We start from the raw sequence: 144,179 nt of genomic DNA, 5'->3' as shown, positions 1-144,179 counted from the left end.
TTAGTCTAGTTAGCATTCAGGTCAATCTATGGTTAGGTTACATCTAACCCCGTCCCCAGGCTTATGAGAGACGGCTGGTGGAAAAGACTATTGTACTATGTTTAAGAAGTAAAACATAAGTTCATAAACTTGTCTGTCTCACATTATTTTACTCTGCAAACCCACCATAAGAAAGCTAAGGCTTTGTAGAGTAATATGCATCATGTAGCATGATCCCGTTCACCATCTACTACAACGCATAGAATTCCCCAATGCCGGTCACCGTAGATGTGTGTGTTCTCCAGAAGTAGTGTTTGGCTAATCTCTCGTGCGGCATACTTACATAGAAGCTCCCTGATTGACAATAGGCCTATCACACACACACGCGCACACAATCACACAATCACAAATGATGCATCTAAAGGAGAATGTGGGCTTGTCTCCCATCGGACATCACATGTCAGTCACACATCCAACCTCAACACCTGGTGATCAGAGCAGGGTGCGTCCAAATGATCCGCTTCCCAGAGTATTCACGCGGGTAATTATTTCCAGTTGCAATTAGAATAACTGCAATATTTTTCTCTCTGAGTAGAGGGGGATCAGCAAATATCGTTACCCTCATTTCTGTTCTTTTTTGACACGCTTATATAAATACTCTCCACCTGGTTGAGGGAGTGCCTTTAGGGGAGCTATCAAAGCATTCATAAAAATCAAGATGTATGTGACATCCAGTGGGTCTCCCCCAGCACGAGGCAGCACTCAGGACTGAGGGCTGGTATAGGGTTTCTTCCCTCTCTCCCCTCCCTGACTAGCCTCCGCTGCCTGATTGACTGTGATGGGCTTTTTTACGCACCGCACGTATTGTTGCGCAGCTCGGCCCACTCCGCACCATCAGTCTTTTCAACACTTTGTTTGACTCGTTTCCCTGGCCCTGCTCCTGGCCCTCTCTTCTGGGGTGCGTTCAACAACACAAATAAGAAAAACTTTACTTAAAGAAGAAGAAATTTGGCCTGTTTTGTATTGCACTTTGTGACATCTGCTTATGTAAAAAGGGCTTTATAAATACATTTGATTGATTGATTGTTTGGCCTCTTTTTTTGCGTGTACTTAGTGCTGCTACACAACTTTCTTCCCACAAAGCCTTCTTTCTCTCACACTTCATTGACAGATTAGGGACTTGGACAGGAGCAGAAAACATAAGGAGAAGATATTAGATGCATGCTTGAGAATGAACATGTGGACAAATGTATTTGAATATGCAGATTTGTCAGCTTGCATGTAAACCACTTAGAAAGCTAGAGCCGATGACATGCATCCTCATATCTGCTGATCAGAAACTCTGGGAAGGTGGCCATTTAAGACTGACTGACTGACTCCTGTGTTAGAGCCGCAATCCTAGAGGGACGCTGGGAAAGCAGAGTGCTTTGTCTGCAAAACACGAGGACAGCTGAACGGCCAGAAATTGAAAGAGGACAGATAATGATCGCTTATTTTCATGTCGGCTAACTTAATATTATGACAAAACGTTTTGCATTGACAGTGAATTACAAGGTGAGGGGAAGTGTTGACAGTAGGAATAGAGAGAGAAAGAAAGAGAGGGAGGGAGAGAGAGAGCTAGAGAGAGAGAGAGATAGAGAGAGAGAGAGAGAGAGAGAGAGAGAGAGAGAGAGAGAGAGAGAGAGAGAGAGAGAGAGAGAGATGAGTCGGGACCTGCCTGGGGGGCTTACTAGAGAAACAGAAGGGCCTGTGGTCATTCTTAACATGGATTAACCCCAGTTAGCTGGCATGTGAGATAAGCATGTAGGGAGAGGAGTGGACAGGGATTCTTCAGACTATCGGACAGGATGGGAATGACGGGAAGTCTGGGAGTGTGCATGAGACAACCAAAGCACTGTAAAGAAAGTGCCGGTTTTGAAACTGTTCATTGCAGTCGGACTGCGCAACCATTGATCTACTAATAACTTTACTAATAACTTTGCATCCCAAATAACTACTCTATTATGTGATCAATATTGGAGATTCTGCACCTTGCCGTGCTCAAACTGATCCCCTCAAACAGGCTTATTCACCTCAGTGAAGGATGCAGTGGCAGCATCAAACCTGTTGAGGGAAGTGTTTGTTCTTTCCAATAGAGAGATTCAGAATCCAACCCTGCAATGGGCATATATGGTATGCTACAGGTGAGAGAGAGAAAGAGAGAGAAAGAGAGAGAGAGAGAGAATGGGGTGGTCGAAGGAAGAAGCAATCTGGCCGTGCCTGCCTGCAGCGATGGCCACATACTTTCCATTCTTTAATGTGGCACTTCACTGAGTCCTACACTACTTAACATCGCCCCCCTTCCATTGGTCCAAGGTTCCTGATAATAGATACTAACTAGGAGGGCTGTGAACTATTTAGAAATGCCAAACTTGAACTTCAGAGTGTAGACATTTGAAGGACACTAATGTAGGAGGCTGAGGCCTAATATAAGCAGCATTACTCAACATGAAAGTTCAGCATGGACCATTAGCAGCTCTTGGAGAGGTGGCACTTCTGAAGCAGCTCCCTAATGGCACTTGTTGTTTAAACAGGAATATTTCTGTTAAACGTTATCTTATCCCGACAGATCTACATCTGTACCTTAAGATATTTGGCTGAACATAAGCGTCTACTGTTAAACTTTTGATCGGCTTTTGGTTGTACATGGACATTCCACAATCTTGAAAATCCATCAACAGATCATAACAATCTACACGGAAACCTTTGGAAATGTTAATTCAATGGTGAGTATATCCGGAGCCAAATATGGAGACTGTATCTAACCGTGCATTCAAACTTACATTAAACTTACATTACATTCAACTTCCCCATTATCCTGACATAACAATCAATATTCCAGCCCAGAACCCTCTAAAGCAGCTGTTAAAATATATTCTCAGTTCCATTGTGAAATAATGAATTGTGCCTTTTTTTTCTCAACTCATATTTGAGCATGTAATTTACAACCGCCTGGAGAATAACGCTGGCGTTCACTCTGTCTCTGACAAAATTATTAATCCTGGAGAAATTCTGGCCCACCACATGATTTAACCAGAAGAAGCTGTTGCTCCACTCGAACGTCTTGTGAGGCCAACGCGGCCAGCTCTGACCACTGTCAACAGAAGTCTAACATTGCCATCCCAACGGCGTCTTACTGTAATTCGAGGCAGAACAAAATGCCCTTTTAATCTTTGAGGACGATCCAATCGGAAGAAGCTGCAGAACATGAAAGGCAAAGGGATATTGTTGAATTAGTCATTTCTGTTTCTGGCTTCCAGTACACCAGCCCTTCTTTATCGAGACATAAAACAAAGAAAAATGTTTTAGTAGTCAGGGAAGGCAAGGATAAATTAGGTTTGAATTTGTTTCAGCCAGTTGAAATCTAATCTTGCCTTGTAGTGTATGGTTTCGATCAGTTTAGTGGTGTAATGTCCAAGTTGGTATTGCTGCATGGGCTGCTTTTCAATTCACCATCCTTTTTCATCACTTTCAGTGACCAACCAACCAGCCTCAGTTTTGACCGACCAACTGTAGAGTCAGACAGATTAGGAGTTACCACAGAGTTGCCACGGCAACCCTCAGGCCAGTGTTGATCATACCTTGCAGGAGGAAACATGAGATAATGAGGCCTTTGGCTACTTTTTTAATTGGCTCTTTTTTCTATTGTAGTAGAAAATCTTTTCCACATCAGAGGGATCGTGGTCCTCAGGAACAAGAGCAGGGGGTTGTGGGGGGAAGCCGTGAGGCCACTTTAGAATTTCCCTGTTGCCCATTATACACCCCCCGCCCCCTCCATCTAGTTCACAGGTCACACCTTAAAGTTGACCTTAAAGGCAACTGCCACCAACACTTTGACATACTACCACCACTAATAATACTACAACTGCCTTATTTACAACTGCCTTAATACTACAACTGCCTTATTTAGGTAGAACTGCCTTATTTATCATAACCACCACAACTACAATAGCTATCATGACAACATGATTATCCACCCACCCATTCATTAATTGTTTATTCAGTCTTAAATATTATTTTTTAAGAAAGTTTATATTGGGATTGTGATATTTTGCTGTTATTTCACGTTTGAACTACAGATTGCTCTTAACAGAATGTTTAGAGTAATGTTAAAATGTCAACATTGATTCTTTCTCTTCCTCTCTTATCTTTCAAAAACCTAAAGGTACTTGGAACAGGAGGAAACTCCTCACATGCATTTGCGATTGAGTGGCACAATTTTCTATGACATTTAAACAAACCATTGAGTAGTTTGGGTTAAATCCTGCAGTACCACTCTGTGACCCTTTCACTGGTCAGTTATATCAGAGATTAAAGGTGAACACAGGGGCAAATCAGTTATCAAGTCAGAAGCACTAATCGTCAACTATCCACTGTTCCGTTTCTCCCCCATTCACACATTCACACACAGGCACCCAAAAACAGGAAGGCACGCACGCACGCACGCACGCACACACGCACACACACACACACACACACACACACACACACACACACACACACACACACACACACACACACAGAAGCCCCCTTCCCTCTTCCTGAACACGGGGTCATGGCCCCACCACCAGGAAAGGAATGAAAAGAAGAAGCATAGAATATAAAAACTATTACTGATCCCTTTAAACTCTAACTGCATGCAACGCAATGGACTGATCTCCACCTCGCTGTCTCTGAGTGCATCTTAGATGAAATGGCGACGATAGAGAGGGCAGCCGAGCTTCTAGCCCCTAGGCAACTTAGCAGTATTTTTTATGTGTTATTTCTTACATTATTAGGACAGAATTTTTGGTGTTATTACATACAGCCGGGAATAACTTTTGGATATCAGAGCAGCGGTAACTCACCAGCATTACCAGCATTGCGACCAGGAATACGACTTTCCCGAATCGGATCCTTTGTTCGTACCCCCCAGGGCAATTGAATTGATTCCAGAGGCTGACCCAAAACATCGACGGCGGAGAAGAGGTACTAGGAGTATATTACTCGCTAATGTTCAGTCTCTGGATAATAAAGTTTACGAGCTGAGGGCTAGGATTTCCTTCCAGAGAAACATCAGGGATTGTAACATTCTCTGTTTCACGGAAACATGGCTCTCTCGGGATATACTGTCTGAGTCCATGCAGCCAGTTGGGTTCTCAGTTCATTTCGGTTATAGTCACAGCAGTGTATATTCCCCCTCAAGCCGATACCGCGACAGCCCACAAAGAACTTCACTGGAGTTTATGCAAACTGGAGACCCTATATCCTGAGACCACATTTATTGTAGCTGGGGATTTTAACAAAGCAAATTTGAGGAAAACACTGTCGAAGTTCTATCAACATATTAACTGCAGTACTCGCACTGCTAAAACACTTGACCACTGCTACTAAAACTTCCGGGATGACTACAAGGCCCTCGCCCGCCCTCCCTTCGGCAAATCTGATCATGACTCCATTTTTTTGCTCCTCCCTTCCTATAGGCAGAAACTCAAACAGGAAGTACCCGTGCTAAAGACTATTCAACGCTGGTCTGACCAATCGGAATCCACACTTCACGATTGTTTTGATGACATGGTCTGGAATATGTTCCGGGTAGCCTTCAAGAAAAACATTGACGAATATGCTGATATGGTGACTGAGTTTATCAGGAAGTGTATAGGAGATGTTGTACCCACTGTGACTATTAAAACCTGCATACAGTTGAAGTCAGAAGTTTACATACACCTTTAGCAAATACATTTAAATTCAGTTTTTCACAATTCCTGACATTTAATCCTAGTAAAAATTCAATGTCTTAGGTCAGTTAGGATCACCACTTTATTTTAAGAATGTGAAATGTCAGAATAATAGTAGAGAGAATGATTTATTTCAGCTTTTATTTCTTTCATCACATTCCCAGTGGGTCAGAAGTTTACATACACTCAATTAGTATTTGGTAGCATTGCCTTTAAATTGATTAACTTGGGTCAAACGTTTGGGGTAACCTTCCACAAGCTTCCCACAATAAGTTGGGTGAATTCCTCCTGACAGAGCTGGTGTAACTGAGTCAGGTTTGTAGGCCTCCTTGCTTGCACATGCTTTTTCCGTGCTGCCCAACAGTTTTCTATAGGATTGAGGTCAGGGCTTTCTGATGGCCACTCCAATACCTTGACTTTGTTGTCTTTAAGCCATTTTGCCACAACTTTGGAAGTATGCTTGGGGTCATTGTCCATTTGGAAGACCCATTTGCGATCAAGCTTTAACTTCCTGACTGATGTCTTGAAATGTTACTTCAATATATCCACGTAATTGTCCTGCCTCATGATGCAATATATTTTGTGAAGTGCACCTGTCCCTCCTTCAGCAAAGCACCCCCACAACATGATGCTGCCACCCCCGTGCTTCACGGTTGGGATGGTGTTCTTCGGCTTGCAAGTCTCCCTCTTTTTCCACCAAACATAACAATGGTCATTATGGATGAACAGTTCTTTTTTTGTTTCATCAGACCAGAAGACATTTCTCCAAAAAGTACGATCTTTGTCCCCATGTGCAGTTGTAAACCGTAGTCTGGTTTTTTTGGAGGCGGTTTTGGAGCAGTGGCTTCTTCCTTGCTGAGCGGCCTTTCAGGTTATGTCAATGTAGGACTCATTTTACTGTGGATATAGATAGTTTTGTACCTGTTTCCTCCAGCATCTTCACAATGTCCTTTGCTGTTGTTCTGGGATTGATTTCCACTTTCACACCAAAGTACGTTAATCTCTAGGAGACAGAACAAGTCTCTTTCCTGAGCGGTATGACGGCTGCGTGTTTATACTTGCGTACTATTGTTTTTACAGATGAACATGGTACCTTCAGGCATTTGGAAATTGCTCCCAAGGATGAACCAGACTTGTGGAGGTCTGCAATTCTTTTTTCTGAGGTCTTGCTGATTTCTTTTGATTTTCCCATGATGTCAAGCAAAGAGGCACTGAGTTTGAAGGTAGAACTTGAAATACATCCACAGGTACACCTCCAATTGACTCAAATGATGTCAATTAGCCTATCGGAGGCTTCTAAAGCCATGACAACATTTTCTGGAATTTTCTAAGCTGTTTAAAGGCACAGTCAACTTAACGTATGTAAACTTCTGACCCACTGAAATTGTGATACAGTGAATTATAAGTGAAATAATCTGTCTGTAAACAATTGTTGGAAAAATGACTTGTGTCATGCACAAAATAGATGTCCTAACCGACTTGCCAAAACTCTGGTTTGTTAACAAGAAATGTGTGGAGTGGTTGAAAAATGAGTTTTAATGACTCCAACCTAAGTGTATGTAAACTTCCGACTTCAACTGTATACGGCAGAATAGAAACAGTGCAGTTATTCCCTCTGTAATGCAAACAAACAGGCAAAACGTATAGACGTAACGTATAATATAGAGACAAAGTGGGGTCACAATTCAATGGCTCAGACACGAGAAGTATGTGGCAAGGTCTACAGACAATCACGGACTACAAAAGGAAAACTAGCCATGTCACGGACACCGACATCTTGTTTCCGAACAAGCGAAACACCTTCTTCACCCGTTTATAGGATAACACAGTGCCACCGACGCGGCCCACTACCAAGGACTGTGGGGCTCTCCTCTGTAGCCAACTTAAGTAAAACATTTAAGCATGTTAACCCTCGCGTCCTCAGAACATGCACAGGCCAGCTGGCTGGTGTGTTTACGGAAATATTCAATCTCTCCCTATCCCAGTCTGCTGTCCCCACATGCTTCAAGATGGCCACCATTGTTCCTCTACCCTAGAAAGCAAAGGTAACTGAACTAAATGACTACCGTAGCACTCACTTCTGTGATCATGAAGTGCTTTGAGAGACTAATCAAGGATCATATCATCTATACCTTACCTGTCACCCTAGACCCACTTAAATTTGCTTACTGCCCCAATCGATCCACAGACAATGCAATCGCAATCGCACTGCACACTGCCCTATCCCATCTGGACAAGAGGAATACCGATGTAAGAATGCTGTTCATTGTCTATCACTCAGCATTCAACACCATAGTACCTCTCAAGCTCATCATTAAGGTCGAGTTCCTGGGTCTGAACCCCTCCCTGTGCAACTGGGTCCTGGACTTCCTGACGGGCCGCCCCCAGGTGGTGAAGGTAGGAAACAACACCTCCACTTCACTGATCCTCAACACTGGGGCCCCACAAGGGTGCATGCTTAGCTCCCTCCTGCGCTCCCTGTTCACCCATGACTGCGTGGCCACACATGCCTCCAACTCAATGATCAAGTTTGCAGATGACACTACAGTAGTAGGCTTGATTACCAACAATGATGAGACAGCCTACAGGGAAGAGGTGAGGGCTTTGGGACTGTGGTGCCAGGAAAATAACCTCTCACTCATCGTCAACAAAACAAAGGAGATGATTGTGGACTTCAAGAAACAGCAGAGGGAGCACCCCCTATCCACATAGACGGGACCGCAGTGGAGAAGGTGGAAAGCTTCAAGTTCACTGACAAACTGAAATGGTCCACCCACGCAGACAATGTGGTGAAGAAGGCACAACAGCACCTCTTCAACCTCAGGAGGCTGAAGAAATGTGGCTTGGCACCTAACACCAGCACAAACTTTTACAGATGCAAAATAGAGAGCATCCTGTCGGGCTGTATCACCGCCTGGAACGGCAACTGCAGGGCTCTCCAGAGGGTAGTGCGGTCTGCACAACGCATCACCGGGGGCAAACTACCTACCCTCCAGGACACCTACAGCATCCAGTGTCACAGGAAGGCCAACAACCCCACTGCCTGTTCACCCCATTATCATCAAGAAGGCGAGGTCAGTACAGGTGCAGCAAAGCTGGGACTGAGAGACTTAAAAACAGCTTCTATCTCAAGTCCATCAGACTGTTAAATAGCCATCACTAGCACATTAGAGGCTGCTGCCTATATACGTAGACTTTAAATCACTGGCCACTTTAATAAATGGAACACTAGTCTCTAACAATTTCACAACAATACACAGAATACACACATCTAAGTAAAGGAATGGAATTAAGAATATATAAATATATGGACGAACAATGTCAGAGCGGCATGACTAAGATACAGTAGAATATAATAGAATATAGAATATACATATGAGATGAGTAATGCAAAATACGTAAACATTATTAGATATTACTTGTTAGATACCACTGCACTGTTGGAGCTAGAAACACAAGCATTTTGCTACACCCGCAATAACATCTGCTAAACACTTGTATGCGACCAATAAAATGTGATTTGATTTGATTTGTAGATCTCACTAATCAGTTTGGTAAAAGTGGGATAATGTATAAAGTAAAAACATTTCCAAGGAGCTTTTGCATTGACTAAGAAAGACTCAGTTTCCATGCATGCTGAAAACCTCTTGTCCAACTAACGTTGCCAGTGTATCAGGTCTAATGTTTTGTTGGTTGCAATTTTTATGAAAATGTGATGACAACATTGATTGATATCATTTTATTAATTAATGGATTGAAGTCACTCGATGATGTCACTCAACAAATCATTTTAATGAATGAATTAAAATGACACCATTACCAACAAGACTCCTGTGGTAAGATCCACATTGGGCTAATATAATTGTATGTGTGGGCATGAGAGAGGCATCTTGTAAGGCCATCTGTGTTTTCTTTAATGTGGAAAGACCAGAGTGTGTCAGACTCAAATCGTCACTTTGAAAACTTCCGACAAACAACTAGAGGAACACGTAATCACTGTCTGCCGTAAGCAAAGAGTGTTAATTCTCATCACTGATTCTGTCTCGTCACACTGTAAAGAGGACCGCAAAACACAGCCATTTCTGGATTCTCTCCAAAAAGGCCAAAAACATTAGAATAGAAGAGAAGTGAAAGCTTTTCCCCTTGATAAGTTCAACTCCGCCATTGAACTCCTTTGAAGTTCTAGGGTGAGAAATGAAGGACCAGGAATGCAGGACATTTCTAGAATGTCCCTTTTTTGTGTTGAAGGACTTGCCTATTTACTGTCTACATAAAATATGGGATTTTAATCTGGGCAATAAAATATGTTTTATGGCAATATATATTATCCTAACCCCCCACTGTGAGAATACTGCATTTACTCTCCAAATGAAGCTTACTGCTCCTTTTACATAAACTCACCGACTCTGAATAATATAACATATTAATCAAAATGAACGCATAATCTGTTAATGTTATGGTTGATTCAGGAGGGTGTAATGGAGAATGTTATTCATATGTAGTACATATGCATTTACTGTTCACATACCATTAACATTTTTAATTTGACCATGTGTGGGAGAAGAATGGGAGTGTGTAAATCGGAGTAAAAAGTCACATTACAGTCACAACTAAATAGTAAAATGTCCCATCCATCTGTCTTCCACACACGGAGAGTGAAGAGGATGAGAAAGAGCAGAGGGACAAAGTACAAACAAAAGAGAGTGGATAAACAACAAAGGAGATGGCTAGGTCAGAGAGGAGAGGAGAGAGAGAGAGAGAGAGTGAGAGAGAGCGAGAGGGTGTTGTGTGGCCAGGTGATGACCAGGTGACAGAGGTCATATGTGACAATCCCGAGTGTCCTGTCTTGAGCAGAAGGCCAGGGGAGGGGTGAGGCGATGTGTGTGAGGGGCAGTGGAGGGTTACCGAGGCTGACCTGAAAAGGAATCTCTCTAAACAAAAGGGCAAGCTGGGGTGCAATCAGATCCGGTGTGCTGCACTGGAGAGAGGGGGAGGCTCTCGCACCTCTGCTAACAGACAGTCCAGATCATGTGTGACAGTCCAGCTCCCATGGGACCCATGGTGGCCTGTGGAGGGGTGAAGAGAGAACGGAGTAGGGGGGTGCTCTACTTCTACTAGACAGAGAGGTCACACATAGGAGACGGACACATAACCAGGCTTACCAGGTCACAGCAGGCTTGCTAGAGACTTTATACTTGACTAACAGTGCTGTTTCTATACTGTCGCATTCGCCATTTGATACTAGTGGACTAGAGTCACTATTTATCGGCACTGTGCACTGCAGTACCGTAGGTTTTTAAACATGGCTTTAAAATCCACTTTGGCACAGTAGTTCACTCCCAAAGTCATGACTGGCTTAGTAGATTGTAGAGTAAGTGCATCCCCAATTGGGAAAACAGTGCTTAGTTATAATGACCTAATCAAGCATTAGGTCACACACTGCTCAGTACTTCTACTCCATTACTCTCCCTCTAAAGCACCCTGGATGGAGGGAGAAGAGAGAGAGGAGGAGAGGAGGAGAGAAGGAGAAGAGGATAGAAGTAGAGGAGGAGAGAAGGCAAGAAGGAGAGGAGGATAGAGGGGAGAATACTGATATCACTTGGGCTAATCGTTTACCTGAACAGTAAACTCACACTCCTTGTTACAACTCCTCAGTCTCTCTCAGCCTGGCTGCCCCCCATAGCTCCCTCCCTACGACCCACCGCTTCCTTCATAGCTCTGTTTGACAGGTATCTGCTCCAGCGATTACTAGTAAACACCAATGAAATGCTTAGTCCAACAACAGGCTTCCTTTTTCACTCCCACCCCATCTCCCTTAATCAAGGCTACCATGCGGACCCCCCCCCCCCCCCCCCCCCCCCCCCCCCCCCCCCCACACACACACACCATTCAGTCTAGATGGGGTGGGGAGATAAGCTCGGGTGGAATTCCTGTCTGGGTGTTCTTATGGAGTGATCTGGGTGGCAAAAGAGAGTCAATGAAAATCACTCAGCACTCGACTCAATAAGGCCAGGCGCATTCGCTCTCCGCCTTTCCTTTCCTCCATTTCATTTCTTTTTCTTTCACTCTCTCCCTTTCTTTTTGCTCTTAGTCTGAATGATACAGACGCAAGGAAAGAAAAAGAAAAAGAAAGAAAATCAATGGGGTTAAAACATGAACTTTTCACAACCCCCAAATAAACCAGGATAATAAACAGCCTTAACAGTCATATTCTGCATAAATCGAGGAATAAGCTCAGCATTAAACATACAAATGGAGTGAAGAATGTGACCTCAGACAAATCCGATTTCTCGTAAAACAAGTTCCATTGCAATAAAAAATGCTGCATTGTTGTATGTTGGAACTGAATAAACAAATGGCGTAAACAAACAAACCTTATCAGATCTGCCCCAATGCGGTTTAACCATGCCTTAACCATGCCTCCTCTGGAACGTCCTCAGGAATGTTCCATGTTCCAGGCCCTTAATGGTTATTATTATACCTTTATTTCAACAAGGAACACAGACTGAGACCAAGGTCTCTTTTACAGCTGGGCCCTGCGTATACATGTTTACACATACAGTTTAGGTACAATTATTAAGAAACTACACAAGACAAACAAAACGATCACAGATAACACAAAAAAATACAGCAACAGATTACATTTACACACAGGTTATTCCCCTAGCAGCACAAGAACTTGCATTACCCGAAACAGTTACAAGCAATTCAAAAATAAAAATCCTCCAATAAATATTTAAAATGGGCAAGGGGGACAAGAGTCTCAAGTTTAAGTTTAGTCTGCAGGCTATTCCGTAGGCAAGGAGCGTAACAGGAAAAGGCAGCCATACCCAACTCTGTGGAAAACGCATGGGCCTCAAGTGTAATCCATGCTTGAGACCTGGTTTTAGGAATTCTAATTCTAATATTGATGAGTGATGATAAATAAGAAAGGTAGCTTATTCAGAAGTGCTTTATAGACAAACACGAGAGCATGTTGTTCTCATCTCACGGACAGCGAAGTCCAACCCACATTTTGATATAAAACACAGTGGTGAGTTCTGTAGCTAGCACCCGTAATAAACCTAAGTGCGCAATGATAAGTAGCATCCAGCGATTTAAGTGTTGATGCCGTAGCATGCATGAAATTATATCCTCATAATCTATAACAGACATAAAAGTAGCTTGCACAAATTGTCTTCTATTTGTAGAGGACAAACATGTCCTGTTTCTATAGAGGAAGCCTCGCTTGATTTTTAGCCGTTTACAAAGTTGTCAATATGCATTTTTAAAAGACAGTTTATCATCCAACCATATCCCTAAGTATTTATATGCAGAGACCTGATTAATTCGAGAACCATCTAAGCTCGTAAGTGCAAGTGTATTTTCAACCAACTTTTTGAACCTATTAAAAATCATAAAATGTGTTTTCTTTGCATTTAAAACAAGTTTCAGCTGTATGAAAGACCCTTGTAATATCTTAAAATCTGTCTCCAATAGTGATAATGGTTGCTCAGCCATTGAAGCGATAGAGTACATGACAGTGTCATCAGCATATAAATTAATTTGGCACTTTCTTATCTCGTCACCGATATTGTTTATGTAGAGAGTGAACAGTAATGGACCAAGTATAGAACGTTGTGGGACCCCTTGAACCAACTCCAATGGCTCCGACTGGATGCCGTCGACTCTAACAGCCTGACTTCTATCCTTTAGATAGTCATGAAACCAACGACAAGCATCCAATCCCAGTCCTATTGACGACAGCTTACCCAAAAGTATTGCATGGTCTACAGTGTCAAAAGCTTTAGATAAATCTATGAACAAGGCGGCACAGTACTTTCTATTATCTAGGGCATTAGTAATATCATTTACAACACGTATAGTGGCCGTAATAGTACTGTGTTTAGGTCTGAAGCCAGATTGATTACTAGAAAGAGTATTGTTAACAGTTAAAAAAGATTGTAGTTGCCTAATCACCAATGACTCTAGAATTTTAGCCAAACAGGAGAGCTTAGAGATGCGCCGATAATTATCCAATTCACTACCATCACCTCCCTTGAGGAGTGGTAAAACAAAAGCTGTTTTCCAAAATTTAGGAATCTTTCCTACGACAAATGTTTGATTAAAGATGCGTCACTACACCAGCAATAATAGGTGCCGCACACTTGAGTAAATATGGATCCAGATTGTCAGCGCCTAATGATTTCTTAGAATCTATAGCAGATAGTGCAGATAAGACAGAGAAGGCTGGGTGTGCCCCAGCCAGTGTTAGGCCACGGCCTGTTCATTGTGCCCCAGCCAGCCAGGAGAAGTTAACTAGGAAGTGAAACTTTGACCAGTTAACAGCAGGTTTTGTTCAGAACCGAGAGGGCCAAGAGAAATGGTTTTGAAAGCTAGTTCTCTTTCTTCGCCGAGGTGACCTCAACCCCCCTCCAAAGATGTATTTGGAGAGATCAGAAGTGTTCAATGAAACAAGAAGGTGATGGTGGGGGTGAAAACATTAAGGGCTCTATTCAATCAAATCCGCTTTATCTGACATTCGCATAGAGGCTGTTTTGGCTGTGTTTTAGGTGGAACTGTGTTAGAGCTGCCAAATCCACAGTGGCTCCTGGCATTATACTGTACCTAAAGCGAACATTGCCATTGGCTATACAGAGTCGCAATAAGAGAAATCCCATGTAGCCTTGTTTACAAGTCCGAACACTGGAATGTAAGATGTCATCTACACCTCGATTAGGATGATAAAAATCCTCATTGTTTCGTTGAATGATTTTTCAATTTGAGCTATATAGTCCACACTTTCTCTTTCTGAACTTCTAAGGCGAGTGGGGAGGGTGTGGTGTTCCTGATAATGATCTCAAGAGCTGCTGCACATCAATTTGAAGGCTCCAATGCAGTTCCACTTCCAACACCGCCAAAACATCCGCTATGCGGCTGTCTGCAATCGCCGGTTAACGCTTGTTCTGAGTCTTTACATTGAATTTAGGATAATTCAATTTTATCCAAAATCATGACAGATTTTTTACAAAAAATGGATGGTTCATAAGATTATTGTAAAATAAATGAAAATACAAATAGACATTATGCTGTGTTCTCACTGTTCTGCTTTAAGGAATTCTTGCATATATAAACTACTTCACTGTTATTAGCTCTTCTCTCTCTGACCAAACAAATCAAGACTTTGACATTGACCGTGTCGAAGTAACAATGTTTATTACAGCAACAGAGGTACAGGACGGCAGGCAGGCTCAGGTCAGGCAGAGGTCAGAAATCCAGATGGGGCAAAGGTACAGGATGGCAGGCAGGCTCAAGGTCAGGGGCAGGCAGAGGGGTCAGGCGGGCGGGTTCAGGGTCAGGACAGGCAAGGGTCAAAAACCAGGAGGGCGAGAAAAAGAGAGGCTGGGTAAAGACAGGAGCTGACAGGACAAATGCTGGTAAGCTTGACAAACAAGACAAACTGGCAACAGACAAACAGAGAACACAGGTATAAATACACAGGGGATGATGGGGAAGATGGGCGACACCTGGATGGGGGTGGGGACAATCACAAAGACAGATGAAACAGATCAGGGTGTGACACAATCATGCTGAACAAAGATGCAAAACCTCAGCCTCTGTCATCCCCTGGTCAATGTTAAGAGGGAGCAGACAGCTTTAATGAACTCCTACATGCTCCAGTATTCCTTACAAGACTCTTGAAATGGGGACCTTTTTATTCCAAAGCGGAGTTATAAGCCATCAGACACACTGTCCACTTGTGACAACCAGCCATATCGTGGGATTGGGTGTCACAGAGTATGGGCAGTGCTTGACTTGTACTAAAATAGGTGCCGGTACTCATGTTGCGTGCTGATACTGTTTACATTTAGGTGCAGGAGCTCCACAACTTTTGATCTAATATTCTATAAGAGGAACAGGAGCTCAAGCAATAGAACATTTGAGGTGCTCCTGCCCAGTCAAGCACTGAGTATGCAATTGTTTTTTTGCTAGTAGCTTATTCATTATGTAACAGGAAGTGAAGCAATATCGTGCACAGAGACTAAGAAATAGCCAAGCCTTTCTATGATCCAACAATATTCCTAATAACATAAAGCATTTTTATGCCATTACAATATCATATGACATTTTGAGTACAATTGTGTGCGTATGTGTGTGTTTGCACACGCATGTGTGTGTGTGTGGTTGTGTGACAGAAATAATATGTATGTGAGGGAGAGGCAACGAAGGGAGCTCTTTATAGCACAAGCACAAAGGAGCTTGGGATTTATTATAATGGAGATAGTAGTGACAACCAACCCCCACATTCCATGTAACAACCATCCACAACCATCGTCATGTGGGTAATTAAGAAACTAGTTACCACATGGCTTAACCTAGGAACACATAAAAATGTGTAAAATATGGCTCTTTCTTTTCTCTTTTCAACAAACATAATTGTTCATGGATATTCTCATAATTCAAATTTTTTTGAAAGAAAATATGTTCAACGGAAATCACTCAGCACTCGACCCAATAAGGCGAGGTGCACTCGCTCTCCACCTTTCCTTTCCTCCATTTTGTTTCTTTTTCTTTCACTCTCTCCCTTTCTTTTTTCTCTTAGCCTGAATGATACAGATGCAAGGAAAGAAAAAGAAAGAAAATCAATGGGGTTAAACATGAACTTTTCACAACCTCCAAATGAACCAGAATAATAAACAGCCTAAACAGTCTTACTCAGCATAAATCAAATCAAATCAAATTGTATTTGTCACATGCGCCGAATACAGCAGATGTAGAGCAGCAGTAAAATAACAATTGCGAGGCTATATACAGGGGTTACCGGTACAGAGTCAATGTGGCTCGAGGAATAAGCTTAGCATTAAAAACATAAAAATGGAGTGAATAATGTGATCTCAGACAAATCCGATTTCTCGGAAAACATGAAAAAAATATATATTCAGTTGAAGTTCCATTGCAACAAAAAATGCTGCATTGTTATATGTTGGAACTGAACAATGTATTTTCATAAAGGCGCACACACACACACACACACACACACACACACACACACACACACACACACACACACACACGCACACACACACACACACAAGCCCAAATTTGTTTTGGCCAAGCATATTAATCATTCTCTGTGTTTTCCAAGGATTGTGGATTTCAGAGCTCAGTGTAAACAAACAAACCTTATCAGATCTGCCTGAACGTGGTTTAACCATGCCTTAACCATGCCTCCTTTGGAATGTCCTCAGGGATGCTCCATGTTCCAGGCCCCTATGGTTAGGAGAAAAATGCCTAAGGGGTATAGAGTGGCCCACGTTAGGCCATGGCCTGGCCATTGTGCCCCAGCCAGCCAGGAGAAGTTAATTAGGAAGTGAAACCTTGACCAGTTGACAGCAGGCTTTGTTCAGGACCGAGTGGGCCAAGAGAAATGGTTTTGAAAGCTAGTTCACTTTCTTCACCGAGGTGACCTCAACCCCCGCTCCAAATACGTTTTTGGAGAATAAGAAGTGTTCAATGAAACAAGAAGGTATTGGTGGGGGTGAAAACATTAAGGGCTCTATTCAATAAAATCCACTTTATCTGATATCTGCATAGAGGCTGTTTTGGCTGTGTTTTAGGTGGAACTGTGTTAGAGCTGTCAAATCCACAAGCGGCTCCTGGCATTATACTGTACTTAAAGCGCATACTGCCATTGGCTACACAGTCACATTAAGAGAAATCCCATGTAGCCTTGTTTACAAGTCCGAACACTGGAATGTAGGATGATAAAGGATGATAAAAGTCCTCATTATCTTTTTTAATGATATTTCAATTTGAGTTTAATTACTTCAATATTGTCTATACTTTCTCTTTCTGAACTTCTAACGCGAGTGGGGAGGGTGTGGTACTCTACTCACCGATATGACGGCTCCAACGCAGTTCCACCTCCAACACCGGCTAAACATCCACTATGCAGCTGTCTGCAATTGTTGGTTAACCGTTGATCTGATCAAATCTAGGCCTAAGTCTTTACATTGAATTTAGGATCATTTAGGATGATTCAATGTCAACCAAAATCGTGACACATTTTTTACAAAAAATCTATAAGATATTTTATAAGATTATTGTAAAACAAATGAAAATACAAGTAAACATGGTGCTGTGTTCTCACTATTCTGCTTAACGATACTCTTGCATATATAAACTACTTCATTGTAATTGACTCTTCCCTTTCTGACTAAACAAATCAAGACTGTCAATCATGCTGAACAAAGATGCAAAACCGCAGCCTCTGTCATCCCCTGGTCAATGTTGAGAGGGAGCAGACAGCTTTAATGAACTCCTACATGCTGCAGCTGTGTCCACCAGCCAGCCAGCCCCATAATCAACTGTACTGTGTACTTTTCCAGAGGTTTGGATTTCAGGCAGCATTATCATCAGGCCTTGTGAATGAGCCAATTAGCATCATTCTTGTGAGGGCATGCAGCCCCAGGGCCCAGCCCTGAGGACCTCTATTCTGCTCAACTCTGCTCCTAATGTGACGGCACAAGTGTGAAAGCAGCACTGGCAGGCGAATGAATGGCAATGTGGCCAACAGCTCCACGCTAGCTGTGAAGTGACTGACCACAAGTCATGTGATTATGGCCTCATTTACAAGTCTGGAGTGTTCCCAAGTGGTCAGACACATTTAAGTCCTCATGGTCCCAAAAATTACCCCTTTTACACCACTGAGCCAAGCTGAGCTGTACTGCACTGGCCTGGCCTGGTTACGCATTCAGCATAGTTGCTTTAACCATGCTGGAAATGACAATGTAACATGAAAATATCAGAACCAGCACAGTACAGTTCGGGTCGTCACGACAGAGCAAAAAGGGTTAAGTTGGATTAGTAAAGAAGGCAAGTGTGACTGTGAAATAGTCAAATGTTTCCCAAAACATGATCATCTTCATTGCTCAGAAGATAGTTCTATATAGTTATTGTAGCAACATTTCCTTCTCTAGTTAGCCTATAGGGGTGACCGGGGTCAAATGTCACAATTTTTACTCTAATGTGTTGGTTGTCACACTGTATGGGCATTGCTTGACTATATTGTTTACATTTAGGTGCAGGAGCTCCACAATACTTTTCAGCTAATATTCTACAAGAGAAACAGAACATTTGAGGTGCTGGAACTTAGCTCCGGTGAGCTCCTGCCCAAGTCAAGCACTGAGTATGGGATTGGTTGTTTGATAGTAGCTTATTCGTTCAGTTACAGGAAGTGAAACAATATTGTACAAAGAGACTAAGAAATAGGAATATTGTTCTTTGAACGAACAATATTCCTAATAAAATTCGGCATTTTTATGCCGTGAGAATATCATGTGACATTTTGAGTACATTTGTGTGTGTACGCCTTTGTTTGCACACGCATGTGTACATGTGTTGTTGTGTGGCAGAAAGAGTATGTGTGTGAGAGAGAGGCAACGAAGTGAGCTGATAGTGACAACCAACCACACATTCCATGTAACAGCCAACAACTAATTAAGATACTAGTTACCACATGGCTTGACCTAGGAACTCAGAAATAGGTGTATAATATAGCTCTTACTTTTTTCTTTTCAACAAACATAATTGTTCATGGATACTCCCATAATTCAAACATTTACAAAGAAAATATGTTGTTTCTTCTTTTACTTTCACCTATGAAAAACATAATTTCCCCTCACCTCAATGTTTTCTCATTCTGACATGAATTGACTCGGCGGATGAGTTCTTTCAAAGAATTCACGTTTGAAATAGGGTTGGGCGGTATCCAGATGTTCATTCCGTCATACTGTTTCTGTACAATACCAGTGTATAGAGTATTACTGGAAGTGCACACAAGGTCCGCTATTTCTTTAAAAATGTCATCAAGAAGCTTGATCTTCCCATCTAGCCACTTAGCTAGCCTGTTGGGGCTAGGGGGCAGCATTGAGAATTTTGGAAAAAATATGTGCCCATTTTTAACTGCCTCCTACACCAACTCAGAAGCTAGAATATGCATATTATTGTTCAGGTTTGGATAGAAAACACCCTAAAGTTTCTAAAACTGTTTGAATGGTGTCTGTGAGTATAACAGAACTCCTATGGCAGGCAAAAATCTGAGAAGGTTTCATGCAGGAAGTGGCCTGTCTGACAAGGAGTCGTTCTTCTTGCCTCTGTTTATTGAAGAGTAAGGATCTTAGCTGTAACGTGACAATTCCTAGGGCTCCAATAGGCTCTCAGAACCCGGGAAAAAGCTGAACGATGACGAGGCAGCCTCAGGCTGAAACAGATTATCGCCTTTTCCAAGTGTCCCATTAGGTGACAATGGAATGAGGCGCGTGCGCGATTCGACCCCGTGGAGTATTTTAATTCGGCTGTTTAGCTTATTGCAGATTCCCGGTCGGAATATTATCGCTTTTCTACGAGATAAATGGCATAAATATTGGTTTTAAACAGCGGTTGACATGCTTCGAAGTACGGTAATGGAATATTTAGACATTTTTTGTCACGTTCTGCGCCATGCTCATGACCGTGATTTACCATTGGGATAGTGTCTAGAACGCAAGAACAAAACGTCGCTGATGGAACATAACGATGGATTATTTGGGACCAAACCTACATTTGTTATTGAAGTAGAAGTCCTGGGAGTGCATTCTGACGAAGAACAGGAAAGGTAAGACCATTTTTCTTATAGGAAATATGATTTTGGTGAAGGCTAATCTTGCCGGGTGTCTAAATAGCTAGCCCGTGATGGCTGGGCTATGTACTTAGAATATTGCAAAATGTGCTTCATCCGAAAAGCTATTTTAAAATCGGACATATCGAGTGCATAGAGGAGTAATGTATCTATAATTCTTAAAATAATTGTTATGCTTTTTGTGAACGTTTATCGTGAGTAATTTAGCAAACTGTTAGTAAATTCCCCGGAAGTTTGCGGGGGGTATGCTTTTTCTGAACGTCACATGCTAATGTAAAAAGCTGTTTTTTGATATAAATATGAACTTGATTGAACAGACATGCATGTATTGTATAACATAATGTCCTAGGTGTGTCATCTGATGAAGATCATAAAAGGTTAGTGCTGCATTTAGCTGTGGTTTGGGTTTTTGTGACATTATATGCTAGCTTGAAAAATGGGTGTCTGATTATTTCTGGCTGGGCACTCTCCTGACATAATCTAAATCAAAATCAAATCAAATCAAATTTATTTATATAGCCCTTCGTACATCAGCTGAAATCTCAAAGTGCTGTAACAGAAACCCAGCCTAAAACCCCAAACAGCAAGCAATGCATGTGAAAGAAGCACGGTGGCTGGGAAAAACTCCCTAGGAAAAACTCCTGAGAAAGGCCAAAAACCTAGGAAGAAACCTAGAGAGGAACCAGGCTATGAGGGGTGGCCAGTCCTCTTCTGGCTGTGCCGGGTGGATATTATAACAGAACATGGTCAAGATGTTAAAATGTTCGTAAATGACCAGCATGGTCAATAATAATAATCATAGTAATTGTCGAGGGTGCAACAAGCACGTCCGGTGAACAGGTCAGGGTTCCGTAGCCGCAGGCAGAACAGTTGAAACTGGAGCAGCAGCATGGCCAGGTGGACTGGGGACAGCAAGGAGTCATCATGCCAGGTAGTCCTGAGGCATGGTCCTAGGGCTCAGGTCCTCCGAGAGAAAGAAAGAGAGAAAGAGAGAATTAGAGAGAGCATATTTACATTCACACAGGACACCGGATAAGACAAGAGAATACTCCAGATGTAACAGACTGACCCTAGCCCCCCGACACATAAACTACTGAAGCATAAATACTGGAGGCTGAGACAGGAGGGATCAGAAGACACTGTGGCCCCATCCGATGATACCCCCGGACAGGGCCAAACAGGCAGGATATAACCCCACCCACTTTGCCAAAGCACAGCCCCCACACCACTAGAGGGATATCTACAACCACCAACTTACCGTCCGAAGACAAGGCCGAGTATAGCCCACAAAGATCTCCGCCACGGCACAACCCAAGGGGGGGGCGCCAACCCAGACAGGAAGACCACGTCAGTGGCTCAACCTACTCAAGTGACGCACCCCTCCCATGGACGGCATGGAAGAACACCAGTAAGTCAGTGACTCAGCCCCTGTAAAAGGGTTAGAGGCAGAGAATCCCAGTGGGAAGAGGGGAACCGACAAGGCAGAGACAGCAAGGGCGGTTCGTTGCTCCAGCCTTTCCGTTCACCTTCACACTCCTGGGCCAGACTATACTTAATCATAGGACCTACTGAAGAGATAAGTCTTCAGTAAAGACTTAAAGGTTGAGACTGAGTCTGCGTCTCTCACATGGGTAGGCAGACCATTCCATAAAAATGGAGCTCTATAGGAGAAAGCCCTACCTCCAGCCGTTTGCTTAGAAATTCTAGGGACAATTAGGAGGCCTGCGTCTTGTGACCGTAGCATACGTGTAGGTATGTACGGCAGGACCAAATCGGAAAGATAGGTAGGAGCAAGCCCATGTAATGCTTTGTAGGTTAGCAGTAAAACCTTGAAATCAGCCCTTGCCTTAACAGGAAGCCAGTGTAGGGAGGCTAGCACTGGAGTAATATGATCAAATTTTTTGGTTCTAGTCAGGATTCTAGCAGCCGTATTTAGCACTAACTGAAGTTTGTTTAGTGCTTTATCCGGGTAGCCGGAAAGTAGAGCATTGCAGTAGTCGAGCCTAGAAGTAACAAAAGCATGGATTAATTTTTCTGCGTCATTTTTGGACAGAAAGTTTCTGATTTTTGCAATGTTACGTAGATGGAAAAAAGCTGTCCTTGAAGCAGTCTTGATATGTTCTTCAAAAGAGAGATCAGGGTCCAGAGTAACGCCGAGGTCCTTCACAGTTTTATTTGAGACGACTGTACAACCATCCAGATTAATTGTCAGATTCAACAGAAGATCTCTTTGTTTCTTGGGACCTAGGACAAGCATCTCTGTTTTGTCTGAGTTTAAAAGTAGAAAATTTGCAGCCATCCACTTCCTTATGTCTGAAACACAGGCTTCTAGCGAGGGCAATTTTGGGGCTTCACCATGTTTCATTGAAATGTACAGCTGTGTGTCGTCCGCATAGCAGTGAAATTTAACATTATGTTTTTGAATGACATCCCCAAGAGGTAAAATATATAGTGAAAACAATAGTGGTCCTAGAACGGAACCTTGAGGAACACCGAAATTTACAATTGATTTGTCAGAGGACGAACCATTCACAGAGACAAACTGATATCTTTCTGACAGATAAGATCTAAACCAGGCCAGAACTTGTCCATGTAGACCAATTTGGGTTTCCAATCTCTCCAAAAGAATGTGGTGATCGATGGTATCAAAAGCGGCACTAAGATCTAGGAGCATGAGGACAGATGCAGAGCCTCGGTCTGACGTCATTAAAAGGTCATTTACCACCTTCACAAGTGCAGTCTCAGTGCTATGATGGGTCTAAAACCAGACTGAAGCGTTTCGTATACATTGTTTGTCTTCAGGAAGGCAGTGAGTTGCTGCGCAACAAACTTTTCTAAATTTTGAGAGGAATGGAAGATTCGATATAGGCCGATAGTTTTTTATAATTTCTGGGTCAAGATTCGGCTTTTTCAAGAGAGGCTTTATTACTGCCACTTTTAGTGAGCTTGGTACACATCCGGTGGATAGAGAGCCGTTTATTATGTTCAACATAGGAGGGCCAAGCACAGGAAGCAGCTCTTTCAGTAGTTTAGTTGGAATAGGGTCCAGTATGCAGCTTGAGGGTTTGGAGGCCATGATTATTTTCATCATTATGTCAAGAGATATAGTACTAAAACACTTTAGTATCTCCCTTGATCCTAGGTCCTGGCAGAGTTGTGCAGACTCAGGACAATGGAGCCCTGGAGGAATACCCAGATTTAAAGAGGAGTCCGTAATTTGCTTTCTAATGATCATGATCTTTTCCTCAAAGAAGTTCATAAAATTATTACTGCTGAAGTGAAAGCAATCCTCCATTTGCGAATGCTGCTTTTTAGTTAGCTTTGCGACAGTGTCAAAAGAAATTTCGGATTGTTCTTATTTTCCTCAATTAAGTTGGAAAAATAGGATGATCGTGCAGCAGTGAGGGCTCTTCGATACTGCACGGTACTGTCTTTCCAAGCTAGTCGGAAGACTTCCAGTTTAGTGTGGCGCCATTTCCGTTCCAATTTTCTGGAAGCTTGCTTCAGAGCTCGTGTATTTTCTGTATACCAGGGAGCTAGTTTCTTATGACAGATGTTTTTAATTTTTAGGGGTGCAACTGCATCTAGGGTATTGCGCAAGGTTAAATTGAGTTCCTCGGTTAGGTGGTTAACTGATTCTTGTCCTCTGACGTCCTTGGGTAGGCAGAGGGAGTCTGGAAGGGCATCAAGGAATCTTTGGGTTGTCTGAGAATTTATAGCACGACTTTTAATCTTCCTTGGTTGGGGTCTGAGCAGATTATTTGTTGCAATTGTAAACGCAATAAAATGGTGGTCCGATAATCCAGGATTATGAGGAAAAACATTAAGATCCACAACATTTATTCCATGGGACAAAACTAGGTCCAGAGTATGACTGTGGCAGTGAGTAGGTCCAGAGACATGTTGGACAAAACCCACTGAGTCGATGATGGCTCCGAAAAGCCTTTTGGAGTGGGTCTGTGGACTTTTCCATGTGAATGTTAAAGTCACCAAAAATTTGAATATTATCTGCTATGACTACAAGATCCGATAGGAATTCAGGGAACTCAGTAAGGAACACTGCATATGGCCCAGGAGGCCTGTAAACAGTAGCTATAAAAAGTGATTGAGTAGGCTGCATAGATTTCATGACTAGAAGCTCAAAAGACGAAAACGTCATTGTTTTTTTTTTTGTAAATTGAAATTTGCTATCGTAAATGTTAGCAACACCTCCGCCTTTGCCGGATGCACGGGGGGTATGGTCACTAGTGTAACCAGGGGGTGAGGACTCATTTAACACAGTAAATTCATCAGGCTTAAGCCATGTTTCAGTCAGGCCAATCACATCAAGATTATGATCAGTGATTAGTTCATTGACTATAACTGCCTTGGAAGTGAGGGATCTAACATTAAGTAACCCAATTTTGAGATGTGAAGTATCACAATCTCTTTCAATAATGGCAGGAATGGAGGAGGTCTTTATACTAGTAAGATTACTGAAGCGAACACCGCCATTTTTTATTTTGCCCAACCTAGATCGAGGCACAGACACGGTCTCAATGGGGAAAGCTGAGCTGACTACGCTAACTGTGCTAGTGGCAGACTCCACTAAGCTGGCAGGCTGGCTAACAGCCTGTTGCCTGGCCTGCACCCTATTTCATTGTGGAGCTAGAGGAGTTAGAGCCCTGTCTATGTTCGTAGATAAGATGAGAGCACCCCTCCAGCTAGGATGGAGTCCGTCACTCCTCAGCAGGCCAGGCTTGGTCCCAGTTTGTGGGTGGAATCCCAGAAAGAGGGCCAGTTATCTACAAATTCTATCTTTTGGGAGGGGCAGAAAACAGTTTTCATCCAGCAATTGAGTTGTGAGACTCTGCTGTAGAGCTCATCACTCCCCCTAACTGGGAGGGGGCCAGAGACAATTAATCGATGCCGACACATCTTTCTAGCTGATTTACATGCTGAAGCTATGTTGCGCTTGGTGACCTCTGACTGTTTCATCCTAACATCGTTGGTGCCGACGTGGATAACAATATCTCTATACTCTCTACACTCGCCAGTTTTAGCTTTAGCCAGCACCGTCTTTAGATTAGCCTTAACGTCGGTAGCCCTGCCCCCTGGTAAACAGTGTATGATCGCTGGATGATTAGTTTTAAGTCTAATACTGCGGGTAATGGAGTCGCCAATGACTAGGGTTTTCAATTTGTCAGAGCTAATGGTGGGAGCCGTCGGCGTCTCAGACCCCACAAACGGGAGGAGCAGACCAGAGAAGTCTCGGCCTCTGACTCCGACTCGCTTAACGGGGAGAACCGGTTTGAAAGTTTCTGTCGGCTGAATAAGCGACACCGGTTGAGCATTCCTACAGCGTTTCCCTCCAGACGCCATGAGAAAGATGTCCGGCTGCGGGGACCGTGCGAGGGGGGTTTATACTAACGTTACTATCTGTACTTGCTGGTGGCACAGACGCTGGTTCATCCTTTCCTACACTGAAATGACTTGCCTAACGATTGCGTCTGAAGCTGGGCTTGCAGCATCATGTTAATGTTACTTAGCTTCGGCTGTGTTGAAGTCCTGACGAACCATGTCCAGATAAAAGCTCCGGGGTAGGAAAGTTGAATGAAAAAAAAGTTGATTGAGGGAAAAAGTAAAAATATACGGTAATTAAAAGTAAAAACCGTCAGGTAGCAAGTAAAAAAACCGGCAACAAAAACGCACAGCAGCGTAAACAAGTCTGCAAGTTGTGAACGGAAACAGGAAACTCAACCTGACAATCTAATGTTTTGCTTTCGTTGTAAGAGCCTTTTGAAATCGGACAGTGTGGTTAGATTAACGAGAGTCTTGTCTTTAAATAGCTGTAAATAGTCATATGTTTGAGAAATTGAAGTAATAGTATTTCAAACGATTCAAAAATCGCGCCACTGGATTCAGGTGGCTGTTACGTAGGTGGGACGAATTCGTCCCACCTGCGCCAGAGAGACTAGCAAGTTAGCAAACCAAATGCACAGCTGGAGTGTTTATATAATTTATTTGACACATAAGTAGTTAACTTATAGTAATAAGCAGTGGGGTACCCCATCGGTAAGTTAATACCCAGTATACGGTAAAATAGTACACAGCACCATTACACTGAGTGCACAAAACATTAAGAACACCTTCCTAAGGTTGAGATGCACCTCCCATTTTGCCCTCGGAACAGGCTCAATTCCTCAGGGCTGTGGACTCTACAAGGTGTCGAAGCATTCCACAGGGAAGCTGGCCCATGTTGGGCTCCAATGCTTCCCACAGTTGTGTAAAGTTGCTGGATGTCTGTAACGCCCTGGCCAAAGAGAGGTTTTTTTTGTTCTTTATTTTGGTTAGGCCAGGGTGTTACATTGGGTGGGGCGTTCTGTTCATTTCTCTATGTTTTGTATTTCTTTGTTTTGGGCCGTGTGTGGCTCCCGATCAAGCACAGCTGAAGCTCGTTGTTGCTGATTGGGAGTCACACATGGAGCATGTTTTTCCTTTGGGTTTTGTGGGCAATTGTTTGTTAGTGTTTTGCACCTGACAGGACTGTTTGGCTGTCAGTTCTCTTGTTTTTTGTATAGTGTTCACGTTGTTTGTATTAAATTCTCATGATGAACACTACCTCCGCTGCACCTTGGTCTTCTTCCGACGACGGCCGTTACAATGTCCTTTTGGTGGTGAACCATTCTTGATCACACAGGAAACTGTTGAGTGTGAAAAACCCAGCAGCGTTGCAGTTCTTCAAACAAAACAGTGCGCCTGGCACGTACTACCATACCCAATCAAAGGCACCTAAATCATTTGTCTTGCCCATTCACCCTCTGAATGGCACACACACAATCCATGTCTCAATTGTCTCAAGGCTTAACATTCTCTTTAACCTGCCTCCTCCCCTTCATCTACACTGATTGAAGTGGATTAACAAGTGACATCAATAAAGGATCATAGCTTTACGTATATGATGGAAAGAGCAGGCGTTCTTAATGTTTTGTATACTCAGTGGTAATTAGCACTGTGACAACCAACTCATGACACACCAACCCTGGTCTCCCCCTATCCTATACAGCTGCATGTTCTTCTGCCTACATTGTCAAGAGTATTGGAAGAAACAAATACAGGAGTGTGAGAGAATCGAAAAAACAAGGGGCTCTTGTCCTGAACAATGTTGCACATAACCTGAATGCATGACCACAACAGCTTCCTCCTTGCTTTGGATTGTGCATTAGACTTGCAGCTATTCTATTTAACACCAAAGCAGGAGAGGAGAGGAGTCACTCTGTCCTTCGTACTTTCCTTATCAGAAGAAGCTGTTTAGCTTTGCTCCATGCTATGCACTGTTCTGAGCTAACAATGCTTCAATGACTTTGGCAGGTTCCCAGACACATTTTTAAGCCTAAAAAGCATTGTCTGTGGAGATTCTCCATTGATAGTGCTTCTAGGCCCAAAACCAGGCTTACAGTTTTCCACAATTGTTTACACATTTGCTGAATCTTTTGGGCCATTTTCACAAAACTCTAAACACAAACTCTTACAAATCTCTAGGAAAAGCAAACACTGCTGTCACGGATTTCGTCGTGTTGAGGAAAGGAGGACCAAAATGCAGCGGTATTGTGGACACTCATGTTATTACTGATAAACATGTAAGGTATCCACTTAAAACAAAACTCACAACGGCAACAGTGTGGCAGGCTCAAACAAACGCAGCGCACACAAACAATCTCCCACAAAAGACGCATACAAACACACCCTAATATATGGGACTCTCAATCAAAGGCAAATGGACAACACCTGCCTTCAATTGAGAGTCCCAACCCCAATTGACCACACATAGACATACAACAGCTAGATCAATCATAGACATACCTAACAAGGAACAGTGCCCAAAAACCCCGGAATACACAAATCAAATCCCCTACAACAAACACACACCCCGAATACCATAAACGAATACCCTCGTGCCACGTCCTGACCAAACTACAATAACAGTTTAACCCTTCTACTGCCAGGACGTGACAACTGCATTCAAACTGTTTTATCTCTTCCAAAATGTTTTTTTTTGCATCAAATATGACACAGACTGGAATATATTCTGTGATTCCTCCGATGGCATTGAGGAGTACACCTCAGTCATTGGCTTCATCAATAAGTGCATCGATGACGTCATCGCCACAGTGACCCTACGTACATACCACAACCAGAATCCATGGATTACAGGCAGCATCCGCACTGGAGCTAAAGGCTAGGAGCTGCCGCTTTCAATGAGCGGGACTCAAACCCAGAAGCTTATAAGAAATCCCGCTATGCCCTCCGACGAATCATCAAACAGCCAAAGCGGCAATACAGACTAAGATCAATCATACTACAACGGCTCTGACGCTCGTCGGTTGTGGCAGGGCTTGCAAACCATTACAGACTACAAAGGAAAGCACAGCTGAGTGCTGCCCAGTGACATTAGCCTACCAGACGAAGCTAAACTACTTCTATGGCTCGATTCGAGCAAATAACACTGGACATGCATGAGAGCACCAGCTCTGTAACCAGTGTAATAAAAACTTTAAAACAGGTCAACATTCACAAGGCCGCAGGGCCAGAAGGATTAAAAGGACGTGTACTACGAGCATGTGCTGACCAACTGGCAAGTGTCTTCACTGACATTTTCAACCTCTCCTGTCCGATCTGTTAATACTAACATGGTTTAAGCTGACCACCATAGTCCCTGTGCCCAAGAACACTAAGGTAACTTGCCTAAACGACTACCGACCCAATAGCACTCATGTCTGAAGCCATGAAGTGCTTGAAAGGCTGGTCGTGGCTCACGTCACACCATCAGCCCAGAAACCCTAACCCACTCCAATTGCATACCACCCTACAGATCCACAGATGATGCAATCTCCATTGCACTCCACACTGCCCTTTCCACTTGGACTAAAGGAACACCTATGTGAGTATGCTATTCATAGACGACAGTTTAGCGTTCAACACCATAATGCCCTCAAAAGCTCATCAATAAGCTAAGGACCCTGGACTAAACACCTCCTCTGCTACTGGATCCTGGACTTCCTGATGAGCCGCCCCAGGTGTGAGGGTAGGTAACACATATCTGCCATAATGGGCGATGGTGCCAGGACATCAACACAGGGGCCCCTCAGGGGTGCATGCTCAGTCCCTCCTGTACTCCCTGTTCACTCATGACTGTACGGCCAGGCACGACTCCAACACTATCATTACATTTGCAGATGACACAACAGTGGTAGGCCTGATCACCAACAACGACAAGACAGCCTATAGGGAGGAGGTCAGAGACCTGGCCGTGTGGTGCCAGGACATCAACCTCTCCCTCAACCTGATCAAGACAAAGGATATTATTGTGGACTACAGGAAAAGGAGGACAGAGTACTCCCCCATTCTCATTGATGGGGGCTGCAGTGGAGCAGGTTGAGAGCTTCAAGTTCCTTGGTGTCCACATCACCAATAAAACTAACATAGTTCAAGCACACCAAGACAGTCATGAAGAGGGCTCAACAAAACCTATTCCCCCTCAGGAGACATTAAAGATTTGGCATGGGTCCTCAGATCCTCTAAAGGGTTTACAGCTGCACCATTGAGCGCATCCTAACTGTTGCATCACTGCCTGGGTGGCAACTGCTCAGCCTCCGCCGCAAGGCACTACAGAGGGTAGTGCGAATGGCCCAGTATATCACTGGTGGCCAAGCTTCCTGTCATCCAGGACCTCTATACAAGGCGGTGTCAGAGGAAGGACCTAAAATTGTCAAAGACTCCAGCCAACCCTAGTCATAGACTGTTCGCTCTGCTACCGCATGGCAAGCGGAACCAGAGCGCCAAGTCTAGGTCCAAGAGGCTTCTAAACAGCTTCTAACCCAAAGCCGTAAGACTCCTGAACATCTTGTCAAATGGCTACCCAGACCATATGCGGTGCCCCCCCCCGCGCAATACACCACTGCTACTCTCTGTTGTCATCTCTGCATAGTCACTTTAATAACTCTACCTACATGTACATACTACCTCAAATAACCGGTGTCCCCGAATTGACTCTGTTTCGCTAACCCCCCCTGTATAGTCTCCGCTATTGTTATTTCACTGCTGCTCTTTAATTACTTGTTACTTTTAGCTCTTATTCTTATCTGTATTTTATTTAAACTGCATTGTTGGTTATCGCTCGTAAGTAAGCATTTCACTGTAAGGTCTACACCTGTTGTATTCAGCGCATGTGGACTAATACATTTGATATGAATAGATCTGTCTACCAACCAACATACACTGAGTGCTCAACACAAAACACTACTATGAATATCCCATCAGTATGGGATGCCTTTTGCATTTTCAGTGTTACACTGTAGCCGGTGTAAAAGATTGTTACAGTAATGTATACCTACTCAAATATACATAAATAACACACACAAATGCCATACAGTAACAAAAACATTGGTCATTTATTTCCAAAATGCAGTATTTTTGAACACCTTGTGTTTTGTATTAACACTTTCCATACCCAACAGGAGAAAACTTCAGTAAGATAAAGGGTTTTTCTGTACAAAAATAAAAAATGAAAGTGGTCATTCTTTCAAAACTCTAAACACAAAAAGACAAAACCATGCAAAAATGGTAAGAAAAAAGACATTAGGCTGCATCCTGCCTCCTATTTTGGTCTGGCCACAGCACCTCATCTACATCACAAGCCAATGCTCTCCCTGGCTAAAACAGTGGGGAAAGAATCTTCTGGAGTGACGGATCCAGCCGCCGAAAGCCCCACATCAACTCACCACATGCATCCTCATTGCCTGGAGTAGAGGCATGCGTGCAAGGGGATGGTGGTCATACACCTTCCATTGCCATTCCGAAAAAAAAAACTCTTCAATTGTGTTTTAGGAATGGGGAATATGGTGGGAGGGTATAGAACAAATAAATTGTGGGTGGTCGATGAACCAGTTGTGGACCAGAGCATCCTGGTGGAAACTCACGTTGTCCCAGATGGACAACATACCTGGGCTGCTCTGGTCCACCCCTCCACTCGGCTGGAATGAGGATGCCATGTAGTGTGTCGAGAAATGTGATGAGAAGGCGGTGTTGTAGGGACCAAGGTTGGCATGGATGGAGGATGCCTTGCTGGCTAACGCCTGCGCACATGTGATATTCCCTCCCACACTGTCCAGGGACATTCACAATGGCACGGTGGCCAATAATGTTCCGTCCCGGTCCCCTTTCTTTGGCTAGGTTGAAGCCAGCCTCATCATGTAAATATAAAAGTGCTGAATTGCAGCGGCATCCAGCTCCAAGACTTTCTGAAACAGACAACAAGACAATAGGTGACATAGACCTAGAGCAGTCATTATTGTTCAGGTTTGGATAGAAAACACCCGAAAGTTTCTAAACTGTTTGAATGGTGTCTTGTGAGTATAACAGAACTCCTATGGCAGGCAAAAATCTGAGAGGTTCATGCAGAAGTGGCCTGTCTGACAGGAGTCGTTCTTCTTGCCTCTGTTTATGAAGAGTAAGGATCTTAGCTGTAACGTGACAATTCCTAGGGCTCCAAAGGCTCTCAGAACCCGGAAAAGCTGACGATGACTGAGGCAGCCTCAGGCTGAAAACAGATTATCGCCTTTCCAAGTGTCCCATTAGGTGACAAGGAATGAGGCCGCGTGCGCGATTCGACCCCGTGGAGTATTTTAATTCGGCTGTTTAGCCTTATTGCCGATTCCCGGTCGGAATATATCGCTTTTCTACGAGATAAATGGCATAAATATTGGTTTTAAACAGCGGTTGACATGCTTCGAAGTACGGTAATGGAATATTTAGAAATTTTTGTCACGTTCTGCGCCATGCTCATGACCGTGATTTACCATTGGGATAGTGTCTAGAACGCAAGAACAAACCGTCGCTGATGGAACATAACGATGGATTATTTGGGACCAAACCTACATTTGTTATTGAAGTAGAAGTCCTGGGAGTGCATTCTGACGAAGAACAGGAAAGGTAAGACCATTTTTCTTATAGGGAATATGATTTGGTGAAGGCTAATCTTGCCGGTGTCTAAATAGCTAGCCCGTGATGGCTGGGCTATGTACTTAGAATATTGCAAAATGTGCTTCATCCGAAAAGCTATTTTAAAATCGGACATATCGAGTGCATAGAGGAGTAATGTATCTATAATTCTTAAAATAATTGTTATGCTTTTTGTGAACGTTTATCGTGAGTAATTTAGCAAACTGTTAGTAAATTCCCCGGAAGTTTGCGGGGGGTATGCTTTTTCTGAACGTCACATGCTAATGTAAAAAGCTGTTTTTTGATATAAATATGAACTTGATTGAACAGACATGCATGTATTGTATAACCTAATGTCCTAGGTGTGTTCATCTGATGAAGATCATAAAAGGTTAGTGCTGCATTTAGCTGTGGTTGGGTTTTTGTGACATTATATGCTAGCTTGAAAATGGGTGTCTGATTATTTCTGGCTGGGCACTCTCCTGACATAATCTAAATCAAAATCAAATCAAATCAAATTTATTTATATAGCCCTTCGTACATCAGCCTGAAATCTCAAAGTGCTGTAACAGAAACCCAGCCGAACAACCCCAAACAGCAAGCAATGCATGTGAAAGAAGCACGGTGGCTGGGAAAAACTCCCTAGGAAAAAACTCCTGAGAAAAGGCCAAAAACCTAGGAAGAAACCTAGAGAGGAACCAGGCTATGAGGGGTGGCCAGTCCTCTTCTGGCTGTGCCGGGTGGATATTATAACAGAACATGGTCAAGATGTTAAAATGTTCGTAAATGACCAGCATGGTCAATAATAATAATCATAGTAATTGTCGAGGGTTTGCAACAAGCACGTCCGTGTGAACAGGTCAGGGTTCCGTAGCCGCAGGCAGAACAGTTGAAACTGGAGCAGCAGCATGGCCAGGGGACTGGGGACAGCAAGGAGTCATCATGCCAGGTAGTCCTGAGGCATGGTCCTAGGGCTCGTCCTCCGAGAGAAAGAAGAGAGATAAGAGGAGAATTAGAGAGAGCCTATTTACATTCACACAGGACACCGGATAAGACAAGAGAATACTCCAGATTAACAGACTGACCCTAGCCCCCGAACACATAAACACTGCAGCATAAATACTGGAGGCTGGAGACAGGAGGGATCAGAAGACACTGTGGCCCCATCCGATGATACCCCCGGACAGGGCCAAACAGGCAGGATATAACCCCACCCACTTTGCCAAAGCACAGCCCCCACACCACTAGAGGGATATCTACAACCACCAACTTACCGTCCGAATACAAGGCCGAGTATAGCCCACAAAGATCTCCGCCACGCACAACCAAGGGGGGGGCGCCAACCCAGACCGAAAGACCACACGTCTCAGTGGCTCACCTACTCAAGTGACGCACCCCTCCCATGGACGGCATGGAAGAACACCAGTAGAGTCAGTGACTCAGCCCCTGTAAAAAGGGTTAGAGGCAGAGAATGCCCAGTGGGAAGAGGGGAACCGACAAGGCAGAGACAGCAAGGGCGGTTCGTTGCTCCAGCCTTTCCGTTCACCTTCACACTTCCTGGGCCAGACTATACTTAATCATAGGACCTCCTGAAGAGATAAGTCTTCAGTAAAGACTTAAAGGTTGAGACTGAGTCTGCTCTCTCACATGGGTAGGCGACCATTCCATAAAAATGGAGCTCTATAGGAGAAAGCCCTACCTCCAGCCGTTTGCTTAGAAATTCTAGGGACAATTAGGAGGCTGCGTCTTGTGACCGTAGCATACGTGTAGGTATGTACGGCAGGACCAAATCGGAAAGATAGGTTAGGAGCAAGCCCATGTAATGCTTTGTAGGTTAGCAGTAAAACTTGAAATCAGCCCTTCCTTATGTCTGAAACACAGGCTTCTAGCGAGGGCAATTTTGGGGCTTCCCATGTTTCATTGAAATGTACAGCTGTGTGTCGTCCGCATAGCAGTGAATTTAACATTATGTTTTGAATGACATCCCCAAGAGGTAAATATATAGTGAAAACAATAGTGGTCCTAGAACGGAACCTTGAGGAACACCGAAATTTACAATTGATTTGTCAGAGGACGAACATTCACAGAGACAAACTGATATCTTTCTGACAGATAAGATCTAAACCAGGCCAGAACTTGTCCACTGTAGACCAATTTGGGTTTCCAATCTCTCCAAAAGAATGTGGTGATCGATGGTATCAAAAGCGGCACTAAGATCTAGGAGCATGAGGACGATGCAGAGCCTCGGTCTGACGTCATTAAAAGGTCATTTACCACCTTCACAAGTGCAGTCTCAGTGCTATGATGGGTCTAAAACCCGACTGAAGCGTTTCGTATACATGTTTGTCTTCAGGAAGGCAGTGAGTTGCTGCGCAACAACTTTTTCTAATTTTTGAGAGGAATGGAAGATTCGATATAGGCCGATAGTTTTTTATAATTTTGGGTCAAGATTCGGCTTTTTCAAGAGAGGCTTTATTACTGCCACTTTTAGTGAGCTTGGTACACATCCGGTGGATAGAGAGCCGTTATTATGTTCAACATAGGAGGGCAAGCACAGGAAGCAGCTCTTTCAGTAGTTTAGTTGGAATAGGGTCCAGTATGCAGCTTGAGGTTTGGAGGCCATGATTATTTTCATCATTATGTCAAGAGATATAGTACTAAAACACTTTAGTATCTCCTTGATCCTAGGTCCTGGCAGAGTTGTGCAGACTCAGGACACTGGAGCCCTGGAGGCAATACCCAGATTTAAAGAGGAGTCCGTAATTTGCTTTCTAATGATCATGATCTTTTCCTCAAAGAAAGTTCATAAAATTATTACTGCCTGAAGTGAAAGCAATCCTCCATTTGCGAATGCTGCCTTTTTAGTTAGCTTTGCGACAGTGTCAAAAAGAAATTTCGGATTGTTCTTATTTTCCTCAATTAAGTTGGAAAAATAGTATGATCGTGCAGCAGTGAGGGCTCTTGCGATACTGCACGGTACTGTCTTTCCAAGCTAGTCGGAAGGACTTCCCAGTTTAGTGTGGCGCCATTTCCGTTCCAATTTTCTGGACGCTTGCTTCAGAGCTCGTGTATTTTCTGTATACCAGGGAGCTAGTTTCTTATGACAGATGTTTTTAATTTTTAGGGGTGCAACTGCATCTAGGGTATTGCGCAAGGTTAAATTGAGTTCCTCGGTTTAGGTGGTTAACTGATTCTTGTCCTCTGACGTCCTTGGGTAGGCAGAGGGAGTCTGGAAGGGCATCAAGGAATCTTTGGGTTGTCTGAGAATTTATAGCACGACTTTTAATCTTCCTTGGTTGGGGTCTGAGCAGATTATTTGTTGCAATTGTAAACGCAAATAAATGGTGGTCCGATAATCCAGGATTATGAGGAAAAAACATTAAGATCCACAACATTATTCCATGGGACAAAACTAGGTCCAGAGTATGACTGTGGCAGTGAGTAGGTCCAGAGACATGTGGACAAAACCACTGAGTCGATGATGGCTCCGAAAGCCTTTGGAGTGGGTCTGTGGACTTTTCCATGTGAATGCTTAAGTCACCAAAATTTGAATATTATTGCTATGACTACAAGATCCGATAGGAATTCAGGAACTCAGTAAGGAACACTGCATATGGCCCAGGAGGCCTGTAAACAGTAGCTATAAAAGTGATTGAGTAGGCTGCATAGATTTCTGACTAGAAGCCTCAAAAGACGAAAACGTCATTGTTTTTTTTTTGTAAATTGAAATTTGCTATCGTAAATGTTAGCAACACCTCCGCCTTTGCGGATGCACGGGGGTATGGTCACTAGTGTAACCAGGGGTGAGGGACTCATTTAACACAGTAAATTCATCAGGCTTAAGCCATGTTTCAGTCAGGCCAATCACATCAAGATTATGATCAGTGATTAGTTCATTGACTATAACTGCCTTGGAAGTGAGGGATCTAACATTAAGTAACCCCAATTTTGAGATGTGAAGTATCACAACTCTTTCAATAATGGCAGGAATGGAGGAGGTCTTTATACTAGTAAGATTACTGAAGCGAACACCGCCATTTTTTATTTTTGCCCAACCTAGATCGAGGCACAGACACAGGTCTCAATGGGGAAGCTGAGCTGACTACGCAACTGTGCTAGTGGCAGACTCCACTAAGCTGGCAGGCTGGCTAACAGCCTGTTGCCTGGCCTGCACCCTATTTCATTGTGGAGCTAGAGGAGTTAGAGCCCTGTCTATGTTCGTAGATAAGATGAGAGCACCCCTCCAGCTAGGATGGAGTCCGTCACTCCTCAGCAGGCCAGGCTTGGTCCTGTTTGTGGGTGAATCCAGAAAGAGGGCCAGTTATCTACAAATTCTATCTTTTGGGAGGGGCAGAAAACAGTTTTCATCCAGCATTGAGTGTGAGACTCTGCTGTAGAGCTCATCACTCCCCCTAACTGGGAGGGGGCCAGAGACAATTAATCGATGCCGACACATCTTTCTAGCTGATTTACATGCTGAAGCTATGTTGCGCTTGGTGACCTCTGACTGTTTCATCCTAACAATCGTTGGTGCCGACGTGGATCACAATATCTCTATACTCTCTACACTCGCCAGTTTTAGCTTTAGCCAGCACCGTCTTTAGATTAGCCTTAACGTCGGTAGCCCTGCCCCCTGGTAAACAGTGTATGATCGCTGGATGATAGTTTTAAGTTCTAATACTGCGGGTAATGGAGTCGCCAATGACTAGGGTTTTTCAATTTGTCAGAGCTAATGGTGGGAGCCGTCGGCGTCTCAGACCCCACAAACGGGAGGAGCAGACCAGAGAAGTCTCGGCCTCTGACTCCGACTCGCTTAACGGGGAGAACCGGTTGAAAGTTTCTGTCGGCTGAATAAGCGACACCGGTTGAGCATTCCTACAGCGTTTCCCTCCAGACGCCATGAGAAAGATGTCCGGCTGCGGGGACCGTGCGAGGGGGTTTATACTAACGTTACTATCTGTACTTGCTGGTGGCACAGACGCTGTTTCATCCTTTCCTACACTGAAATGACTTGCCTAACGATTGCGTCTGAAGCTGGATTTCGTCGTGTTGAGGAAAGGAGGACCAAAATGCAGCGGTATTGTGGACACTCATGTTTATTACTGATAAAACATGTAAGGTATCCACTTAAAACAAAACTCACAACGGCAACAGTGTGGCAGGCTCAAACAAACGCAGCGCACACAAACAATCTCCCACAAAAGACGCATACAAACACACCCTAATATATGGGACTCTCAATCAAAGGCAAATGGACACACCTGCCTTCAATTGAGAGTCCCAACCCCAATTGACCACACATAGACATACAACAGCTAGATCAATCATAGACATACCTAACAAGGAACAGTGCCCAAAAACCCCGGAATACACAAATCAAATCCCCTACAACAAACACACCACCCCGAATACCATAAAACGAATACCCTCTGCCACGTCCTGACCAAACTACAATAACAGTTAACCCTTCTACTGGCCAGGACGTGACAACTGCATTCAAAACTGTTTTATCTCTTTCCAAATGTTTTTTTTTGCATCAAAATGACACAGACTGGAATATATTCTGTGATTCCTCCGATGGCATTGAGGAGTACACCTCAGTCATTGGCTTCATCAATAAGTGCATCGATGACGTCATCGCCACAGTGACCATACGTACATACCACAACCAGAATCCATGGATTACAGGCAGCATCCGCACTGAGCTAAAGGCTAGAGCTGCCGCTTTCAATGAGCGGGACTCAAACCAGAAGCTTATAAGAAATCCCGCTATGCCCTCCGACGAATCATCAAACAGCCAAAGCGGCAATACAGGACTAAGATCAAATCATACTACAACGGCTCTGACGCTCGTCGGTTGTGTGCAGGGCTTGCAAACCATTACAGACTACAAGGAAAGCACAGCTGAGTGCTGCCCAGTGACATTAGCCTACAGACGAGCTAAACTACTTCTATGCTCGATTCGAGGCAAATAACACTGGACATGCAATGAGAGCACCAGCTCTGTAACCAGTGTGAATAAAAACTTTAAAACAGGTCAACATTCACAAGGCCGCAGGGCCAGAAGGATTAAAAGGACGTGTACTACGAGCATGTGCTGACCACTGGCAAGTGTCTTCACTGACATTTTCAACCTCTCCCTGTCCGAGTCTGTAATACTAACATGTTTAAGCTGACCACCATAGTCCCTGTGCCCAAGAACACTAAGGTAACTTGCCTAAACGACTACCGACCCATAGCACTCATGTCTGAAGCCATGAAGTGCTTTGAAAGGCTGGTCGTGGCTCACGTCAACACCATCATCCCAGAAACCCTAGACCCACTCCAATTTGCATACCACCCTAACAGATCCACAGATGATGCAATCTCCATTGCACTCCACACTGCCCTTTCCCACTTGGACTAAAGGAACACCTATGTGAGTATGCTATTCATAGACGACAGTTTAGCGTTCAACACCATAATGCCCTCAAAGCTCATCAATAAGCTAAGGACCCTGGGACTAAACACCTCCCTCTGCTACTGGATCCTGGACTTCCTGATGAGCCGCCCCCAGGTGGTGAGGGTAGGTAACAACATATCTGCCATAATGGGCGGATGGTGCCAGGACATCAACACAGGGGCCCCTCAGGGGTGCATGCTCAGTCCCCTCCTGTACTCCCTGTTCACTCATGACTGTACGGCCAGGCACGACTCCAACACTATCATTACATTTGCAGATGACACAACAGTGGTAGGCCTGATCACCAACAACGACAAGACAGCCTATAGGGAGGAGGTCAGAGACCTGGCCGTGTGGTGCCAGGACATCAACCTCTCCCTCAACCTGATCAAGACAAAGGAGATTATTGTGGACTACAGGAAAAGGAGGACAGAGTACTCCCCCATTCTCATTGATGGGGCTGCAGTGGAGCAGGTTGAGAGCTTCAAGTTCCTTGGTGTCCACATCACCAATAAACTAACATAGTTCAAGCACACCAAGACAGTCATGAAGAGGGCTCAACAAAACCTATTCCCCCTCAGGAGACATTAAGATTTGGCATGGGTCCTCAGATCCTCTAAGGTTTTACAGCTGCACCATTGAGCGCATCCTAACTGGTTGCATCACTGCCTGGTGTGGCAACTGCTCAGCCTCCGACCGCAAGGCACTACAGAGGGTAGTGCGAATGGCCCAGTATATCACTGGGGCCAAGCTTCCTGTCATCCAGGACCTCTATACAGGCGGTGTCAGAGGAAGGACCTAAAAATTGTCAAAGACTCCAGCCACCCTAGTCATAGACTGTTCTCTCTGCTACCGCATGGCAAGCGGAACCAGAGCGCCAAGTCTAGGTCCAAGAGGCTTCTAAACAGCTTCTAACCCAAAGCCGTAAGACTCTGAACATCTTGTCAAATGGCTACCCAGACCATATGCGGTGCCCCCCCCCCCCGCGCAATACACCACTGCTACTCTCTGTTGTCATCTCTGCATAGTCACTTTAATAACTCTACCTACATGTACATACTACCTCAAATAACCGGTGTCCCCGCACATTGACTCTGTTTCGCTACCCCCCCTGTATAGTCTCGCTATTGTTATTTCACTGCTGCTCTTTAATTACTTGTTACTTTTAGCTCTTATTCTTATCTGTATTTTATTTAAACTGCATTGTTGGTTATCGGCTCGTAAGTAAGCATTTCACTGTAAGGTCTACACCTGTTGTATTCAGCGCATGTGACTAATACATTTGATATGAATAGATCTGTCTACCAACCAACAACACACTGATGTGCTCAACACAAAACACTACTATGAATATCCCATCAGTATGGGATGCCTTTTGCATTTTCAGTGTTACACTGTAGCCGGTTGTAAAAGATTGTTACAGTAATGTATACCTACTCAAATATACATAAATAAACACACACAAATGCATACAGTAACAAAAACATTGTCATTTATTTCCAAAATGCAGTATTTTTGAACACTTGTGTTTTGTATGTAACACTTTCCATACCCAACAGGAGAAAACATTCAGTAAGATAAAGGGTTTTCTGTACAAAAATAAAAAATGAAAGTGGCTCATTCTTTCAAAACTCTAAACACAAAAAGACAAAAACACATGCAAAATGTAAGAAAAAAGACATTAGGCTGCATCCTGCCTCCTATTTTGGTCTGGCCACAGCACCTCATCTACATCACAAGCCAATGCTCTCCCTGGCTAAACAGTGGGGAAAGAATCTTCTGGAGTGACGGATCCAGCCGCCGAAAGCCCCCACATCAACTTCACCACATGCATCCTCCATTGCCTGGAGTAGAGGCATGCGTGCAAGGGGATGGTGGTCATACACCTTCCATTGCCATTCCGAAAAAAAAACTCTTCAATTGTGTTTAGGAATGGGGAATATGGTGGGAGGTATAGAACAATAAATTGTGGGTGGTCGATGAACCAGTTGTGGACCAGAGCATCCTGGTGGAAACTCACGTTGTCCCAGATGACAACATACCTGGGCTGCTCTGGTCCACCCCTCCACTCGGCTGGAATGAGGATGCCATGTAGTGTGTCGAGAAATGTGATGAGAAGGGCGGTGTTGTAGGGACCAAGGTTGGCATGGATGGAGGATGCCTTGCTGGCTAACGCCTGCGCACATGGTGATATTCCCTCCACACTGTCCAGGGACATTCACAATGGCACGGTGGCCAATAATGTTCCGTCCCGGTCCCTTTCTTTTGGCTAGGTTGAAGCCAGCCTCATCAATGTAAATATAAAAGTGCTGAATTGCAGCGGCATCCAGCTCCAAGACTTTCTGAAACAGACAACAAGACAATAGGTGACATAGACCTAGAGCAGTCAATTATTGTTCAGGTTTGGATAGAAAACACCCTAAAGTTTCTAAAACTGTTTGAATGGTGTCTGTGAGTATAACAGAACTCCTATGGCAGGCAAAAATCTGAGAAGGTTTCATGCAGGAAGTGGCCTGTCTGACAAGGAGTCGTTCTTCTTGCCTCTGTTTATTGAAGAGTAAGGATCTTAGCTGTAACGTGACAATTCCTAGGGCTCCAATAGGCTCTCAGAACCCGGGAAAAAGCTGAACGATGACGAGGCAGCCTCAGGCTGAAACAGATTATCGCCTTTTCCAAGTGTCCCATTAGGTGACAATGGAATGAGGCGCGTGCGCGATTCGACCCCGTGGAGTATTTTAATTCGGCTGTTTAGCTTATTGCAGATTCCCGGTCGGAATATTATCGCTTTTCTACGAGATAAATGGCATAAATATTGGTTTTAAACAGCGGTTGACATGCTTCGAAGTACGGTAATGGAATATTTAGAAATTTTTTGTCACGTTCTGCGCCATGCTCATGACCGTGATTTACCATTGGGATAGTGTCTAGAACGCAAGAACAAAACGTCGCTGATGGAACATAACGATGGATTATTTGGGACCAAACCTACATTTGTTATTGAAGTAGAAGTCCTGGGAGTGCATTCTGACGAAGAACAGGAAAGGTAAGACCATTTTTCTTATAGGAAATATGATTTTGGTGAAGGCTAATCTTGCCGGGTGTCTAAATAGCTAGCCCGTGATGGCTGGGCTATGTACTTAGAATATTGCAAAATGTGCTTCATCCGAAAAGCTATTTTAAAATCGGACATATCGAGTGCATAGAGGAGTAATGTATCTATAATTCTTAAAATAATTGTTATGCTTTTGTGAACGTTTATCGTGAGTAATTTAGCAAACTGTTAGTAAATTCCCCGGAAGTTTGCGGGGGGGTATGCTTTTTCTGAACGTCACATGCTAATGTAAAAAGCTGTTTTTTGATATAAATATGAACTTGATTGAACAGACATGCATGTATTGTATAACATAATGTCCTAGGTGTGTCATCTGATGAAGATCATAAAAGGTTAGTGCTGCATTTAGCTGTGGTTTGGGTTTTTGTGACATTATATGCTAGCTTGAAAAATGGGTGTCTGATTATTTCTGGCTGGGCACTCTCCTGACATAATCTAAATCAAAATCAAATCAAATCAAATTTATTTATATAGCCCTTCGTACATCAGCTGAAATCTCAAAGTGCTGTAACAGAAACCCAGCCTAAAACCCCAAACAGCAAGCAATGCATGTGAAAGAAGCACGGTGGCTGGGAAAAACTCCCTAGGAAAAACTCCTGAGAAAGGCCAAAAACCTAGGAAGAAACCTAGAGAGGAACCAGGCTATGAGGGGTGGCCAGTCCTCTTCTGGCTGTGCCGGGTGGATATTATAACAGAACATGGTCAAGATGTTAAAATGTTCGTAAATGACCAGCATGGTCAAATAATAATAATCATAGTAATTGTCGAGGGTGCAACAAGCACGTCCGGTGAACAGGTCAGGGTTCCGTAGCCGCAGGCAGAACAGTTGAAACTGGAGCAGCAGCATGGCCAGGTGGACTGGGGACAGCAAGGAGTCATCATGCCAGGTAGTCCTGAGGCATGGTCCTAGGGCTCAGGTCCTCCGAGAGAAAGAAAGAGAGAAAGAGAGAATTAGAGAGAGCATATTTACATTCACACAGGACACCGGATAAGACAAGAGAATACTCCAGATGTAACAGACTGACCCTAGCCCCCCGACACATAAACTACTGAAGCATAAATACTGGAGGCTGAGACAGGAGGGATCAGAAGACACTGTGGCCCCATCCGATGATACCCCCGGACAGGGCCAAACAGGCAGGATATAACCCCACCCACTTTGCCAAAGCACAGCCCCCACACCACTAGAGGGATATCTACAACCACCAACTTACCGTCCGAAGACAAGGCCGAGTATAGCCCACAAAGATCTCCGCCACGGCACAACCCAAGGGGGGGGCGCCAACCCAGACAGGAAGACCACGTCAGTGGCTCAACCTACTCAAGTGACGCACCCCTCCCATGGACGGCATGGAAGAACACCAGTAAGTCAGTGACTCAGCCCCTGTAAAAGGGTTAGAGGCAGAGAATCCCAGTGGGAAGAGGGGAACCGACAAGGCAGAGACAGCAAGGGCGGTTCGTTGCTCCAGCCTTTCCGTTCACCTTCACACTCCTGGGCCAGACTATACTTAATCATAGGACCTACTGAAGAGATAAGTCTTCAGTAAAGACTTAAAGGTTGAGACTGAGTCTGCGTCTCTCACATGGGTAGGCAGACCATTCCATAAAAATGGAGCTCTATAGGAGAAAGCCCTACCTCCAGCCGTTTGCTTAGAAATTCTAGGGACAATTAGGAGGCCTGCGTCTTGTGACCGTAGCATACGTGTAGGTATGTACGGCAGGACCAAATCGGAAAGATAGGTAGGAGCAAGCCCATGTAATGCTTTGTAGGTTAGCAGTAAAACCTTGAAATCAGCCCTTGCCTTAACAGGAAGCCAGTGTAGGGAGGCTAGCACTGGAGTAATATGATCAAATTTTTTGGTTCTAGTCAGGATTCTAGCAGCCGTATTTAGCACTAACTGAAGTTTGTTTAGTGCTTTATCCGGGTAGCCGGAAAGTAGAGCATTGCAGTAGTCGAGCCTAGAAGTAACAAAAGCATGGATTAATTTTTCTGCGTCATTTTTGGACAGAAAGTTTCTGATTTTTGCAATGTTACGTAGATGGAAAAAAGCTGTCCTTGAAGCAGTCTTGATATGTTCTTCAAAAGAGAGATCAGGGTCCAGAGTAACGCCGAGGTCCTTCACAGTTTTATTTGAGACGACTGTACAACCATCCAGATTAATTGTCAGATTCAACAGAAGATCTCTTTGTTTCTTGGGACCTAGGACAAGCATCTCTGTTTTGTCTGAGTTTAAAAGTAGAAAATTTGCAGCCATCCACTTCCTTATGTCTGAAACACAGGCTTCTAGCGAGGGCAATTTTGGGGCTTCACCATGTTTCATTGAAATGTACAGCTGTGTGTCGTCCGCATAGCAGTGAAATTTAACATTATGTTTTTGAATGACATCCCCAAGAGGTAAAATATATAGTGAAAACAATAGTGGTCCTAGAACGGAACCTTGAGGAACACCGAAATTTACAATTGATTTGTCAGAGGACGAACCATTCACAGAGACAAACTGATATCTTTCTGACAGATAAGATCTAAACCAGGCCAGAACTTGTCCATGTAGACCAATTTGGGTTTCCAATCTCTCCAAAAGAATGTGGTGATCGATGGTATCAAAAGCGGCACTAAGATCTAGGAGCATGAGGACAGATGCAGAGCCTCGGTCTGACGTCATTAAAAGGTCATTTACCACCTTCACAAGTGCAGTCTCAGTGCTATGATGGGGTCTAAAACCAGACTGAAGCGTTTCGTATACATTGTTTGTCTTCAGGAAGGCAGTGAGTTGCTGCGCAACAACTTTTCTAAAATTTTTGAGAGGAATGGAAGATTCGATATAGGCCGATAGTTTTTTATAATTTCTGGGTCAAGATTCGGCTTTTTCAAGAGAGGCTTTATTACTGCCACTTTTAGTGAGCTTGGTACACATCCGGTGGATAGAGAGCCGTTTATTATGTTCAACATAGGAGGGCCAAGCACAGGAAGCAGCTCTTTCAGTAGTTTAGTTGGAATAGGGTCCAGTATGCAGCTTGAGGGTTTGGAGGCCATGATTATTTCATCATTATGTCAAGAGATATAGTACTAAAACACTTTAGTATCTCCCTTGATCCTAGGTCCTGGCAGAGTTGTGCAGACTCAGGACAATGGAGCCCTGGAGGAATACCCAGATTTAAAGAGGAGTCCGTAATTTGCTTTCTAATGATCATGATCTTTTCCTCAAAGAAGTTCATAAAATTATTACTGCTGAAGTGAAAGCAATCCTCCATTTGCGAATGCTGCTTTTTAGTTAGCTTTGCGACAGTGTCAAAAAGAAATTTCGGATTGTTCTTATTTTCCTCAATTAAGTTGGAAAAATAGGATGATCGTGCAGCAGTGAGGGCTCTTCGATACTGCACGGTACTGTCTTTCCAAGCTAGTCGGAAGACTTCCAGTTTAGTGTGGCGCCATTTCCGTTCCAATTTTCTGGAAGCTTGCTTCAGAGCTCGTGTATTTTCTGTATACCAGGGAGCTAGTTTCTTATGACAGATGTTTTTAATTTTTAGGGGTGCAACTGCATCTAGGGTATTGCGCAAGGTTAAATTGAGTTCCTCGGTTAGGTGGTTAACTGATTCTTGTCCTCTGACGTCCTTGGGTAGGCAGAGGGAGTCTGGAAGGGCATCAAGGAATCTTTGGGTTGTCTGAGAATTTATAGCACGACTTTTAATCTTCCTTGGTTGGGGTCTGAGCAGATTATTTGTTGCAATTGTAAACGCAATAAAATGGTGGTCCGATAATCCAGGATTATGAGGAAAAACATTAAGATCCACAACATTTATTCCATGGGACAAAACTAGGTCCAGAGTATGACTGTGGCAGTGAGTAGGTCCAGAGACATGTTGGACAAAACCCACTGAGTCGATGATGGCTCCGAAAGCCTTTTGGAGTGGGTCTGTGGACTTTTCCATGTGAATGTTAAAGTCACCAAAAATTTGAATATTATCTGCTATGACTACAAGATCCGATAGGAATTCAGGGAACTCAGTAAGGAACACTGCATATGGCCCAGGAGGCCTGTAAACAGTAGCTATAAAAAGTGATTGAGTAGGCTGCATAGATTTCATGACTAGAAGCTCAAAAGACGAAAACGTCATTGTTTTTTTTTTTGTAAATTGAAATTTGCTATCGTAAATGTTAGCAACACCTCCGCCTTTGCCGGATGCACGGGGGGTATGGTCACTAGTGTAACCAGGGGGTGAGGACTCATTTAACACAGTAAATTCATCAGGCTTAAGCCATGTTTCAGTCAGGCCAATCACATCAAGATTATGATCAGTGATTAGTTCATTGACTATAACTGCCTTGGAAGTGAGGGATCTAACATTAAGTAACCCAATTTTGAGATGTGAAGTATCACAATCTCTTTCAATAATGGCAGGAATGGAGGAGGTCTTTATACTAGTAAGATTACTGAAGCGAACACCGCCATTTTTTATTTTGCCCAACCTAGATCGAGGCACAGACACGGTCTCAATGGGGAAAGCTGAGCTGACTACGCTAACTGTGCTAGTGGCAGACTCCACTAAGCTGGCAGGCTGGCTAACAGCCTGTTGCCTGGCCTGCACCCTATTTCATTGTGGAGCTAGAGGAGTTAGAGCCCTGTCTATGTTCGTAGATAAGATGAGAGCACCCCTCCAGCTAGGATGGAGTCCGTCACTCCTCAGCAGGCCAGGCTTGGTCCTGTTTGTGGGTGAATCCCAGAAAGAGGGCCAGTTATCTACAAATTCTATCTTTTGGGAGGGGCAGAAAACAGTTTTCATCCAGCAATTGAGTTGTGAGACTCTGCTGTAGAGCTCATCACTCCCCCTAACTGGGAGGGGGCCAGAGACAATTAATCGATGCCGACACATCTTTCTAGCTGATTTACATGCTGAAGCTATGTTGCGCTTGGTGACCTCTGACTGTTTCATCCTAACATCGTTGGTGCCGACGTGGATAACAATATCTCTATACTCTCTACACTCGCCAGTTTTAGCTTTAGCCAGCACCGTCTTTAGATTAGCCTTAACGTCGGTAGCCCTGCCCCCTGGTAAACAGTGTATGATCGCTGGATGATTAGTTTTAAGTCTAATACTGCGGGTAATGGAGTCGCCAATGACTAGGGTTTTCAATTTGTCAGAGCTAATGGTGGGAGCCGTCGGCGTCTCAGACCCCACAACGGGAGGAGCAGACCAGAGAAGTCTCGGCCTCTGACTCCGACTCGCTTAACGGGGAGAACCGGTTGAAAGTTTCTGTCGGCTGAATAAGCGACACCGGTTGAGCATTCCTACAGCGTTTCCCTCCAGACGCCATGAGAAAGATGTCCGGCTGCGGGGACCGTGCGAGGGGGTTTATACTAACGTTACTATCTGTACTTGCTGGTGGCACAGACGCTGTTTCATCCTTTCCTACACTGAAATGACTTGCCTAACGATTGCGTCTGAAGCTGGGCTTGCAGCATCATGTTAATGTTACTTAGCTTCGGCTGTTTGAAGTCCTGACGAACCATGTCCAGATAAAAGCTCCGGGGTAGGAAAGTTGAATGAAAAAAAAGTTGATTGAGGGAAAAAGTAAAAATATACGGTAATTAAAAAGTAAAAACCGTCAGGTAGCAAAGTAAAAACGGCAACAAAAACGCACAGCAGCGTAAACAAGTCTGCAAGTTGTGACCGGAAACAGGAAACTCAACCTGACAATCTAATGTTTTGCTTTCGTTGTAAAGCCTTTTTGAAATCGGACAGTGTGGTTAGATTAACGAGAGTCTTGTCTTTAAATAGCTGTAAAATAGTCATATGTTTGAGAAATTGAAGTAATAGTATTTCAAACGATTCAAAAATCGCGCCACTGGATTCAGGTGGCTGTTACGTAGGTGGGACGAATTCGTCCCACCTGCGCCAGAGAGGCTAGCAAGTTAGCAAACCAAATGCACAGCTGGAGTGTTATATAATTTATTTGACACATAAGTAGTTAACTTATAGTAATAAGCAGTGGGGTACCCCATCGGTAAGTTTAATACCCCAGTATACGGTAAAAATATTACACAGCACCATTTACACTGAGTGCACAAAACATTAAGAACACCTTCCTAAGGTTGAGATGCACCTCCCATTTTGCCCTCGGAACAGGCTCAATTCCTCAGGGCGTGGACTCTACAAGGTGTCGAAAGCATTCCACAGGGAAGCTGGCCCATGTTGGCTCCAATGCTTCCCACAGTTGTGTAAAGTTGCTGGATGTCTGTAACGCCCTGGCCAAAGAGAGGTTTTTTTTGTTCTTTATTTTGGTTAGGCCAGGGTGTTACATTGGGTGGGCGTTCTGTTCATTTCTCTATGTTTTGTATTTCTTTGTTTTGGGCCGTGTGTGGCTCCCGATCAAGCACAGCTGAAGCTCGTTGTTGCTGATTGGGAGTCACACATGGAGCATGTTTTTCCTTTGGGTTTTGTGGGCAATTGTTTGTTAGTGTTTTGCACCTGACAGGACTGTTTGGCTGTCAGTTCTCTTGTTTTTTGTATAGTGTTCACGTTGTTTGTATTAAATTCTCATGATGAACACTACCTCCGCTGCACCTTGGTCTTCTTCCGACGACGGCCGTTACAATGTCCTTTTGGTGGTGAACCATTCTTGATACACACAGGAAACTGTTGAGTGTGAAAAACCCAGCAGCGTTGCAGTTCTTCAAACAAAACAGTGCGCCTGGCACGTACTACCATACCCAATTCAAAGGCACCTAAATCATTTGTCTTGCCCATTCACCCTCTGAATGGCACACACACAATCCATGTCTCAATTGTCTCAAGGCTTAAACATTCTCTTTAACCTGCCTCCTCCCCTTCATCTACACTGATTGAAGTGGATTTAACAAGTGACATCAATAAAGGATCATAGCTTTACGTATATGATGGAAAGAGCAGGCGTTCTTAATGTTTTGTATACTCAGTGGTAATTAGCACTGTGACAACCAACTCATGACACAACCAACCCTGGTCTCCCCTATCCATACAGCTGCATGTTCTTCTGCCTACATTGTCAAGAGTATTGGAAAGAAACAAATACAGGAGTGTGAGAGAATCGAAAAAACAAGGGGCTCTTGTCCTGAACAATGTTGCACATAACCTGAATGCATGACCACAACAGCTTCCTCCTTGCTTTGGATTGTGCATTAGACTTGCAGCTATTCTATTTAACACCAAAGCAGGAGAGGAGAGGAGTCACTCTGTCCTTCGTTACTTCCTTATCAGGAAGAAGCTGTTTAGCTTTGCTCCATGCTATGCACTGTTCTGAGCTAACAATGCTTCAATGACTTTGGCAGTTTCCCAGACACATTTTAAGCCTAAAAAGCATTTTCTGTGGAGATTCTCCATTGATAGTGCTTCTAGGCCCAAAACCAGGCTTACAGTTTTCCACAATTGTTTACACATTTGCTGAATCTTTGGGCCATTTTCACAAAACTCTAAACACAAAACTCTACAAATCTCTAGGAAAAGCAAACACTGCTGTCACGGATTTCGTCGTGTTGAGGAAAGGAGGACCAAAATGCAGCGGTATTGTGGACACTCATGTTTATTACTGATAAAACATGTAAGGTATCCACTTAAAACAAAACTCACAACGGCAACAGTGTGGCAGGCTCAAACAAACGCAGCGCACACAAACAATCTCCCACAAAAGACGCATACAAACACACCCTAATATATGGGACTCTCAATCAAAGGCAAATGGACAACACCTGCCTTCAATTGAGAGTCCCAACCCCAATTGACCACACATAGACATACAACAGCTAGATCAATCATAGACATACCTAACAAGGAACAGTGCCCAAAAACCCCGGAATACACAAATCAAATCCCCTACAACAAACACACCACCCCGAATACCATAAAACGAATACCCTCTGCCACGTCCTGACCAAACTACAATAACAGTTAACCCTTCTACTGGCCAGGACGTGACAACTGCATTCAAAACTGTTTTATCTCTTTCCAAAATGTTTTTTTTTGCATCAAAATGACACAGACTGGAATATATTCTGTGATTCCTCCGATGGCATTGAGGAGTACACCTCAGTCATTGGCTTCATCAATAAGTGCATCGATGACGTCATCGCCACAGTGACCATACGTACATACCACAACCAGAATCCATGGATTACAGGCAGCATCCGCACTGAGCTAAAGGCTAGAGCTGCCGCTTTCAATGAGCGGGACTCAAACCCAGAAGCTTATAAGAAATCCCGCTATGCCCTCCGACGAATCATCAAACAGCCAAAGCGGCAATACAGGACTAAGATCAAATCATACTACAACGGCTCTGACGCTCGTCGGTTGTGGCAGGGCTTGCAAACCATTACAGACTACAAAGGAAAGCACAGCTGAGTGCTGCCCAGTGACATTAGCCTACCAGACGAGCTAAACTACTTCTATGCTCGATTCGAGGCAAATAACACTGGGACATGCATGAGAGCACCAGCTCTGTAACCAGTGTGAATAAAAACTTTAAACAGGTCAACATTCACAAGGCCGCAGGGCCAGAAGGATTAAAAGGACGTGTACTACGAGCATGTGCTGACCAACTGGCAAGTGTCTTCACTGACATTTTCAACCTCTCCCTGTCCGAGTCTGTAATACTAACATGTTTAAGCTGACCACCATAGTCCCTGTGCCCAAGAACACTAAGGTAACTTGCCTAAACGACTACCGACCCATAGCACTCATGTCTGAAGCCATGAAGTGCTTTGAAAGGCTGGTCGTGGCTCACGTCAACACCATCATCCCAGAAACCCTAGACCCACTCCAATTTGCATACCACCCTAACAGATCCACAGATGATGCAATCTCCATTGCACTCCACACTGCCCTTTCCCACTTGGACTAAAGGAACACCTATGTGAGTATGCTATTCATAGACGACAGTTTAGCGTTCAACACCATAATGCCCTCAAAGCTCATCAATAAGCTAAGGACCCTGGGACTAAACACCTCCCTCTGCTACTGGATCCTGGACTTCCTGATGAGCCGCCCCCAGGTGGTGAGGGTAGGTAACAACATATCTGCCATAATGGGCGGATGGTGCCAGGACATCAACACAGGGGCCCCTCAGGGGTGCATGCTCAGTCCCCTCCTGTACTCCCTGTTCACTCATGACTGTACGGCCAGGCACGACTCCAACACTATCATTACATTTGCAGATGACACAACAGTGGTAGGCCTGATCACCAACAACGACAAGACAGCCTATAGGGAGGAGGTCAGAGACCTGGCCGTGTGGTGCCAGGACATCAACCTCTCCCTCAACCTGATCAAGACAAAGGAGATTATTGTGGACTACAGGAAAAGGAGGACAGAGTACTCCCCCATTCTCATTGATGGGGCTGCAGTGGAGCAGGTTGAGAGCTTCAAGTTCCTTGGTGTCCACATCACCAATAAACTAACATAGTTCAAGCACACCAAGACAGTCATGAAGAGGGCTCAACAAAACCTATTCCCCCTCAGGAGACATTAAAGATTTGGCATGGGTCCTCAGATCCTCTAAAGGTTTTACAGCTGCACCATTGAGCGCATCCTAACTGGTTGCATCACTGCCTGGTGTGGCAACTGCTCAGCCTCCGACCGCAAGGCACTACAGAGGGTAGTGCGAATGGCCCAGTATATCACTGGGGCCAAGCTTCCTGTCATCCAGGACCTCTATACAAGGCGGTGTCAGAGGAAGGACCTAAAAATTGTCAAAGACTCCAGCCACCCTAGTCATAGACTGTTCTCTCTGCTACCGCATGGCAAGCGGAACCAGAGCGCCAAGTCTAGGTCCAAGAGGCTTCTAAACAGCTTCTAACCCAAAGCCGTAAGACTCCTGAACATCTTGTCAAATGGCTACCCAGACCATATGCGGTGCCCCCCCCCCGCGCAATACACCACTGCTACTCTCTGTTGTCATCTCTGCATAGTCACTTTAATAACTCTACCTACATGTACATACTACCTCAAATAACCGGTGTCCCCGCACATTGACTCTGTTTCGCTACCCCCCCTGTATAGTCTCGCTATTGTTATTTCACTGCTGCTCTTTAATTACTTGTTACTTTTAGCTCTTATTCTTATCTGTATTTTATTTAAACTGCATTGTTGGTTATCGGCTCGTAAGTAAGCATTTCACTGTAAGGTCTACACCTGTTGTATTCAGCGCATGTGACTAATACATTTGATATGAATAGATCTGTCTACCAACCAACAACACACTGATGTGCTCAACACAAAACACTACTATGAATATCCCATCAGTATGGGATGCCTTTTGCATTTTCAGTGTTACACTGTAGCCGGTTGTAAAAGATTGTTACAGTAATGTATACCTACTCAAATATACATAAATAAACACACACAAATGCAATACAGTAACAAAAACATTGTCATTTATTTCCAAAATGCAGTATTTTTGAACACTTGTGTTTTGTATGTAACACTTTCCATACCCAACAGGAGAAAACATTCAGTAAGATAAAGGGTTTTCTGTACAAAAATAAAAAATGAAAGTGGCTCATTCTTTCAAAACTCTAAACACAAAAAGACAAAAACACATGCAAAATGTAAGAAAAAAGACATTAGGCTGCATCCTGCCTCCTATTTTGGTCTGGCCACAGCACCTCATCTACATCACAAGCCAATGCTCTCCCTGGCTAAACAGTGGGGAAAGAATCTTCTGGAGTGACGGATCCAGCCGCCGAAAGCCCCCACATCAACTTCACCACATGCATCCTCCATTGCCTGGAGTAGAGGCATGCGTGCAAGGGGATGGTGGTCATACACCTTCCATTGCCATTCCGAAAAAAAACTCTTCAATTGTGTTTAGGAATGGGGAATATGGTGGGAGGTATAGAACAATAAATTGTGGGTGGTCGATGAACCAGTTGTGGACCAGAGCATCCTGGTGGAAACTCACGTTGTCCCAGATGACAACATACCTGGGCTGCTCTGGTCCACCCCTCCACTCGGCTGGAATGAGGATGCCATGTAGTGTGTCGAGAAATGTGATGAGAAGGGCGGTGTTGTAGGGACCAAGGTTGGCATGGATGGAGGATGCCTTGCTGGCTAACGCCTGCGCACATGGTGATATTCCCTCCACACTGTCCAGGGACATTCACAATGGCACGGTGGCCAATAATGTTCCGTCCCGGTCCCTTTCTTTTGGCTAGGTTGAAGCCAGCCTCATCAATGTAAATATAAAAGTGCTGAATTGCAGCGGCATCCAGCTCCAAGACTTTCTGAAACAGACAACAAGACAATAGGTGACATAGACCTAGAGCAGTCAATATGGTGAGGCACAATACACTGGATTACAGTACTGTAATGTGTATATACAGTGCTGATATGATAGTAAATTCACAGTATAGTACTTACGTGCACATATTCATAGCGCTGTTCTTTAACGCTCTCTGAGTTTCGCTCAAATGGCACCCTGTAGACCTGTTTCATCCGGATGTGGTTGCGCTGCAATACACGGCCCAATGTAGACAAGCCACCTGGTGAATGTTATTGAATATTGTGTTGTCTGCAATTATGTGGTTCTGGATTTCTCGTAGTCTAATGGTATTGTTTGCCACCACCAAGTTCACAATAGCGGTCTCCTGTTCTGGTGTGAACAGCCGGTGTCTTCCACCATGGCCTGGCCGTCTCTCAGTTCTGCAGAAGATCCACAAATATGATATGATTGGTTACAGTAAGCTAAAATAATCTATTTTCTTTCAATATTAAATGACATTACTGTAACATTGGCCAACAATCACTGAGTAACATAGGCCTACTGATATGTCGGACTGCAGTATACTACAGTATGCATACATAAAGAGCATAGTGTAGATGGTAGGTAACTTACATTTACGTCATTTACATTTACGTCATTTAGCAGACGCTCTTATCCAGAGCGACTTACAGTAGTGAATGCATACATTTCATACATTTTTTTTTTCCTGTGCTGGCCCCCCGTGGGAATTGAACCCACAACCCTGGTGCTGCAAACACCATGCTCGTCATTTCTGAATGTACGGATGATAGATGCAACCGTGTAGCGGCTCAGGTTGGGCTGAACTATCTGCCCAGCCTCCCTCATACTCAATCCATGGTTGAGCACATGGTCAACCAATGAGGCCCTGATCTCATCTGAGACAAAAGTCCTTCCTCGTCCTCTTCCTCCTCTTCCTCTCACTCCTTCACCTCTAGCTCTTGCTTTGCCATTGACTTCCATTTTCCTCCAAAACAGGAGAGCTCATCTGTGGCCTTTTATAGTGCTAAAACTCTGATTTATAAGTGAACAATTCAGCAGCTAGTGTGTACACCTGTGAGGAATGGGTGTTGCCAATTGGTGTATAGAGCTTGGCATTGTGATTGGCGTTGCTTTTCAAAGGAACTAAAGAGATTTACATTTTGAATGTTGTGCCTAGTGTAGAGAATTGTGTGTAGTGTTTTACAAAAAGTGTTAGATAGAATTGAAAACTGAGTGTAAAGCAGGAATTGTGATTGCAATTTTGCAGACTTGGTTTAGGGATTTGGTACATGAGTTTCAGCTTTCGGTGATTGCGTTTCAAATTCCAATTTTAGTGTGTAAACAATTGGGAAAAACTGTAATCTTATTTAATCTTTTCTTGCCTGACATACCACACAGTGAATGAGTAGACAATGACACATTGGTTGATGTGCAAGTGAGTTACAGTCCATTCATCAAGGTTGGTACAGTGTTAACAAGACAGCTACAGTATGCAACCCCCCAAAAAACCAATGGATTAGATTCAATCTTGGATCAAGCTGCTGAAATCAACAATGTCTGTGTCAGTGTAGTTGTAGTTTTTTTGTAGTTCACAGGGCCCAAATCATGTCCTGTCATGTCTGTAACTACACCAGAGTGCATCCCAACCAAATCCATCTCAACCACTTGAAGCCATTCATTCCAACCTCTTTCCCAGAAAATAAGACAACAACAGTATACAGGTCCTCTGCTCAATATCAGAACATGACTGCAGGCCCTGGTGAATGGCAAGCCCAGACATCATTGTATTCTCATCCCATTCCTTTACTAGATTGTGTGTATTAGGTTTTATTGTGGAATTTGTTAGATATTAGGTTTTGTTGTGGAATTGTTAGATATTACCTGTTAGATACTGCTGCACTGTCGGATCTAGAAGCAGAAGCATTTCGCTACACTCGCAATAACATCTGCTAACCATGTGTATGTGACCAATAACACTTGATTTGATTTGGGGGGGGGTTGATTTGATTTGATCAATGTTCACTACACTCTCTCATTCTCTCCAACTACAACAGTTACACACAATGCTACAGGACAAGCCCCTGAGGGTACTCCCCTGAACCATAGAAAATAAAATCTGCCTCCATTCAAAGGAGCCCACAGCTGCACATACATACAGTATGTTCAACATTAAGCAATGGTTGTGGATATTTACCTGTATTTCCCTTTGGAAAAACACCATCATTTCACAGTAATATTTGTGAGAAAATAAAACACATTCTAAAGCAATTACTCTCAACTTCGTTACTGTCGAAACTTTTTGTGGAGCCGAGTGTCAATGTGACTGTATGGGTGGCAATTGGTCTCTTACTCATTCGCCTCATGCAGGTGTCAAGAGAGAGGAGTTTCCAAGTAAATGAAGTCAAATTACTGCTCTTGACTTTCCCCAGGAGTGTGTGGGACTGGGAAAGAGAACAGTCCTTTATGCCTGCTCTAATTCAAGTTTTTATGTAGATGAGAGAGGAGTTAGAAAATGCCAAGGGACATTTAGATTAATGATGCTATCCTGTATTCCAGTATTATGACACACCAGCTGACAGGTGAAAAACAACTTGTTTTCTTTTGGGGCCATACTCTCACACTTTCACTGTACCAGAGTGGTCTACACCAGTGGTTCACAACCTTTTTTGGTTACCAATTTAATTTCTGCTCTACCTCTGAAGTACCCCCTCCTGTGCATTTTACCAGTAACTATGGACTCGTGAGACTTTGCAAGTATCCCCTGTGGATAGATCAAGTACCCCCAGGGGTCCTAGTACCCCTGCTTGGGAACCACTGGTCTGCACCATATGCATACATACAAACACACACACACACACACACACACACACACACACACACACACACACACACACACACACACACACACACACACACACACACACACACACACACACACACACACACGCACAAACACACATGCACAAACACACACACACACACACACATGCACAAACACACACACAGGCACAGACACAGGCAACACACACTCAAACACACATGTGCGTGAATACACACGCACACACACCAAATCCCTTCCCAACAGTCCACTAGCCTTGTGGCCTCTTTACCCTTGGTACCATGTAGCAGGCCACACTGCCAAGACGTGTGGTGTGGAGAGTGATGATTGGTGAGTGGTGCTGTAGTTGCCTGGTGGGCCAGTGTTTGATTATGAAGTCATCAGTTTAAGTAAACTCCAGATGGCCAAGCAGAAAGTAAAACAGTGCCATCTGCTTAGATTCAACTGCTCAACTTCTCTCCTTTTTTCTCAGCTGGCAAGGCTGGAGGTAGAGTACTCTAAGCGTTAATGCTATTAGTGAAATGTTTCAGGGGAGCCAGCCAAGCACAATGTATTACACTGCGACTGCCTTAGCCTACCATCAGGATCGCTGCAGGTTAACTAAGTCAGAAGGCAATGGACACACTGTATTTCATAGTAAGGAGATTATTGTTTTTACAATGAACACCACAGTTCTAGGAACTTTCATATTTTGCTGCTTACATAACAACACCAGGCGAAGTGCAACTGAGCGAGAGCATGTGAAACTGTAAACTGTAAAATTGTAAATGTAAAACTGACCATCTTCGACTTCAGCGATGTCATTTACAAAATAGCCTCCAATACCCTGCTCAATAAATTAGATGCAGTCTATCACAGTACCATCCGTTTTGTCACCAAAGCCCTATATACTACCCACCACTGCGACCTGTATGCTCTCATTGGCTGGCCCTCGTTTCATACTCGTCGCCAAACCCACTGGCTCAAGGTCATCTACAAGACCCTGCTAGGTAAAGTTCCCCCTTATCTCAGCTCGCTGGTCACCATAGCAGCACCCACCTGTAGCACGCGCTCCAGCAGGTATATCTCTCTGGTCACCCCCAAAGCCAATTCCTCCTTTGGCCATCTCTCCTACCAGTTCTCTGCTGCCAATGACTGGAATGAACTACAAAAATCTCTAAAACTGGAAACACTTATCTCCCTCACTAGCTTTAAGCACCAGCTGTCAGAGCAGCTCACAGATTACTGCACCTGTACATAGCCCATCTATAATTTAGCCCAAACAACTACCCCTTCCCCTACTGTATTTATTTTATTTATTTATTTTGCTCCTTTGCACCCCATTATTTCTATTTCTACTTTGCACTTTCTTCCACTGCAAATCTACCATTCCAGTGTTTTACTTGCTATATTGTATTTACTTCCCCACCATGGCCTTTTTTGGCTTTACCTCCCTTATCTCACCTCATTTGCTCACTTTGTATATAGACTTATTTTTCTACTATATTATTGACTGTATGTTTGGTTTACTCCATGTGTAACTCTGTGTTGTTGCATGTGTCGAACTGCTTTGCTTTATCTTGGCCAGGTCGCAATTGTAAATGAGAACTTGTTCTCAACTTGCCTACCTGGTTAAATAAAGGTGAAATAAAATAAATAAATAAATAAATAAATAAATAAATACAAAATAAATAAAAATGTGAAGCAATCTTCCCATCTTTTCATTCAGGGTTGTTAGAGTTGCTGAAGCACTTTTGTGAGGTCCCTCACTTAGAAACATGGTAATTAAACATCAGTTCAGCTGTGTGTCCGATCAGAAAAACTGTCCAAATCTCCTCCACCACAACAATGTTGTAATTAAGCCCACAGCTGGCAGTTCCCATTACGCCATCCATCCATCCATCCAGCCATCCAGGCAGGCAGGTCTGGACTATGGCACAGTCCCCTCGTCTCGCCATGCAGCACCTGTACATTGTAAAGCAGAAAGTGTTTGGGGAACATGGGCCCACCATGTTAACATTTGGAGAGATTTTTTGTCGTGTTTGTGTTTGTCGTGTGTGAAACACTTTGGGATAACCCCCGCTCTCTCTCGCCCTGCCTCGTTTACACTCATTTCCACATTCCGTCCCTGATTGTCTAAAGGCCTCAGTTGAGCTGTCCAGGTGGGGGAAAATATCCACACGTGGTTTAAGGTTCAACAAAATTCACAACATACTTTTAAAGTAGAGAACATGGCGTGCTGGAGTCCAGGCATGCAGTGTGGTGGCAATGGGACAGAGCTGATGCCCACAACACAGCAAACCACAGTAGAGCGCAACACACCACAGTACAGCACAACACAGCACAGCACAGCACAGTACAGCAAAACAGTACAGTGTAGCACAGCACACCACAACATAACACACCACACCACAGCACAGCACACCACAGTACAGTACAACGCAATGCAACAGCACAGTGTAGCACAGCACAGCATAACCGTCCCTAGGTTCCTATTCCTCTGGCTATGATCAGCTGTCTCACCACAGACAAACACTTCCCAGATTACAAGACAGTCAACACAGGCACACTCATGAAACTCTTGAGAGCTATTTAGTAGATTATATCATTTCATGTTTTGAGCAATGCCTTATTGATACCATATTGCATTGAGGCAGGTCCTTGGGCCCAAAAAACTAAAAGCAGGAAATTACTGTAAACCATTTTGGATGGTTGGAAAATTCAACAGAACGTAATAGGAAGTATTATATAAATCTGTGCAAACTCTCTGAAGGAGATGGTCATATTATGCAAATGACCCCAAATTGTTGCCTGTTACTGTAAAAAAAATAAAAAAGTATATACACTGCTCAAAAAAATAAAGGGAACACTTAAACAACACAATGTAACTCCAAGTCAATCACACTTCTGTGAAATCAAACTGTCCACTTAGGAAGCAACACTGATTGACAATACATTTCACATGCTGTTGTGCAAATGGAATAGACAACAGGTGGAAATTATAGGCAATTAGCAAGACACCCCCAATAAAGGAGTGGTTCTGCAGGTGGGGACCACAGACCACTTCTCAGTTCCTATTCTTCCTGGCTGATGTTTTGGTCACTTTTGAATGCTGGCGGTGCTTTCACTCTAGTGGTAGCATGAGACGGAGTCTACAACCCACACAAGTGGCTCAGGTAGTGCAGCTCATCCAGGATGGCACATCAATGCGAGCTGTGGCAAGAAGGTTTGCTGTGTCTGTCAGCGTAGTGTCCAGAGCATGGAGGCGCTACCAGGAGACAGGCCAGTACATCAGGAGACGTGGAGGAGGCCGTAGGAGGGCAACAACCCAGCAGCAGGACCGCTACCTCCGCCTTTGTGCAAGGAGGAGCAGGAGGAGCACTGCCAGAGCCCTGCAAAATGACCTCCAGCAGGCCACAAATGTGCATGTGTCTGCTCAAACGGTCAGAAACAGACTCCATGAGGGTGGTATGAGGGCCCGACGTCCACAGGTGGGGGTTGTGCTTACAGCCCAACACCGTGCAAGACGTTTGGCATTTGACAGAGAACACCAAGATTGGCAAATATGCCACTGGCGCCCTGTGCTCTTCACAGATGAAAGCAGGTTCACACTGAGCACGTGACAGACGTGACAGAGTCTGGAGACGCCGTGGAGAATGTTCTGCTGCCTGCAACATCCTCCAGCATGACCGGTTTGGCGGTGGGTCAGTCATGGTGTGGGGTGGCATTTCTTTGGGGGGCCGCACAGCCCTCCATGTGCTCGCCAGAGGTAGCCTGACTGCCATTAGGTACCGAGATGAGATCCTCAGACCCCTTGTGAGACCATATGCTGGTGCGGTTGGCCCTGGGTTCCTCCTAATGCAAGACAATGCTAGACCTCATGTGGCTGGAGTGTGTCAGCAGTTCCTGCAAGAGGAAGGCATTGATGCTATGGACTGGCCCGCCCGTTCCCCAGACCTGAATCCAATTGAGCACATCTGGGACATCATGTCTCGCTCCATCCACCAACACCACGTTGCACCACAGACTGTCCAGGAGTTGGCGGATGCTTTAGTCCAGGTCTGGGAGGAGATCCCTCAGGAGACCATCCGCCACCTCATCAGGAGCATGCCCAGGCGTTGTAGGGAGGTCATACAGGCACGTGGAGGCCACACACACTACTGAGCCTCATTTTGACTTGTTTTAAGGACATTACATCAAAGTTGGATCAGCCTGTAGTGTGGTTTTCCACTTTTATTTTGAGTGTGACTCCAAATCCAGACCTCCATGGGTTGATAAATTGGATTTCCATTGATTATTTTTGTGTGATTTTGTTGTCAGCACATTCAACTATGTAAAGAAAAAAGTATTTAATAAGATTATTTCATTCATTCAGATCTAGGATGTGTTATTTTAGTGTTCCCTTTTTTTTAGCAGTATATTTGAGTTGCGAACAGGATTAAAGGGTGGAAATGAAAATGTTATGGACTGAAACAGGCAGAAGGCAAGTTCAATGTTGTTTTTGTTCCAATTTGCTCTGTCAAACATAAAAATGACAATGCTTTTTGTTCCTCTGTCTCTCTTTGTGGTATATGTTTATGTAAGAATTTCTATCAAAACAAGGAAAAACAGATAAATGTGGCTAAATAAAAGAACATTTCTTAGGTAGTCTCTGTGATAAATACATCATTGTGAGGTACCTCACAGACTGAATTTTACTCATGCAAAAGCAGTAGATTTTTCAAATCCATATCTTATATTTTACCTCCTAGCCCCACTATTCATGTATCGCATGCATGCTCACACACGCACACACGCACACACATACACACACACTGACACACACAGTCTAGTACAACTAACCTTGTGAGGACACACAATTCAGTCCCCTTCAAAATCCTATTTTCCCTAACCCCTAACCCTAATCACAACCTTAACTCGAAAACCTAACCTTAACCCTAAACCTAACCCTAGCTCCATACCTAACCCTAAAACTAACCCTAGCTCCTAACCCTAAACCTAATTCTAACCCTGACACGAATTCATACTTAACCCTAAACCCCCTAGAATTAGCATTTGACCTTGTGGGGAATAACAAAATTTCCCCAGACTTCTGGTCCCCACAAGTATAGTTAAAACATGTCCACACACACACACACACACACAGACCGAATTTAGAAAGCCAGACTGATGGAAAGTGTGAGGTGTTGTGAGTACCTTTGAGTCATGGCTCTGAAAAGAATTGGACCGAAACACCACAGTCTGAGCACACCTGCTACACCTGCACAGCGAGGAGAATGGTGTGCATGTCTGTGTTGTGTGTATGTGTGCATGTAGGTGTTTGTGAAAGAGTTTCAGTCCCCTTCTCTCCCTCCCTCTCTCACTGCTGTGTCAAAATGCAACACGTTCCAGCTGACTTCAATTAAACGGTAAACTGGCAATTCTTACCATCTATTTAGTTGTACATAAATTGGTCAGAATATTTTCCAGGGAGGGGTTCATTACCTCACCCTCCAGCCAGTGAATATTAATTTATCTAACTGGGATTTACCCATTAAACCAACTCTGTTTTTTTTTCCTTCGTCTCTCTCTCCCTTCACTTGTGTTTCAGGGCAGCAACACTAACCTCATCTGGAAAAACAGCTAAACTCTCACAAATCGCAAGCTTCACAATCAATCAGCCATGGAGCAGTGAGCAGGAGACTGTGCTAACTCAAGACAGGCTGCAAAAGAGAGCAAATAATTCTGAAGAGCACAATTTCATAAGTTGTTTTTTTCCCCCTTAACTTTATTTGCCTCTGTTAAACATCATAAATCGTGTGGATGTGAGATAGAGTGGAGAGCCACTAAGAGAGATTTATTCCCCCTGTCTTTTTCTAATCCAATATCCCTCCCCCTTCCCTCTCCCCCGGCCGATCCTAACCCCATTCTCAGTCCCATTCCCAACACGGTTTGGCTAGGACGAACTCTGTGGACTCTCCACTGAGGGGAACAGCAGACACAGAGTGACCGGAGCAGAAGGAGGAATGCAGTGTGTTGCGCCACATCCCAGCTGGACAGACAGTGGTGCTTGTGGTGTCCTCCTCCTCCAGCAAAGAGGATGAAAGAACGCAAACTCATTTAAGACGGCAAAGGAACGCATGGAATTAAGAAGAGGGAGGCTCTCCAACTGAGGCGTGCATGGGACGATGACCTCAGTTCACTGCAGAGGGAAAAAAGCACCACAAGAGTAAGAGATTTTTCAACATAAGATCTGAACTGTCCTTGGGAGAGTGGTTTACTGTGGACCTGTTATGTTGTCTCAACCAACTAACTCCTAGCTAACGCCTTGTCAGTAAGCACAGGCTTCTCTGGCCTTGCTCAGTCTGTATTGAGGCTTTGCTCAAACAAAGGGTCAAATGGACCTCTAATTGAGGTTTAATCATATTCTCATGTCTTTTCTCTGTGATAACATTGTGCTTGAATAATGGCCATGAAGGTCCTTTGGTGAACAAAACCCGCAATCTATTGAGGAGAGTATATATTAGCACGGAATTAATTTAAACATACATAGTTAACATATTCTTAAACTAACACAATGCATAATACTATAAGAATAAGGCTTAAATTAACTCAACTCTATTTGATGATAATAAACAGTGATCCTAAACTACACTTTTAAGCTTTATTTCAACTGTTTGTTTAGCTGCTTGTATTTAACATCTGATATTACAAAATGGAAGGTTAAGTGCATCATGAATTAAAAAAACGATGTGATTAATCATGATTTTCCAATATTATACGACTGAGACCTGACGTGAACCTGAGCAGGCAATTCACCAAGAACTCTGATTGAACTCCGAGAAATATTCCAAGGTGAAGGTGAAGTAACTTTTCTGTAACGTGACACAAAACGCAACGAAGTAGCACACCTTGAAGATGGCACAATAAGGTGACTTTACGATAAGAATCATAATAAAATTATTTGTTTTATCTTCATTATCGTTTTTTATTGTTGTACTATCTATTCTTATCTTCAGAAACACTTACACACATTCACATCCCTGTCACACAGACTATAGAGTAGCACCTCACTCTCAAAACAAACCTTGTCTTTGTTGCAAAATCATAAACACAACAGCCGGCAAAGATATGAGATGCACATTCTGCAAAAGTTCTGTACACATTCAAAAACAATTCCAGGACTCCCTCACTACTGTCTGCAAAGTGGGGCCCCTATGTGTCTGAGCAGTGTGAAGCCTTAACTGATAATACTATCACAACTTATCACCACAGCAAGACAGGCGGGAATCACCCCAGTTATCAGAGGAGATTTCACACCATTGGACACTTCCCACATGGGGAGGGGGGTTGCAAAACGAAACCTCTCTCCAAACAATCTCAGTGCCAGAGAATATCCCAGAGAATACACTCTCCCTGAAAGAAAATAAATGGAGTCTCCTGTTTGGGTTGGATCCGAAAGAAAAAATAAAGACAATTTGCAGAAAGTGCACAATACTCAGTAGTTTTAGCACTAAGCTCGATTAGAGTAAAAATGTGAACTAGGAACCAAGAAGGACACGGTTACTTCATTGTAAATTCGGCATCTCATGTTGACTGACCTGCAACAAAACACAGCACAGCTAAACTCTGTAATTTGCAGTGATCAAGACTCTTGAAAATGTAAATGGACCCTGATAACAGACTTGTCGTTGTGAGTTTAGCACTCAACTTCATGAACTTTTAAAATGTTTAGGAGATGTATTTTTTGTGTATTGTTTACGTTTCCATAATGCAATTCTTTGGCACTTCTGATATATATATTTCGAAGAAAGTGATGAGATATGCCGGTGCGGTGTGTTATAAAAAGGATAGCTGTGGGTTTAAATTATGCAAAGAGAGTCAGGTTGCTCACACGACTCGCCTGGAGGGCTGGCGCGGTGAGGTCTGCGACTGCGGTGGACCCAGTTAGCAGGAGGCCCAATCTGTCTCCCAAACTTCTGCACTGGCGGGGTGAGGTCTGCGACTGCGGTGGACCCAGTTAGCAGGAGGCCCAATCTGTCTCCCAACTTCTGCACTGGCATGCATCTCATTAAGCTAACAGCTTGCCATCTGCAGAGGCAAGGGAAATGGACTGATGTGTAATGATGAATCCTGTCGGGCACCATATGTCCTGAAGGTAACAGTACCTCCCTTACTGTAACTCATCAGACTGGCTAGGGAGAGAGGGGGAAGGGAGGGAGAGTGGGGGAAGGGAGTGTCATGTTGTGAGTTAGGCACTTTGATCACCTTTAAAGTGTCTGGGTACTTCTACCTTATAACATATGCTAATGTTGAATAGATAACCATAATCATGGTAGAGGTAAATCCACAAAATGGAGTGTCACAGAGTCACAGTCACTGTCAGGGTTTTAAGGCAAAAGACCTAATGACTGACCAGTTGTCACACAACCACCGCCACATTACTATTTGAGGAATGCTATCCAAATCTCACTGATCAGACCATTCTTTGGCAACTGCACTTCACTGGCCAGAGTTGTGTACAAACTGCTGGCCTTTCGCACTGATATATTTGTTATTGTACTAATTTGCAAACAATACTCAGGCCACTTCATATTTAACCATTTACTTGAGTAATTCCACTGCTCAGATTTTGGCCTGGGTCCCTCATGTCAAAGGCTTTTGCCCCAGTGTGCAATGTACACCATTTGAGCAAAGAAAATAAACCTCATAAAAACTGGGGCCTGTGCCAAAAAGTACTCAGGTAGTTCATATAAAGACCATGAAAATAACATTGTGTTTCTTACTGTACACACAGCTGTGTGTACAGTAAGGTGGCCGACAGAGATGGCCACCTCGCTTCGCGTTCCAAGGAAACTATGTAGTATTTTGTTTCTTTATGTGTTATTTCTTACATTGTTACCCCAGGTAATCTTAGGTTTTATTACGTACAGTCGGGAGGAACTATTGGATATAAGAGCAACGTCAACTCACCAACATTATGACCAGGACTACGACTTTCCCGGAGCGGATCCTCTGTTTGGCCTACCAACCAGGACAATGGATTGGATCCCAGCCGGCGACCCAAAACAACGACGACGTAGAAGGGGCAGACGGAGCGGTCTTTTGGTCAGGCTCCGTAGACGGGCACATCGCGCACCGCTCCCGAGCATACTACTTGCCAACGTCCGGTCTCTTGACAACAAGGTAGACAAAATCCGAGCAAGGGTAGCATTCCAGAGAGACATCCGAGACTGTAACGTTCTTTGTTTCACGGAAACATGGCTCACTCGAGACACGCTATCTGAGTCGGTACAGCCACCTGGTTTCTTCACGCATCGCGCCGACAGAATCAAGCATCTCTCTGGTAAGAAGAAGGGCGGGGGTGTATGCCTTATGATTAACAAGACGTGGTGTGATCATAACAACATACAGGAACTCAAGTCCTTTTGTTCACCTGACTTAGAATTCCTCACAATCAAATGCCGACCGCATTATCTACCAAGAGAATTCTCTTCGATCATAATCACAGACACATCGACGGCCCTGAAAGAACTTCATTGGACTCTATGTAAACTGGAAACCACATATCCTGAGGCTGCATTTATTGTAACCAGGGATTTTAACAAGGCTAATCTGAAAACAAGGCTCCCCAAATTCTATCAGCATATTGATTGTGCTACCAGGGCTAGCAAAACCCTAGACCACTGTTATTCTAACTTCCGCAGCGCATATAAGGCCCTCCCCCGCCGTCTATTCGGAAAAGCTGACCATGACTCCATTTTGTTGCTCCCAGCCTATAGACAGAAACTAAAACAGGAAGCTCCCGCCCTCAGGTCTGTTCAACGCTGGTCCGACCAATCGGATTCCACGCTTCAAGATTGCTTCGATCATGTGGACTGGGATATGTTCCGCATTGCGGCGAACAACAACATTGATGAATACGCTGATTCGGTGTGCGAGTTTATTAACAAGTGCATCGGCGATGTCGTACCCACAGCATCTATTAAAACATTCCCAAACCAGAAACCGTGTATTGATGGCAGCATTCGCGCAAAACTGAACGCACCAACCACTGCTTTAATCAGGGCAAGGTGACCGGACACATGACCGAATACAAACAGTGTAGCTATTCCCTCCACAAGGCAATCAAACAAGCTAAGCGTCAGTACAGAGACAAAGTGGAGTCACAATTCAACGGCTCAGACACGAGAGGTATGTGGCAGGGTCTACAGTCAATCACTGACTACAAAAGAAAAACCAGCCCTGTCGCGGATCACGATGCCTTGCTCCCAGACAGACTAAACAACTTTTTTGCTCACTTTGAGGACAATACAGTGCCACTGACACGGCCCGCTACCAACACCTGCGGGCTCTCCTTCACTGTAGCCAACGTGAGTAAAACATTTAAACGTGTTAACCCTCGCAAGGCTGCAGGCCCAGAGTTTACAGACATATTCAATCAATACTTATCCCAGTCTGCTGTCCCCACATGCTTCAAGAGGGCCACCATTGTTCCTGTTCCCAAGAAAGCTAAGGTAACTGAGCTAAATTACTACCGCCCTGTAGCACTCACTTCCATCATCATGAAATGCTTTGAGAGACTAGTCAAGGACCATATCACCTCCACCCTACCTGACACCCTAGACCCACTCCAATTTGTTTACCGACCCAATAGGTCCACAGACGATGCAATCGCCATCACACTGCACACTGCCTTAACCCATCTGGACGGGAGGAATACCTATGTAAGAATGCTGTTCATCGATTACAGCTCAGCATTTAGCACCATAGTACCCTCCAAACTCGTCATTAAGCTCGAGACCCTGGGTCTCGACCCCGCCCTGTGCAACTGGGTCCTGGACTTCCTGACGGGCCGCCCCCAGGAGGTGAGGGTAGGTAACAACATCTCCACCCCGCTGATCCTCAACACTGGGTCCCCACAAGGGTGTGTTCTCAGCCCTCTCCTGTGCTCCCTGTTCACCCATGACTGCGTGGCCATGCACGCCTCCAACTCAATCATCAAGTTTGCAGACGACACTACAGTGGTAGGCTTGATTACCAACAACGACGAGACGGCCTACAGGGAGGAGGTGAGGGCCCTCAGAGTGTGGTGTCAGGAAAATAACCTCACACTCAATGTCAACAAAACAAAGGAGATGATCGTGGACTTCAGGAAACAGCAGAGGGAGCAGCCCCCTATCTACATTGACGGGACAGTAGTGGAGAGGGTGGAGAGTTTTAAGTTCCTCGGCATACACATCACGGACAAACTGAAATGGTCCACCCACACAGACAGCGTGGTGAAGAAGGCGCAGCAGAGCCTCTTCAACCTCAGGAGGCTGAAGAAATTTGGCTTGTCACCAAAAACACTCCCAAACTTTTACAGATGCACAATCGAGAGCATCCTGTCGGGCTGTATCACTGCCTGGTACGGCAGCTGCTCCCGCATAACCTGAAGGCTCTCCAGAGGGTAGTGAGGTCTGCACAACGCATCACCGGGAGAAAACTACCTGCCCTCCAGGACACCTACACCACCCGATGTCACAGGAAGGCCAAAAAGATCATCAAGGACAACAACCACCCGAGCCACTGCCTGTTCACCCCGCTATCATCCAGAAGGCAAGGTCAGTACAGGTGCATCAAAGCGGGGACCGAGAGACTAAAAAACAGCTTCTATCTCAAGGCCATCAGTCTGTTAAACAGCCATCACTAACATTGAGTGGCTGCTACCAACATACTGACTCAACTCCAGCCACTTTATAATGGAAAAATTGATGTAAACAATTTATCACTAGCCACTTTATATTATATAATGTTTCCATACCCTACATTACTCATCTCATATGTATATACTGTACTCTATACCATCTACTGCATCTTGCCATCTTGATGTAATGTATCACTAGCCACTTTAAGCCAATGCCGCTTTATATGTTTTCATACCCTACATTGCTCATCTCATATGTATATACTGTGCCCTGTACCATCTACTGCATCTTGCCTATGCTGTTCGGCCATCACTCATTTATATATTTTTATGTACATATTCGTATTCATTCCTTTGCACTTGTGTGTATAAAGTAGTTGTTGTGGAATTGTTAGGTTATATTACTTGTTAGATATTACTGCATGGTCGGAACTAGAAGCACAAGCATTTCGCTACACTTGCATTAACACCTGCTAACCATGTGTATGTGACAAATACATTTGATTTGATTTGAGCTGTAAAGCCCACAATGCATGTTGGAAGACTCTATATTTATCCTCAACATTTTAAACCTCATATGTTCATGTGCCTTTAACCTTACATCAACAACAGACTATGATGTTTGGTCACCCATCTGATAAACTCCCCAATGTTCAGATTGACATTGACAATCACTTTAATATACTTCAATAACAGGGTTGGGTAGGTTATTCTCTAAATGTATTCTATGACACTTACTAGTTACCTGTCCAGAATTATAATCAGTAACGTAACTTTTGGATAAAAACATAAATAAGGTTTTATTGTCAGGTGCTGTGAAATGTGTTATTTTACAGGGTCAGCCAAAGTAGTACGCCGTTCCTGGAGCAAATTCTGGTTAAGTGCCTTTCTCAAGGACACATCGACAGATTTTTCACCTTGTCGGCTCGGGGATTGCTATCCAAACTCAGTAACATAAGCTGATTCCTTTCATTTCATTTGGATAACTTTCCCCTTAAGATGCATTAGAAGAAGAAAAAAAGGATCAATCAAATACATTTGGTGTGTCATCATCGTGGTCTCTGACTTGCTCAAGTGGAACCAACATAAATGTGCGCCTTTTTTCAATGCTGTAATTAATGTCATTAAGAAAAAAGAAAGGTGTCATCATGTCTTTTTCCGTAAACATCCTTTCTGAATTTAAAATTAATCGAAAAGTAATCATCTAGTTTTTCAAAAGTATGTGTAATCTGATTACAATGTTTTTGCTGGTAACGCAACTGATTACATTTACAGTTTTTTGTTATCAGATTCCATGTAACTGGCTACTCCACAACCCGGTCCAATAAACAGTTAAATTTTTGTTTTATATTCGTGAACATTTCAGGGATTATTGTTACGGAAAAAAACACTTTATACAGTGCCTTGCAAAGTGCTCATCCCCCTTGGCATTTTTCCTATTTTGTTGCATTACAACCTGTAATTTAAATGGGTTTTTAATTGGATTTCATATAATGGACATACACAAAATAGTCCAAATTGGTGAAGTGAAATGAAAAAAATTACTTGTTGAAAAAAATTCAAAATATATATAAATAGAAAAGTGATGCATGCATATGTATTCACCCACTTTGCTATGAAGCCCCTAAATAAGATCTGGTTGCAACAATTACCTTCAGAAGTCACATAATTAGTTAAATAAAGTCCACCTGTGTGCAATCTAAGTGTCACATGATCTGTCACATGATCTCAGTGCATATACACCTGTTCTGAAAGGCCCCAGAGTCTCCAACACCACTAAGCAAGGGGCACCACCAAGCAAGCGTCACCATGAAGACCAAGGAGCTCTCCAAACAGGTCAGGGACAAAGTTGTGGAGAAGTACAGATCAGGGTTGGGTTATAAAAAAATATCAGAAACTTTGAACATCCATTATTAAAAAATTTAAAGAATAAGGCACCACAATAAACCTGCCAAGAGGGGGCTGCCCACCAAAACTCATGGACCAGGCAAGGAGGGCATTAATCAGAGAGGCAACAAATAGACCAAAGATAACCCTGAAGGAGCTGCAAAGCTCCACAGTGGAGATTGGAGTATCTGTCCATAGGACCACTTCAAGCCATACACTCCACAGAGCTGGGCTTTATAGAAGAGTGGCCAGAAAAAAGCCATTGCTTAAAGAAAATAATAAGCAAACACATTTGGTGTTCGCCAAAAAGCATGTGGGAGACTCCCCAACTCTCCCTGACTCTGGTCAGATAAGACTAAAATGTAGCTTTTTGGCCATCAAGGAAAACGCTATGTCTGGCGCAAGCCCAACACCTCTCATCACCCCGAGAACACCATCCCCACAGTGAAGCATGTTGGTGGCAGCATCATGCTGTGGGGATGTTTTCAATTGGCAGGAACTGAGAAACTGGTCAGAATTGAAGGAATGATGGATGGTGCTAAATACAGGGAAATTCTTGAGGGAAGCTTGTTTCAGTCTTCCAGAGATTTGAGGCTGGGATGGAGGTTCGCCTTCCAGCAGGACAATGACCCTAAGCATACTGCTAAAACAACACTCAAGTGGTTTAAGGGGAAACATTTTAATGTCTTGGAATGGCCTAGTCAAAGCCCAGACCTCAATCCAATTGAGAGTCTGTGGTATGACTTAAAGATTGCTGTACACCAGCGGAACCCATCCAGCTTGAAGGAGCTGGAGCAGTTTTGCCTTGAAGAATGGGCAAAAATCCCAGTGGCTAGATTTGCATGCAAATAGAGACTTGCAGCTGTAATTGCGGCAAAGGGTGGCTCTAGAAAGCATTGACTTGGGGGGGTGAATAGTTATGCACACTCAAGTTTTCTGTTTTTTTGTCTTATTTCTTGTTTATTTCACAATAAAAAATATTTTGCATCTTCAAAGTGGTAGGCATGTTGTGTAAATCAAATGATACAAACCATCAGAAATCAATTTTACTTCCAGGTTGTAAGGCAATAAATAGGAAAAATGTCAAGGGGGTGAATACTTTCGCAAGCCACTGTAGAAGTATCTGCAGGAAGATGCTGTATTGTGATTGGCATGGCAGGTCATTGAACTTATCCCAATGCAAAAAGAATTCTGAGGGATAGATGAATAGAAGTGAACAGAGTAATATAAATAACATAGAGAGAAGGGATAATAACTACACCTATCTGATGACTCTTGATGATGCACACATCAGTTGTGCCAGAATACAACTGGTGTAACCTTTATAGTGAAATGATTGCTTACGAGCCCTTCCCAACGATGCAGAGTTTAACCCTTGTGTGGTGTTCATGTTTTTGTTATTCACCCAATGTTTGCCGATCTGATGGACCCACAACATTATAGATTTTTTTTAAACAATACAGCCATAACAATTTACGTAAAAATACCTCTGCTAGATCACATTTATCAATAAAAGCGCTATTCGTTTTATTTAAATAAAATTGGATTTTTCAAGACAGGGGTGGAATAAATCATGTTTATCTTGAACAAATATAAATGAAACAAGGTTATCATTGTTGATGTTTCTTGCTTTGAACTGAACAAATTGAAGGACAAATTTTACATACAGTATTTTATGGAAATGATACATGAGACGCATTGAACACAAGTTAAGGCCGGTCTACACACCACATGAGGGACAGAGTTTTACTGTGTGCGTGTTGCAAATGTATTTATTGCACTTGATGCATGTGTACTGTGTCTTCCTGTCCTTCTTCGGTCCACACACATCGCATCACCTCTTCTTGTTGCTACCGGCTGCCATCTAGAATGATGAAAGCACTTAGTTCAGGAATTTTACTCACTCACTCACATATATAGTTACATCTGGCCAAGGTAGGAGAGTCAGATACAAACACATGCAACAACATTACTCACACTTACTTCTGATATTGGAGTTGTTGGTTCTGTGGGTTGGGCGAATGGGGCACCAGCATCCAACTCCTGAATCCTCCTCACGATGGCTGCAGAAGCTGGGGTCCTTGGAATATGTTGCCTCATCTGGGTTTGAGGTCTTACGAATGCTTTGCCCAGCTCCTCGAGAAAGAGCCGTCTCCTCTAGATCTTTCCTCTATTCCAATCTGGGTTCAACGGCATCCAGATGACAAACGTGTTGTACGGCGAGATATCCAAGATGTTTGAAGAATATCACAAGTGGCCAGCGTAGGGGTCTTCTTTTGCAGCTGTAGCCAGTCACCAGCTTGTCTAAATTGTACTGTATAGCCATGTTATTTTCTACTCTCTGTATACTGTATAGCCATGTTATTTTCTACTCCCTATATACTGTATAGCCATGTTATTTTCTACTCCCTGTATACTGTATAGCCTTGTTATTTTCTACTCCCTGTGTCCCGTGTGGCTCAGTTGGTAGAGCATGGTGTTTGCAACGCCAGGGTTGTGGGTTTGATTCCCACGGGGACCAGTACGGAGAACAATTTTTTTATGAAATGTATGCATTCACTACTGTAAGTCGCTCTGGATAAGAGCGTCTGCTAAATGACTAAAATGTAATGTAATGTAATGTCCACCCCTCCTTTGTGGCATTGCAATCCATTATGATTTCTGTTTTTTGATGTTCCTGGCTACAGATTCTCCCATCCCTGTATGGCGTACTCATGAGTAACACATTTTTGCCTATCTTTGGCACGTAGGACACTAAGGACGTGTCGGCCATGAACACAAACTTGGAGAAATTGATAGGCCTGTTCAGTGTACTCAACAGCTGAGGTGGGAGCTCTGGCTTGTTTTTTTTGTACTGTTCCTACCATCGTCAGCTTCCTCATGATGAGCTCCTGTCCCAGCTTGTACGAAGTAAAAAACTTATTGTATGTGACGTTGTGGCCACAGAGTCCCTGTGTCACTTCCAGGACAACCTGCATCCCTTAGTTCTTCTCAGGGGCTCCATTCATCTGGCTTCCCCGTATACACTTGCAAGTTCCACGCATATGATGAAGCAGAATCACAGGCAGCCCAGATCTTGATTCCATATTTTGCAGGTTTAGACAGTATGTACTTCCTGAAGGGGCAGCAGCCCCTAAATGGCATAAGCTACTCATCAACAGTAAAGTTGGGCCCAGGGTTGTAAAACAGGGGAAGGCGGTCCACCCACTTGTCCCACACTGACCTGATTGCAACTAGCTTGTCTCTCTGCCGCCGAGCTGGTCTGGTGTCTCAGCTATCAAAGCGGATAATCCTGGAAATAATGTGGAAGTTTTCCAGAGACGTTGTTGCACGGAAAAGTTATCTGCCGGTTTCTGCATCCCACAGGGATTCCCCATTTGTTCTGAAAACACCAGCAAGGATAAGAACCCCAAAGTATGCATGTGAATGAGTTTGGTCCATCTCCTTCCATTTCTCTCCAAAAACTTGCCTTTCCTCCAAATTAGTGCAGTCCAGAATTATTTTCTGGATGGTGTCTGGGATGAACAGTTCAAAATAATACTTTATTTCCTGCACATGAGTAACCGCCATCCGCGTCGGCCCTGGTCGCATCCTTGTCACATTAGCAGCCATGCGGGGTGGCTCATTCCTTGGGCAAGAAGACCATTCAATTTCACTTTTGTTTTACATCAGACTCCGAATTGACAGAGACATGATCCTCAAATTTGGAAAATCCTTCATCTTCCAAAGTGGAAGATGATCCTTCCACAGTATCTTCTCTCTGCAAAAATTATTCTTAAGGCCTGAGCAGAAATTATTTTTGCTTTTTTTTTCTGATATCAAAATAATGTATTGAAATAATGTATTGTAATAACATTGTGCAGGTTCCCGCAAGACATTGTGTAGTTGCACACACTACAAAGGGTAAAGACTGCGAGAAAAGCGGGAGACAGGCAGACAGCCAGGGAGACAGACAGGGTCTTGGTGCTATGTTTAAACAGCAGGCCCACTGAGGAGGAAGACAGAGTGAAGGCACACAGCAAACCTTTTTGTTTCATTTTGACTTGTTTTCACCTACACACTTTTATCACCCTCGGGTCCAGTTGACCCGAACACCACATATGTAATATAAATGTGTAGGGGGGTGTACAGTGTGCACTCAATGAAAATGTGTTATTTTATGTTCCTCACAGTATAATTTTTTTTAGTAAACATTGAAAATGGGTCAGACAGACCCGAAAACCACACAAGGGTTAAAAATGCAAATAAAATAGTAATACAAGAGGAATTATATAAAATACACAAGAACGGAGCTATATACAGGGAGTACCAGTACCAGATCAATGTGCAGAGGTATGAGGTATTTTATGTAGATACACTGCATTCGGTAACTATTCAGACCCCTTGCCACATTCGTTATGTTACAATCTTATTCTAAATTTGATTAAATTGTCCCCCCCCCCCCCCACATCAATATACACACAATACCCCATAATGACCAAGCAAAAACATGTTAATTTTTGATTTTTGCACATTTAGAAAGAAACAACAACTGAAACATACGGCGACCTGGCCAAGATAAAGCAAAGCAGTGCGACAAAAACAACAACACAGAGTTACACATAAACAAACGTACAGTCAATAGAAAAATCTATGAACAGTGTGTGCAAATGTAGATGATTAGGGAGGTAAGGCAATAAATAGGCCACAGAGGCGAAATAATTACAATTTAGCATTAACACTGGAGTGATAGATGTACAGATGATGATGTGCAATTAGAGATACTGGGGTGCATAAGAGCAAAAAGATAAATAACAATATGGGGATGAGGTAGTTGGGTGTGCTATTTACAGATTGGCTGTGTACAGGTACAGTGATCGGTAAGCTGCTCTGACAACTGATGCTTAAAGTTAGAGAGGGAGAAATAAGTCTCCAGCTTCAGTGATTTTTGCAATTCGTTCCAGTCATTGGCAGCAGAGAACTGGAAGGGAAGGCGGCCAAAATAGGTGTTGGCTTTGGGGATGACCAGTGAAATATACCTGATGGAGCGCGTGCTACGTGTGGGTGTTGCTATAGTGATCAGTGAGCTGAGATAAGGGGCTTTACCGAGCAAAGACTTATAGATGACCTGGAGCCAGTGGGTTTGGCAACGAATATGTAGCGAGGGCCAGCCAACGAGAGCACACAGGTCGCAGTGGTGGGTAGTATATGGGGCTGTGGTGACAAAACGGATGGCACTGTGATAAACTACATCCACTTTGCTGAGTAGGGTGGTGGAGGCTATTTTGTAAATGACATTGCCGAAGTCGAGGATCGGTAGGATGGTCAGTTTTACGAGGGTATGTTTGGCAGCATGAGTGAAGGATGCTTTGTTGCGAAATAGGAAGCCGATTCTAGATTTAATTTTGGATTGGAGATGCTTAATGTGAGTCTGGAAGGAGAGTTTACAGTCTAACCAGACACCTAGGTTTTTGTAGTTGTCCACATATTCTAAGTCAGAACCATCCAGAGAAGTGATGCTAGTTGGGCAGGCGGGTGCGGGCAGCAATCGCTTGAAGAGCATGCATTTAGTTTTACTAGCATTTAAAAGCAGTTGGAGGCCACAGAAGGAGTGTTGTATGGCATTGAAGCTCATTTGGAAGTTTGTTAACACAGTGTCCAAAGGAGGGCCAGATGTATACAGAATGGTGTCGTCTGCGTAGAGGTGGATCAGAGAATCACCAGCAGCAAGAGCGACATCATTGAAATATACAGAGAAAAGAGTCGGCCCGAGAATTGAACCCTGTGGCACCCCATAGAGACTGCCAGAGGTCCGGACAACAGCCCCTCCGATTTGCCACACTGAACTCTATCTGAGAAGTAGTTGGTGAACCAGGTGAGGCAGTCATTTGAGAAACCAAGGCTATTGAGTCTGCCGATAAGAATGTGGTGATTGACAGAGTCGAAAGCCTTGGCCAGGTTGATGAAGACAGCTGCACAGTACTGTCTTTTATCGATGGCGGTTATGATGTTGTTTAGGACCTTGAGCGTGGCTGAGGTGCACCAGCTCGGAAACCAGATTGCATAGTGGAGAAGGTACGGTGGGATTCGAAATGGTCAGTGATCTGTTTGTTAACTTGGCTTTCGAAGATTGTAGAAAGGCAAGGCAGGATGGATATAGGTCTATAACAGTTTGGGTCTAGAATGTCTCCCCCTTTGAAGAGGGGGATGACCGCGCACCAGCTTTCCAATCTTTGGGGAGCTCAGACAATACCAAAGAGAGGTTGAACAGGCTAGTAATAGGGGATGTAACAATTTCGGCGGATAAATTTAGAAAGAGAGAATCCAGATTGTCTAGCCCGGCTGATTTGTGGGGATCCAAATTTTGTAGCTCTTTCAGAACATCAGCTGTCTGGATTTGGGTGAAGGAGAAATGGGGGGGGGGGGGTTGCAAGTTGCTGCAGGGGGTGCAGAACTGTTGGTTGGGGTAGGGGTAGCCAGGTGGAAAGCATGGCCGGCAGTAGAAAAATGCTTATTGAAATTATCGATTATCGTACATTTATCGCTGGTGACAGTGTTTCCTAGCCTCAGCACAGTGGGCAGCTGGGAGGAGGTGCTCTTATTCTCCATGGACTTTACAGTGTCCCAAAACTTTTTGGAATTAGTGCTACAGGATGCACATTTCTGTTTGAAAAAGCTAGCCTTAGCATTCCTAACTGACTGTGTATATTGGTTCCTGACTTCCCTGAAAAGTTGCATATCCGGGGGCTATTCGATGCTAATGCAGAACAGCACAGGATGTTTTTGTGCTGGTCAAGGGCAGTCAAGTCTGGGGTGAACCAAGGGCTATATCTGTTCTAAGTTCTACATTTTTTGAATGTGGCATGCTTATTTAAGATGGTGAACGAAGCACTTTTAAAGAGCAACCAGGCATCCTCTACTGACGGGATGAGGTCAATATCTATCCAGGATACCCGGGCCAGGTTGATTAGAATGGCCTGCTCGCTGAAGTGTTTGAGGGAGCGTTTGACAGTGATGAGGGGTGGTCATTTGACCACAGACCCATTACAGACACAGACAATGAGGCAGTGATCGCTGAGACCCTGGTTGAAGACAGCAGATGTGTATTTAGAGGGCAAGTTGGTCAGGATGATATCTAAGAGGGTGCCCATGGCTATGGATTTAGGGTTGTACCTGGTAGGTTCCTTGATAATTTGTGTGAGATTGAGGGCATCTAGCTTGGATCGTAGGACGGCCGGGGTGTTGTTAAGCATTTCCCAGTTTAGGTCACCTAACAGTACAAAATCTGAAGATAGATGGGGGCAATCAATTCACATATGGTGTCCAGGGCACAGCTGGGGGCTGAGGGGGGTCTATAACAGCGGCAACGTTGAGAGACTTGTTTCTGGAAAGGTGGGTTTTTAAAAGTAAAAGCTCAAATTGTTTGGGCACAGACCTGGATAGTAATGACAGAATTCTACAGGCTATCTCTGCAGTAGATTGGCAGCGATTACAGCCTCGAGTGTTCTTGGATATGACGCTGCAAGTTTGGCAACCCTGTATTTGGGAAGTTTATCCCAATCCTCTCTGCAGATCCTCTAAAGCTCTGTCAGGTTGGATGGGGAACGTTGCTGCATAGCTATTTTCAGGTCTTTCAAGAGATGTCTGATCGGGTTCAAGTCCGGGCTCTGGCTGGACCACTCAAGGATATTCAGAGACTTGTCCCGAAGCCACTCCTGCGTTGTCTTGACTGTGTGCTTAGGGTCGTTGTCCTGTTGGAATGTGAACAGTCGCCCCAGTCTGAGTTCCTGAGAGCTCTGGAGCAGGTTTTCATCAATGATCTCTCTGTACTTTGCTCCATTCATTTTTCCCTCATTGCTAACTAGTCTCCCAGTCCCTGCCGCTGAAAAAGATCCTCACAGCATATCCTCACAACTCTGGAGCTCTGTCAGAGTGACCACAGGGTACTTGGTCACTTACCTGACCAAGGCCCTTCTCCCTTCTATTACACAGTTTGGCTGGCTGGCCAGCTCAAGGAAGACTTTTGGGGGTTCCAAACTTCTTCCATTTAAGAATGATGGAGGCCACTGTGTTCTTGGGGACCTTCAATGCACAGAAATGTTTCAGTACCCTTCCCTAGATATGTGCCTTGAAATAATCCTGTCTCTGAGCTCTACAGACAATTCCTTCGACCTCATGGCTTGGTTTTTGCTCTGACATGCACTGTCAACAGTGGGATCTTATATAGACAGGTGTGTGCCTTTCCAAATCATGTCCATTCAATTGATTTTACCACAGGTGGACTCCAATCAAGTTGTAGAAACATCTCAAAGATGATCAATGGAAACAGGGTGTGCCTGAGCTCAATTTTGAGTCTCATAGCAAAGGTCTGAATGATTTCGTAAATAAGATATCTGTTTTCTATTTGTAATACATTTTCAAAACATTTCCAAAAATCTGTTTTCCCTTAGTCATTATGGGGTATTGTGTGTCAATTGATGAGGAAAATGTTTTATTTAATCGATCTTAGACTAAGGCTATAACGTAACAAAAAGTGGAAAGAGGGAAGGGGTCTGAATACTTTCCGAATGCACTCGAGGCTGTAATCACTGCCATTGTGTGCTTCAACAAAGTACTGAGTAAAAGGTTTGAATGCTTATATACTGTAAATGTGATATTAACCTATTTTTGATTTGTCAATATGGGGTATTGTGTGTAGATTGATGAGGAAAAAACACAATTTAATACATTTTATAATAAGGGTGTAATGTAACAAAATGTGGAAAAAGTCAAGGGGTCTGAATACTTTCCGAATGCACTGTACATAGTCTAGTGAGATTGCATAGGGTCAGTGCAAGATAGAGTCAGTGCAAATAGTTTGGGTACCATTAATTGCCTATTTAGCAGTCTGGCTATTTAGTAGTCTTGATGGTAGAAGCTGTCTCGGAGCCTGTTGGTACGATAGCCAATGCTCTGGTACGAGAGCATCCAGACGGTAGCATAGTGAACAGTCTATGGCTTGGGTGGCTAGGAGTCTTTGCCAATGTTTCGGGCCTTCCTCTGACCGCTTGATATAGCAGTCCTGGATGGCAGGGAGCTCAACCCCAGTGATGTACTGGGCTTTCCGCACCACTCTCTGTAGCACTTTGTGGTCAAGGGAGGTGCATTTGTCATACCAAGATGCTCTCGATGGTGCAGCTGTAAAGCTTTTTGAGGATCCGAGGGCCCATGACAAATCTGTTCAGCCTCCTGAAGGGGAAGAGGCACTGCCGTGCCCCCTTCACAACTGTGTGGATGTGTGTGGACCATGTTAAGTCCTTAGTGATGTAGATGCCAAGGAACTTGAAGCTCTCGAATCCACTCCACAACAGACTCATTGATGTGGATGGGGCGTGCACTCCCCTCTTTCTCCTGTAGTCCACGATCAGCTCCTTGGTATTACTTACTTTGAGGGAGAGGCTGTTGTCCTGGCACCACACTGTAGGCTAACTCTTCGCCGTTGGTGATCGGGCCTACCCCAGTTGTGTCATCAGCAAACTTGATGATGGTGTTGGAGACATGCGTGGCCATGCAGTGGTGGATAAACGCGGAGTACAGGAACGGATTTAGCCCACACACCTGACCCGACCCGTCAGCATCCAGTTTCAGAGGGAGGGGTTCAGTTCCAGAGTCCCTATCTTGGTGATGAGCTTGATGGGGACAATGGTGTTGAAAGCTGAGCTGTAGTCTGTGAACAGCATTCTCACATAGTAATTTCCCCTCTTTTCCGGGTCGGAGAGGGCAGTGTGAAGTGCAATTGAGATTGCATCATCTGTGGATCTGTTGGGGTGGTATACGAATTGGAGTGGGTCTATGGTGTCTGGGATGATGGTGTTGATGTGTGACATGACCAGCTTTTCAAAGCTGATGTGAGTGCTACAGGGCATTAGTTTTTTAGGCAGGTTACCTTGGAGCTCTTGGGAGCAGGGACAATGGTGGTCAGAGAATCAAATTGGAGTAATCAAGGTGACAGACATTGACACTTTCAATACCGCTGCCTGCATCTTGCTGATCTAGGGTTTAATAATTAGTCCAAACAGTTGTAAACAAGAGTTTCTATTGGACAAACTCAGGTAGGTTTATACCCATTTTGTTCCGTTTGCTTCCGTTTAAGAAATGTTTTTCAACAGAATTGGCAGAATGAATTCACCCCTGATCACTCGCACACACAGTTCACTTTCATAGCAGCCACATACAAACAGCATCATAACATTGCTTGTTGTATAATTCCTTCTCGCATCTACGCTCTCTCCACGTCTCACCTTTTTCTTTCGCAAGGTGAAAAACCTTGGCCAAACCATGCCATAACAATTCCACACAGCCTACATCATTGCCAATGTCACCATATTATCTAACGTCATAGTCAACATATCTACTAGAACTAACGCATTAGTAAACCCACTACAATCATGCAGTAGTACAGTGTACAGCAAGCAGTCTGGTAATAAATGAATAAAATCGAAAGTTTACCTGTAACTATTGCCTTTCTCTCTCTTTGAGTCAACTATTCACCACATTTTATGCATTGCAGTGCTAGCTAGCTGTAGCGACTGCTTACAGTACTAAATTCATTCTCTGATCCTTTGATTGGGTGGACAACATGTCAGTTCATGTTGCAAGAGCTCTGATAGGTTGGAGGACATCCTCGGGAAGTCATCATAATTACTGTGTAAGTCTATGGAAGGGGGTGAGAACCATGAGCCTCCTAGGTTTTGCATTGAAATCAATGTACCTGAGGAGGATGGAAAATTGCTGTCCTCCAGTTACACCATGGTGCTACCCTACAGAGTGCTGTTGAGGCTACTGTAGACCTTCATTGCAAAACAGTGTGTTTTAATCAATTATTTGGTGACGTGAATATAGTTAGTATAGTTTTATCTAAAATTGATAACTGTTTTAATGTTTCACTATTTTTATTTTTATGACATTCATTGAGTAGGATGATATTTCTCTTCCTCTTCTGAGGAGCCTCCACTGAGTAAGACATGTAATATTGCAGCTTTGCAAGTATCTAGGAGACTCTCAAACAATGCTCATCAATCTTATTCTCAAGTGACTGGACATTTGCCAATAGAACGGAGGGGAGCGACGTTCGGTTTTCTCTTAGCCTCAATTTTAACCAGGACTCCACCTTGTCTCCCGCGTCTATGCCTGCTGCGTTTTGGTAGCCCATGGAACAAAGGAATAGGGTCTGGTATGAACAGCGGAACAGCTGAGTCGGCTAAGTGGGAGAGCTTCCCCAAATCATATCCCACCATTCCCTCCATTCCTCCCCATCCCATACCAAACCCTATCGCATCCCCCAACACCATTCCCACCACGACCCCTGCCAGCCTCTGGGAAACTCAGAGCGTACTCTGTGTTCCACGACGAGCCACAGGAAAGGGCCTGAGAGAGGAAATGAGTCTCAGAGAGCGCTGAAGTTTAATAAAAAAATAAATGAATGGGGTGTCCCAGGGACAGAGAGAGTGAATGAAGAGAGGGAAGAGAGAGAGTAAGAGAGAGGGGGGGGAGAGAGAGAGAGAGAGAGAGAGAGAGAGAGAGAGAGAGAGAGAGAGAGAGGGAGACTTTAAAAAGTAGGCGAGAGGAGGAAGAGAAAAAAATAAATGTAACCCATTACTGGGTGTTTCTGTACAGTGATGAATCAAGTGAAGTAAAACCAGCTGCAATAAGGGTTCTCTCAAACTAGACTTGCAACATGGATCAACTAGCTGATCATTTAAAATCATTATACCCACTCATATCTCTACTAACATCGATCAGTGGGCACCTAGCCTATACAATCAGTGTGTGTGTGTGTGTGTGTGTGTGTGTGTGTGTGTGTGTGTGTGTGTGTGTGTGTGTGTGTGTGTGTGTGTGTGTGTGTGTGTGAGTGTGTGTGTGTGTGTGTGTGTGTACTGAGATAGGCCGCGTAGATCCTTTTCTTCCTCCTCTTGACACAATAACTCTCTCAATAGAGGGAACAAACATTCCAGACATGCCACATGTTGGGAAGGCTGGCAAATCATTAAACTATGGAAGAGAAACTACAGGATACTGTCTTTTTCTCCTGTGTCTTCTGTAATTACCCTTATACCTTTAATTGATGTTAAACATGGAACAGGTATTAACTTATAAGGTAAAAGGAAAATAGAAATCTGCAGAGCGTTAAAATTAAGTGGATACATTTTATCCTCGAACGAGGCTATGTAATAACTCTGTAAATAAAAGGGATAAGCCTCCAGCGGCTCAGACTGCTTTCAGGATTACAATTTACCTTTGTGCCTCGGGCAACCAGGCCCTTCCAGAAAACATATGGAAAAAAACCACAACAAAGACATTGGGGTCTAACAAAGACGTTGTAATATATAACAGAATGGTTTACACAGTAATGCAACATTAGAGGTTGAGACTGAGTGAGGAGGTGATTTGGGAACCCTTGTTGGAGAGGGGTATCATCTCTGCTGCCTGCGCTCCTCGCATGCCCTCAGGGCCGTGGTGGGCTGGGCCCTTTAAGAAGCATGGCCATCTAAGTGCCTGAAGAGTAATGCCAAGCAATCTATTTAGAGGCAGATGATCTGCAGAACAAAGGGAGGATTCAGGGCCTTTGTGACACTGTGGGAAAGAAATGAGTGGTTATTAGCCCCACGATGGGACTTAACAGACTATTTAAAGTCAGTTTCCTTTGATTGTGACAGTGTAATTGTTCCACAGATACAATCACGTCGAGCAGTTACTTGGGGCAGGGGAAACTGGACTTTCATTAAAGCCCTGGATTAACTCCAGGCTGCTCTTTAATTGTCTGTTGTCTTGTTTTGTGATGTCTGCCTGAGCTCAGCCCCGTTGAGGATCACTGCTGAGGCAATGTGTGTGTGTGTGTGTGTGTGTGTGTGTGTGTGTGTGTGTGTGTGTTTGTGTGTGTGTGTGCGCGCGTGTGTGTGTGTGCGCGCGTGCGCGCGAGCACGCGCTTCCGGTGTGTGTGCGTGCGTCCGTGTGAATGAAGGCTAGTGTTTGTATCTTCCTGTACTATCACTTGTAGATCATACTGATAGAGGGAAAGTGTCATAAAGGGGCTATAAACCCTTACTTTATGCCTTATGATGTGTTTATCCGAGCACTTATTTCATGTTACATTGTCAAATGCCAGAGTGATTTTCACTTAATAATTAAATAATCATTAAATACATGCTTTTTTTGACTAGATAGAAATTAGGCAGCTTTGGCACTGTTTTAGTAGCTCATGAAGTACAGTAGCTCATGTACTCTAGACACTAAAGAATGTATGATTATGTACATGCAGACATGTGCCAGAACATGGCCACCTGGAACAGGTTTAATTGGGAGATTATCGCTTCTGTTTGGGGCAGGACATAAAATCAGCACCCCAGGAAATAGCTTTTGAAGAAATGCTGAATGCTGTAAAAAAAATTAAATGAAATAAAAACATTACAAAATGTCTAAATTCTGTACAGACATAAGCTTTCAGGGAAATGTTGATTTCAGTACAAGGTTCTGTACAGATATTAGAGTGCATTTTGTATGACAGCAGAACAGCCTGATGATACAACACAATGTAACACTACAGTTCCAAAAACGTAACCAGGTAAAAGAACTAAGAACGTACAATATATACAGTATCAAGCATTGGCGAAAGCCTAAAAGGACAAGGCTGATTTAAAGACCTGTAAAGACCTTGATTAGCTGAATCAGGTGTGTTAGTGCTGGGTTGGGACAAAAACCTACACATAGATGGCCTCCTGGACCAGGAGCAATGAACACAGCCGGAGCCCTACAACTCATCCAAAAGCTAAACAAATCCATCTCTGAGGCTGTCCTAATATGGACACCGCACTACAGGTTCCTCATATGGACACCGCACTACAGGCTCCCAGTCTGTATCTCTTACTAACATTTAGTAAATTCCAAAGTACCTTAACAAAATAAAACAGAGTGTGAGAAAACCACTCCATTTGATCCCGGCGCTCTGTGTCTCGCTCCTAAATCTCCCCAGAAAGCTGAACTAGTGGCTTAGTGTTTGTTTTTGATTGTGCAGGCTGAGATGACACAGTCTGTTGGGTGCTCTATTGGCCATGTGGTTTGGGTCCATTGACCATGGCCGCCTCTACGAGGGCTCAGTGATTAGATAATAAACTACAGAGGGGAGAGGTCCAACGGGATAGGGCCAGAACACCATGGCTTCTCTTTTTACTGCAGCATCATCCTGTCAGGTTGCTAAAGAGCTCGATGCCCAATAGAAAACAGAGAGGTGGGCTGCATCTGCAGACATAACACGAAGTGCATTATATCTTTAGAGAATTAACTGACATCCACCTGGACATGATCTGATTTTGTTTGTGTCTATCGTTGTTCAGTTTTTGGGGGGTTTTACGTAGGATGGTTACAGGTTTACATTGCCATTACAGCACTAGGGTAGACCGCAGTTTGAGCGGTCTAGTCTAACTTCAAAAGTAAAACTGCAAACCATTGGTAACTTAACAGATGTTTGATTTTGAAATATGTATTCCACAATAGCTACGAGTTCGAGATTCCAGCCTCATGGCTAACACTCAGTGTGTTGTTTTGGCACGGAGAAATACACAGACATGCAGCTGAGGTCTTACTCCGAGAGCTCGCCGTCCTTTCTCTCCATGTTCTTTATTCCTTGTGTCTAAACTCGGTGTGAAGTATTTTTCATTAAAGAAAAATGTATCATGATTATTATTGTTTGCGTCATTCATGCTTCCCGTGCTGCATGTAACATTGTCCTCTTCCCCTTCCCCTTGGTTTTGTGTTCCACGCTCAATTAAAACTATGCATCTTTGCTGTCAAATGACAAATGTACAGTAAGTTATGCATCAATTGCATGTGTGTGTGTGAGTGTGCATGTGCCTGCGTGTGTGTGTGTGTGTGTGTTCGCATGTGTGCATTGCCATGTACGTGTGTGTGTGGCATTCCTTCACCCTCAATCTCAAAAATAACACAATTCAAAACTTGTTGATAGGTATGGTCCGGGGGCGAAGGTGCGTGTGCACAATAATATTCTAAACCTTGCGTGCGACAGTTTTCCAGCAAAGGTTGGTATTTATAAATATTTTACTTGATGGGAAAGTGTAAATATATCCACGTACATTTTAGACCATGCGTACGCACAGCATCTAGTGGCTGATCAATTGTATTTCAAGCAAATATTATTATTTTGAGGGAAAATTGTGTGTTTGATGCACAGGAATTATAATAACGGTACGCTAATAAAAACATAAAAACAAACACACTCCTAAATATAGGACCTTCAATCAGAGGCAACGATAGACAGCTGCCTCCAATTGAAGGCCCCAATCTCCATTACCAAAACATAGAAATACAAATGTCTAGACAGAACATAGAAATAAACTAACATAGAACGATAACCCAAAAACCCCGGAATACATAAATCAAATACCCCTCTACATACACAACCACCCCGAACCATATAAACCAAATACCCCCTCTACATGAACACACACACAAACACACCCTGAACCACATAAAACAAATACCCCCTGCCACGTCCTGACCAAACTATAAGAACATATAACCCCTTTACTGGTCAGGATGTGACAATTATTAAACAGATGCATTTGCCATTGTTATGGAGATCACATAGCAGCACGTAGCCTCATATTTTACTTTTTACATAGGCCTAAATCATAATCATCTTGCAAGACATATCTCTCCTTTTTGACATGACTGGCGTATTCCCTCCACACAACAAATATTAGGCTACCCTTTATCCATTGCTCATTCAATAGCCAAGCATGTTTGAAAGTAAATAGACCTGTAGTCTATGAAAAATATTTGACAGTATGGATAGGCTACAGTATGAGATAGGATCGGGACATCATGGCCTATTTCATCTCATAGCCTATACCAAGGCAGGAGATAGAAACACAATAATCTATAGGTAAACAAAAATATGTAACAACAATTAGTATTTTTCGTGGAAGTGTGAGCTGTAGCATTTACTTTTACATCGTTCGAATATACAATCAACTTTGCAGAAAGCATAGCCAGTGTTTCTCACTCGCCAGTGTTTATCACATGCATTTAAAGCGTTCTGCCCACACCACAGAAATGTGATCAAATTTACCATTGCACTTTCTTTGAGAAATTGTCATAGCCCAGTTCCAACATCTCCAAATCATACCGCAAATGAGTCAGGTTTTTCCAGGCGGGGTTGTAAGCGCTCTTTCACAAGCGCACAAATTTAGTATGGCTTCGATTTATCAATGAAATGCAGACGTAATTGTTGCGTGCGACAGTTTGATAAATCCCAATCTTTTGTTGCACACGCAAATTCAAATATCTCGACATATTACAGAATTGAGTATGAAATTTGCCCACGGTTGATAAATATATATATATATATACAGCACCAGTCAAAAGTTTGGACACACCTACTCATTCAAGGGTTTTTCTTTATTTTTTACTATTTTCTACAATAATATTGAAGACATCAAAACTATGAAATAACACATGTGGAATCATGTAGTAACCAAACAATATATATATATATATATATATATATATATATATATATATACATACATACATACATACATACATACATACATACATACATACATACATACATACATACATACATACATACATACATACATACATACATACATACATACATGCATGCATACATACACCGGACTCTGACAATGCTCATTCTGATATTTCTTAATTTCTTTATTTTAATTTTTTAGATTATGTGTATAATGTTTTGTATTACTAGGTATTACTGCACTGTTGAAGCTAGAAACACAAGCATTTTCACAACACCGGCGATAACATCTGAAAATCTGTGTACGCGACCGAGGAACTTTGATTTGATTTGATTTGAACAGAAACATACTACAGTTACGAGGAAGACAGTTAGATTCACAGGGAAATAACGAGATGCAGCGACACCACAGCTGACACCAATATTGCATCCCAGAGTGGTTTGGAGTGTGTCCAGTCCACTACTCCTTAGTGTTGTGCATTCCACAGCACAGCCATAAGAGGCTACCTCTCTCCCCAGTTACATTTCACTTCCCATTCCAGAGTGCAGCCCAGGAGCGTGGGGCCTTGGGAGGAGCTGGGTTAACGGGACCCCCAGGAGCACGGCCGTAATCTGGATCCTGATGGGCTCTGTCTCTCTGGGAAGATCAGCTCCCCTCTTAATGAGGTCCCGGCCTCTCCACACCACCAGCCTCTCCCCTCTGCATTTCTCACGTCCACCATATCACATTCTCTTCTGCCTTGCTGTAAATCTGGCCCGCATTGGCTTGATCGACGTTAATTACTGTTCTCCTCTACGCCACAAAAACGGATCGGACCAAATGTGTGTGTGCGTGAATGCATGCGTACATATGTGGATGTGTGTGCTGGTGGGAATTGGGGTTATGAAAATGGAAGATGAACAAATCAAATTCTCACACATAGGCCTATATACATCCACCCTCCTGTCTCCCAGCCACCCCCCGTGGCCACACTAGAGGGGCCTTTCCCCCCTCCCAGGCCAAATTTTCTCCTCTCTGTTTATAAGTGCCTGAGCCCCAGAATTTTAAATATCAAGATCGGGTTTCCAGGCAGGTAAGTGCATCCAGACATGTTATCTGTGATATCACCGGAGGTTAGTCCCTCTCTACTTCTCTCTTCCATCTCTCCTCTCTCCATCTCCCCTTCTTTTCTGGGTATGTCCCCTTTCCATAGTACTGTACAGTGAAACACAATCCTTTGCATTATATACTTTGTGAAAAGCGGTTTTCTGCAGCATCTTGTCATCGTTTGGGCGAGCGGGGGACTTTTTGAAGTGCTCTCGGGTTCTGGGCTCGGCGCATAAGAGTGACGGCTCTATTGCACAACACCGTATTATTTACCCAGATGGGGTTAATTGCTGAATAAAAGAATGGTTCTTTTCAGTTGACCATTGTAAAGCTTCTCCCACCCCCCTAACCCTTCTACTCCCCCACACTATGAATAAGGAGGATAGGGGAGCCCAATGATGAATATCAAACCCTCCAACCAGAAAGAGCATCTCGTTCACAGTGGAAATGCTTGAACTTAGTCCAGAAAGGAGACGCATTGACTCGTAACTGTTCTCTGAGCGGGAAAACAAGAACACTCAAGGAGAAGGGAAAAAACAGGAATAGGCTAATCCCCTAGTCTACCACATCAATGCTGTTCCTTTTGTCAACAGAGAGATGAAGAGAGACAAGGCTCGTGTTCAATTCATTAGTATTTCTATTATTTTTTTACACAACACCAATGCAAAGGCTCTGGTGTATTTACATTTGGTAATCACAAGGACGTGTTTTGTATAAATAACCAGGTGCAAAGCAAGGGCACATGGGGAGTTATAGGAGAGAGAGAGAGAGAGAGAGAGAGAGAGAGAGAGAGAGAGAGAGAGAGACCGTAAACAGCTCCCACACTTTGCAGTGTCTGGACGAGGATGGCAGGTTAGACAGGGCTTGACAAGCTCCAGAACAGTAGCCTTCCCAAGTCCCCATTAGCCAAAGGCTGCCAATATTCCTACTTTGAAGAGAGGAAAGTAAACAATCCATTTCAGAAGATAAGGTGGAGGTGAAGGACTGTGCATGGGGGGCGATGGGGAAAATACTCAGCGGTCTCTGAGGCTCTGTCATGGATAGTCATGGAACTCACACATATCCACATAGAAACAAAGCCAGCACTCTATAAACTCCATTCGATGATACAGAAGATAGTCATGGTGGATGTTCAAAACAGAGAGCTGGGACACAGTGTGACAAAAACATCTGCAATCTGAATAAATCCCATGTAAGTAAGGAAAAACTGTATATTTGTACAGAACTACATTAGCTGATACATTTTTCTTAAAATGTCTGATAAATTCTTCTCTCATTCTTATGCTTGTTGCATGGGGGAGGAGAGGAACTTTACAAAAGCCTACTCCCTCATAGTCATCTTACCACACACACCACACACACACACACACACCCATACATGCACGCACACACACCTGAACAACACAAAGCCTTCAAGTGAAGGACAGGGTTCCCAGCAACAAATCTATCCCTCATAAAAGCCTCCACCTTCCCTGACCCCTATCAGAACACAGTGTCCCATCTCACCACAGCTCTTCAAACAGGCTTGCATTGATTAACTCAGGGGCGGGGGGGTTCTCTGCCACCCACCTATTAATTATATGGCCTTCATTAACACTGGCCTGATGAATGGCTTCTGCTGGAAAGCCGAGTTAAGAGGTGTTAACACAGCACCTGCCTGCACTCATGTGGCAACCTATTAACCAACAATGACCTTCCACATCGTAAAGCCACTTGCTGTCTATTTGCTGTCTAATAAATAGGCCCCCATGTCTCTCGCCCCTCCCTTGTCCCCTTAATTAAGCCTCTCAGACTTTATTGTGCTTTAAAGCCAAAAAATGACCCATAAACATTGAACACCTGGAATCAACTAAAATACTGATCGGGGCACACCCCCCCACAGAAAGTGAAGTAGTGTAGGTGGTTAATGGGCTAATGAACAACCTCTCTACGCTATAGTTTAATAAGGGGAGAGACCCAGGTATGAGGAGCCATAAGGGTCAGCTTTTCTCTGTTGACATTGTAATGGTACCAGCCAAACACCTCATAGGCTCTTCAAGACCAATCTGTCGTAATAGTAGGGAAATTCCCCCCGTCCCCTCAATGTTTTTTGGAACTCAGGGATGGTTGGACTAGAGTATAGTTAGACACAGGATTAACCAGTTTTATGATTAAGCATCTTTCGGAGTACAATGACTAACGGCAGTAAGTGATCTTAACCCCGGCCTTTTCTGTTAAGGCTGCTGCATACCTACCTGTGCAAGAAATCAATCTTTAAAACAATAACCAATCTATGATCACTTTATATACTGTATGTTTCTATTGAGACCAGTGGGTTATGAAAAATGACAAGTGAGCTGTAGGACCATAGTTAATTTCTCCCATTGTCAGAATGAGTGGCTTGGGCCATTTGCACAAGTTAGGAGTCAGTGTGATATGTGACTGGATTGGTCTGTTGCTTGCCAAGATGGCATGCTCTCAACAGAGAGAGGCAGTAGGTCTGAGGGGGCCCTAATGATTTGGAGCAGGCTCCTTGAGTGAACAAGGAAAAAAACAGTAGAGCGAGATGGTAATGGCTCGTAATGTGAGGACGTATTTATTTCATCCATTGGCCCAAGTAATTGGTCGTCTTTCAGTGTGGCCGGGGTTAAAACGCTGAGTGATGGATGGGAGTTTTGACAGAGGTTAGCCGGCTTCCGCTTTCACTGCAATGCTTCTCTGTGAGAGAAAGCTCCTGTCACTGCTTTAGTAGACTGATCCACTGTGAGACCCCCATTCCAAAACACCAAACCCTCCGAGCCACTTTGAGTCAAATCAGTAAGTGAGTATAAAAACCTGAATTAAGAAAAACAAGAGAGCTATTAGCAAGGAGTACAATTCACATACTTCACTGTGTCTGGGGCATTATTCTTTGAATTTGAGGTTAACATGTCAAATAGAAATTCCTCTATGAAATACGACTGTATCATTAGAGACTTGAAATTACTCTTGGGGCAGGAGAGTATTAATGTCCATGTCAAACCATTTAGCAACTAATCTTAATGAATATCACTGTTAAAGAGGAATAAATCAAGGAAAACGTAAACTGAACCAATTACGAAAAACTATTTCTATGCTGGTAGGTTACAGAAACAACAACATTTAGAGTAAGGTTTCCTTTTCAATATATTAAAATGATTGAATGTTGGCTCCTAGTAGTTCATCTATTGTATATTGGATGCTGGTTGAGATATGATCCTATACAAAATATTTTCAATTGAACATTTAATTGACTCTTAGCTGTGCCAAAGCAGCGCAGAGCAAGAGTAAAATGACTAATTTAATATGGCAAGTAAAGCCAACAGAATTACTTTAGAGATTGGAGTGAGTTTCCCCTGGCTCACAATCCCTCAGGTGGATGGGGGGATGCATTGTACAGGGGATGTAGGGAGCCATAAAGAAATCATGTGGTCCAGCAAGCCAACAGTGTGTGTGTGTGTGTGTGTGTGTGTGTGTGTGTGTGTGTGTGTGTGTGTGTGTGTGTGTGTGTGTGTGTGTGTGTGTGTGTGTGTGTGTGCGCGCGTTTTTATGCTTGGATATGTGTGTGTGCATGCATTAGTTAGCTAGTTTTGTGAAAAGCAGGTAACCTTGAAGTCCAACCCCTTCCCCTGTGTCCCCCTATTCTTCGGTCTTGGCACAGCCAGTTCCCTGGCAGGTGGACCTAACCATCACAGTGGAAGGGGTGGGGCGGGCTCTTAAATTATGGCTTGGGCAAAGCGCTTTTTCACAGCTCCCTGACCACCTAACCCTTCCAGCTAAATAAATGCAATTTTATGCACTTACATAAATCTAATCAAACAAGGCCTTCTCTCTTATTATTTCATCTTATTCACCAGCGCTCCCTTATGCCATGCATTGTGACCAATGCCAGGACAGCTGAAAAATCAGGAACTGGAACCAAAGACAATCCCTGGACTTTTAAAAATGGAGTCAGATACAGTATACTTTGCTGAGAGCATGCTTCTATGAGTGTTAAGTGTTACTATCTTTATGTAGGTTTATTTAAAGTTCAAGTAAAGCATAGCTAGTCTAAGTAAAGCATAGGTTTACACTGAGTGTACAAAACATTAGGAACACCTTCCTAATATTGAGTTTTTGCCATCAGTTTTATTGTGTTACTTTTTATTTTATTATTGTTTACTTTAGTTTATTGAGTAAATATTTTCTTAACTTTATGTTCTTAAAACTGCATTGTTGGTTAATGGCTTGTAAGTAAGCATTTCACGGTAAGGTCTACACCTGTTGTATTGTGACAAATCTAATTTGATTTGATTTGATTTTGAACAGCATAAATTTGTCAGGGCATGCCTAATGTTTTGTAAACTCAGTGTATACTTTAGTCTTAAGCAGCTAAATACTTAACAAAATGGGGGAAAAGACACAAATAAGTGATAGTCTTGATTTTTTCTTCATTAGACTAAAATATATAACAAATCTTAAACTGGAAAAAATCATGTTGGACTAGTTAGTGTTATTACTAAGTGACTGCGTCTGCATTTGTCTCTCTTTGTTCTCGTAAGCTGCCATCTCAGCCACAGCTGAACCCGAACTGGAGAGCAATGCACCGGCTCAGTGCTAAGCGTGGGCCACAGGCATATTAGTCGGGACAGGCAATAGTGTTGATTACTCATTGGCCATTAGATTGCTTTCACTGCAGTGGCTAAGCCTCCTGCATCATGAGCTCACTTGGCTGAACGCAAGATTAGAGAGTGTGCTTCACCCGCCCGCCTTCTACACTCCTCCTCCCCTTCTCTCCCCCCCTCCCTATAAAGTTCATCTGGCTCGCCTCAGGTCAGCGCAACAGTGCAACAGCAAGACAGGTTGACTCGCTGTGTAGTCCTTATTACCTAATTTCCTGTGACCAGGATTTTACCCCCTTTCTTTTCTGGTGCAGGGACATGTTTTATGATGGTTATGCATACTTAATGGTCCCTACGACTTAATTGTTTTCAGGGTCAATTTAGAGTGACAAATCCTGTTTATGATTTTAGAAAGACCCCCCCCCCGCTACTGCTATCCCACTGCTGGCTTCTTAATGATCGACTGGATTTAGTGGAAAACCAATACAGATTTTCTTTCTTACATTAAAAAAGCAACAACCCCAAACTCACCGTCACGTCAACATAACTTCATAGTTAAACAGTGTGGTTCAAAAAGCATACAAGTTCACTCCCAGTCATCTGGTGGAGCTGAAACACTGAGCTGAACACTAGAGCCAGCCTTTCGGGAGGATTCAGGCTAATATCAAGAGTTACAGTCTAGGTTCTCCACTTCCAAATAACCTAGGACTTGAAAGGTGGACAGAGAATAGCATACATAGCACTGCAGCTTAAAGCTCATTAACCTCTCTCTCCGGCACCTTGCTGAGTTGAAAAGGCTTGGCTGCCTCTCGTAGACACATTCACTGGCAGATAATCAGGTCAACAGCAGAATTAACCAATCTTTTAGATTTGGTCACTGATGCTTGCAGGTTGTAAAAATACTTGCTTTTGAGTGTCATTGTGACTTACGGTGATATAGTAGCCGTCTTGTCATTTGGAACAATGAGGGATATTTCGAGAAAGTTAAGGACAAGGGCAAACATCAGAGGGTTTAGTGGGATGATGACAAGGGAGATATCATGCTATGTAAATCTTACAGGGAACACTATCAATCACTAGCGATGATGTGAAGGCCTGCCACAGATATAAAAGGTGGACAATAGAAAAGCCAAGATGTAGCCAGTTTAGCCTACACATGGGGGGGAAAAAATCATACTTTTTCTTTTCTATATCTTTTCTGGGGATTTTTTGGGCCAAGGCGCATCGTGAGTAGAGTTCCACATTTTAATGATAGTGAAACTTCCAAAACAACAAAGATATAACGATCGTGAAATACGTAGCGCACATAGGCACTCATATAAAACAATATCGCAGGTGGGAGAAAGGACACACTAAGTATGATCCCAATTAGAGGTAACGATTATCAGCTGCCTCTAATTGGGAACCATACACACACACCAACATAGAAATATAATACCTAGAAACTGGGCACCGGCGCAGAGGAAGGCTCCGGCCATGGAACGGGACTGGACGCCGGGCCTGGACTTGGCACCGGCTCAGAGGAAGGCTCCGGTCATGGAGCAGGACTGGACGCCGTGCCTGGACTGGGCACCGGCGCAGAGGAAGGCTCCGGCCATGGAGCGGGACTGGACGCCGTGCCTGGACTGAGCACGGGCGCAGAGGAAGGCTCTGGCCATGGAGCGGGACTGGACGCCATGCCTGGACTGGGCACCGGTGCAGAGGAAGGCTTCAGTCATGGAGCGGGACTGGACGCCGTGCCTGGATTGGGCATCGGCGCAGTGGAAGGCTCCGGCCATGGAGTGGGACTGGATGCCGTGCCTGGACTGGGCATCGGCACAGTGGAAGGCTCCGGCCATGGCACCGGCGCAGGAAGCTCCGGGCCGTGGACCGTCACTGTAATCTCCGGGTTGTGGACCGTCACTGGAGTCTGCGGACCGTGGACCGTCGCTGGAGGCTCTGAACTGTGAACCGTCGCTGGAAGCTCTGAACTGTGAACCGTCGCTGGAAGCTCTGGACTGTGAACTGTTGCTGGAAGCTCTGGACTGTGAACCGTCGCTGGAAGCTCTGGACTGTGAACTGTAGCTGGAAGCTCTGGACTGTGAACCGTTGCTGGAGGTTCCGGGGCTGTAGACCGTCGCTGGAGACTCCAGACTATACACACGCACTGGTGGATGAGTGCGCGGAGCCGGCGCAGGACGTATCGGGCTGGGGAGGCGCACTGGAGGCCTGGTGCGTGGAGCCGGCACAGGTTGCAACGAACTGATGACACACTCTTCAGGGTGAGTGCGGGGAGCCGGCACAGGACGTACCGGGCTGGGAAGGCGTACTGGAGGCCTGGTGCGTGGAGCCGGCACAGGTTGCACCGGGCTGGTGACACACTCTTCATGGCGAGTGTGGGGAGACGGCACAGGACGTACCAGGCTGGAGAGGCGCACTGGAGGCCTAGTACGTGGAGCCGGCACAGGTTGCACCGAACTGATGACACGCTCCTCAGGGCGAGTGTGGGGAGCCGGCACAGGATGTACTGGGCTGGGAAGGCACACTGGAGGCCTGGTGTGTGGAGCCGGCACAGGTTGCACCGGACACACTCCTCAAAACACCTGCGCTGAAGCATACTCCCATCTCTCTCCGATATCCCTCCTCAAACTGCTCCATCGACTCCCAGATGGTCTCTGGCTCTTTCCTCGGCCGACCGCCCCTTGTGCCCCCCCCCAAAAAAATCTTGCCGTTGCCCTTGGGCTGTTTGTGGCTGCGGACCCCGGCGTCGTCACTGTCCTCCTTTACTCCTCGGCAACTCCTGCCAAGGAAGGGTCTCGCATCCACCTAGTGTCTCTTCCCATGACCAACTCTCCTTCACCTCCTGGGCACGCTGCTTGGTCCTGTAATGGTGGGATATTTTGTCACAACCTTTGTATGAATAATTGGACCAAGGCGCAGCGTGAGTAGAGTTCCCATTTTAATGATAGTGAAACTTCCAAAACAACAAAGATATAACAATCGTGAAATAGGTAGCGCACATAGGCACTCATACAAAACAAAACAATATCCCACATCGCAGGTGGGAAAAAGGACACACTAAGTATGATCTCCAATTAGAGGAAACGATTATCAGCTGCCTCTAATTGGGAACCATACACACACACCAACATAGAAATATAATACCTAGAAACCCCCCTAGTCATGCCCTGACCTAAAACACCATAGAGAACCCAGAGGGCTCTCTATAGTCAGGGCGTGACAACTATATATATGCACAGTGAGGGAAAAAAGTATTTGATCCCCTGCTGATTTTGTATGTTTGCCCACTGACAAAGAAATGATCAGTCTATAATTTTAATGGTAGGTTTATTTGAACAGTGAGAGACAGAATAACAAGAAAAAAAATCCAGAAAAACGCATGTCAAAAATGTTATAAAATGATTTGCATTTTAATGAAGGAAATAAGTATTTGACCCCTCTGCAAAACATGACTTAGTACTTGGTGGCAAAACCCTTGTTGGAAATCACAGAGGTCAGACGTTTCTTGTAGTTGGCCACCAGGTTTGCACACATCTCAGGAGAGGATTTTGTCCCACACCTCTTTGCAGATCTTCTCCAAGTCATTAAGGTTTCGAGGCTGACGTTTGGCAACTCAAACCTTCAGCTCCCTCCACAGATTTTCTATGGGATTAAGGTCTGGAGACTGGCTAGGCCACTCCAGGACCTTAATGTGCTTCTTCTTGAGCCACTCCTTTGTTGCCTTGGCCGTGTGTTTTGGGTCATTGTCATGCTGGAATACCCATCCACGACCCATTTTCAATGCCCTGGCTGAGGGAAGGAGGTTCTCACCCAAGATTTGACAGTACATGGCCCCGTCCATCGTCCCTTTGATGCGGTGAAGTTGTCCTGTCCCCTTAGCAGAAAAACACCCCCAAAGCATAATGTTTCCACCTCCATGTTTGACAGTGGGGATGGTGTTCTTGGGGTCATAGGCAGCATTTCTCCTCCTCCAAACACGGCGAGTTGAGTTGATGCCAAAGAGCTCCATTTTGGTCTCATCTGACCACAACACTTTCACCAGTTGTCCTCTGAATCATTCAGATCTTCATTGGCAAACTTCAGACGGGCATGTATATGTGCTTTCTTGAGCAGGGGGACCTTGCGAGCGCTGCAGGATTTCAGTCCTTCACGGCATAGTGTATTACCAATTGTTTTCTTGGTGACTATGGTCCCAGCTGCCTTGAGATCATTGACAAGATCCTCCCGTGTAGTTCTGGGCTGATTCCTCACCATTCTCATATTCATTGCAACTCCACGAGGTGAGATCTTGCATGGAGCCCCAGGCCGAGGGAGATTGATAGTTCTTATGTGTTTCTTCCATTTGCGAATAATCGCACCAACTGTTGTCACCTTCTCACCAAGCTGCTTGGCGATGGTCTTGTAGCCCATTCCAGCCTTGTGTAGGTCTACAATCTTGTCCCTGACATCCTTGGAGAGCTCTTTGGTCTTGGCCATGGTGGAGAGTTTGGAATCTGATTGATTGCTTCTGTGGACAGGTGTCTTTTATACAGGCAACGAGCTGAGATTGGGAGACACCTGGGAGCCAGAAATCTTTCTGATTGAGAGGGGGTCAAATACTTATTTCCCTCATTAAAATGCAAATCAATTTATAACATTTTTGACATGCGTTTTTCTGGATTTTTTTCTTGTTATTCTGTCTCTCACTGTTCAAATAAACCTACCATTAAAATGATGATAATTTCTGATAATTTCTGACTGATAATTTCTTTGTCAGTGGGCAAATGTACATAATCAGCAGGGGATCAAATACTTTTTTCCCTCACTGTATATATATTGAACAAAAACATGCAACAATTTAAAACGGTTTTAATGAGTTTACAGTTCATATAAGAAAATCAGACAATTGAAATACATTAATTAGGCCCTAATCTGTGGATTTCACATGACTGGCAATACAGATATGCATCTGGTGGTCACAGATAGCAGGAAAAAAAGGTAGGGGCGTGGATCAGAAAACTAATCAGTATCTGGTGTGACCACCATTTACCTAATGAAGCAGGACACATCTCCTTCACATAGAGTTGATCAGGCTGTTGATTGTGGAATGTGGAATGTTGTCCCACTCCTCTTCAATGGCTGTGCGAAGTTGCTGGATTTTGGCGGGAATTGGAATACGCAGTTGTACATGTCGATCCAGAGGATCCCAAATATGCTCAATGAGTGACATGTTTGGTGAGTATGCAGGCCATGGAAGAACTAGGACATTTTTAGCTACCAGGAATTGTTTACAGATTCTTGCTACATGGGGCCGTGCATTATCATGCTGAAACATGAGGTGATGGCGGCGGATAAATGGCACAACAATTGGCCTCAGGAACTTTACACGGTATCTCTGTGCATTCATATTGCCATATGCCTGCCCATACCATAACCCCACAGCCACAATGTTGACATCAGCAAACCGCTCGCCCACATAACGCCATGCATGTGGTCTGCAGTTGTGAGGCTGGTTGGACGTACGGACAAATTCTGTAAAACAATGTTGGAGGCAGCTTATGGTAGAGAAATTAACATTCCATTCTCTGGCAACAGCTCTGGTGGACATTCCTGCAGTCAGCATGCCATTTGCACGCTCCCTTTAAAACTTGAGACATCTCTGGCATTGTGTCGTGTGACAAATCTGCACATTTTAGAGTGGCCTTTTATTTTTCCCAGCACAAGGTGCACCTGTATAATGATCATACTGTTTAATCAGATTTTTGATATGCCATACCTGTCAGGGGGATGGATTATCTTGGCAAAGGAGAAATGCTCACTAACAGGGATGTATACAAATTTGTGCACAACATTTTTGAGAAGTAAGCCTTTTTTGTGTATGGAACATTTCTGGGATCTTTTATTTCAGCTCATGAAACATGGGACCAACACGTTTATATTTTTGTTCAGTTTATACATTATACTTATCCCATCAAACAAACTATTTTGTAACCAGTTAATTCCAGTATTTGTTTCATAATAATTCTGGCTTTATATAATTTGCTACACAAACAGCTAAACATCTTAATATGGACTGAATCAAAATGCCTTGCTATTCAGTGGTTTCCATTAAAAAGCATCGGAATAGGACTTATGATTGTATGCACATGCACATTTACGCACGTGTGTGCTCACACACGCACTCACTGGCACATACACGCAGGCAGAGAAGACGGTTTATTTGTGTGCTGAGCGTGCTGGACCGCCCCTGACCCACACGGTCATGGCAGGTTGTCCTAACAGGGAAGAACATAAATCTCTCCCATGTAGCAGGGCGCTAAAGTCCGCCGTTTAACTGCTCAAACACTGACTGGTGTGTGTTTGTCACAGAGGAATTTTTACTGGGGTTTGTTTTTGAGAATCGTCAACCTACCTTCCTTCTCTTGCCCATCCTAAACACAAAAAGCCCCTTTTACTAACACACGTGTCACCTGAAAGAAATGCATTGTTCTTTTTGTTTGAGGTATTTTCCAGACATTTCTAGATCATTTTCTGATAGATTGAAGGTAATAAGGTCATGTGTGTAAAATAAGCTCAATTCTAGCTATTCTTTAGGCTTTTAGGTTGATATATCTATCTATCAGCTAACATTAGTTAATACCCATATCATGGGGATCAACTCAGAGAGGAGAATATTAAACTCTCAACTCCCCACCTCCTGCTGTTTCACCCCTGTAGTCATGCGGCCTGGGGGGCACCAGTGGGAGTGTTCTATGCAGAGGGGGTGGGGCATGACTGAGAGCTGGTGGGGCAGGAGGGGGGCAGTGGCAGGCCCAAGGGGTGATTGCTGCTGAACTGTGGGAATGTGGGATATGCTCCCTGACATCTATGTGTGGATTACGGCTCACGAGCCGTCGCTCCCAATCGGCCGGGCTCTACATCACCCTCCACCCAGGCCATCAGGGAGCAGTAGGCCTGGGCCCGGCCTGGGTTCCTCAGCCCCTCAGCTCAAACCCTGAGCCCCCTACAAGACTGGAGCAAGGGGAGGGGAGGGTGGTCAGATGGGTGGGTGAGGCAGGTTCTGTAACAACACGGGGTATCTGAGTGTGCTGCACAGAGGAGAGGTAGGAGAGGGGAGGGGAGAGGGGGTCTATAGAGAGAACTTGGGCCAAGAAAATCTGTCTTGCTCCGATTTACCTCCCATGAATCCTTCCAAGGAGCTAATGCATAAGAAAACTGAGGGAAATAAAATAAATAGAAAGACCTTTAGATGGAATTTGGCCATTTGGGGTGATGTCATTTGTTTTGCGAGCAATATACTGTATGGTGGACATGCTTCTCTGGCTTTGCAGGGGAATAGGGAGACGGACATGCTATATAAATTATAAATGTAATGTTCCACATTAATTCATCATACACACACACACACAAGGCACAGCAAGTCTAAGCTATCGTGGTTATAGTTGTTTGTTTGAGAGAAGACATGTACGCTTATTTAAAAGGAGTGTTCTGTTGAACTGACTTGACCTTGGATGAGTTACAGTACAGTACAGCGCAGTAGACATGGCCTCAGCAATGATATCAGGTGAAAAGAGTCCACTGCTGTGGTGGTGTGGGTTAGTCATGGCCATTACAGCTAATACTCGTCATCCACTAACTCAGTCTCATGAAAAAGTGTGTAATCACAGACCAGTCTCAGGACAGGCAGGGCTGTGACTCGCTCCAGCTCTGTTCTGTCTGTCTCACAACACAGGCGAATGGAAGGAGGGGGAAGGAAAGAAGCACAGAGAAAACTGAAGTAAAGGAATAAGGACAGAGTGACAGCAACAACAAAGCGCTTGAGAGAGAAAATGGAAGATAAATGGAAATGCTCAAATTTGGCTCACAGGCTGTGACCCTCTGATCCAGCAAGTAAAGAGGAAGAGAGAAAGGTACAGACACAGAGAGAAAGAAAGAAAGAAAGAAAGAAAGAAAGAAAGAAAGAAAGAAAGAAAGAAAAAAAAGAAAGAAAGAAAGAAAGAAAGAAAGAAAGAAAGAAAGAAAGAAAGAAAGAAAGAAAGAAAGAGAGAGAAGACGGTTGTCTGAGTGCTGCGGTCCCTCAATCAGGCACTCACCCGGCGAGTTCATTCCTTGCATTCCAGAAAGAGGCAGGCGCAAGTCTCACCGCTGGGTCATTTGGCTTGATTGACATTATTTGCTACCATTAGCCAATACTATGTGGTTGCCCTCTGACCTCCTGCGAGCGCGTTGTTTGAAACAACTTTAAACAGTTTGTTTTAATCTTCATGGGAAAAAAAGCCACTGGATCCTGCCAGGGCCCCCTTAGATCAATCACCAATTAGAGGTGAGATAATGGAACCCCTATCTTCAATGATTCAACTCTACTCTTTATCTCTTTTTCTCTTTCGTTCAGTCTCTCTCTCTCTCTTTTCTACCGCAAACTCCTTTGCTCTTACAGGCACTCTCTCTTACTCTCTTACACGCTCTCTCTCCCTCTCTCTTTACCTCGCTGTCCCTCTCTCTCTCTTTCTCCCTCTCTCTCTCTCTTTGTCTCTCTGGTCGTTTCTACACTTGACACTTACGTGCAACTTCTGCTATCGGAATACAAAGATCGCATTGAAAAGACAGGTCTAGATCCACAAAAGTCACTTTCTGGTCTGACTATGTTCAGACCTGGCTGACCACCTCAGGAGTTGATCAGGGATGCGTTGTGTGTGGATTTCTTCTGTCTGGATGCAATCAGGCTACCGAAAGTGTATACAGTGGGCAACGTCATCAGCACTCCTCCCACAAGTCTTCCGAAAACGTGCATTTTGGGACCGAGAGGCACCTTTTCCATCTAATGTTGCAGGAAATACATTCCTAGTGTGTGAGGAACGTGTTTGCTGGCCTCTAAATGCTAGCCAGCTAGCTAATATTTAGACCATTTATTTTTTGTTTGGCTAGAGTTATACTAACCGTTTGCAATCCCTTTAGTGTTGCTTGCTAGCTTGCTGGCTAGTTAGCTGGCTAGTTAGCTACAGTAGTTAGCTACTGCCATCAGTTAGTGTTGTGTTATTATCATATTTGACCTATTCCACTGTTTGTAGAATGCATACTGGCATTTGAATATAGCGTGGGAAAAGGGAATCCGGACACACTATGGACACGGTAGACACATTTAAATGTAGGTGTAGATGCATAATGCTTTTGGAATTCCATGATCAGAACTCTATGATCAGAATACTAAAGCTGCATGAACTGTCAAGTCTAGACACGGCCTCCTCTCTCTCGCTCTCTCTCTCTCTCTCTCTCTCGCTCTCTCTCTCTTCCCCTTCTACGTTACTGCTCCCTCTCCCTCTATCACCACCAACAAAATAATGACCGTGAAGGAAGTTAAAGATGTATGTGTGCGGTTTGACATAACAAAAGCAAAGCTCCTCTTTTCTGTTTGAACGACAGACAGAAACCTGTGAGCCAAGTTCTCCCCTTGCCTCATCATACTGATGTAAGTGTGAATGAACGAGGCACAGTGGGTTCAGAATATGAGTTAAGCATTAAAAAAAACACAATGAATGTTTTGATTGACAATTCAATCCTACAGTTGAAAGAAAGTCTACCATACACCATACATGGCATTTGGTTGTGTTGAAACATTTATAATTCAATAGAAGAGGTAAGGTATTGGTGTTTAAAAAAGCAAGGAATACTACGTAACAACCATAAACCATTAGACAGTTAAAAATACATCTAACCTAATTCTTCTCTATTGGTGTTTTGCCAAATAAATAAAGTTGTAAAAACACAGCTTTGATTATATATGAATGCCTACTTTTTAAGTGTAAAATGTATGACGACTTCTCTTATGGCATTCCCTCACCGCTGAAACAAAATAGCAATGTAGGCCTATTTGACCTTTACATTACAGGAACATGGTCACAACCCAGTGAGTGTGCGCGTGTGCGCGTGTGCGTGTGCGTGTGTGTGTGCGTGTGTGTGTGTGTGTGTGTTTGTGTGTGTGTGTGTGTGTGTGTGTGTGTGTGTGTGTGTGTGTGTGTGTGTGTGTGTGTGTGTGTGTGTGTGTGTGTGTGTGTGTGTGTGTGTGTGTGTGTGTGTGTGGAAATGAAGAACACCTGAGATAAATTAAGTTTGCAACAGGCTGAACTATGACCCTCCCACATTGAGCAGCTGGTGTGAAACAAGGGTTAACAACAGTACCCCCCCCACCCCAGTTCCCCCACAAAACCCTAGTCTTCTCGCCCAAAAAGAGGGCTGTTGCCTACATGAGGTGAAGAGAACAGAATGAGGAAGGGAAACAATGTTTCAATGAAATACATTGAAGGTCTACCAAGACGAGTTGATTGGATGTGACATCTTACAATAAGCAAAGTGCTTGAGCTCGGGTATAGTCATGTGACTTGATATGTCAATTTTGCTCTTGTCCATCAGCGTAGTGTGCCATTATTTTTCCTTCGCCCAACCTCAAAGGCGACAGACGGTAACTGCCAAAATAAAGGAAACACCAACATAAAGTGTCTTAATAGGGTAGTGGACCACAACGAGCTTCCAGAACAGCTTCAATGGTTTACATTGTTTTCATGCTCATCAAACCATTCTGACCATTCATGCCATGTGGATGGGCGCATTGCCATCCTATGAGGGCATAGCCATGGTAGACAAAACAATGTCCAAAATGAATGGCCTGTCCACCTTTTTATGCAGTACATGACCCTAAGCATGACAGGATGTTAATGCTTAATTAACTAAGGAACCACAACTATGTGGAAGCAACTGCTTTCAATATACAATGCACAAAAATATAAACGCAACATGTAGTGTTGGTCCCATGTTTCATGAGCTGAAATAGAAGATCCCAGAAATCTTCCATATGCACAAAGAGCGTATTTCTCTCTAAATTTGTGCACAAATTTGTTTACATCCCTGTTAGTGAGCATTTCTCCTTTGCCAAGATAATCCATCCACCTGACAGTTGTGGTATATGAAGAAGCACAGGTGCACCTTGTGCTGAGGACAATAAAAGGCCACTAAAATGTGCTGTTTTGTCATATAGCACAATGCCACAGATGTCTCAAGTTTTGAGGGAGCGTGCAATTGGCATGCTGACTGCAGGAATGTCTACCAGAGCTGTTGATGGATAATTTAATGTTACTTTCCCTACCATAAGCTGCCTCCAACGTCATTTTAGAGAATTTGGCAGTACGTCCAACCGGCCTCACAACCGCAGACCAAGTGTAACCACACCAGCCCAGGACCTCCACATCTGTCTTCTTCACCTGCGGGATTGTCTGAGACCAGCCCCCGGGACAGCTGATGAAACTGTGGGTTTGCACAACCAAAGAATTTCTGCACAAACTGTCAGAAACCATCTCAGGGAAGCTCATCTGCATGCTTGTTGTCCTCAAAAGTGTCTTGACCTGACTGCAGGTTGGTGTCTAAACAACTTCAGTGGGCGAGCGGTTAGCTGACGTCAACGTTGTGAACAGAGCGCCCCCTGGTGGCGGTGGGGTTATGGTATGGGCAGGCACAAGCTATGGACAACAAACACAATTGCATTTTATCGATGGCAATATGAATGCACAGAGATACCATGGCAAGATCCTGAGGCCAATTGTCGTGGTATTCATCCGCCACCATCACCTCATGTTTCAGCATGATCATGCACGGCCCCATGTCGCAAGGATCTGTACACAAATCCTGGAAGCTGAAAATGTCCCAGTTCTTCCATGGCCTGCATATTCACCAGACATGTCACCCATTGAGCATGTTTGGGATGCTCTGGATTGACGTGTACGACAGCGTGTTCTAGTTCCCGCCAATATCCAGCTAATTCGCAAAGCCATTGAAGGGGAGTGGGACAACATTCCACAGGCAACAATCAACAGCCTAATCAACTCTATGCGAAGGCAAATGGTGATCACACCAGATACTGACTGGTTTTCTGATCCACGTCCCTACCTTTTTTTATGATATCTGTGACCAACAGATGCATATCTGTTTTCCCAGTCATGTGAAATCCCTAGAATAGGGCCTAATTGATTTATTTCAATTGTCTGATTTTCTTATATGAACTGTAACTTAGTAAAAAAAAAAAAATTGTTATATGTCGCATTTATATTTTGTTCAGTGTACTTCCGTATTCCTAATTTGCTAGTGCTGAGCGAATTAATGCTTTTTGAGGTCAGTTCGGTTTCGGTTTGATTATTAAAAATAATCACGGTTTTCATTTTTGCAAATTTTTTAAAACATTAAATATTTCAGTTGTTTTATATTACTTATTATTTTTCATTCCTTTAAGTCATCATCTAATCTCTGCTCAGGCAGTAGCAGCCAAACAGACAGACAGCGTTATCTCCTTGATCCCCATACTGTACTGTCTTTAGTCATCCTACTTAGCTAGGCTAGCTGTCTGACTAAATCATTTTACTTCAAAGTAGATAAGGCATACTTTCACAAACTGACTCTATCCCTCTCTCTCATTGTTGTGTTGTGTATACTCCTCTCTCATTCGGTATATGCTGTCTGTGTGTACCTAACGGAGCAGGCGTAAACGAGTATCTCTAACCAAGATGGAAAAAACAGGCCCAATGTCCCACATAAACTCAGTTAAAAAAGAAACGTCCCTTTTTCAGGACCCTGTCTTTCAAAGATAATTCATAAAATTCCAAATAACTTCACTGATCTTCATTGTAAAGGGTTTAAACACTATTTCCCATGCTTGTTTAATTAACCATAAACAATTAAGGAACATGTACCTGAGGAACAGTCATTAAGACGCTAACAGCTTACAGACGGTAGGCAATTAAGGTCACAGTTATGAAAACTTGGGACACTAAAGAGTCCCTTCTACTGACTCCGAAAAACACCAAAAGAGAGATGCCCAGGGTCCCTGCTCATCTGTGTGAACGTGCCTTAGGCATGCTGCAAGGAGGCATGAGGTATGGCCAGGCAGATGTGGCCAGGGCAATAAATTGCAATGTCCGTACTGTGAGACGCCTAAGACAGCGCTACAGGGAGACAGGCCGGACAGCTGATCGTCCTCGCAGTGGCAGACCACGTGTAACAACACCTGCACATGATTGGTACAACCGAACATCACACCTGCGGGACAGGTACAGGATGGCAACAACAACTGCCTGAGTTACACCAGGAACGCACAATCCCTCCATCAGTGCTCAGACTGTCTGCAATAGGCTGAGAGAGGCTGAACTAAGGGCTTGTAGGCCTGTTGTAAGGCAGGTCCTCACCAGACATCACCGGCAACTGCGTCGCCTATGGGCACAAACCATCTGTCGCCAGACCAGACAGGACTGGCAAAAAGTGCTCTTCACTGACGGGTCGCGGTTTTGTCTCACCAGTGGGGATGGTCGGATTCGCCTTTATCGTCGAAGGATTGAGCATTACACCGAGGCCTGTAATCTGGAGCGGGATCGATTTGGAGGTGGAGAGTCCGTCATGGTCTGGGGCGGTGTGTCACAGGATCATCGGACTGAGCTTGTTGTCATTGCAGGCAATCTCAACGCTGTGCATTACAGGGAAGACATCCTCCTCCCTCATGTGGTGCCCTTCCTGCAGGCTCATCCTGACATGAACCTCCAGCATGACAAGGCCACCAGCCATACTGCTCGTTCTGGGCGTGATTTTCTGCGAGACAGGAATGTCAGTGTTCTGCCATGGCCAGCGAAGAGCCCGGATCTCAATCCCATTGAGCACGTCTGGGACCTGTTGGATCGGAGGGTGAGGGCTAGGGCCATTCCCCCCAGAAATGTCCGGAAACTTGCAGGTGCCTTGGTGGTAGACTGGGTTAACATCTCACAGCAAGAACCGGCAAATCTGGTGCAGTCCATGAGGAGGAGATGCACTGCAGTACTTAATGCAGCTGGTGGCCACACCAGATACTTACTGTTACTTTTGATTTTGACCCCCCCCTTTGTTCAGGGACACATTATTCCATTTCTGTTAGTCACATGTCTGTGGAACTTGTTCATTTTATGTCTCAGTTGTTGAATCTTGTTATGTTCATACAAATATTTACACGTTAAGTTTGCTGAAAATAAACGCATTTGACAGTGAGAGGACGTTTCTTTTTTTGCTGAGTTTAGTTCTTGACTTGATTTATCTCGTGAAAGATTTGGATTTCTCTCTAGAGAAATGGTGCGTTGGGCTCCCAAAAACCTGAACTAAAAGGAATTCAAGCAATTGAACCAATGTCGATCAAGTGTTTTCATTATTTTGGCATTTACTGAATAGAGCAAGTTACAGTCCTACTGTATTGTCTGTGCGCGTGTAATTATTAGAGCACAACCAATATAGTTTTTGGGGTGGGATATCGATTCCGATTTTTTTGGGGTGCGGGGGGGGGCAAAACATACCAATACCAATATGTCTGCCTACATACCACATACTACATCCACACTTAATTCTCATAACATTTTTATCCAATAGAGCAGTTGTCCAGTAACTATGATTCAAACGTTGATTTCATACATTGTGAAAATAATGACACATCGTGAGAATGGCTGCTAGGGTTCAGATAAGCATGAGATTCCCTTTTTTCATCCTATTTATTGAATATCAGTTATCAGTGGAGTTATCGGCTGAAACCAATATAGCGTTAAAAGGCCAATATGGGCCAATAATATCAGTGAACTGATATATCAGTTGGCTTCATAATGAGCTTTGGTATTCAATGGCTAATCGTGAACATAGAGCAAGATACAGTGATTGTACAGTACATAATAGTAAATTCATCAAAATTATGAAATAACACATATGGAATCATTTAGTAACTCAAAATTTGTTAAACAAATCAAAATATATTTGAGATTTGAGATTATTCAAAGTAGCCACCCTTTGCCTTGATGACAGCTTTGCACACTCTTGGCATTCTCTCATCCAGCTTCACCTGGAATGCTTTTCCAACAGTCTTGAAGGAGTTCCCACAGATGTTGAGAACTTGTTGGCTGCTTTTCCTTCACTCTGTGGTCCAACTTATCCTAAACCATCTCAATTGGGCTAAGGTCGGGTGCTTGTGGAGGCCAGGTCATCTGATGCAGCACTCCGACAGATGTCCTTTCGGTCCACCACCGAAAGGACATCCAGCAACTTGACACAACTGTGCTAAGCATTGGAGTCAACATGGGCCAGCATCTCTGTGGAACACTTTTGACACCTTGTAAAGTCCATGCGCCGATGAAATGAGGCTGTTCTGAGGGCAAAGTGGGTGCAACTCAATATTAGGAAGGTGTTCCTAGTGTTTTGTACACTCAGTACCACATATTTTGTTCTTTAGCATAGAAAACCACATAAACAGCAACATCCTAGTGAGACAGAGAACCCTCTGGGCAAATACTAGTTGAATCAACGTTATGTTCACATCATTCCAACCAGAAAATGCAATGTGAAGATGTTGAATCAATATGGAAAACTGAATGGACTTGCAAAAAGTCCTCAAGGTAAGGATTGTGATCCTAAATTGAACCTAAATCCAATGACGGTGAAATGTTTTGTTTATTTCAAGTTACATTTTCATTAGTTGACAACTCAACCAAATGTAGATCAAAACTAGACGTTGAACTGACGTCTGTGCCCAGTGGGAACCAACATGGTGGAAAGGAAACTGTGTTCCTGTTGACTCGAGCAGCACTACACTGCAAGGAGGAGAGAAGAGCTGAGAGACATTACTTATGTCATGAACTTTCTCAAATGGCACACTATTCCCTATATAGTGCACTAGTTTTGGCCAGGGTCCATAAGACTGTTCAAAGGTAGTGCACTATGTTGGGAATAAGGTGCCATTTGGGACGTAAACATGCACAATATGTTCCTTCCTTGAGGTATCACCTCCTTTCCTCGGACAGTTTAAGCACTGTAACTTAGGGCGCATCTTTGTGTGCTGTGGACGTACAGTAGTCTGATAATTGTTTAAATCTGTTTTTTTCCCCAGAGAGCCCTTCATGTGTGGAGTGGGGAAGGTTATTAAAAGCCCTTTTCCATACTGCGGGGAACATTCCCCTAGTCTGAGGAAGTGTTAATAAGCTCTCTTTAATACGGGTGCAGTGCATTTCCCAGGTGATGCAAGGCAGTTGTGAAGCATTCGCCAGAACCAGCCTGCGTTGCTAGTTAACCCTTTCTGGTGTAGCCTTTGTTGTTTTTAAGCGTTTACTTCTGCTATGGAAATTATAGCCATGAGTGAAATCTGTGCAATTCTTGGGGATGGCATAGTGCCGTAATAGACAGGGGGAGAGCAACATGGAACCAGACTGTAGTCCACCTCAATGATTAGAGTGGAACTGGTCAAAGGATGTCAGCTTCAAACCTGGGTTCAAATAGTATTTGTTTCATTTTCAAACGTTGTAGCTGTGCTTGATTGAGGTTGTCTGGCATCATGGAATCAATGGAATACTCCCAAAAGTGCAAGCCCATCCAATCTGGCAGTTCAGCTGGTTCAATACAATCCTCAAAGTAGCTATTCACATCCAGATCTGGTGTTCTTATGCACATGTGAGAACATGTAGGGTGTGGGGTATGTATGGAGAGCGGCGGAGATAGCTGTGGTCCTCTGTTTGTCCTTCTTGTCTCAAGAGACAGACGCTATATCGAAGTGTGACTGAGCTTCCATATGGAACCACTCCACAAAGCAAACAGAAAAGGCTGGATCACCAGAGGGAATAGTCCTTTGAGTAATAAGGAGGAGAACTAAGCTGACCATACGACAACTATTCCAGTTACCGCCCCCAGCTCTCCCAACTGAAACCCTTCTTTCCCCCTAGCAAAACCTATAGCTACGCACATGTACATGAGCAGGTTCAAAGGAAGTGGAGCTATCTATCTTCTAGTATTTGGAGGCCTGAGGCCCCCTGCACTTACCCCTTAAACACATACACTGACTATATGAAAAGTCCACATGAAAATGTTTATCCCATAATAAATTATGATATAGTAAACCATAACTCAATACCCCCACCTGCTCTTTGATCATATAGGATCCCATCTCTTGTCCTCTGGTCACAAACAGACAGGACTGTCTCTCTCTCGTTCTAGCTCTCTCTGTCTCTCTCTCTCGCGCTCTCCTTCCCTCTCCATCTCCCTCCCTCCCCCCTCTATCTCACCCTCTCGCTCCATGCCTTCCCTGGCCAGAGAGAAGACAGGGCTGTGTTTGCCCTCTCCCCTGGGATGTAACTGAGAAGCCTCATATCAGCGCCCCTCCACTCTGAGCCAACAGAGCCTATATTACAAAAGATGATTTATAGCCCCTAAATACAGTGGTGAAATGTCTGTAATAAGACAGGGGGCTTATAAAGACAGACATGTGATTAAGAGCAGAGCAGATCATCTGCCTAGGTCACCACGGAGAGAGAGACTAACAAAGTCCCTGTGCACCAGATGTACAAAGGTCTCAAAGGTAAAAGACCTTGGATATTAGGAAGACATGTAGTCAGACACCGCCCAGTGCACTGCACAGGCCCTCGTGGGAGAGTACAATACATAACAGAGAAAGACTGCGTCTCTCTACACTGTACAATAAGCTACAGCAGCAGTATTTATCTAGGCATGTAATCAGCCCAGACATTGAAAAACAATGCATGCACACAGGGGTCACAGAATTCAATTGGACCACTGAGAAACACCTCCTTTTTCCTCCTGCGTCTGTCTAGAAACCCAGCCCGTTTTACTCCTCAACAATTACAAATGGCAACTGTGATGTAATCCAGGACGCACTTCCTTAATTGTGGCATTTTGTTGGAGGGCAGTGGCTCCCAGGGATCCTCTGAGAAGCCTGGTCCCCCCCACCCCCACTCTCCCTTCTCCCCTCTCTCTCCCCTCTCTCCCCTACCCCCTGCCTCCTGGGAGCAGGGACTGAGTCTGGCTTCAGTCACATGTAGAGAGGCAGTCTGGTGGTCGTGGCTGTTAGAGTCAGGCCCTGCTCTACACTGCTTTGAGCTGGGCTGGGCTATGCTGGAATGTGCCTGTGCTGTGAGGCGGGGCAGAGGCCCCTCTGCTGCAGACCGACCAAAGGGGGAAAGATCTGATTTAAGTCTGCCCCCCGTGGGACTCGTTGAGCTAATGAGAGGGATACACGTCCCTCAAGCCGCCTGTCAGAGGACAGACCACAGCAGAGATTTCCTCTCCTCTCCTCTCCTCTCCTCTCCTCTCCTCTCCTCTCCTCTCCTCTCCTCTCCTCTCCTCTCCTCTCCTCTCCTCTCCTCTCCTCTCCTCTCCCCCCTTCTCCTCTCCTTTCCTCTTCACACCTCTCCTCTCCCTCTTTCAAGCTCAGGCTGTCCATGCTGATCAGCAGGAGAATGGGGAAAGCATTATAGTTCATGCATCAGTATTATGGGACTTCTTTAGCAGAAGTGGTCTCAATGCAATGCACAGACAGGGCTGGTAAAGGCCCTGGCTATGAGTCTTGAGGCGTGTGTCAGGCATGGTCGCATAATGATCACGTCTCTCTGTGTGGTCTAAAGAGTTTACTACATCTGGCTGGGATGGATGGTAGAAAAGGACAGGAAGATTCCAGTCCAAAGTCTGCCAGTAAGTCTGGGGCATTTCCCCAGTCTGTGTCTGTGTGTGAGAGAGTCATACTCACTATGACTAAGAGTGTCTGCTTCTGCAAGCCTCCCCTGGTCCTGCATTGCGTCATCATATACTGTGTGAGCTCAAAATGGGTTGGGGCCCCAAGGGTCTCGCTATGGGGACTAGGCTTGGCCTGAAAGCCTGGGAAACATGTAGATACTTGACCATATAGACGCCAAGAAAACATATGCATGTATGCACACACACACACACACACACACACACACACACACACACACACACACACACACACACACACACACACACACACACACACACACACACACACACACACACACACACTCTCTCTCTCCATATAGCTAGTGAGCTACCAATCAGTCTGGAGGTACAGTATATGACAGGGGGAAAACTGGTCAGTGGAAGACCGTCTGTAGTTAAGCAGGGTGGGGAGCGTCACTAATATGAGCTTAAGGTAGCCTAGCGGTTAGAGAGACGAGCCAGCAACAGTTGCACCTTTATGTATGGAACTTGACCCCTCAAAAGAACAGCTCCCCAGGCACCCTGTGTGTCCGCCGCCCGCACCTCTCCAAATATATGCATGTGTGTCTTTTGGAGGGGTTGGGTTAAAAGGGGAAGTAAAATGTTGGTTGGACCTTGCTTACAAATGACCAATAAAGCCATCTTAATATGAAACACCCTTCCACTTTTCCATCCTCAAATCCCTTCCCTCACAACACATAGTGGCTCTACTCCCAAAATACTGCTTATTCCTCAAAACTAAACTTCATGGGAAGCCTTTAGATGACACAGATTGCAAGTTAATTATAGATGAAGATAGTACATCAATAATATATTCAGAAGTTCACTTTTACTGTAACCTACATTCTACTCAGAGGAGAGATCCTGTTAGGCGTCTGCTTTGACATGTCAGATATGAATCACTGGGGATGAATGGAGGATCGTTCATCCCATCTATGCCTGCGAGGACCAAACAGGAGGGTTTGAAGTCTCATTACATAATGAGAGTGGCGTGTCAATGCCCAGCTCTGACGACATGTCATTTGGTCATTGAGTGTGCCGTACCCTCAAATTCACACCGGCCCAGAATAAGGTGGGAACGGAGATGAAAGGAGTGAGACAGCAACCACAGAGAGAGAGAAAAGGAGGGGGGGGGGGTAAACTGACCCAGTCAAAATTGGCAGGAGATAATTAGAGGGGAGAATCCTCTCATGCCACGCGATTACTCGATTCCTGTGATAACCAAGTAATGCCACAGTCAGGTCAGGTCTATAATCTGGCCAGGCTAAATGCTGGCGGGAAAGAGGGGAGCTAAGGGACAAACAGACACAGTACGGTGAGAGAGTTCACACTGTCAGGAGTACATACTATTATGATAGATTGAGAGAGTTGCGTGAGTAGATATAACTCAGTGAAAGAGTTGTGTTAGTGGTACACACTAGAACACACTAGCATACCACTACAGCAAGAGAGTTTTGTAAGTAGTGTACACATGATATAATTGCCCGAAAGGGAACCTGGGAGGCTCCAGTGACACCATTTCCCCACCCCCTGACACTCACACATCCAACTCCTCATACAGAGCTTGTGAGTGATAAAAGCCGTTGAGAACCAAAACAATGATAAAATACAGAGATGACAGCATCAGTTACACACACACTAGTAAAAAATCGACATCTAACTAGTAAAACGTAAACAAAGGTTATTATAACAGTCAGATCAGGTTAAGAATAAAATATCCATTTTGAGAGTGACTCATGCAGCCTCTGGGAAGATCGAACCTTATTAAAGCCTCGTAAACCGGGAACATCTAAATTACATCTTTAAATATGAATTACCAAAGAGGAACCCACCAATTTAGTATCCATGTCATCCAGTGATGGACTGGCTCATTCAGTGATTCAGAACCATGTGCCATGGGAAACGGGTTGCACTGACAAATCACACCAGGGCAGGAAGCTTAACCAGTCCCTCCAGAATGTTATGTGATATTTGCAGGCAAAAATGCTTGATTTTGCTGAGGCAATTCTGAGATTTACAATGATTTGTCCAATTTGTCATGAAAATGCACTGACGAGGGAAAAAGTTTGTTGGAGTGTGGCTTGACCGAACCATATTATGCAGTAATGGGTCAGTGATGTGTCAGTTTTATGCAATAATATTGCGATGATTTAACTGTTTTATGCAGAAATACTGTGGTGATTGGTCCAATTTGTAAGCACTCACATAATATGCAGCGAGTTGTTGATTTTGCACGAAGAATTGCAATCACAGAATGCCAGAATACTGGATGGAATGCTTAATGATGATCAAAAGCCCGAACACACAGACATGGGAGGAAACATGAGAATTGTGTTTGCGGTAAAGAGAGAGAACACTACATCAAAATGGGGCCGCTGTCGTTGACAGAATCATATACACATCTGTTGGTTTGATTCAGACCCGCTTGACTTCTGTGGATCAATTAGCACTTTCCCTCAGTAGCTGCATCCGCTTCGTCTGACAAAGATTTATGCCTGGGAGAGGGTGCTGTAACTTCAGCCATTTTTCCTCTCTCCCCCATACTCTGCCTCTCTCTCTCTCTCTCCCTCCATCTCAAGTCGAATCCCTCCTCCAATACCCTCTGACCACCCTCCTTTTTAGCAGTGATCTCTGAAAATATACAAACATGACACTTATAAGGGCAAAAGGCGAGACCCAAATGCAGACAGAGGAGGTAGATGGCTGAGCTCCGATATTTATTATAACAAAGGGAGAAGGCAAAAGGCAGGTCAGGGACAGGCGAGAGTTCATAAACCAGGTCAGAGTCCAAACACTACAAGGGGATAGGCAGGCTCGAGGTCAGAAAAGGCAGAGTGGTCAGGCAGGCAGATTCGGCGTCAGGGCAGGCAAGGGTAAAAACCAGGAGGGCTAGGAAAAAACAGCAACTAGGAAAAATAGGAGCTAGGAAAACCTCTGGTTGACTTGGCAAAACAAGATGAACTGACACAGAGAGCCAGGAAACACAGGGATAAATACACCGGGGACTAATGGGGAAAACCGGTGACACCTGGAGGTGGGTGGAGACAATCACAAAGACAGGTGAAACAGATCAGGGCGTGACAACACTGAACCTATGATAAACACCAGTGTTGCTCTGAAGCCAGAGGAAATCAACTCCAGCCCAGGATGTGACCAGTACCTCTCTCTCTCGCTCTCTCGCTCGCTCGATTGCTCTGCTCGATTGCTCTGCTCGCTCTCTCTCAATTCAATTCAATTCATTAGACTTTATTGACATGGCACATTTTATTGGTCACATACAAATGTTTAGCAGGTGTTATTGCGGGTGTAGCGAAATGCTTGTGTTTCTAGCTCCAACTGTGCAGTAATATCTAACAAGTAATATCTAACAATTTCACAATACACACAAATCTAAAGTAAAGGAATGGAATTAAGAATATATAAATGTTTTGGACGAGCAATGTCGGAGCAGCATAGACTACAATACTTTAGAATAGAATAGAATAGAATACAGTAAATACAGTTGAAGTCGGAGGTTTACATACACTTAGGTGTATGTGTAATTTCTTGTTAACAAACTATAGTTTTGTCAAGTCGGTTAGGACATCTACTTTGTGCATGACACAAGTCATTTTTCCAACAATAGTTTACAGACAGATTATTTCACTTATAATTCAACGTACCACAAATGCAGTGGGTCAGAAGTTTACATACACTAAGTTGACTGTGCCTTTAAACAGCTTGGAAAATTCCAGAAAATGATGTCCTGGCTGTAGAAGATTCTGATAGGCTAATTGACATCATTTGAGTCAATTGGAGGTGTACCAGTGGATGTATTTCAAGGCCTACCTTCAAACTCAGTGCCTCTTTGCTTGACATCATGGGAAAATCAAAAGAAATCAGCCAAGACCTCAGAAAATTGTGGACCTCCACAAGTCTGGTTCATCCTTGGGAGCAATTTCCAAACACCTGCAAGGTACCACGTTCATCTGTATAAAGAATAGTACGCAAGTATAAACACCATGGGACCACGCAGCCGTCATACCACTCAAGAAGGAGACGCGTTCTGTCTCCTAGAGATGAACGTACTTTGGTGCGAAAAGTGCAAATCAATCCCAGAACAACAGCAAAGGACCTTGTGAAGATGCTGTAGGAAACAGGTTCCAAAGTATCTATATCCACAGTAAAACGTGTGCTATTTCGACATAACCTGAAAGGCCACTCAGCAAGGTGAAGCCACTGCTCCAAAAACGCCATAAAAAAAGCCAGACTACGGTTTGCAAATGCATATGGGGTCAAAGATCGTAGTTTTTGGAGAAATGTCCTCTGGTCTGATGAAACAAAAATACAACTGTTTGGCCATAATGACCATCGTTATGTTTGGAGGAAAAAGGGGGAGGCTTGCAAGCCGAAGAACACCATCCCAACCGTGAAGCACGGGGGTGGCAGCATCATGTTGTGGGGTGCTTTGCTGCAGGAGAGACTGGTACACTTCACAAAATAGATGGCATCATGAGGGAGGAAAATTATGTGGATATATTGAAGCAACATCTCAAGACATAAGTCAGGAAGTTAAAGCTTGGTCACAAATGGGTCTTCCAAATGGACAATGACCCCAAGCATACTTCAAAAGTTGTGGCAAAATGTCAAGGTATTGGAGTGGCCATCACAAAGCCCTGACTTCAATCCTATAGAAAATTGGTGGGCAGAACTGAAAAAGCGTGTGCGAGCAAGGAGGCCTATAAACCTGACTCAGTTACACCAGCTTTGTCAGGAGGACTGGGACAAAATTCACCCAACTTATTGTGGGAAGCTTGTGGAAGGCAACCCAAAACGTTTGACCCAAGTTAAACAATTTAAAGGCAATGCTACCAAATACTAATTGAGTGTATGTAAACCTCTGACCCACTGGGAATGTGATGAAAGAATGAAATAATTCTCTCTACTATAATTCCATTCCACATTCTTAAAATGAAGTGGTGATCCTAACTGACCTAAGACAGGGATTTTTTACTACGATAAAATTTCAGGAATTGTGAAACACTGAGTTTGAATGTATTTGGCTAAGGTGCATGTAAACTTCCGACTTCAACTGTACATATGAGATAAGTAATGCAAAATATGTAAACATTATTAAAGTGACAAGTGTTCCATTATTAAAGTGGCCAGGGATTTCAAGTCTATGTAAATAGGGCAGCAGCTTTTAAGGTGCTAGTGAAGTCTATTTAACAGTCTGATGGCCTGTTTTTCAGTCTCTCGGTCCCAGCTTTGATGCACCTGTACTGACCTCACCTTCTGAATGATAACAGGGTGAACAGGCAGTGGCTCGGGTGGTTGTTGTCCTTGAAGATCTTTTTGGCCTTCCTGTGACATCGGGTGCTGTAGGTGTCCTGGAGGGCAGGTAGTTTGCCCCCGGTGATGCGTTGGGCAGACCGCACCACCCTCTGGAGAGCCCTGTGGTTGTGGACGGTGCAGTTGCCGTACCAGGTGGTGATACAGCCCAACAGGATGCTCTCAATTGTGCATCTGTAAGGGTTTGTGAGGGTTTTAGGTGCCAACCCAAATTTCTTCAGCCTCCTGAGGTTGAAGAGGCGCTGTAGCAGGTGCTCCCTCTGCTGTTTCCTGAAGTCCACGATCAGGTCCTTTGTTTTTTTTACTTTGAGTGAGAGGTTATTTTCCTGGCACCACACTCACTGGGCCCTCAGCTCCTCCCTGTAGGCTGTCTCGTCATTGTTGGAAATCAGGCCTACTACTGTTGTGTCGTCTGCAAACTTGATGATTGAGTTAGAGGCGTGCGTGGCCACGCAGTCATGGGTGAACAGGAAGAACAGGAATTGGCTGAGCACGCACCCTTGTGGGGCCCCTGTGTTGAGGACCAGCGAAGTGGAGGTGTTGTTTCCTACCTTCACCACCTGGGGGCGGCCCGTCAGGAAGTCCAGGATCCAGTTGCACAGGGCGGGGTTCAGACCCTCTATGGGTTTGGTTTGGATTAGTGAACTGAGCCTCAGAACCAGCTGATTTAGGGGACTCTTCTCTCTCTCTCTCTCTCTCTCTCTCTCTCTCTCTCTCTCTCTCTCTCTCTCTCTCTCTCTCTCTCTCTTTCCAGATCAATCAAACTCCAACAGCCCTGTACTGTCAGACACAGGAAGTGTCTGACAGTACAGAACCCCCTGAGAAACATCCCCATCCACTAAACAGACACACAGGCGCGCACACACAGGCGCACACACAGGCGCGCCCACACACACACATGCATGCGCACACACAAAGCACTAAAAACTTCTCACACACAGATACACACATATACACACACAGATACACACACATACACACACACACACACACACACACGCACACACACACTACAGCACACTATCTGTCTTACTCTCTTTTTCTCTCTCACGCACACACACACATGCACACACACACAAACACACACACACACACACACAGCACCGTAGGGTTGCAGACACACACACACACACAAAGAAACTGCTGGGACACACTTCACTGAGCAGAGGTAGCTGGACTGTAGGCACAAACAGTTAACAAATCTCACAGGAGGCAGGTAAAGAAAGAATGAGCCTGCAACAGGATTCCTGGGCCACAGTGCTCCATTTACACTTTCAACTCCCCCTTCCTTATCTCTGAGATTAGCTTCGATAAGAGAATTATAAACCCAGCCGAGCATCTAAAGCTTCCTGGGGGGTCAACGGCGTGATGAGAGACAGCCATGAGGAGACGGCTGCCTCAGAAGCGCTTACCCCCACCCGCCCGCCCGCCCTCCATCCAACATCCTAATCCCCACCCCATGGCCCCACTCATACGGGGTACCTCCTGTGCCTGTGCTCCCCTCCTCTCTCCTTTATCAGAGAGAGGAGGAGAGGGGGGATGAGTGGGGCTCTTTCAGATAGCCTTGCTTCCGTGACTTCCTTCCTGAACATTCCAGGTTTTGTGACCCTACTTCAAGGACAAAGAGCTAAAACACTTTCTTATTTCCTCAAGATTCAGAAGGAGAAGGGAAAAAACTAGAGTTTCTCCCCTAGTCACAGGCTGTAAGGGAGACCACGCAAATCATAGTGGTCAGTGCCCTCCCACCCCCACCCCCACCATATCAAAATATCATAGCAGTAAGTCTGAAATAAAACAATAAAATAATAGCAGTAAATCTGGAATGAAATGTCATATTTTGTCAGGCAATATTTGAAGAGCTGGCTTGCAGATGTTTCATGCAAGATGTTTCAGCTGGAAAATTAGGCGAGTCTTCGAGATTCCACAAAGTGATGGAGAATGTCTATATGAGGAATTATTGTTACTAATTGGACAAATAAATCACACAGATTTCACCCCCTAATGACCTTTAGCTATGTCACTTTCAACTGCAGAGCAAAGAAAAATAACGAAAGACTGAAAATATTTCAATAGATGAAATTGATCTGTAAAAAAATAAAGCGGAAGGTACTGTACAATGGAGCTCAGTATTTTTCTATTTGGATCACATTGGTCTCTCATCTATTTCAGTTACAGTTTGTACAGAGAGACACAGAGAGAGAGAGAGAGAGAGAGAGAGAGAGAAAGTTAGAGAGAATGTGTGTGTGCTTGCGAGCAAGCGTGTGTGTGTGTGTGTGTGTGTGTGTGTGTGTGTGTGTGTGTGTGTGTGTGTGTGTGTGTGTGTGTGCTTGCGCGTGTGTGAGAGAGAGATAGTTTACTGACCCTCTATCCTCTGGGGATGCTGTCAACAGCAGGCTAATATTGATCTGTATGAAGTGATGCTGAGTCTGAGGAACTAGCATGGTCGCTTTATTAGCCTCGTCTCGTTTTGGATTTGCCAACTGACTTTGAAATGTTCTGGGAAATTCACCAGAGAACCAGAGAGCAACTCATTCACCAGAGGACAATTCATCCTGCCAGTCATCTAACCACAAGACATACTGTATGTTGGCATATGTTAAACAGTGTATTATATTGTTGAAACCACAAACCACCTGCATTGACCATTTTTTGCACTAACTTTCTTGCACTGACTATGCACACACACTGGACTCTACCCACACACTCACACATACTTACACTCACACATACTTACACTGGCATCCTAACACACACATAACACGCACACACATGCATACGCACACACACACACACACACACACACACACACACACACACACACACACACACACACACAATGCACACACTTACCACATACACTGCTGCTACTACCTCTTATCTATCCTGTTGCCTAGTCACATTACTCCTACCGACAAAGACTCAGTAACGGTAGCTAACTTCGTTCCGGTACACATGTGAGCAACTGTGGCATTCAAACGAGGCTGCAATGAAAACTAATGGGACTGTAGCGACTGTGTTGGCATCAAAATCCGGGGTGTGAACTAAGTTTCGATTCAGCGTTGATTGACATGGTAATGGACCAAGAGTATTGGAGAAAAGTTGAAAAAACTGACCCCGCTGACACTGTCCGTTAAAGTGTGACGTGTCACGACGTAACATTGTTCAACTCACTCTGCGCCGTACAGCCTCTTTCCACCAGGTGTAGCGCTTCTCTCGCAGATTAAAAACAAGAAATGATCAGTGGTGAGTGTAATGGTGAGTTTAAAGTTAATTACTTGTGAGTTCATCAATAGTTAATTCAATCAAGAGCCATAATGACTCTCAAAAGCCGTGACAGCCACAGTTTAAATGTGAAGATAAATTTAGCACCGCCCTAAAAACCCTATTCAAATTCGACCCAAACCTTCAAATAGGTATGTAATGAGACATTATAGTGTTATAGTGTTTAATTTACATTTTAGAGGTGATAAGTTGGACAAATCGAGTGAAAAAAGCTGTTTCCCCATAGAACATATCTCCCCTTTTTACTAGGATGCAGTAGCTTTTGCTTCCCCACCTGCCATTTTTAAAAAGACCCAACGGAGCTCCATTGCCTTCTTCAATCATGCAGAGATGGGAAGCATGAAGGTCTTGTCATTGATTTTGCTGGAAAGGGGAGAAATTGGCTTTACAATGGTATTCATATTACAGTTGACCTGGAAGTATTACGTTTTTGGGGTGCTAAAATATGGTCACATGTATGAAACAGCGCGATGTACAAAAGTGCGTTATTTACCGTTACTGGTACTCACTGTACAGTATATAGCCATGTTAAAGTATTTTTTACTTGTTATTGTGATTTTTTAATCACCATGTATTTATTCCCTGTGTCACTATTTCAATATATATATTTATTTTTTCTATAACTCTGCATTGTTGGGAAAGGACCCAGAAGTAAGCGTTTCACTGTCAGTCTACACCTGTTGTTTACAAAGTGTTTGACAATCGATTTGAAACAAAATGACAGTGGAGTCAACTGTATGTGTGGACGTGGGGGAAGTGGCATGGAGACAACGGGTGCCAACTGCACTGAATTATTTTAGGGGGGAACCAACTGACAGTGGACAGGGTCGGCATTCGGCACCGTGGAGATTTATCACACCACAGGGTTCTCACAAGGCCCACGTTATTTCAGAATTGGGTTTTCTCCAACAGCAGGAAGTAGCTAGGTGCCCATGCTCATCTCCCCTCCCTTGGGCGCATCCTTAGATGATGCCTCAACTCGCCAAGAGCTGAGAGTTTTTAAGGGAGTCACAGGGTAAACGGTGTCATATCTACAGGTCCGCCACACCTTCCTATCCCCTTCTTCTCCTCCACTCCAAAACAACAAGTCTCGGGAGTCAGTCCGTCAGTGATTCATCCTTTGACTCTGTCATCTCCATTCAATGGCACACCCTGTGCCCAGGGCATAATTAAATACAGTTTTCAAATAGTGAATGAGATTGCAGCTGCATCCTGATGGAACGCACTTATCTTGCTCTGAGCCATCTCCTGTTCACCAATAGGCTCTCTCACTCTGATTCTCTTGCTTGTGGACTGGCACCAGCAGTACCACAGGCAAATCATATCCATCCGGAATCTGATACCCCCCCCCCCAAAAAAAACAATGCGCCCCCTCACCAACCACCCGCGGGGCCGCACCATGTTAATTTAATCCAACAACACTTCCTATAGCAGCCTGTTAATGTCAGAATGAATTTCCTCTGCGTTCTCTGTAATCCAGAAAAGAGCACCACCCTACCACTTCGCCAGGAACCTTCCTTGGTTTAGTGTTTCCCAACAAACGGCAAATATGCTTCAGTACCAATAAACGTACCCCTGATATTTATTGGGCTGTAATACAAGTATTCCCTCCCTTCTCAGCAAAATGCCCCCCCCCATCTCCTACACAAACACACACACACACACACACGCACACATACACACACACACACACACACACACACGCACACACGCACACATACACACACACACACACACCGGCCGCAAGATATTTGCAATTCTAATGAGGGACAGAAGATTAAAGAGCTGTTATGTTCTGCGTTACAGTACATGGGTAAGCTTAGTGTGATTGTGAGAGGTGAGGGAGAGGAACACAGAGGGAGGAAATTGAGGACGCTGCTTGATTAAAGAGCTCTGGAATATCTAACCTTTGACTGCACTAAGAGTTACTTTAACACAGTGCTGCCCAAACCTCATATGCCATGCTATTCATGTGTATGAAGGGAACTCTGGGGAATGAGAGGTGTAGGGTGGGTGACAGGTCCTCAAATTTGACCTGGAAGTCCTCTACTTCAGAATATCCCTCTCAGACATCTGGGAATGCTGCAGTAAAACCACTAAAGGAAACTGACGGTAATTATTCTGTGTATAATATTACTCTGCGGACCGACAGGGAAGAGAAGGCAACATACTACACCTACACTGTGCTATAAAGGTAGACAATTTGCACATCGGCTGAGACATGGGAGAATTGGGTTTACCTGAACATCGCACTTTGTCTTTGGTAGTTCTTTCTATGAAAATACGACATGAAAATGTGGACTGAGGATTAAAAGGTTTGTTTTGCATAGAGTAACGTATAAAACGTAAAGGGATACTTCAGGATTTTGGAAATGATGCACTTTATTTACTTTCCCAGAGTCAGATAAACTCTGGGATGATGGAAGTTATATGTAGTTTCGTGAGCCATTGCTAGCTAGTTAGCAATTGCGCTAACGCTAGCTAGCAACTTCCTTCAAACTGTACACAGATACATAAAAATGGTATCCACGAGTTTCTCCCATGTCTCAGCTCATGTGCAAATTGTCTACCTTTATAGCACAGTGTAGGTGTAGCCTGTTGCCTTCTCTGCCCTGCCGTTCTGCAGAGTAATATTCCCCACAGAATAACTGTTATTGGTTTTACTGCAGCGTTCCCAGATATCTGTGTCAGGGATATGAAATAGAGGACTTCTAGTTCAAATTTGAGGACCCGTCACCCACCCTACACCTCTCATTCCCCAGTGTACCCTTCACACACATGAATAGCATGGCATATGAGGTATGGGCAGCACTGTGTTAAAGTGACTCTTTGTGCAGTCAAAAGTTAGATATTCCATAGCTCTTTAATCAAGCAGCGTTCTCAATTTCCTTCCTCTGTGTTCCTCTCCCTCACCTCTCACCCTCACATCAATCTTACCCATGTACTGTAACGCAGAACATAACAGCCTTTTAATATTCTATCCATCATTAGAATTGCATACACTTTGTGGCCGGTGTGTGTGTGTGTGTTTGCGCGTGCATGTGTGTTTGTGTGTGTAGGAGATGTGGGTGGGCATTTGGCTGAGATGGGAGGGAATACTTGTATAAAAGTCCAATAAATATCAGGGGTACGTTTATTGGTTCTGAAACATATTTGCTGTTTGTAATCCCAAAGTATCCCTTTAAGTTAACAAATACTGGGCCTACTACAAACAAATACCCACCTATTCAGTTTAGACTAAAATGTCTCCTTCACTAACCATCCTAAAACATGGCCAATATCTGTCTTGTTGTTCACTTGACAAAAGTGCTTTTTACCACTTGGAAGCAAAGAATCATACATTTTTTAACTAACACAATAGGGTAAAATGTTTAGTTGTCTGAGCAGCAGCACATACATTCCTACAGTACATGCAGAGAGGACGTCCGGTCACGTGACTGCCTATTTTCCCCTTGTTGATTTGATATTACATCTACTAGATGCTCTTATCCAGAGTGACTTACAGGATAAATTAGGGTTAAGTGCCTTGCTCACGGGCACAGCCACAGATTTTTCACCTATTTGGCTCAGGGAGTTGAACCAGCGACCTTTCGGTTATTGGCCCAGCACTCTGAATTGCTAGGCTACCTGCCGCCCAGATTGAGATTTGAGATACTAATCAAAACAACTTATGTTTCCGTGAGTACATGCAAATACTGTATTTCTTTTTACATTTCTAAGTGTTTGGTTACTTTTCTGTATCGTTCCAAGGTTAAGATTAGGCACTACCTCTGAATTCTTAAGGTTGGGCATTAACTCCGATATTCTTAAGGTTAGGCATCAACTCTGAATGGTTAAGGTAAGAGTTCAAGTTTGGGTTAGGCTTAAAACAAAAATATCAAAAACAACTTTCTATTGCTGCATTCAAACATGCAACCTGAGGCAGATAATCACACACGTCCACCATCCCCGTCCACCACGACATAGTAAAACCAAAGCCCACTTGAAGGTAACAGCTCTCACTGTTGCCCCTAGCGGCCAGTTTTCACGTAATCTCCTGACGTCCTCAGACATGAATGGACATCGAATACTGACTTGTATCATGGGTGATCTGCCTGGGTAGGGGTGTGTTTGCTTGTAGGTTATACTTGTTAATTTCGGTATAGATTGGCCTACAAATACTATAGCATATAATGCAAAAATAGGTACGTTTATATTAGAAACTACTACAAATAAATATGCAAATGTGTAACCATGCTTACTCAGTCAGACATAATGTCGACCCTCTGAACTGACTGAGGTGTGTACAAACACTTATTTCACACCAAAACAAGTTTATTGCCGAAAATGTCCACTTCCTCTCCTTGAGCCCAACCCATACATTGTTCTATGGGTCCCCTCTCCCCTTCACCCGCAAATAGTTGCTTATCAATACTCTTTCAGCCCCATCATCAATCACACAGTAAAAACTCTTTACTTCTCCTGAGCAACAGTTGTTTCCTCACGGGCCAGTCTGTTGCTAAGGTCCGGCAACTGCTCTCCCTTTCCTGCCTGCTGGTCAGAAGGCTAATAAAAATGTCCTGGTCATTCAGGAGACACCCAGTGAGGTTGGAAGGTGCAGGGTCACAGATTAGGACAGCCTGGACACCACTGGTATGAGGGGAGGGGAGTGGGAAGGTCTCGTTGTAACTGGACCTCCAAACTCCCAGAGAATGATAAATAACATATAAAGGAGACAGTAAAACACAACTATTGCATTAAGTCATCAGCTAAAGTTAATTAGAAAGTATATGGGGGTTTGATTGAATGGGTCTCAGGGGGGTGATCACGGAGAGGAGGCGCAGGCCAGCCATAGACAGTTATCCGTGAGCGGCCCTGGCCGGCAGTGACTCACACACATTCCCAGGAAGGGGACCTGGTCTGTGTAAAGGCCAGTTGAGTGTGGATGATTCATTCTGGGGCTTCATAAAACCAAACCAAAGGACGGCTGTTGGTCACTTATCCACAGTGGCCCTGATGAACATTCTGGACATATTACAGCAATGTTCTGCAGACAATTGGTTTTCCCTCTCTAATGAGTTAAGGTTCATGTATATTTCTGTGTTCTGAAAATGCATTGGATTGGATTTTTTTCTTGTACCATATGTTTGTGTAACGTTCCTTTGCTTGGTTGGGTTGGTGCAGTTCACCACAAACTCCTTTGATCACCAGGCTTGAATGAATCACTGGAATGAATAGGTGTTTCTGTTATAGTGAGAATCCATAGGAAAACATCGTGAGGATGATATAGGAGGAGTATATTCCCACTGGGCACAAACTGGTTAAATCCCCCAAAAATTCACCATCATTTGTCAATGTACTGTGATGTGGAATCTACGTGGAAAATAGATTGGATTTGAAAAAAGTCGTCACCGTAAACTGTTGTTTTGTGAAATTTCAACCGCAGGATTAGGTCATAATGGAAAGCAATTTTCAACATAGACAAACCATGTATAAAATATATTGAATTTGTGCCTTTGAAATAACGTCAGATTTTCAAAATAGTATCCACTATATAAACATTTCAGCAGCAGCACCTCCTACTGGAGAGTATCTACAGCTATCCCATCCAAGGTTTTAACTAAGCCCTGCTTAGCTTTGATATTTGTCACTGACTATTACCTATCTGCTATCATGAGAATGATTGTTGAGAAATCTCCACTTAATAGATGTTTGCTGTCAAAGTCATTCCAAAGGCTAGGTTTAACAGAGCAAATTAAATGTAACCATACTTGTTCAACCATATACAGTATCATCAATACTGCTATTTAGACCTTTATAGCCTTTCCGAAGTCATCAACAGCTATTGTTTCAATTCAGCCCAGGATTAAACAAAAAATAGACAATACATATAAAGCTTAGAGCTTTGGTTGATATCAAATGGAATTTACAAGTTAATAATAAATGTATTGGATTCAAGTCTTCATCTCAACCAAAAATCTAAGTTAAAGAATAGGACTAAATCAAATCAAACTGTATTTAAAGTGCAGGTGAATCCAACATATTAATTATTAACTTGTAAACAAACTGGAATTAAAGCCAGACTCAGTGGCACAAATGGAACTATCCAAACAGAAGATACATCTCCTTCAAATGTTGATATTTGCTTGCATTGACATCCAAACAATATTCAATATCACTTTTGCATTACAGTAAATAGCCTATTAACTTGTCGAAAAAGTGAACAAATGATATGTTGGACTCACTTCTCCATCTCAACCAAAAATGACAGCTAACGAATAGGATTAAGCCAGTAGCTCAGATAGAACTAACTAAGCAATAAATACATCTCCTTTAAATGTTGATATTTGATTGCATTGTCAACCAAATACAGCCAAACACAATATTACCTTTGTAATATTACAGTAAGTAGCCTATAGTTAAGGCTATCTTACAAACTAATAGAAAAGTATTTAGTCAACCTTAAAATGTGTAACACATCATGGCCACGTTTTGAGGTTACTCTAACAACAAATGTCTTCTCACGTAATCGTAGAAGGCGTGCATATTCAATATAGCATGCAAAGGTCGCAGGTCTGTGGAAATATTCACGAATGCTATAATAATCTGCAACGGCATTGGTCACTTGCACCATGTACTTTAATGTAATCTCTACTGCAATCCAGGTCATCTGGTTGGGCTATTAGATGAAGCACAGTGATTACACATTAAGTTGTTGTATAAATAAACCCAATATCTGACATTGTATTCCCATTTTAAGTCTGATGTGTTTTTAAATTGTTGAAATCATAGTGATAACACATTGGGAATTAAACAAACTTTTGGCTGTCTTTTTGAGTTGGTGAAAATAGGTTGTAGTGTCACATGTCAGTTGAATACATTCAGTTGGACAACTGACTAGGTATCACCCCTTTCCCTTTTCCATTGATCAACGTATCAACCAAATATTACCCAATTCTCCACGTTGAAATGATGTGGTGTTCCCAGTGGGCTGTGTGTGTGTGTGTGTGTGTGTGTGTGTGTGTGTGTGTGTGTGTGTGTGTGTGTGTGTGTGTGTGTGTGTGTGTGTGTGTGTGTGTGTGTGTGTGTGTGTGTGTGTATGTGTGTGTGTGTGTGTGTGTGTGTGTGTGAGTGCGAGTGCGTGCGTGTGTGCGTGCGTGCGTTCATACATGTGAGTGTGTGTGTGTGTGTGTAATAAGGGATCTGTTGTGTCTCAGACAGATGGCTTTGTGACTGATTTTGAGTGTTAGGGTGGAGCAATGCGGGCAATCAGTGTATGTTTCTTTACATTTTAGAGCCAAGCTGTTGTTGGCCCCCCGTAACTCAATACATACACACAGACAGACAATATCACAGACACACACATACATACAGAGATACACACATTCTTGCAGTCAAACAACACACACAAAAATGCATCTGCCAATTTGATCCCATGATTTAATCTTATTCGATATGTACTTGATATTATAAACTGGGTGGTTTGATCCCTGAATGCTGATTGGCTGACAGCTGTGGTATATCAAACCGTATACAACGGGTATGACAAAAACAATATACTGCTCTAATTACGTTGCTAACCAGTTTATAATAGCAATAAGGCACCTCTGGGATTTGTGGTATGTGGCCAATATACCACGACTAAGGGCTGTGTCCAGGCACTCCGCGATGCATCGTGCCTAAGAACAGCCCTTAGCCATAGTATATTGGCCATATACTACACCCCCTCGTGCCTTATTGCTTAATTAAACCAGCAGGAGCCACATGGTTTCAATGTTTGTCTGATGGTCGCTCTTCATGAATTCTCCATGTTTTATTTCAGAGTAAAGGGGACAGAAAATAACATTTCTTGGTATCATGTTATAATGTCGAAATCACTCTGAAGGATAATGGAAAAAAAGAGGGGGCATAAATCTTCCCTGGTATGGGTTGCAAGGAAGGAAACTGTTATGTTGAAGAACAAGAAGCACATGTAGCGAGCAAGCTACCAGGAAATTGGTATAGTCTTGTATGATTTTATAGGGATCTTGGGCATGCCCTTCAGATTAATTAGGATGTGGAGTGCGGAGGTATTTTTTACAGGAAACTAAGTTTGGAACCCCTGCTGTCTGCCTCAGGGCTCCAATCGTGAGTCAAAAACGTGGAAGACTCTGTAACCACAGAAAAGGGGATAATGCAGGTCATATGCACCCGCGGATACACACACATGGACACACACACTCTCACACACACAAACACGCACACACACATACGTGCGTTTACACACACATGTAAATGCACACAGTCTCCAACAAATACAAAAGTATAGAAAGATTGTTGTGTTTGTCAACATTCTATGGTCCGTACTCATCCAGGTAGTAAGTACATAGTCTATGGGATTTATGACCTTTGGGTTTCAATAACATGGAGTTTCCAGTAAACCTACTTAACTGGGAGACCACACCACACAACAGTTGTTTGTTTTTTTACGCCTTGGATATGTTGTTAAGGAAATGTTTGCTAATGGCAACCCATGCCCACTGGGGAGGGATAATATCTTGGTCTAGTACAGATAATTTATTGATTTGTTCAGTTTGTAGTGTGTGTGTGTGTGCGTGCGTGCGTGTGTGTGCCTGTGTGTGTGTGTGTGTGTGTGTGTGTGTGTGTGTGTGTGTGTGTGTGCGTGCGTGCGTGCGTGTGTGCGTGCGTGCGTGTGTAATGCTTTAAGCCATCCGTAAAACTTAAGTACTAACGCAGAATCTCAGAACAACTTTCCTAATCTAGTACCTGTCTCTATTACATTATCCCTTTGTGTGTTGTCTACTGCCATGTGCAGGGTTTTCTCTGCCCACCCAGGTAGTTCTTCAGAAGTCACCACTTCTTCAGAAGTGGGGACTTCGTCTTCTGTGTACTCAAATGTGGCACTTCTGAAATTCCTTTGATTAATCGCAATCTAAATGCAAATCAAACAGAATTTAAAATCGGAGTTTGCAATCCTAATTTAACAAGCTCTCTACGAGAAGTCAAATAGAACTGTGTGTGTGTGTGTGTGTGTGTGTGTGTGTGTGTGTGTGTGTGTGTGTGCGTGCGTGCGTGCGTGCGTGCACATAAATATTGTGTTGCTTTACATATGACCCATGGCACTCTCAACATAAAGGGTGACTTGTGAATGGCGAGGAGGTAGATGATCGTCAGAGTGTGTAGCACAGTGTCAGGACAAGCATTTTCTAAATGTATGTTTACACAATCTAATGCACAAGGGGAAAAGGGCTTTTAATGTTTCCGGGTTTATTTATCCAACCCAGTGCCTGGCTAAGATGAAAACCCCCACACACACCCCCACGCACCCGAGTACAACCACGGCCCCTTTGCAGTCTCACCGTTCTCCCACCTCTTGCAAACCCTTCCATGACATCACAAACTCGAATAGACACCCCATAATCTGATTGGCTAAGAGCAAAATATGGTTCGATGTAGGAAAAAACATGCAGTTATCCCTCTTCACAGTGAAGTGTTTTTTTTTTCTTTCAAGGGAAATAAAGACTATATTGTACAGTATATAAGAGCTATGAATCTGCCTCAGTAAGAAAAACATTTGCCCTATTGGAGAAAGTCACTTTACAATTGATTACTCCTTTACTTGTGTCATTTTATTTTTATATGCAGTCAGATGACGAAAGGGAAAAATGATGTGACCTCTCATTTTGAAGGAGAAGAAAGAAATCTAAATTATATAAGATAATGCCTAAACATCTGCATGCATCTGTTTCACATTTCATATGTAATCTGAATGTTGTAAAAAAAAACATTGCCGTCACTGAGCACTGAGCAAAGCTCTCATTCCTGATTTCTTGTGTCTAGTTTTTGATTATTATTTGCGTATTGTTTGACATTTCTGATAAACTGTTAGGAGCTAGTAACACAAGCATTTCGCTGAACACACTAAAGTGTATATGCGACCAATAACCTTGATTTCATTTGATTTAATGCACCTCTCATAACTCGCGAACTCACTCCCATACACGCACACACACACACAAAGCGTAATGCTGTAAATACCCAAACAAATCCTTTGCTGTCAATCTGAGCAGGGCTCTAATGTGACAATTGTAACTTGCACAAACACCCATGCACTCACGCACACATACATACACAAACACACACACACGCAGCATCTCTTATACCCTGCACTGCTTGCCATACTTCTCACAAGTTGATGTTAATGGTTTCTTTACCCGACATAGAATCCTCCAGGCAAACATGTCATGCCTTAGCTGTTGTGACTGAGAGCAGATACAAGCCACTGGCTGCATAACATAAACACTTGAGCCATTTTACGTGGCCAACCAGCAGTAAGTGGATAGTGTTGGTCCTCGGACTGAAGAGTTGTAAAATCGACATGTCTATAAATCCACACTTTTATTGACACAACTGAATGGCTCCAATGCTTTTGTCAGTTCGTTTACTGTTATTTTCTAAGAATTCTGAAACGCTTGTCGCATTTTGGCAATGGTTCTTTGGCTTTGGAGCTGTGTTTTGTTTGAGGTAGCAAATTGCAACATCTTCCAGCAGAAGTGGAGAGAAGACTAAACACTGAATAGAAATCCCAAACTGTAAGTATATGGGTCACCCAGAGGTCAGGGAGTCAAGCCAAATAGACATGGCTAACAATGTATCTCAAAGTCCTCACAGGCCCTCTGGTCTATCCTCTTCAGGATGTGACCTTGTATTGTGTAATAGCAATGATGGTTCAGATATCGTGCTTCAGTTTGCTGCAAGACACCACACATAACTACATCAATCATTGCCAATTAGAATGACATTTCACAATAAGGCTGTCACATTATTCTGTCTCATCATTAGACCTCTCATCATATGTGCAAAGCGCCTCAGTATACTGCTATTGGAGGGCCATACTACTGATCGCTCTCTCTCTCTTGCTCTCTCTCTCTCTCTCTCTCTCTCTCTCGCTCTCTCTCTCTCTATCACATATTTTCTTTCTGTCTCCATCCCTCTCTTCACCCATCTTTCCCCACCTCCCCCCATGTTAAGGAGATGTGCCCATCAAAGGGCACCCTGCTGGCAGCAGTGGTGCATCGCCTTGGAGGGACGAGAGGAGCAGCCACTGCCGATCAGCCTGGCGGGAACTCTGGAATGCCCTCCTCGCTGATGGCTCATACCAAACCCACCAGGAGCTCTTAGCCTATGCCATCATCATGGCTAGGTAGCCCCTGGGAAAATACAGCCACCACTGCTTTCTCCAAGGTGGATGGAGGCATGTGTTCTTTTGGCATCTGTGTGTGCGTGCGTGTGTGTAGGTATTGTCCAATGGGAAGCGTTCCCACCCAGGCACAGATAAACTGTGATAATTGGATGTAGTATGTGAACTTCCATGGGCATTCTTTGGTTATGTTGATACACATTCTTTTTGGTTTTCTTGCTGGGCTGTTTGTGAACTAGTGAGGCAATCCTCCTTACTTTGACAGATCCATTCCTCCACACACCCACAGTCTCTCTGCCACAGCACACTTGCTCCTCCTAGGAGAGACCAATGGAAACCCCCTAAATGTGATCCAGTGATCTACCATCCATTTGACCAATTACACTGCTTCTGAATAGATTTGTTCTAGTTGCTTGTGGTGACAAAATGTGTCACCCATAAGAACTCCATTCATATCTCACATTACAAATTCAGGGGTATTTACTTATAGGGAAACCCAATACTTCCATTGATCAGGTCTGTGAGGTGAGCGGTTAAGCATCCTAAACATGACCAGAGCAATCTAATAGGACTCATAGACATTTAAATGGACCTGTGTTATGAAATCGTACCCATTAATGCAGGCTTGTTTAAGGGTTTTATTAAGAAAAATGAAAAGATGTTTCACTACCGTTCTGGTATTTTTGTGTTCTATTTTTACGTAGATTTGTTTCTGTCTCTCTCTTTTCTTTCTTGATTCAGTTTACGTTCACTTTACTGCCTCTGTTCCGGAGTTTTCTCTGAGAGCCTTTTATTGTTCACCAACGGAGTGTTGGGACACAGAATACTCAACTAGCTTTCCACTGGGCAAAAACTGGTTGAATCAACATTGTTTCCACATAATTTCAATAAAAAAAAATCTATGTGATGACGTTGAATCAACATGGAAAACTGATTGGATTTGCAAAAAGCCATCAATTTAAGGAAATTTCATATTTTTTCTAATATAGGCATTCAAAATATATTTGTTTCAAAGGGGACGTTACTGCACCATTAGAGGCGTATTCAGAAACGTATTTCATGTATTGCTGTTAAATGATTGTTGGCGTCATCTTGCAAGAGAGTTGGTCATAAAAACATTGTACCTTACTGCAGCAAGTCATTTTGAGAAAGCAAGCTTTTAATGCCTCGATCTGTATTATACATCAGATACTAACTACCCTGTTGCTGTCACTTGGGCGTTGCTGCTGAAGATCGGTTAGCATCTCTCTGCAGAGAGCCAAGTTCTTCCATCAAGATGCTGGATGTGGATCAGTTTTATTTGACATTTTCATTGTTTTCATTGTTATGCTTGTGATGCAATCCATTTGGCCCAATTTGTTACAAGCAGATTGTTTTTACAATGAAATGGAACAGCTATGCTGTTATTGGTTTGACGACTTGACTGAGACGTTGGGGAACTGAACCAAAGAACCAACTTCTCAGGTTGAAAACGGCTTATGTGGCATCGATATGAGTTAGGAACATTTATTCTAGTGTCAAAATTGACTACAAAGTGTAAATAGGATAATTTTGGTCATATAGTCAGTATAGTCCAAAACTGAGATTTGCAAGATGGTTAGGAAAAAAGGCTAAGTCAGGAAATAAGGGTACACTTGAATGTTGGGTTGGATACAAGTATGTCAACAATCATGCCCCCTTTTGCCCAGTTTCACATGTTGGCAACGCCTAGGGAGAATTGTCATGCACAGAGAAACAGCTGCAGTGATTGCTCTCTATCTTCTGAGGCACTGAGTAATGTGGACAGGTCTGTCTCACAGTCAGTGCTCCGCACCTTGTTTTTTCTTGAGAAATACTGCACCAAACATCTTAGCTAGATGTAAAATTGCACGACTAAAACCTCCTCGGTAAAAACGTCAACATGAATTACTGATTTCTTGATTTATATTAGATTAATTCTGACTATTTTCAGGAAGTGGTACTGGATATGTTGATGCTACGGTGCCTCAAGAGGCACAAACATCAGTAACTGCCAGGGTATGATAACACACCCATATCAAACCATACCCCGAAGACTGAAATCTCGTTTTTCTTGATGAGCAGCAGAAAAACACATGCGGAATCGGTGTGTTCAATCACTTTTTAAAATGTACTGTTAAATGTAACTATATCTATATCCCAACTTAAGCAGTGGAGACTCCTCAGAAGAGGAAGGGGAGGACCATCCTCAGTGAATTTCATAAAAATACAAATATTGAAACTTTTAAAAAGAGATCATTTTTAGATCAAACTATAATAAATATGTTCACATGTTACCAAATAATTTACTAAAACACTGTTTTGCAATGGTCTACAGTAGCCTCAACAACACTCTATCGTGTAGCACCATGGTGTAGCCGGAGGACAGCTAGTGTCACGATTGTCTTCGTCCTCTGACGATATAACGAAATCGTCATCGGAAAATGTGGACCAAAATGCAGCAGGTACGTGTATGCTCATATTTAGATTTATTCACTTACAAAAACAACTGAATACAAAATAACAAAACCACTAGAACAAACGAACAACAAAACAGTCTGGCAAAGCATAGTGCTTTACACAGAACAATCACCCACAAAACACAAACACAAACACACCCTCATTTATGAGACTCTCAATCAAAGGCAGATAGAAAACACCTGCCTTCAACTGAGAGTCCCAACACCAATTCACCAGACATAGAAACAGACATACTAGACTCCACATAGAAATACCTAAACAAACCAACACCCGGAATTACTAAAACAAACACCCTTAAACCAAACACACCACCCTGAACCACATAAAACAAATACCCTCTGTCACGCCCTGACCAAACTACAAACAATTAACCTTATATACTGGCCAGGACGTGACAGTACCCCCCCCTTAAAGGTGCTACCCCAGAAGCACCTTAAAAACAAAAAAAAATACCCCCAAACAATACCTAAAAGAAAAATTCCCCCTTACTAAAGGGAGGGAAGGGAGGGTGGCTGCCGTCAACGACGGCACTGTGCTACACCCCCCCCTCCCCAACCCACCTATCTTGGAGGCGGCTCAGGTTCTGGCCGTTCCAGGCAGTCTGGGCAGTCTGGCGGTTCGGGGCGGTCTGGGCAGTCTGTCAGCTCGGGGCGGTCAGGGCAGTCTGTCAGCTCCGGCAGGTCAGGGCAGTCTGTCAGCTCCGGCAGGTCAGGGCAGTCTGTCAGCTCCGGCAGGTCAGGGCAGTCTGTCAGCTCCGGCAGGTCAGGGCAGTCTGTCAGCTCCGGCAGGTCAGGGCAGTCTGTCAGCTCCGGCAGGTCAGGGCAGTCTGTCAGCTCCGGCAGGTCAGGGCAGTCTGTCAGCTCCGGCAGGTCAGGGCAGTCTGGCCACTCCGGCAGTTCAGGGCAGTCTGGCCACTCCGGCAGTTCAGGGCAGTCTGGCCACTCCGGCAGTTCAGGGCAGTCTGGCCACTCCGGCAGTTCAGGGCAGTCTGGCCACTCCGGCAGTTCAGGGCAGTCTGGCCACTCCGGCAGTTCAGGGCAGTCTGGCCACTCCGGCAGTTCAGGGCAGTCTGGCCACTCCGGCAGTTCAGGGCAGTCTGGCCACTCCGGCAGTTCAGCGCAGTCTGGCCACTCCGGCAGTTCAGCGCAGTCTGGCCACTCCGGCAGTTCAGCGCAGTCTGGCCACTCCGGCAGTTCAGCGCAGTCTGGCCACTCCGGCAGTTCAGCGCAGTCTGGCCACTCCGGCAGTTCAGCGCAGTCTGGCCACTCCGGCAGTTCAGCGCAGTCTGGCCACTCCGGCAGTTCAGCGCAGTCTGGCCACTCCGGCAGTTCAGCGCAGTCTGGCCACTCCGGCAGTTCAGCGCAGTCTGACCACTCCGGCAGTTCAGCGCAGTCTGACCACTCCGGCGACTGTTGACTGACGGGCAGCTCCGACGACTGTTGACTGACGGGCAGCTCCGACGACTGTTGACTGGCGGGCAGCTCCGACGACTGTTGACTGGCGGGCAGCTCCGACGACTGTTGACTGGCGGGCAGCTCCGACGACTGTTGACTGGCGGGCAGCTCCGACGACTGTTGACTGGCGGGCAGCTCCGACGACTGTTGACTGGCGGGCAGCTCCGACGACTGTTGACTGGCGGGCAGCTCCGACGACTGTTGACTGGCGAGGCTGGGTTTACGCACTTGCCGTTTAGTGCGGGGAGCGGGAACAGGACGAGTCGGACTGGGTGGACGCACTTCCGGGTCCGCACGAGAGACAGGAGCTGGAAACCCAGGGCTATGGAGGTGCACAGCCGGTCTAGATCTTACCTCCTGCACAACCCGCCTTGGCTCGATGGAACTAGTAGCCCTGCACGAGCGGAGTGCTCGTACAGGGCAGACTGGGCTGTGCAGGGGCTTGATGGTAGCCGTGCGTAGAGCGGGAGTTGGGTAGCCTGGTCCTCGGAGGCGTACCGGCGACCAGATGCGCTGCGCAGGCATCCTCCTACCAGGCTGGATGCCCGCTCTAGCACGGCACCTGCGAGGGGCTGGAATAACTCGCACCGGACTGTGCGTGCGTATGGGTGAGCTATTGCGCTTCTCAGCGAAACATGGCGCTCCCCACCTCATACGCTCCTCCATATAACCACGGGTAGCTGGCCTCCGGCTCTTCCTAGGCCTAGCCAAACTACCCGTGTGCCCCCCCCCAAAATTTTCTTGGGGGTGCCTCTCGTGCTTCAACGCCAGTCTTGTCCCTCGGAAACGTTCCCGGTCCATACCCGCCTTACTCCTTTCCTCTCTCTCGCGTACCACCTGTTTCCAAGGAAGGCGATCTTTCCCTGCTTGGATTTCCTCCCAAGTGTAGGAGCCTTCTCCCTCCAAGATCTCCTCCCAAGTCCATCTCTCTCGTTTGTCCTCTTCGAAAACCGTCTGCTCCTTCCTCTGCTGCTTGGTCCTTGAGAGGTGGGTGATTCTGTCACGATTGTCTTCGTCCTCTGACGATATAACGAAATCGTCATCGGAAAATGTGGACCAAAATGCAGCAGGTACGTGTATGCTCATATTTAGATTTATTCACTTACAAAAACAACTGAATACAAAATAACAAAACCACTAGAACAAACGAACAACAAAACAGTCTGGCAAAGCATAGTGCTTTACACAGAACAATCACCCACAAAACACAAACACAAACACACCCTCATTTATGAGACTCTCAATCAAAGGCAGATAGAAAACACCTGCCTTCAACTGAGAGTCCCAACACCAATTCACCAGACATAGAAACAGACATACTAGACTCCACATAGAAATACCTAAACAAACCAACACCCGGAATTACTAAAACAAACACCCTTAAACCAAACACACCACCCTGAACCACATAAAACAAATACCCTCTGTCACGCCCTGACCAAACTACAAACAATTAACCTTATATACTGGCCAGGACGTGACAGCTAGCTTGCTTCTCTGGGTACACTGACTTCAATACAAAACCCAGGAGGCTCATGGTTCACACGCCCTGCTATAGACTTAAACAGTAAATATGACAACTTCCAGAGGATGTCCTCCAACCTATTAGAGCTCTTGCAGCATAAACTGACATGTTGTCCACCCAATCAAAGGATCAGAGAATAAATCTAGTACTGAAAGATTAAGCTATAGCTAGCTAGCACTGCAGGTGAGTAGTTGACTCAAAGAGAGAGAAAGAGAATCGTTGAACAGTTTTGAACAAATTAAGTTCCTCAAAAATGAAGACCAAAGCAAGAGAGAGAGAGATATACACTACCGGTCAAAAGTTTTAGAACACCTACTCATTCAAGGGTTTTCTATATTTCTCTATTTTCTACATTGTAGAATAATAGTGAAGACATCAAATCTATGAAATAACAGGTATGGAATTGTGTAGTACAGCTGATGTGTTGTGCGTTTAAGTCCACAAGTGAAGGGAAAAGGTGAGAGGAGGAGAGCGTGTAGATGCGAGAAGGAATACAATGTGGCTGCTATGAAAGTGATCTGTTTTTACGTGTGGTCAAGGTAGTATTCAAGCTGCCAATTCTGTTGAAAAAACTGTTCTTAAATGGAAGCAAAAGGAACAGAACTGGGATAAAAATACCAGAATTTGTCCAATAGAAACTCTACTTTGCAACTGTTAGACAAATTTTTCTCTCAACCTGTTTGCACCTACATTGTAAACTTTCATTCATAGGCTAGGTTGTAGCAACCTCATGATGATTATAGGGCAAATGCGTGTATCATGTAGTAGCCTAACCCTATCAATGTTACATTGAGCTGGGTGAATGGAATATGAATGACAGTCATCCAATATACTGTTATAGAAATAAGGCCAGTTTCATGAAAAAAAATAATCGTCCTCCCTCATCTTAAACGGCACTGACCGCCACTGGACATTTTCATATCACTAACCACATTTCCATCCACAATTTGTATGTGTGTAAAGGCATACTGTATTTTTAAAAACATGGTACAGCTGTGAAGGAAACCGCAAGTTTCAGTCCAAATGTATAAATGCCTGTTTGTTCACAATAGTGGGATCTTTTTGTGCCGTTTAAATTAAGTTGGAAACGCTTTATGAGCAAATACTGATACAATAACCATCATATCGAAGTAGACTTGGATTCACACAATGAAATGCTGTGTGGTCCACCCACTATGACTTGTGAAACCATGCAGTTTATTAGGTTACAGATCAAATAAGTTATGACGAACTTCAGAGATGAAAGTGCACGGTGATGAATTTGGTGCTCCTTTCCAATAAATGTTGAGGGTCTTATTCTGGTGACATGATGATTGAGGCTTGACTGCCATTTGACAAATACGAATATTCTCACTCTTATCCATAATAATCTCAACATGCAGACTAGCCTACCCGCACAGCCTACTCATCTGAGAACTGTTGACTAGAGCACACGTGCCAAAACCAGAGTAGGCACATTTGCTATTTAACAGTTTTTGTGACAAAACTATAGGTATAGTCGAAAATGCAATATAAACACATTGAACTTTAGATTTTAATTTGGTATATGAAAAATTAGTGTTCACTATGTCATAACGCACTGATTTTTCATCTGCAACAAGTCCATTTGGTGAAAACACACCTCTTTGCATATTTTCTTCATGCGGATTTTAGAATATTCGCATAAAAAATGTCCGCCAATTGGATGGAAACCTAGCTACTAACATGTATATTTCTACATCAGCTTGTGACAGTTTATTAACACAACTAATGGTGGGGTGTGTGTGTGCATGTTTAAGGCCAGGGAGAGCAGGGAAGGTGGGGTGACGTGGAAGTAGTTCCAAATTAATCGGATTCAGTGCAATATTCTTGCAATCCTAGAAGGTTGAAGAGAAACTCCAGATTTTAATTCAGACTTGCATTTCAAGCCCCCTCTGAAATAGACAAAGAGCTAATTGGCGAAGGCATCTGGATCCTGTGGCAGACCAGGCAGGGCCATACCATGGTGTACATTCCCATCCAACACCCGCCCCCCCCCCTCCTCCCGCCAACATCCCAGCAACCACCCCCAGTCTGTTTATCATACAATCTCCAACACAGGATCAAACATGAAAGGATGAGTGCTCACGAGAGCCTTTTTAGATTTTGGGGAAATGTGACATCTCTGGAAACATTTAGCCTGTCATTCCTGCTGGTGCTCTTCAAAGAGTGCAGAGAGGAATGAATTAATGTTGCTTCTGTACAAACATACTTCCTGTCCTCCACATCCCCTGCTACAAAGAATGTCTGATCCCCCTTTCATAATGGAACTGAAAGACAGATTATAGGGCTGTATTGTAATGGGGTAGCAAATCATTTTTCATTTGGCACGTTTATCAACCCTGTGTATCAACTCTTAAGCTTGAATCACATTAGGGTTTCGTGAGGCTCTTTGCCATCCAAATATTATATTGTATCAGAGAAACAAATGGCAGTTCATTCTAAATACAACTACACCTTAGAACTTGTGGCATACACATCTTACATCTTACTTGTCGCATACACAACTTTGTCGCATACACATCAAAAGTAGCTATCCTGCCATGCAAGAAGCCTACACCAAGTGGTGCACTTCATACACCAATGTGTTTTACCATAAATAAACTCTAAAGATAACCTTAAGACTCTGCTCTGTATCACAGCAGCATTGTGACTGAGTAGCTAGCTTCCATTTGATGCCGAGGTGGTTGGTGAGTCATTGGCCCAGTCTGACACAGACATAGTCTTCAAGAGCAGGATGAGATTTGTCAGTCAGGACTCAGTGAGCACAGGGTCAAGTGGAGCAAATCAGACATCAGATCCAGACTGACCTGGAGCTCTGAACATCTTCACTGAAACCAGGCGCAATACACACACACGCACACACACACACATAGATATACACACAGACTCACACATACAGACACACACACTTGCACAGAGAGAGAGAAAGGAATGATGTTTGCTCTCATTGCACTCGTCCATGAAACATGTCCATCTTAGTTGGACATTCTCTTCTGTTCTCTCCTTCTGTTCCGCAGCATGTCCAGCTACCACTGCCCCTTACCACCCCCCTCACCCTGCACCCCAACACCACCACCACTTTACCGGCACAAAAAGATACGGCACGGCACTTTCCTTTTCACCCTAGCACGCAAGCCCCGGCCCCCACCCCATTTCTCCCACCTTTGTATTAGTTGAAAGGCGTATGGTTACTGCCATTTGATTCCACCGGCTGAAAGTGCCTTTCACTTAACCGCAGTTCACAAAGAGGTCAGACTAGAGCAAACAGAAATATTGTGTGAGAGCTCTTTTTTTTGCTTAAGCGAAGAGATGTGAGAGACACAAGAATAGAAAAAAATAGTGAATACCTGATAAGGTTACATCTGGTCAAACAAAACTCACTACATTCCTCATGCCATAAAAGACCACAATAATTTATGTCGCTCTAAGTAGAAAGTGGTATTTTAAGGAATTACAGTAATCCAAATAAAAATCTTAAATTATGGCAACTACATATCATATAATTCAACTTTGAATAAATGTACAATTTGAACCATGTTGGATGTCATAACATAAAGCAAAAATGATCTTGAGGTATTATGCAGTCTAGAAAGAAGATCTGAGAACAACAGTGCTACAGTCTTTCTGTGTAAGTAATGTCATATGGTGACATTTTCAGTGACCGACAAAGGCCTGACATCTCAAATATCATGTCACAATGGAAAAATCAATCAGCAATCTGAATTTTTTTCCCCAGGATTGATTGGAGAGCGGCATCAAAAATGTCACTGTGGTCTCTCTGTGTGTAACACGACGAGCCTGTGCTTAGGTCACAAAGGCCTCTGGGTCCTCTGGGCTATCTAGTCTCGCCAGACCTCTTTGTCTTCCTCTGGTAAATGATTAATATCAACTGTTCCTCTGCTGACCTTGGTTGTTAAAAGACTTGTACCTGACAACTTTCCACAGTTTGTTCTCTAAAGAGAAACTGTTGGTGACATGCACAAGCCTTCTCCTGTTTCAAAATGTCTCCTTGTTTTGGTTATGAGTTGTAAAATAAGTTCAGCACTTTAAAGCTTTTTGGGTCCCCACTGACTGCCATATAGTCTCTTTTGTTAACCTTAATAATTGTAGCCATGACTCGGAGGGGGACTTTTTCGTATGTAGCCCTGTAATTAGACTGCTGCTCATCCATCAATTTATGGCCAATATTTTGCTAAGGCATAAAAGCTACTGAACTGTAGATTTGATTCACAGTCCAACTTTAGGGGAACCACACCAAAACAGCCTCTGAAAAGAAACCACAGCAAGAGACCTCGGCACATCAAACACTTCACTGAGAATCCAAAGAGATTACTGTTGAAAAAAGGTTAACCAGTCTTTACTGTTTGCTTTCTTATGATGGTTACTTTCAGCAGAATAACATTTGGTGTGAATGTGTCATAGTTGGTTTGATTCTCTGCCTGCTGTCTGTCCACAGACCAGGGGCTCTTCGAGGAGGTATCCACAGTTTACTCCCTCCCGTGAAAAGAGGCTGTCGGCCAGCCTGGAAGCCTACCTATTGGAGAGGCCATCAAACATGTATTTTTATTTTAGACTGCTACCAACAACCTCGGTGACCATATCGGCCAGCCCGGTAGGAGGAGAAAACTGCTATTGAAACATTTTACTTTCTCCTAATTTGAATATGCCCTTTTTTTCATGTTTCATCCACTTTAGGGGAGAACCCTACAAAAACGTAACAACTCCGGAACTCCTCATCCTTGTGTGTGTGTATAAAAGGGAAAAGGGGCTGGGAAGGGGACGGCATTCCTGAATAGAGGACCGAGTTGCACCATAAATCTGTCTCTCATCGGGAAGACAAAATGAAAAGGGCCCCCGTCATAAAACATCTGTAACAGTTCCATCCGCCACCAACGCGTAATGGGGTAATTGCTGTGAGGGGGCTGGGACAGCGTGAAGCCTTTTACTCTCTTTTGTACACCATGCAGTGTGTGTACGTGCTCTCCTGCTACCCAACCCACCACCACATGACACAAGAGCTATAAAACAGACACTATTGGAGAATCCAAAGACTCCAAATCCAAATGCTTATTGAGCTTTGCCTAGAAAGACTGTGTGTGTGTGTGTGTGTGTGTGTGTGTGTGTGTGTGTGTGTGTGTGTGTGTGTGTGCGTGTGTGTGTGTGTGTGTGTGCATGCGTGTGTGTGGGACCTTAGCAAACAGTCAAAGACCTGGTGTATGTTCCCCTTGCCCTGTTGCTTTGGTAACAGACAGGCTCATCCAATCTGAAGTTGCATTATTGATGTCTGATCTTTTCTGGAGGCTGGCCGCTGTGTCTTCCACACCTCGTAATCAAGCGTAATTGAGGTTAACTGTACGGCGTGGCTGAAACGCTAGACAGGTAAGCCGCAACGGCTCATGATTAATGTAGTGTGTTAGTGTTCTGGGCTCTGACCTTTTGAGATACCCCAGGCACCATTTTTAAGTGAAAGCTTTGCCTTTGCAGAGCTGTGGAATTGCCCATCAAGTATTCCTAACACCCCACCACCCTGCCCCTCCATCTCCTACTCAGTGAGATCCTAGTCTTCCTGCCTCATTGCCCCTGACCCATGTTAGTTTTTCTCCCTGTCTCGTTTTACAGTACAGAACAAAGACCTCTGTCTGTTTCTCCCATCTGGTCCATTGGTTTAATCAAGGGCTATGTTCTCACTAAATACGAATCAAACCAGGTTAATGTTCTATGTTGAAATGATTTGATATGGCTACCTGATGTATGGTTTCCAAATCACTCTGTTGGGTTGGACAAGCTCCCCTTATGGTATGTGCTTGAGGTCTTGACCAATGAAAGACACGCCCAGCCCCCCGGCCAATCATCATCCTCCTCCCATCACCACTCCCATTGCCATCACAGATGTGATTTGACAGGGAGGTCGTGTGCTGGCTTTGCCCCCAAACATAAGCATTGTCAAAGTTATTGAGCAAATTTACTCTGGTCTTCAGCACATTCAGATTCACATACAAACACACACAGATACTAGTCAGTCTCACACACTGATACTCAGACACATGCCCTCACAAAATAACAATCTATACGCACACACAGGACAAGCTCTCAGTGAGGTGCGTCTATTCGCATATGCTTATAGTCTACGGTAATGCCTATGCTTAAGCCTTTGGTACACTGTCAATTTGAGGAAATATTGCTTTCCTGGCAATAAGACAGCTCACCATCAGAGACATACTCCTGGTTAGTAGCAACAAGATGAAGAGAGATGAAAGGGCACTCCGGGACATTCCTTGAGAAAATAAACAGGCGCTTGAAAGGTGCCCCCATATAGATCAATCAACATCACCCAATTGACATTCTGTTTCTGGTGGAGTCTTCAGTCAGTGCTTTTGTTTTAAAACCTTTCCCCGGGATCAAGTCTTCCAAAAGCCCCTCCCTCACCCCAATTTACAGCACCCCTCGCAAAAATCTATCCATGCTCCAATTTGATTTGGAATATTGAGATAGGATAGATAATAAGGTAAAGAGGGCCTCAAAGGGTGTGATGTAATACAATTATCAGGTGATCTGCAGGGAAGTTGAGGTGTCCGCCAGTCTGTCCCCCGTATGGCCTGATGGCACCCCTGATGGTGGGGTAGGGTGGGCTACCATAGGGCCACAGAGGGTCCTGACTAACCTCCGCAGGGCTGGAGAAAAAAGAAGTCCAGCAGATGCCCCATCAGAGGGAACACCATAGTCCTTTGTTATGCTACTCCTGTGCTTTCCTTTTTTTTTCTTACTTAGTGAGCAGCTGCCAAGGGCAACCACCTCTCTTTACAGCATCACTGTCTCCTGTGAGTCAATTACATGTTGAAGGAAATATAATGGTTCAAATCATGATAGATAGAAAAAGGTTCACTCATTTCTTCTTTTCTCTCCCATTCCCTCTTGGTTGCCCCGCTCAACACGCTCAACTGGCTGCCTCAGAAGAAAAGAAGTATATGGACAAAATGGGACCTCTGGCATTAAGGCACAAGCAAGTATATTTAATGTTTGGATCTGCCCCTGCCTTTGTGTGCAGGCCAGTGGTTCAATGCAGGGTGTCAGTGGGGGTCAGTCCAGGCATCTGCCGCTACTCTGCAGCACTCATCTGCCCATCTGTGTATGCTGCTGTCCTTCTGTCCTCCAGCACACGCTCACACACACACAAACACCCATTATACAATAGACATGCATGTTCACTCTCACATTCAAATATACTTGTACACTCTAAACCAACACAATTTGTGTGTGCGTGCACACACTCTGGGGTTCTGAGTATTTATTTTCTATAATAGGGAAAGAAACCACCTTGCACTGGCCTGTGAGGTAAAGGGGGAGGTTGGGGAATGAGCCACAACCCAGCCAGGCTCTATTAGATGCAAGGAATTTAAAAAAGGAATAAGGAGGAATCTCTTTCCAGAGATAAACAAAAATCTCTGAGAGGAGAAACAGACACTGAAAATCCATGATAAAGAAATTCCGATTTGATGTCATCAATAGTGTCATGAACAGTTTGAGTTCAGGCCTTTGCACAGTCCAAGCATTCCCTACCCATGCATCCCAAATGCAACCATTCAACAAATCACAATGAGAGTTCTCGTACTTAACAAAAATTATATCATATTTCACTATGCCCATTTCCCTATATACTCACTGAAAAGTTGCTTGCAGCCTAAATGTTAAGTTTGATTTATCTCCTCACTGCACAGTTTATGAGGACATCACTGATAACAGTGGGGTTAGGTATGGGGGAAATGTCTATCTCTATTGGAGCCAACTTGTGTTTTTAGACATTGGAGAGACTCCCGGACGGTTTGGAGGAACACATTGTAGATCTTGACTTTGTTATCATGCATCATCATGGACCATGAAGAGGCAGGCAACTCAGCGGTCCACAGATGTGGGGTGTCAAGGCTATTTGTGTTAAACATTCTCCACATATTCTGATGAAAAGGAGCTGTGCCCTTGCCAATACAACATTGGTTAAATAAACATATTAGATAGAAATGTTAAACAAAGCACTCTCTCGGGAATGGCTTCTCCATACTGGTGACTAAGACAATTATGCAGCTATGAGGACGAACCTGTTATTCTTTATGAGACCATTAAAGCTAATGAGTGAATGATTGAGGCGACTAAACTAAAGCATTCCTTCCTTTTCATCGGCATGCAACCATTCTCAAAACTTCCTCCATCAACCCAGCGTCCAAACCAGAGATATAATGTCTGTATCCAATAAAATAAAGGGACCTAAAATATAAGGGGAATTGAAATTCCAAGCCCTCATTTGTCACAGAAGCAGCGTACGCAATCTCACGAGTAAGGTAAGAGCATAGAGGACATTTGACTAATGGCAGTCAACTTGTCACACACTTTATGTCTTTCCTTTCAGACCTGTGTCTCTCCTCTTTTCCACTTGTACTGCACGTCTGCTAGTAAGGTATCACCATGCTATGGGTATCACCAACGCACTGCACTTTAGGGGAGTTAGCTAGTGGACCTAGCATTAGCCACATAGCATCCTGATGCTATTCAATGCTGACACACAGACATAGCCTGAAGGGCCATTTGGTTATGCTCAGGGGAGTGGTTGCTGTGTCAGTCATTTGCA

Source organism: Salmo trutta, chromosome 3 (assembly GCF_901001165.1).
Source record: "Salmo trutta chromosome 3, fSalTru1.1, whole genome shotgun sequence".
Taxonomy (NCBI): Eukaryota; Metazoa; Chordata; class Actinopteri; order Salmoniformes; family Salmonidae; genus Salmo; species Salmo trutta.
This window is presented reverse-complemented; position numbering follows the sequence as displayed.